The sequence below is a fragment of the Anomaloglossus baeobatrachus genome, chromosome 8 (assembly GCF_048569485.1).
Source record: "Anomaloglossus baeobatrachus isolate aAnoBae1 chromosome 8, aAnoBae1.hap1, whole genome shotgun sequence".
In the NCBI taxonomy this organism is placed as follows: Eukaryota; Metazoa; Chordata; class Amphibia; order Anura; family Aromobatidae; genus Anomaloglossus; species Anomaloglossus baeobatrachus.
In genome coordinates, this window is record NC_134360.1 from 59,591,097 (window position 1) to 59,711,178 (window position 120,082).

Below are 120,082 nucleotides of genomic sequence, written 5' to 3' on the forward strand. Positions count from 1 at the left end.
TCAGCAATGAGATCACCATCAATCTTGGTCAAGTACTCAACACCTTTGGCTGTAAAACAACCCCATATCATCAGGCTTCCTCCTCTGAGTTCCTTCAATTTCTCAATCTGTTAGTCCCTTTTTCCCTTTGTTCCTTCCAGACCCATGTACACCCATCAGAGCCATCTATTGACTTTCGTCTCATCACTGCAAATCACCCATTTCCAATCTTCCACTTTTCGTACTTTTCGTACTTTTTGGCAAACTCAATCCAACGCTTCTTATGATGATATTGAAATTGTGGCTTCTTCACCTTTTTTCTAGCCAACATTCCAGACTCGTGTAATGTGCATTGCACAGTGCTTGCATGGATGTATGTGATCTCACTATTATGGAGTATACGAGACGCCTCCACTGCCGTGTTTGTCATTCCAGAACTGATAGACCTCTATTTTCCCTCCCGGTGTTATGTGACTCATTAGTGTTACAAGTTCTCAGGTGTGAATGGGGAGCAGGTGTGTTACATCGCTCACACACTCTCTCATACTGGTCACTGGAAGTTCAACATGGCTCCTCAAGGCAAAGAATTCTCTAAGGATCGGAAAAAAAAAAAAGAATTGCTGCTCTACATAAAGATGGCCGAGGCTATAACAAGATTATCAACACCCTGACACTGAGCTGCAGCACGGTAGCCAAGACCATACAGCGGTTTAACAAGACAGGATCCACTCAAAACAGGCCTCGCCATGGCTGACCAAAGAAGTTGAGTGCACGTGCTCAGCATCATATCCAGGGTTGTCTTTTCAGAATAGACATGCGAGTGTTGCCAGCATCGCTGCAAAGGTTACAGGGGGAATCTGCCCCCTGCCAAAAATTTTCCTGCAGACTAAAGACATGGATTAATGGAACCATGTCCTGTGGTCTTATGAGACCAAGATAAACTTATTTGGTTCAGATGGTGTTAAACGTGTTTGATGGCAACAAGGAGGAGGACAAAGACCTGTCAGGCAAGGTGGTAAGAGTGTCATGGTTTAAGGCTGCATAAGTACTGCCGGCTGTGGGGGGCTACAGTTTATTGAGTGAACCAAGAATGCCAATATCTACTCTCACATACTGAAGCCGAGCATGATCCCCTTCCATAGGAAATTGGGCCGCAGGGCAGTATTCCAACATAACGATCCCAAACACACCTCCAGGATGACTACTGCTTTGCTAAAGAAACTGAGGGTAAAGATGCTGGATTGGCCAAGCGTCTCCAGACCTAAACTCTATTGAGCATCTGTGGGGCCTCCTCAAACGGAAGGTGGAGGACCTCGAGGTTTCTAACATCCACCAGCTCCGTGATGTCGTCATGGAGGATGGAAGAGGATCCAGCTGATCCTGTGAAGCTCGAGTGAACTCCATGCCTAAGTGAGTTAAGGCAGTGCTGGAAAATAACGGTGGCCACACAAAATATTGACACTTTGGGCACAATTAGGCCATTGTTACATTGGGGTGTACTCACTTTTGTTGCCAGTGGTTTAGACATTAATGGCTGTGTGTTGCGTTATTTAGAGATCACCTCATTTACACTATTATACAAGCTGTACACTGACTAGTGTACATTGTATCAAAGTGTCATATCTTCAGTGTTGCCCCATGAAAAGATATCGTATAAAATGTACAAAAAATTGATTTCAAATGATTCCTTTGTCCCGGCCATCCTGATTCGGGTATTCAACCTTTTGTTCTATTCCTCCCTCTTCCAAAAAAATCCCCCCTTTCCGTATCTGATGTATCTAAGTCAGATCAGGATGCGTCTAGATTTAAATCTGCTGCAAAATGATATGCCTGATTTCTCTTGAAGTCTCACAGATCCCTAAGGAACTGTGAATGCTTTCTCTCCTTAAGACGAGACTGATACCTTTCAATGGAGGTTTGTCAAATATTCTCACATTTATTAAAATCTGTGTTAGATTTTCGTTTGAGGGTGTTCTCAATAAGTCTATTTGGCTAGAATCCTGCAAAAGCTTCTGTAGCTCCCCTGAAGCCATCAGGGAGCTACAAGGTTCTGCATCCCCACCAGGATGCAGGGCCTACCCCCTGGGGCCCCGGAAGACCAGTGCCAATCACACACAACCACTCCAGGTAATCCCAGTTTTCCTCAACAATCCCCCATACAATGGTGCGAAGCTAGGTTCGGACCAATGGATGGCCGCCTAGAGGTGGAGCCAGTCCAGTCCACTAGTTGCTTAGGTGGGAGGGGCAGACAGTGGACAGTCAGTCAGAGGAGAGAGAGGAGTGAAGGTGGACGTGAGGAGACGCACTGACAAGGAGTTGACAGTAACCTGGTACCCAGGAGGGTAGTTCCCGGTGGAGTACTCCCGTAACTACGCACCAACGGGGTACAGGACCCTAGGTCAGGCATAAAGCTCCAGGCAGGCCTGTTAACACCTGCACAGCGAGGGGACCATCGAGGACCTCGCTGACCTAAAACTAAGAGACTCAATAGCAATGAGAGAGCTGGGGACAGGACCAGAGACTCCAACCCCACAGGGTTCACGCTACCATCATGCGGACAGCAGTGGAAAGAAAAAACACCGGACGGGGATCCCCAGTTGATCTACACCACGGGGACCCACAAACCAGACACAGGTGCAGGGGAAGAAGGTACCAGATTAAAAAACTGGCACTGGGACAAAGGGGACCTTAAGGTGAAACCAGCCGGCCTTGAGTGACCACTTACCACCAGAAAGTGAGTAAAGAACCAGTTGCACTGAACCCCTTGTGTGGACTACCTTCTTCCAACACCCGTCATTACACCTACCCTCTGGGGCCCGGCCCTGCTTGCGAAGGGTCTAACATCCAGGGTGCCATTAACATCAGCCCCAGTAGTGGACATTGTGCAGCGGCGGCTCCATCTACATAGCCGCAACACCGCAAGTGGCGTCACGTGTGAACACTAATTTAATCCGCCTAAAATATATCCCCTTTACAAAAAAGGGCCCAGGGCACAGAACCGGGCAACGGCCACCAAAGTGACATTCCCAAGATATACACTGCCCGGGACCGAGTACCCCATATCCCTGGGCGCGACACTTCCTCTCCTCCTCAAGAATGTTCATGAATTTGATTGATGACTCCACGTTGTAAGTAGCTGTGGATTTCTTGTGCAAATTAATTCTGTGGCCTTCAGGGACGTTACGTTTACGTTTAATATAGCTTTCTAACATTTTTATTTCCCACCACGACTTTATATTCTTTTTGAAACAGATATAAACATCTTTACATAATGTTTTGAGGAAAGGGAATTGTTTTGCAGACAGGATAAATTATTAGTTGAAAAAACCTTGTCCGCAACCTTCAACCATGAGTCAGTGTTGCCAGGGGCAGATACAAAACTTGCCACACACTATTTAGAGCAACCCATTACCTCCATGTGCTTTTAACATTTGCACCTACAGTGCCTTGCAAAAGTATTCACCCTCCTTGGCAGTTTTTGCGTTTTGCTACCTCACAACCTGGAATTTCACAGTGTTTTTTTAAGGGATTTTATCAGTTCTTATAAAGAACATGCCTACAATTGTGAACATTTAGGCTATGTGTACACTAGGCGTTTTTACCGCGTTTTTGCGCGTTTTTTTGGGTACGTTTTTGTTCAGAAAACTGCATGACTTTGCTTCACCAGCAAAGTCTATGAGATTTCATTTTTGTTGTCTGCACACAGCATTTTTTTTTAGCTGCGTTTTTGAGGTGCCCACAAAAATGCAGCATGTCAATTATTCCTGCGTTTTTCACTGTGTTTTTCACCCATTGAGTTCAATGAGATGTTCAAAAACGCAAATTGCAAATATAGCTGCGTTTCTATAACTAAAAACGCAGCTATAAACGCAAGGGGTGGGTAGTACAGTCACGTGTACAGGAAGAGGATTGTACTCACCCAGCTTTCCTAGTGTTGGTCCTGCGCCATGTCGGCTCTCAGCTCTTCTCCCGATACCGCGCACCCCTGCTCCAGCTGTCTGCAGACTCCCGGGACACATCCGATCACTGCAGGACCTGCCGGTGATCAGCTGATGCGGTCACCTGACGGCAACAGCTGTTCGTATAAGTCCAGCGGTAAGGCCGGTTTTTTACCGCCCAGCCGGTTTAAACGATCAGCTGATGCTGTCAGGTGACCGCATCAGCTGATTACCGACAGCTCCTGCAGCGATCGAACAGGAGTCTGCACAGAAGTATGTAGTTTTTTTTTCTACTGATGCATCAGCTGTTGTATAAACGGCTTTTATACAATCAGATGATGTGTCATGTGATTCAGGTCATTGAACACCTGACACATCATCTGATCGCTTTGCCTTGCAGCATTTCATGGTGGCCATGTCTAATATTGGCGTGACACCATGAATTTCGGGCTTAGGGCCAGTTGATAATACACAGCTAGCCCTAACCCCATTGTTAACCAGCAACCAGCCACCAGGGCAGCTGGAAGAGTTGGATACAGCGCCAGAAGATGGCGCTTCTATGAAAGCGCCATTTTCTGGGGCGTCTGCGGACTGCAATTTGCAGCGGGGGTGCCCAGCTACCTAGTTGTACCTGGCTGGACACAAAAATTGGGCGAAGCCCACGATGTTTTTTTTTAAATTATTTCATGAAATTCATGAAATAATTAAAAAAAAGGGCTTCCCTATATTTTTAGTTCCCAGCCGGGTACATATAGCCAGCTGGGGGTTGGGGGCAGCTGTACCTCCCTGCTGTCACTGGCTAGCATACAAAAATATGGCGAAGCCCACATCATTTTTTTTTTTACGTTTTATGTTTTTGGGCAAAAAACTCCGGGGTGTGGTGGAGAGGGGTCGCAAGAGGCCGGGGGAATGCTGCGGCGACTGTGCAAGGTCTGCGGAGGCTGGTGCTTCGGAAGGTCACAGACGTGACCCAATTGAAAATGTGACCCTGGCACTTTAAGGTCAATCACAATTTTAATCCTTCTGGCTTGGTGGTGGAAGGATATTAATCGCCTGCATTGTAGTATCAGAGGAGATCATCTGAAAAAGGCCCTTGCTCAACTCGACTATCATTGGATAGTCACACTTGAAACCATGACGCCCAGCGGATTAAAATAATAATTTAGTTTCTCTCCTTTCTAATAAAAAGCCTTATATATTCTATGACATTATATTGGACATATTTGTACCTGGAGGTCATACATTATGTTTATGCTCCATTCTAATTATTTTGGTCGTTTGTCTGGTCTTTTTTTATTTTTGTATACAAGATGAAGGCTTAGGTATACTGAATATCATCATGCTGTCCTGAGGAACTGTGACCCAAATGGGAAGAATATAATTATATATTCATCTACACAAAAGAAGTGGAGAAGATAAAGAAATAAAGATGGAAGCCTATGAAGATAATGTGGTCAGTTTTCACAGTTGGCCCCATTTTTTTCTTTTGTTCTTTATTTATCTTTTATGCATGGTCGTACCACTTTTGCATTTTATTTTCATGCATCTTGGTCAATTTTTTTTGTAAATATTCATACTCCATTAATTTCATATTTTATTTTATTTTTATTACATTTTTATTTTATATTTATGCTCTTTATTTTTTTTATTTTCCATTTTTTTTTATATTGTATATTTATATCTGGAGAATCTTAATACTTTTATCATGTGGTCACCGGCAAGGTTTTCACATATTGTATTTTTAATTGTATTCATTCATAGGTATTATATTATTTTATTTCAATTCATTGCTTACAACTCATATTATTCCCGTATCACACATCATTGGTTTTCACTATCACACTGTTATTATCTTACATTATGTATATCATGCTACATTGGTCTTGGTGTCATCTCACTTTATGTGTATTCATTCAAGTCATCTCCTAAAGTTTTGCTTCCTATTTTCCCACACACATTTTCTCTTTTATTCTTCATGACCGCTATATAATTGGAAGTGTAGAAGATAATCCAGCACTATGTTCTTCCATAAAAAGAGACTTTGTTCAGAATTCATAAAACACCTTTAAAATGTCCATGTTCTTAGGCTAACCATAGCCCTGCCTTACGCGTTTCGGACTAGGTCCTTACTCATAGGCCTTTTTTGGAAGAACATAGTGCTGAATTGTCCTCTACACTTGTATCTACCTGTGGACACCAGCCACTACAATCTAGGCACTTGTGGATCCAGTGGATATATTGGTGAGCTGATTCCCCTTCCCTGATTCCCTCATTCTATGAACTGCTATACTGTATAATTTGCCCTCATCTTTGCTATGTTCTCCATTTATCTCCCATCATGTCACTTTCCGCTGGACCACATTAATATAGCTGCCACTTGACGCATGCACAATTGATGTGTGAACCCCTCTGGCCTCGTGTGATGGCTTTCCTTGGCGGCGTCCACAAGTAAGTGACATCACCGGGGGAATTCTCCTGACATGCGTGTGCCTCTGGAAAGTATACTTTCGGATCACAATCACACTGTACACGTCTGAGGTGCAGGTGAGCCACATCAGTGGAGACCCTATGAATACCGGGCAACATCTTCACTCCATTGTATCCCATGATTAAGCAAATGCAAAACGCTTGTTGATGCGTCCCCTGGTCTGATCTGAAGTACCGCTTATACTATGGGTATGCATAGCATTGCCCTTGACGCTAAACATCTGGGTTTTTTTTTATCTACCTCATATGCATTTGCACAGTATACTTAAAGAGGTGGTCCGCTACAAAGTAAAGTGGCCACATCGATATAGAGCTGAGGCAGGAGGCTTTTTCTAAATACCTTTTGTTGTCAATTCTGTCTGTGAGCGGCGCTATCGCTGTCCGCTCATCCCCCATCACGTGTCCCGGCTCTAGTGACCTCTGATGTCAGGTGATGTCACGTCATCTTCTGGAATTGGAAGGTGACCCGGCGTCACTGAGGCGGGACCCAGTCTCCGTGAGTTATTGGGCTGTGAGCAGAGTTTCATCGCACATCACAACTCATCTCACACGTTCTGTCCTTCATCGCAGAGCACCACAAGCACGAGCGATGCTGGGCTGTGATGTGCGGTGAAACTCCACTCACAGCCCAGTCACTCACTGAGACTAGGTCCAGCTTCGGTGATGCCGGGTCAACTTCCAATTCTGGAAGTTGACGTGACCTCACCGGACATCAAAGGTCACTCAAGCCGGGTTGATGATGGGGGATGAGCGGACAGTGATAGCGACGCTCACAAGAAGAATTGGCAACAGAAGGTATTTAGAAAAAGAATTTTTTCTCAGTTTACATCGATGTGGCCACTATGCTTTATAGTGGATCACCTCTTGAATTCACTTTATATTGAATACATTGTCTTCCTTTTCTTTGTTATTGACGTGATTGATAGACTTGCATATTATTGGTGTTGATGCCCATCATCTCTCATGTACGTTGCACTTTATATCCAACCTACTGTACATTAAGACACACTGTCTATATTTTTCTTCATAATCACTAGATTATTGATAGGCTTCCATATTTTTGGCGCTTACGCTCACCAATTCTCCATTTACTTTATACTCATTACACTTTATATTCAACTTATTTTATAAGACATGCTGACCTTTTCTTTCTAGAATTTTTTTTTTGCATATATGCATTGTTGGGAGTTACTTGTAATGAATGGCTAATTGTATAATTATAGAGGTTTTCTCGCAGTGACATCCTTCTGGTACAATCCATTATACTACATCATATGACTATAATTATATACAGACATTGTTTTCGAATGCTCTTGTTTTGCCTTCTCTCAACACATTATTTTTATTCATGTATGTCAATGAATTATTAATAAAAATTATATTTATCTTGGCAGGTTTCTTGTAGCACCATGTTCTTTCCATTTGATGATAATAGATTTGGTGGTGCTCCGGGGATGTTCAAAAATTGGGATATTTTTTAGAACCCAACCCTAACTCGTACTTCTCAACAACTTTGTCCCTGACTTGTTTGGAGATCTCCTTGGTCTTCACAGTGTTGTTTGGAGATCTCCTTGGTCTTTATGGTGTTGTTTGGAGAGCTCGTTGGTCTTCATGGTGTTGTTTGGAGATATTCTTAGTCTTCATGGTGTTGTTTGGAGATCTCCTTCTTCTTCATGGTGTTTGGAGATCTCCTTGCTCTTTATGGTGTTGTTTGGAGATCTCCTTCTTCATGGTGTTGTTTGGAGATCTCCTTGGTCTTCATGGGGATGTTTGGAGATCTCCTTCTTCTTCATGGTGTTGTTTGGAGATCTCCTTGCTCTTTATGGTGTTTGGAGAGCTTAGTCTTCATGGTGTTGTTTGGAGATCTCCTTCTTCTTCATGATGTTGTTTGGAGATCTCCTTGGTCTTCATGGTGATGTTTAGTTAGTGGTGCCTCTTGCATAATGGGCTTAATGGTGTTGCAGCCTCTTTGGCCTTTCAGTAAAGGTCTGTATATACTGACCGACCCCGGGACACTAAGGCTATGTGCGCACGCTGCGTCTTTGCGGTGACCACAAAGATGCATGTTTCTGGTCCCAAAAATCGCTCCTCGGCATACATTTTTTACCACGTTTTACTGCGTTTTTTGTTTTGTTTTTTTTTTTACAGCGTTTTTGTCCATTGCGTTTTGTAAGTCAAATCTATTGACTGGAAGGGCTCAAAAACGGTGGCAAAAACGCAGCAAGAATTGACATGCTGCATCTTTGTGATCACCACAAAGACGCAGCAAAAAAAAAGCTACAACGTGCACACAGCAAAAATGAAATCTCATAGACTTTGTTGGGGAAGGAAATGTATGCAGTTTTAAGACCAAAACTGCACCCAAAAACCATACAATAATGCGGCAAAAAACAGTGTGGGCACCAGGCCTTAAGATTTTACCCAGGTGAACTTCCTTTCACTAAGCAGGGGACTTATGAAGGTAATTGCTTCTACCAGATATTTTTAGCGGTTTCATAGCAAAAGGGGTGAATACATGTGCACATGACAAGTTTTATTTATTTGATATCCCATAAATTTAAGTTTTGCCTGTATTTTACTCACTTTACTTTCTCAACTTAGATTATTTTACATGGATGACGTCACCTGCATCATCCACATAGCCAGGCAAAATCTTGCACCTGCGCAGAGACATTGCCAGCTCGCAAAGGCACACCGATGTTTTCGGCTCTGCCCACAATGGGGCAGAGCAAAGTGCACCGGCGCAAGCCAGCAATGTCTCTGCGCAGGTACCAGATTTTGCCTGGCTATGTGCATGGCGCCAGAAGCTGGGATCAGTGACGAAAAGAGGGACAGGAGCTGCAAAATAGGACACCCATCGGACTGGACCGACGAATTTACATACATGGCGGGAGATTTTATAAAGGTATTTGTGGGGTCTACAGGGGGAGTCAGGGCACAAGATACACCTTTATAGAATGCAGCACAGGCGCTGTTTAAGGTGCTAATCTTGGTTTATAAAGCCAAAATCTGGTGACAGGTTCCCTTTAAGGACTCATAGTACCCCGAGAGGTTTGGTCATCAAAACACTGTTGTTTTGGACCAATATTTCAGGTCCTAATGTAACCCCTAAAATGTGGGTTTATGTGTTATGTCTTTTGAATTAGTTTTAATGGATATCTAATAAACTTATTTTTAAAGGGTAATTCTATGCTACATATGTTGTTCAATTCCAAAACAACCCTGTATATACAGAATGACGGACTACAACCCGCTATATACAGTATATCCCCCACAGATTCCTATATACAGTATGATGTCCCAACGGCCCTCTATATATAGGATGATGTCCCCACAGCTCTCTGCATAGAGTATGATGTCCCGACAGCCCCCTATATACAGGATGATGTCCCTACAGCTCCCTGTACATAGGTTGATGCCCCCACAGCTCCCTATATATACACTTCAATTCCCCCACATCTCTCCTGTATACTATAGGATGCCCCCACAGCTTCCGTCATACAACATGTTGCTCCCAAAGATCCGTATATACAGTGCAATTCCCCCACATCCCTCCTCTATACAATATGTCCCCACAACTTTCCTGTATACAATATGATGCACCCACAGCTCCTTACAAACAGTTGGATATCCCACACAAACCTTATATGCAGTATGATGCCCCCTCAGCTCCTATATACAGTACGATGTTCCCAAAGCCTTTATATACAGTATGATGCCACCACAGCTCCCTATGTACAGTATGATGCCCCTACCACAGCTTCCGATATACAGTATCTTGTCACAACAGCTCCTTACATAAAGAAAGGTGTGCCCCACACAGCTCCTTATATACAGTACGATGGCCCCCTCAATATAATGCTTCATAGTTCCTTACTCAGAGAATTATGCCCAAACCTCCTCCTACATATGGTATGATGACTCTCTGCCTCCTACATACAGTATGATGTCCCCACAGACCTTATATACCATATGATGCCCCCGCAGCTACCGATATATAGTATGATGTTCCCACAGCTCCCCTATATACAGAACGATGTTCCCACAGCTCCTTATGTTCAGTATAAAAGTTCCCACAGCTCAAAATCCAATGAAACATCTGTGTTCTTGTCTGGCTTGTGTAGCACTGGGACAGTACAGGGGACGTCGGGCGGTTTGATGACATCACAATGTCACGCCTACCAATGTTCCCTTTGTAGTGTTTTCGCCCAACAAACCATAGGCTAGAAGCAGTGACTGGTGGAGCAGGGAGCTGACGGTTCTCTGCCTCACAGCAGATGAAAATGCCAATATTGGCAATAGTTTTTTTACAGACCCATGCAATGTATCCGGTATTTGCTAGTTTTGCCCGATGGCCAGTCCGAATGTTGGGAGATCACACACAGCAGCTGCAATACATTCTCACAGCTGAATCTGTGTGATATTAAATAGGGGGGTCGTATATGACACTATATAGGGGGCTGTGCATGTGTATTATTACATAAGGGTTTGTGTGTTTTTATATTGGGGGTTGTCTAAGGGACATATATAAGGATTTGTATACAAGGGATATCACATCTTGGGTCGTGTATGTTTGATACTATTTAGGGGGTTGTGTGCCTGTGATGTTATATAGGGGGCAGTGTATGTTTGATGCTATATAGGGAGTTCTGTACGTGTTATATTAAGTAGGGGGTTATAGTATATATGGGATACGATAAAGGGGGCAGTGGACGGGTGATCTTATATAAGGGGATTATGTGTGTGTGATGTTATGTAGGGGGCAGTGTATGTGATATACAGGGTATGAGTAGGTGTAATACTACATAGGGGGTCGTTTATGTGTGATATTATGTAGGGGGTTATATTATATATGTGATACTATATAGGGGCAGTTGATGTCTTATATAAGGGGATCGTGTGTGACGTTATATAGGGTCTCTATAAGTTTAATACTACATAGGGGGTCGTGTATGTGTGATATTATGTAGGGGGTTGTGTATGTGTGATAATAAGTAGGGGGTTATATTATGCCCTGGTGTTCTGTACGGCGGGCATGCTTCCAAACAAAAACTTTGCTAGATCTTACTTTAGGGGGAGGCCTTAAATTTAGCAATTCAGGAAAAACTCTATTAGGTCTTATTTAAAGGGGATATAGGGGGCAGTGGATGTGTGATATTATGTATGGGTTATATTATATGTGATACTATATAGGGGGCAGTGGATGTGTGATCTTATATAAGAGGTGTGTGATGTTATATAGGGTCTCTATAAGTGTAATACTACATAGGGGGTCGTGTAGTGTGATATAATTTAGGCAGTTGTATATGAGTGACATTATATAGGGGGTTGTGGTATGTGTGATAGTCTATAGGGTATAATTAGGGGGTCATGTATGGGTGATATTATATATTGGTATATAGAGGGCTAGTACATGTGAAGTTATAATGGGGGTCTTGTATACTCGGGTGGTGACGTCACGCCTTCTGTATAGACTTCGCCCACTCCGCCGTCACTCTGCATTTCAGGCCGTTGTTTTCTGGATGTGTCAAGAGCAGAAATAGCAGCACTGCTATTTATACCCCGCCCGGCCCTGCATCCAGCTAGTGACACGCCTCCGTCTCTTCTGATTGGTGGTCTGTCTGTCGACTCCACCCACCCTCCCGAACTCATAACAACCAGCGACATATTTATAATGGAGGGGTGGGGGGGAATCTTCCATGTGTGTGGCGACCGCAACCTGTGAAGAACCATGAGTATGTGCTGCTCCCGCTCTTATACTGAGGTATTAGCGGGGTCTCACGGCTGCTGATTGCGATTTTACCAAGCGCCAACTTGTTCGGACCCCGCCTTAACATCACGCTGCTGCGCATGCGCAGTAGCATTCCCCTTGTGACATTTTGTCGTGAGCGCGCCTCGTTACGTCATCACGTCGGCCTTCTAGCTCTCAGTTGTCGGATGTAGGCGCGTTCACGTCCTCCGAGGACGCGTACGTAGTAGTCGTGGCCGAGCCTCAGCCGGGCGGTTCTTCTGCTGCCAGGACCCGGAGTTCGAGTGAGGTAATAACGGCCGCCGCCCGAGGGAGGGACGGAGACCCCAATATCGGTCCGGAGAGCAGAGCGCCGCTTCCCGAGCGTGCACACAGCGAGCAGCGGCCCAGCACTGCCCGGCAAGAGGTGAGGCCCGGGGCGGGGGAGGGGAGACAGGCAGCGGGAGGGGGAGCAGCTTCCGGGCCGGGGAGTCTGTGCCTGGAGCCGGCGGAGGGCAGAGGAGGAGGCCGCAGCCCGGAGGGAAGGTGTGTGTGTGTGTGTGTGTGTGTGTGTGTGTGTGTGTGTGTGTGTGTGTGTGTGTGTGTGTGTGTGTGTGTGTATGTATGTGTATATATATATATATATATATATATATATATATATATATATATATATATATATATATATATATACTATGTATGTATGTATACAATGTATGTATGTATGTATGTGTAGGATGGCCAATATATATATAATGGAGGATGCGGGAGGAGAAAATTTGTGTTTCCTATATGTTATAGTTGGGAGCCTTCCTCAGTGCTCATCATAAATGAGTACACCCCTATGACATGTAAGGTTTTACTCAATAAAACTTTCATTACAAAATCTTCACTATTACTCAAGTTGGTTGATGTAGAAATGAGTACACCCCACCCCACATCAGAGACTCCTACATCTAGTATATTGTAAGAGCTCCATGATTTTATTTTTTTTTTTAGGAGGGGGGGGGGGGCAAGTGTCTCCTGTTCTGACCCCAACCGAGCACCTATGGGGAGTTCTGAAGAGATAAGTTGTCATCACTCTCCATCCAGCATCCAGGCTCTGAAAGAGATTGTTCTGGAAGAATTTACTTGTTCTGCGTTGCTTCTATAGCGCCATTATGTTTTGCAGCGCTTTAGAGACGTGATCATCTCTGTCCCCATCAGGGCTTACAATCTATATTCCCTATTATTGTTTGGTGTCTGGGAGGAAACCCAAACAAACACAGGGAGCAGATACAAACTCCCTGCAGATGTTAACTTTGGTGGGATTTCAATTCAGGACCCCAATGTTAACCACAACCACTGGGCTGCCCAAAAGAATGGAAAAAGGCAGTTGTTGTAATATATCTCCAACTTAGAAGACTTGATGCTGTCCTTACACATCATGGAGGTTAGATGTAGCATTTAGGCTGCTTTCACACATCCGTTTTTTGCTGAGCGGCACAATACGGCGCTTTGCAGAAAAAACGCAACCGTTTTTTTTTTGCAGCCGGTTGCGATTTTCCGCATAGACTTGCGTTAGCACCGTATTGTGCCGTATGGCCTTGCGATGCGTCCGGTTGTTGCCGGATGCGGCATATTTAGCCCATGCGGCGGCCGGATGGAACGTTGCCTGGCACGTTTTGTGTGCGGCGAAAAAAACACATCGTGCCGGGTGCGGCGTGATTTACAATGCAAGCCTATGGACGCTGGGTGCGGCGTCTTGCGGCAAAAACCGCATCCGGCCGTCAGATGCGTTTTTTTTTTTTTTTTGCACTGCGCATGCTCAGTATCAAGCCGCATCCGTCAAAAAACAGACAGGCCGCATGGAAAAACTTGTGCAACCCTGCATCCATTGCATAGGTTTTTGAGCTGGATTGAGCCGCACTGCAAAAAACGGATGTGTGAAAGCAGCCTAAGTAGGTTTTTCTTATGTAGCACCATCATTTTCCGTAGCTCTTCACATAATAATCGCTGTACCCACAATCTACATTCCATATCCGCATGTCTTGATATTGTGGGAGGAAACTCACATAGAACAGAGAAGCTCCTTGCCTGGATTAGAATTTAGGAATACAGCATTGCAAACCACTGAGCCACCGTGCTGTCCTATTTAGAGTACATAGCTAACCACTGAGCCACCGTGCAGATAGATATAGAGATGTAGACAGGGCTGTATTTTGCCTTCGTGCTGCCCTAGGCACTTTAAGTGGTCGCGCCCCTTATTGACAACGTAAAACTGAGTTTTCGCACACGACATCTGTTTAAGGCAGATCTACTCTGTAAAACACTTTAAGGCTATGTGCGCACGTTGCGTACAGTTCACTGCAGAAATTTCTGCAGCAATCTGAAGAGCACACGTGCGCTTCTAATCGCTGCAGAAAACGTCCGTAGTGAGCGCCGATTCCATGCGCTCTGCCTGCAGCTCCTGCCATAGACAGAGCAGGAGCTGCCAGAAAAGCGCAGGAAAGAAGTGACATGTCACTTCTTTTTACGCAGCGCTTCGGCAGTAGCCGAAGCGCTGCGCTCTAAAGCGCCATGTGCGCACGGCCCCTGCACAATCTCCATAGACTGTGCAGGGGACGCAGGACGCATGCAGTTACGCTGCGCTACAAAGCGCAGCGTAACTGCATGTATTTGCGCAACGTGCGCACATAGCCTAAAAAGTATCAATGAGAAACGAAGGGCACTAACCCCCCCCCCCCCAATGGGGATCACCACGGGCACATCAAAACATAGCATGGGTATAAAATATTTCCACCACACCATCCCCACTTATATAGTGTGACTGTCACACTGCCCCTAATAAACTACACACTGCCCTCCCTTATAAATTATACCCACCACACCTTCCTCTATTATGAAATATGATCTGCACATTGTCCTCACATCATGCTGCCCCCTCCTCACAATGTCCCATGCATGCTGCCCCCTCCTCACAGTGTCCCATGCATGCTGCCCCCTCCTCACAGTGTCCCTTGCATGCTTCCCCCTCCTCACAATGTCCCATGCATGCTGCCCCCTCCTCACAATGTCCCATGCATGCTGCCTCCTCCTCACAGTGTCCCATGCATGCTTCCCCCTCCTCACAATGCCCCATGCATGCTGCCCCCTCCTCACAATGTCCCATGCATGCTGCCCCCTCCTCACAATGTCCCATGCATGCTGCCTCCTCCTCACAATGTCCCATGCATGCTGCCTCCTCCTCACAATGTCCCATGCATGCTGCCTCCTCCTCAGTGTCCCATGCATGCTGCCCCCTCCTCAGTGTCTCATGCATGCTGCCCCCTCCTCACAGTGTCCCATGCATGCTGCCCCCTCCTCACAATGTCCCATGCATGCTGCCTCCTCCTCACAGTGTCCCATGCATGCTGCCTCCTCCTCACAGTGTCTCATGCATGCTGCCTCCTCCTCACAGTGTCTCATGCATGCTGCCTCCTCCTCACAGTGTCCCATGCATGCTGCCCCCTCCTCACAATGTCCCATGCATGCTGCCTCCTCCTCACAATGTCCCATGCATGCTGCCTCCTCCTCACAATGTCCCATGCATGCTGCCTCCTCCTCACAATGTCCCATGCATGCTGCCTCCTCCTCACAGTGTCCCATGCATGCTGCCTCCTCCTCACAGTGTCCCGTGCATGCTGCCCCCTCCTCACAGTGTCCCGTGCATGCTGCCCCCTCCTCACAGTGTCCCGTGCATGCTGCCCCCTCCTCACAGTGTCCCGTGCATGCTGCCCCCTCCTCACAGTGTCCCGTGCATGCTGCTCCCTCCTCAGTGTCCCGTGCATGCTGCTCCCTCCACAGTGTCCCGTGCATGCTGCTCCCTCCACAGTGTCCCGTGCATGCTGCTCCCTCCTCACAATGTCCCATGCATGCTGCCCCCTCCTAACAGTGTCCCATGCATGCTGCTCCCTCCTCACAATGTCCCATGCATGCTGCTCCCTCCTCACAATGTCCCATGCATGCTGCTCCCTCCTCACAATGTCCCATGCATGCTGCTCCCTCCTCACAATGTCCCATGCATGCTGTCCCCTCCTCACAATGTCCAATGCATGCTGCCCCCTCCTCACAATGTCCCATGCATGCTGCCCCTCTCCATGAGCTCCTAATGCTGCCTTCCTCTTTTCCATAATGACACCTCCATGCTGCCCCATTCATCATACTAAGACCACCACACTAACGCTTATGCTGAGACACACACACACACACACACACACACACACACACACACACACACACACACACACACACACACACACACACACACACACACTATCCCACTCTTGATATTGACTCCCCCTACATTGTTCCACTCCATACTGAGCCCACACATGCTGCCCCTTCTCCATAATGAGCTCCCAATGCTGCCCCCCTCTTATTCTGAGTCCTTACACTCCCCGCCCATCGATATTGTCATTGCTCTATCCCTCAACCCTTGTCCTCTGTCTCTAGCATTGGCGCCTCTCTCCCATTCCCCCAGCATCAGCCTCTCTCCCCCCAGCCTCCCCCAGCATCAGCCTCTCTCCCCCCAGCCTCCCTCAGCATCAGCCTCCTCCAGCATCAGCCTCTCTCCTCCCAGCCTCCCCCAGCATGAGCCTCCTCCAGCATCAGCCTCTCTCCTCCCAGCCTCCCCCAGCATGAGCCTCCTCCAGCATCAGCCTCTCTCCTCCCAGCCTCCCCCAGCATGAGCCTCCTCCAGCATCAGCCTCTCTCCTCCCAGCCTCCCCCAGCATCAGCCTCCCTGCTCCCAGCATCAGCCTCTCTCCTCCCAGCCTCCCCCAGCATCAGCCTCCCTGCTCCCAGCATCAGCCTCCCTCCTCCCAGCCCCCCTCCTCCAAGCCTCCCCCAGCATCAGCCTCCCAGCCTCCCTGAGCATCAGCCTCCCTCCTCCAAGCCTCCCCTTCCCAGCCTCCCCAAGCATCAGCCTCTCTCCCCCAGCATCAGCCTCTCGCCTCCCCCAGCATCAGCCTCTCTCCTCCCAGCCTCCCCCAGCATCAGCCTCTCTCCTCCCAGCCTCCCACAGCATCAGCCTCCCTCCTCCCAGCCTCCCACAGCATCAGCCTCCCTCCTCCCAGCCTCCCCCAGCATCAGCCTCCCTCCTCCCAGCATCAGCCTCCCTCCTCCCAGCCTCCCCCAGCATCAGCCTCCCTCCTCCCAGCCTCCCCCAGCATCAGCCTCCCTTCTCCCAGCCTCCCCCAGCATCAGCCTCCCTCCTCATCAGCCTCCCTCCTCATCAGCCTCCCTCATCAGCCTCCCCCTCCCCCTCCCAGCCTCCCCAAGCATCAGCCTCCCTCCTCATAGCCTCCCTCAGCATCAGCCTCCCTCCTCCAAGCCTCACCTTCCCCCTCCCAGCCTCCCCCAGCATCATCCTCTCTCCTCCCAGCCTCCCCCAGCCTCAGCCTCCCTCCTCCCAGCCTCCCCCAGCATCAGCCTCCCTCCTCCCAGCCTCCCCCAGCATCAGCCTCCCTCCTCCCAGCCTCCCCCAGCATCAGCCTTCCTGCTCCCAGCCTCCCCCAGCATCAGCCTCCCTCCTCCCTCAGCATCAGCCTCCCTCCTCCAAGCCTCCCTCAGCATCAGCTTCCCTCCTCCAAGCCTCACCCTCCCAGCTTCCCCCAGCATCAGCCTCTCTCCTCCCAGCCTCCCCCAGCATCAGCCTCCCTCCTCCCTCAGCATCAGCCTCCCTCCTCCAAGCCTCCCTCAGCATCAGCTTCCCTCCTCCAAGCCTCACCCTCCCAGCCTCCCCCAGCATCAGCCTCTCTCCTCCCAGCCTCCCCCAGCATCAGCCTCCCCAAGCCTCAGCCTCCCCAAGCCTCAGCCTCCCTCCTCCCCCAGCCTCAGCCTCCCTCCTCCCTCAGCCTCCCTCCTCCAAGTCTCCCTCAGCATCAGCTTCCCTCCTCCAAGCCTCCCCCAGCATCAGCCTCCCCCAGCATCAGCCTCCCTCAGCATCAGCCTCCCCCTCCCAGCCTCCCCCAGAATCAGCCTCTCTTCTCCCAGCCTCCCCCCCCAGCTTCAGCCTCTCTCTCCCCCCAGCCTCAGCCTCTCTCTCCCCCCAGCCTTAGCCTCTCTCTCCCCCCAGCCTCCCCCCCAGCCTCAGCCTCTCTCCCCCCAGCCTCAGCCTCTCTCTCTTCCCAGCCTCCCTCCAGCCTCAGCCTCTCTCTTCCCAGCCTCCCTCCAGCCTCAGCCTCTCTCTCTTCCCAGCCTCCCCCCAGCCTCAGCCTCTCTCTTCCCAGCCTCCCCCCAGTCTCAGTCTCTCTCTCTTCCCAGCCTCAGCCTCTCTCTCTTCCCAGCCTCCCCTCAGCCTCTCTCTCTTCCCAGCCTCTCTCTTCCCAGCCTCAGCCTCTCTCTCTCTTCCCAGCCTCCCTCTCTTCCCAGCCTCCCCCCAGCCTCTCTCTCTTCCCAGCCTCCCCCAGCCTCAGCCTCTCTCCCCCCAGCCTCCCCTTGCATGATTACAGTGGACAAAAAGAGGCATCGCAATTTGCAACGATCAGCAACTAACCTGTAAGGAGCCCATACATTCTAGGCTCTGCCTCTGCCTTATCTGCTCCGGTGCTCGCCGCCCTGCTCTGGCTGGCTCCTCTTCTGGCTTGCTCCAGCTGCAGACGCGTCCTCCTCCGCGGCGTGTGTCATCTGCAGGATTGGACGCTGCAGCATGGGGCAGTGAGCTGATTGTCGCGCCCGCGCGCCTCTGACCCCGGAAGTGCAGGGCAGGCCATGGAACTTCCGGGGTTAGTCAGCTCACTATGCCTGGCGCCCGCCATGTATTTAAATAGACAGCAGAAGTGCGCCTCTCCTCCCTCCCCCCCCGGAACACAGCCGAGTGTAACGGAGGGAGGGACGGGGGGCGGGGATGTAAAAAAAAAAAAAAAAAAATTTATATATATATTTTTTTTTTTTTTTTTTTTTTTTTTGCTGCCAGAAAGTGCCGCCCCCCCGCAACGTGCCGCCCTAGGCACGGGACCACGGGTGCCTAGTGGCAAATACGGCCCTGGATGTAGATATCAGCAGCACGGTGGCTCAGTGATTAATGCTGTAATATATTGACTTGTCTTAACCACTGAGCCACCTTGCTTCTCTCTAATAAAAATATATATATATATAAGTATGCATGCATACATACATACATACAGCTCTGGCAAAAATTAAGACCACTGCGAAATGTCAGTTTTGCTGATTTTTCTCTTTATTGGTACAGTATATATTTGAGTAAAATGTAAATTGTTCTTTTATTCTATAAACTACTGACCACGTCTCCGAATTTCCAAACAATAAATTTTGTATTTATTTTCTGGAAATGAGAAATGGTTAAAATAACAAAAAAAAGCATTGCTTTCACACCTCCAAATAATGCAAAGAAAACAAGTTGATAATCATTTGGAAACAACAATACTAATAATGTCTTATCTCAGGAAGAGTTCAGAAATCAATATTTTGTGGAATAATCATGATTTTTTAATCCCAGCTTTCATGTCTTAGCATGATTTCCACCAGTTTTTCACACTGCTTTTGGGGGACCTTATGCCACTCCTGGTGAAAAAATGTAAGCAGTTCTTTGTTTGATGGCTTGTGACTATCCATCTTCCTCTTCATTACATTCCAGAGGTTTTTAATGGGGTTCAGGACTGGAGATTGGGTTGGCCATGACAGCATTTTGATGTGCTGGTTCTTCATCCACACATTGATTGACCTACCCGTGTGGCATGGTGCATTGTCCTGCGGGAAAAAAACAGTCGTCAGAGTAGGAGAACATTGCCTGAGCAGAAGGAAGCAACTGTTTTACCAGGATAACCTTGTATGCGACTTGATTCATACGTCCTTCGCAAAGTTAAATCTGCCCAATTGCGGTCGTGCTGAAGCATCCCCAGATCATCACCAATCCTCCGCCAAATTTCACAGTGGGTACAAGATACTGTGGCTTGTACGCCTCTCCAGGTCTCCGTCTATTACAGTGTTAACCACTGAGCCACCATGCTGCTATATCTATTTACATTTACATATCTGGCAACAATTAAGAGACCACTGCAAAATTTTCAAATTTTCTGATTTTTCTCTTTATATTTTTGAGTGAAATGTAAATTGTTCTTTTCTTCTATAAACTACTGACCACATGTCTCCGAATTTCCAGGCAATAAATTCTGTATTTATTTTCTGAAAATAATAAATGGTCAAAACAATGCATTGCTTTCAGACCTCAGATAATGCAAAGAAAACAGGTTGATAATCATCTAGAAACCACAATACTAATAATTTTACCTCAGGAAGAGTCAGAAATCCATATTTTGTGGAATAACCATGATTTTTAATCAGTTTTCATGCGACTTGGCTGCTTTCCACCAGTCTTTCACTCTGCTTTTGGGTGACCTTATGCCACTCCTGGTGAAAAAAATTTAAGCATTTCTTTGTTTGATGGCTTGTGATTATCAATCTTCCTTTTGATTACATTCCATAGGTTTTCAGCGGGGTTCAGGTCTGGAGATTGGGCTGGCCATGACAGGGTTTTGATGTGGTGGTCCTTCATTCACACATTGATTTACCTAGCTGTGTGGCATGGCACATTGTCCTGCTGGGAAAACCTGTCCTCAGAGTTGGAGAACATTGCCTGAGCAGAAGGAAGCAACTGTTTTTCCAGGATAACCTTGTATGTGGCTTGATTCATACATCCTTCGCAAAGTTTAATAAGTGTCTTTATGAAAGCTGCACTATGGCTTATTTTTGGGGCATGTCTTATATTTTCATTGGTGACAGTGATTGGGTTGTCCATTAATGAAAAATGAATATTCACCCCTTCAAATATTCCAGCCCATCCCTCTGCTGGCATCAGTGATTAAATTTTTTTTTTAAATGAAAAAAAAAAAAAATACCCCCCCCCCCACGCCGGCGTCAGTGATTCACTCACTGTCATATTACTGCCAGGGGATCGCAGCACAATGCTCGCACTGGCCGGCCGCTCTCACCGACGCTGGTAGAGGGGTGGGTGAATGTTCATTTTCTTTATTAACACAAGTTCCAATGACTGACACCAGAAGAGGGGTGAGCGGGATTATTGTAGAGAAGAGGGGGGAATATTTGTTCCATTAACTAGCCGGCATGTGACTATTAAGTTTAAGGCTTACAGGAACAAAACGGAGCAACATGCACCGAGAAAAGTTGCATATCCTGAAAGGGCTGCCCACTCCCTATTTAAGGCTATTATTAGTATGATGATTCGCAGCTATGACTTATATTTTAAGCATGCTCCAAAAAGACCCAAAAATCCTGAAAGGGCTTATTTTTGGGGAAACAGGGTAGTACTCTGTGTGTGTCATAAGCTACCTTCAGGCGGGGAGCTATCCTTGATGCGTAGTGGTCGGACATGCTTCATGTTGTCAGATATTGCGGCTTTTCAGAGACGTTCGCTGACTGGCGCTTTGCTTTATTCTGATCCTCATGATGCCCTGAGGGCAGGTAATGATGGTGAAGAAAAGGGACTGTGGTTTGAGCTTCCAATAATTGAGACCCTTCTCTTATTTAGGCTAAGTTCACACTTGCGTTGTTTTGCATCCGTCACAATCAGTTGTGTGACTGATGTAACGGATGCGTTGCAGATAGTGGCACAACTGATGTGACTGATGCTGCAAAAAAAATCCGTTTTTTTTTTCTTACGGCTTTACCGGCGGCCGGCTTTTGTGAACGATCAGCTGATCGTTCGGCCGCTGGAACTGAATTTACAGTATCATGTTGTGTTTTTTTTTTTTTTACTGTGCACATGCTCACAGTAAAAAAACGATCCGCCGCACACAAAATAACATTACATTTTGTGTTGCTCCCGTCTGACGGTCAGTCAGTAAGCGACTGATCCCTCACGCGGCAGATGCAACGCAGGGCCATCAGTCACAATCCGTCACTAATAGAAGTCTATGGTGAAAAAAACAGATTACTGCAAAATAGTTTGCAGGATATCGTAATTCCTCAAGGCGACGGATTGTGACTGATGCAAAACAACGCAAGTGTGAAAGCAGCCTAAGTTCCATAAAACTGGGGGGGGGGGGGGGGGGGCGTACAGGCCAGCTGTCTGTATGTGTATTCACAGGTCAGGGACTCGGACCAGCAGCCGCCTGGTGTCTGCAAAACCGTATAGCTGGGTCACCTGTGGTTTCAGTTCCCACGTCCTGATAAAGCAGGATGGATCCCTACATATGTGACCCACGGGGCACCTGCCATGTCTGAGATCAGGTACCCATGTTTGCATCCTTCAGCAGCTGCGGGCAGAATTCTGCGGCTGTAACCCCCCTCCTCCATAGTGTGAGGCATTACACAGAACTGTTTAGGGATACTGGGCCAAACTTCCATGTTACTGGTTCCCAGTAGGTGATTGACCGGGAGATGTGCGTAAAACTTAAACAGAAATACAGTGATCATTATCTCCAGGTGACATCTGAGGTGATATTAAACAAAAGGCAGAAAAGGAGCATTAAAGGGCCATACATCATAATAAATAAATATTGAGACTCCTTGTAATGAAAAATTATTGACAAATTTATTTCAACATCACAGTAACAAGGAGACAACATTACAATTAATAGAAAAAGTGCATAAGTGCAGGAAAAATGGTTCCAGAAAAAGTTCCCAGACCATGGGCCCCTGCCATAGTGGCTAACATCACTGGGTCAGCAGTACAAGTCCAGTACATTATAAGTAATACATATATTGCCGCTTACCCATCAGGAAAAAAGGTGCAAGAGTGCTATGTAAACGCCCAGGCAGGGGTCCGGTACAGAGGAAGGAAGCCCCAACGCGTTTCGCTGCGTTAGCTTCTTCGGGGGGCAGTGTGGTCCAGTGAGCTGCTCTTGTGACACTTCCTATCTGCATTTCTGTGGTCGGCCTTCTCTGAAGGGTGGTACCTCACGCGTGCTGTAGCAGAGCTGCTGTGTGTATGATACACTCTACACGGAGAGAAGTATTGCTCTGGATGCCTTAATAGTTGAATTTGTCTTCTTGCAGTCACATTGCCCCCGTCCCAAATACAAAATTTGGGGCTCTATTACCATATTGGCCCATCACTAACATGTGACAGAACGACCGGTGGTGGTGCAGATCTCACTGATACCAGCGCTGTCCTGTAATACAGTCCAATTGGGACTTTTCTTCCCTCATAATTCCCCCCCCCCCCCCCCCATCAGCTGTGAGTGATATTGAGAAGTGGAGGGTACTACAGTAACTCTGCCACGAGGAGGAGACCCCAAACTTTACAGAGTGGGGGGCCTAGTGCTGAAGAGCCGAGGGCAGAAAAGTCACCAACGCTCTGCATTGTGCCCGCTGTACAGTTTGTTGGAGCAGCATTATGCTCTGGGCTGTTATGGGGGGGTCGGCCTCTTAGTGCCACGGAGGGGAAATCTTACTGCTTTAGCACAAGAGATTATGGACCATTATAGCTTCAGCTTTGAGGGAACAGTTTGGGGAAGGCCCTTTTCTGCTCTCCATGACTGCGCCCAGTGCTCAAGGTCCACACAGACATGGAAGGGGAGTTTGATGAAAGAATGTGATCGGCCGCACAAAGCCTGAACCACAACCACATCTAACAGCTATAATGGAGTCTGTGAGCCCGGCCTCCCCCCAACACTAGTGTCTGACCTAACAAACGCTCGTCTGGATGAAGGAGAAATATTCCCAAGAGAGAGCGGTTATATCTGCAGAGGAGTCTACTCTATATTTGTCAATGGAAGGTCAGAAAAGCCCCTGGAGGTGAAGATGGAGGGGTCTCAGGCTGACTTCTCAGTAGTACACAGGTCACAGGGTCCCAAGCATTGATGGGTTGCGGTATCTTGGGCTGCCTTCCCAGCAGTCATGGGGGTGGGGGGGGGGGGGGTGCTGGCAGGTGTCCAGGTCCTGAGCATTGGTGGGTTGTGGTGTGCTGGGCTTTCTTCCCAGCTGAATGCGGGTGGTGCTCGCAGGTTACAGGGTCCCGGGCAGTGGCAGGGTTCCGGGCTGGCTTTCCACCAGTTCAGGGCTGTGTACTGTGCAGAGTGAGTTCAGTTGTCAGTGTGCTCTAGAACATGTGACTCGTTCTCTCTCCTGATTTCCTAATTTTTTTTTTTTTTCTTTTCCTTTTGATTCTGTCACTTGTCCAGGTCTCGGCCCGTTGTGACCGCGCTGTGCGCCTGTTTCTTGCGCTGTCACCAGTTTCTTTTTGTCAGTCAAATGTCAGATGTAACTGGGCCAGATGGTGTCGCTCATGCGCGGTGCAGAGTATGTGCCAGGCTGTCCGGATGATTCCAGCTTCTCTGTGCATTTTGCAGCTGACGTTCCCGAAGGTGGTGCTTCCCCTCACAATGAAATGTGTCCGGCTTTCCCCCACGTTTTCTGGATTGTTCATTACTAGAAATCCCTTCTTAACTAAAATCAAAGCCTCGCCTCTCAGACTACCACTGTTGCGTGATTGCTGTAGCCAATGAACGGCCGCTGATGGGCTGCAGCGGTGCCATAACATACCGTGACTGCTGGCTCAGACAATGCCAGTCTGGGGGCTGAGTGTTTTGTTATCTGGGACACATGCTGCAGTGTAAAGTGAGTGGCTACAATGTGATCTCTCAATTGTGTCCGGAGATCCTGTGGATGTTCGGGTGTGCAGCTTCCCCCATGTAAATACACCAGTGGACTTCGTGCTTTTTGTTGTCTCAATTGTTGGGCTGTGAAGGGTTAATGCCGTTTAGGAAATGATGGCCCTCCCCTTCCCCACTTGTGAACCAGAGTGTTAAGGTGGCTTTACACACTGCAACATCGCAAACGACATCGCTGTAACGTCACCGGTTTTGTGACGTTACAGCGACCTCCCCAGCGACATTGCAGTGTGTGAAACACATCAGCGACCTGGCCCCTGCTGTGCAGTTGTGATCGCTACAAATCGTTCAGGACCATTCTTTGGTCCTTTGTTTCCCGCTGTGCAGCATGATCGCTAGAAAGTCTCAGTGTGTAAAGGGGACTTAAATGTGCAGGCAGCAGGAGTCGGCTTCTGCGGACACTGGTAACCACGGTAAACATCGGGTAACCAAGAAGCCCTGTCCTTGGTTACCCGATATTTACCTTCGTTACCAGCCTCCGCCGCTCTCACTGTCAGTGCCGGCTCCTGCTCCTTGCACGTGTAGCAGAGTACACATCGGGTAATTAACCCCATGTGTGCTGTAACTAGGAGAGCAGGGAGCCAGCGCTAAGCAGTGTGCACTGCTCCCTGCTCTCTGCACGTGTAGCTGCGTGCGCTGGTAACCAAGGTAAATATCGGGTTGGTTACCCGATATTTACCTTAGTTACCAAGCGCAGCATCGCTTCAGTGCGTCGCTGGGGGCTGGTTGCTGGTGAGATCTGCCTGTGTGACAGCTCACCAGCAACCCGTGTAGCGATGCTCCAGCGATCCCTGCCAGGTCAGGTTGCTGGTGGGATCGCTGGAGCGTCTGACTGACCTCTCACCAGCAACCTCCTAGCAACTTACCAGCGATCCCTATCATTTTGTATCGTTGTTGGGATCGCTGGTAAGTTGTTTAGTGTGACGGTACCTTAACAGTTGTAACTCCGGCGCCTGGAACAGGGTAGGGGTATAAAATGATCCAACATCCGTATATGAATGCAGGAAGTGTCTAACATGGCGCGTTGGATGTCCACCGTCCCTTTACTGACATTAGTCTCTTTGCAGTGATGGCAGCCATTCGTAAGAAGCTTGTGATCGTCGGCGATGGAGCGTGCGGGAAAACGTGTCTCCTGATAGTGTTCAGTAAAGACCAGTTCCCGGAGGTCTATGTGCCCACAGTGTTCGAGAACTATGTAGCTGATATTGAAGTGGATGGAAAGCAGGTGGGTTCATGGTCCAGGGTAGCAGGGGCTGTGGAGGAGGTCTCTGGTCATTAATCTCATTTCTGTTGCTCTTAGGTGGAGTTGGCCCTTTGGGACACAGCTGGTCAAGAAGACTACGACAGGTTGCGGCCTCTGTCCTATCCAGACACAGATGTTATATTAATGTGCTTCTCCATCGATAGCCCAGATAGTTTAGGTAAGTGTTGGGAGCACTGTACATGATGCTGTTACTGATATGAGGAGCGGGTACTGCTGCAGCTTTGCACATGATGCGGGTACTACTGCAGCTGGTTACATGATACTGATACAGATGAGCATGTGTTGCTGCAGCAGCTGTGCATGTGATATGGGTGCTGCTGGGTACATGATGCAGGTACTGATGAGGAGCGGATGCTGCAGCTGTGTACATGATTCGGATGCTTCTGCGGCTGGGTACATAATGCGGATACTGATGAGTGGGTGCTGCTGCAGCTCTGTACATGATACTGGTACTGATGAGGAGTGGGTGCAGCTGTGTGCATGATGCCGGGACTGATGAGGAGCGGGTGCAGCTGTGTGCATGATGTGGGGACTGATGAGGAAGCGGTTGCAACTGTGTACATGATGCGGGGACTGAGGAGTGGGTGCAGCTGTGTACATGATGCAGGTGCAGCTGGGTACTGATGAGGAAGCGGGTGCAGCTGGATACATGATGCGGGGACTGATGAGGAAGCGGGTGCAGCTGTGTACATGATGCAGGTGCAGCTGGGTACTGATGAGGAAGCGGGTGCAGCTGTGTACATGATGCGGGGACTGATGAGGAAGCGGCTGCAACTGTGTACATGATGCGGGGACTGAGGAGCGGGTGCAGCTTTGTACATGATGCTGGGACTGATGAGGAGCGGGTGCAGCTGTGTGCATGATGTGGGGACTGATGAGGAAGCGGTTGCAACTGTGTACATGATGCGGGGACTGAGGAGCGGGTGCAGCTGTGTACATGATGCAGGTGCAGCTGGGTACTGATGAGGAAGCGGGTGCAGCTGGGTACATGATGCGGGGACTGATGAGGAAGCGGGTGCGGCTGTGTACATGATGCGGGGACTGATGAGGAAGCGGGTGCAGCTGTGTACATGATGAGGGGACTGAGGAGCGGGTGCAGCTGTGTACATGATGCGGAGACTGATATGATCTGCAGACCTACAATGAATACTGTGTTGGCAAAGATGTGGAGTGAAGTCTTGCACAAGTTTTCTGCTGGTGCATGCTCCTGGTGTTCACGGTACTGACGTGGAGGGTGGTTCTAGATCTGCAGCATCTTCTCCGGTCTGTGGTGGTTGTGTATCAGTCGGGTACAGACGTGCACAAGGGATTATCAGCACTGGCATCACTCTGCCGATCTGTCCGTCATTCGGCTGCTCAGATGCTGAACACTGATGGCAGTGTTCGTGCACATCTTCGCAGTCCTCTTGCTCTGCCGCAGAACAATCTTATGTTGCTTTCCAGTCTTGTAATTTGTGTTATGTCTGTAACCATAGAAAATATCCCTGAGAAATGGACCCCGGAGGTAAAGCACTTCTGCCCCAATGTGCCCATTATCCTTGTTGGAAACAAGAAGGATCTGCGCAACGATGAGCACACCCGCCGGGAGCTCACCAAGATGAAGCAGGTGAGTGCAGTAAGGAGTTATTGGTGGGAGGGTGCGACCTCGAAGGTTCGGCAGAGAACTGACGCTTTAGTGCAGCTTTCATCTGTAGGGGCTAATCTGATTCCAGTATTCTTGCAGTGAACCTCTTGAATGTTTGGTTCCTGTAGCTGACCGCTCCTCTGTTGCCTTCCCCTATGTAAGTGATGTCCTGCGTCTCATCTTTTGGTCTTTTCTCTAATATCTTAGGAGCCGGTGAAACCTGAAGAAGGACGTGACATGGCCAACCGGATCTCTGCCTATGGCTACATGGAGTGCTCAGCAAAGACAAAGGACGGCGTCAGGGAAGTATTTGAGCTGGCCACACGGGCTGCCCTGCAAGCCAGACGCGGCAAGAAGAAAACTACGTGCCTTCTGATCTAACGGATGAACCTCCTGCACACCTTCCCTCCCCCGGCATCTCACAGGACCCCGATTATTAATCTAGAGTGTCTTTTCCATTTATTCTGTCTGAGATTTTATAAGACGTCGTCTCGCTCAGTATTTAAAGTCATCGTTCTTTCTATATAAACCTATGTAACGTCACTGATAGCAGCAGACTAACTCCTACATTCCATGTCACGAGGGCCGCACTGTCGCCACCGCTCCCCCCCACCCCCATTACCAGAGTGCCCAGTGCCGTGGTCCAGGAGCAGCCGCCTGCTGAGCGGTCAGACGCTGCCTCCTCCGCTGAGTTTTGGTCTTTGATATAATCCATCAGGATGGCACACTGCACCCTTCACAGGCGCTCACATCGACGGGCGGTGTAGCACTACAGAAGTTGCATGACCTCTCCGATCGTTCCTTAGTGTGGCTGATGGATATAAATTGAGTACTGTGGCTTTCCTGCAATAAGGGAGCTCCCCGACATTTAAGGGGTTAATTAGCGAGGCTCATCCTCCTGTCGGTTACCATTTTTGTTTTTTATGTGGCATTGGTAAATAAAATCATTTTCTGTATCTGCTGTGTAATTTTGCATTTTGTCGCGCGGAAGTCACCCACTAATTATCGGACAGTAGACGAGGATGGACCCTTCTCCACCGCTTAGTCCTGCACACTTGGCCACAGTGGAATATGAGGGTCCGGTATCTCAGCTTGAAGCTTTATCACCATCCAGGGCAGAGGGTCCCATCCATGGGGTCACCAGGGGGAATCTGGTTTATGTGGTGGCACTACCCACTCCCCTACAGTTACTGCGGAAGGTCCCAGCAGCAAGTCCTGACCTGAGCGATGTAATGGAGGAGTGTTAGGATGTTAGTTGTCATCTGTTGTCACATCTGTTGCTCTTTCGCACTCTAGTCTCCGGCATGGCTCATGTTTGTATAGTTGGGTTATTTCTCTGTAATCTATGGGCATGTGTGTTTTTTTTTTTTTTCTTAAATAATGATCTTGACAATAAAAAGAATCTGCAGCATTGGATGTGAGATATTTATCTGTTGTGACATCGAGGACTGTAAAGGGCACAGACTTGTGTCAGCGTGGAGCTGGGCTGCCCTGGTGAACGGCAGCCAGAGAGCAGCCTGCACCACAGCGGCTAGCTGTACATACATGGATGATGAGGGTCGCCCTTCTGTCTACTGTCACATGAAACTAAAGGGGGCTTTACATGCAGCAATATCGCTAGCGAGTGTACCCGCCCCCGTCGTTTGTGCGTCACGGGCAAATTGCTGCGCACTATCGTTAGGAGCCGTCACACAGACTTAGCTGCCTATCGACATCGCTGTGGCCGGCAAACCGCCTGGTTTCTAAGGGGGGCGGCTCGTGCGACGTCACTAAGCGGCCGCCCAATAGAAGCGGAGATGAGCGGGACGTAACATCCTGCCCACCACCTTCCTTCCTCTTTGCTGCAGGTAAGCTGTAGTTTGTCGTTCCCGAGGTGTCACACGTAGCGATATGTGCTGCCGCAGGAGCGACAAACAACCTGCGTCCTCAACAATCAATGATTTTTTTTTTTTTTTAAAAAAAAGGAACGACTTATTAATATGGATGATTTGGTGAGTATTTTCCATCGTTAACGGTCGCTCGTTGGTGTCACACGCAACGACGTTGCTAACTATGCCAGATGTGCGTCACGGAATCGGTGACCCCGGCGATATATCGTTAGATACATCGTTGCGTGCAACTGGGCCTTTAGAATGTTTCCAGCAGATCCAGAGGTGCCATACCGACAATGTCGCTGCCCAGCCTTCATCAATGATCAAGAGTCTTTCTCTTAGGTCTGAGACCTTGTGGAGATGTCTGCTTGCACTGGGTTGGTTCTCTGCTCACGGGAGTTTGAGGTAGGGTAGTGTGAGGGCTACACCTTACAAAAAAATTCTACTTTTTGTCACAACTTGAGATGAGACTGGTCCTGTGTGAGCTATGATCTGCAAAGATGTATGTAGCCTGAAAGAAACTATTCACATTTTGAAGGGAAGAGCGTGTGGCGTTAAGAGTAGATCTGACCTGGGCAGCACTTGTTACCTGTGTTGGTGCAACAGGCTCGATCATCCTGATCTTTAGTATTAGGAGCCATCAATGTCAAATCCACTCTACGAATAGTGACCCATCTTCAGAACAGCATGTGCCCAGGACGTCTTCCAGGAGCTTGTGCCAGTTATAGAGGAGGCACTGCCCTGAATCCAGAAGGATCTAAAGGCTTTAAGTCTGGAGCCATTCCTCTGCGGATATTCTCTGAAAATGGCGTATCAGAAGCACGCTCTACTAACAAGCCGCCTCTTAATGGGAATGAGTTGGTGAGCATACGGAGTAATCGCTGAGGACCTTTTAGGTGAGCCATGACCAAGGGTCCAGAGACCACAAAGGGTCTCCCTAGTCACAAAACTATGGTCAGATGAGCTAACTTCCATATCGGGAGAGGGCAGAACATGTGGCAACTTTTATTGCCTCATTTTTACCACTGACTGTTGTGGCCATCAATATACCAAAATCCTCCAACTGCCTTAAAGATTCTTTTCAGAACGATGGTACAGAATTGTCCAGTAATGATGATGTCCGCGGGGGGCAAATATCACACTAATAGATGATGCAGTGGAGCACACAACTGTGCCCCAGGTCTGCTGCCCAAAGGTCTGCCACCCTCAAGTCTGATGCCTCGAAGTCTGCCACCCTCAGGTCTGCTGCCCATAGGTCCAGTACGCCCAGGTCCGCCACCCTCAGGTCTGCTGCCCACAGGTCCAATATGCCCAGGTCTGCTGCCCATAGGTTCAGTACGCCCAGGTCTGCTGCCCACAGGTCCGGTACGCCCAGGTCTGCTGCCCACAGGTCCGGTACGCCCAGGTCTGCTGCCCACGGGTCCGGTACGCCCAGGTCTGCTGCCCACGGGTCCGGTACGCCCAGGTCTGCTGCCCACAGGTCCGGTACGCCCAGGTCCGCCGCCCACAGGTCCAGTATGCCCAGGTCCGCCACCCTCAGGTCTGCTGCCCACAAGTCAAATATGCCCAGATCTGCCACCCTGAGGTCTGATGCCCACAGTTCTGCTGACCCAGGTCTGCCACCCTCATCTGATGCCCCCAGGTCTGTCACCCAAAGGTCTGCTGCTCCCAGATCTACCATGTTCGCACCTGGCAGAGGAGCAAAAAGAGCGATTTAATTAACCAATTGTCTCAAATTGATTGGAGAAACCCCGTAACAAATATTTCATCATGAAAAATGCAAACATCCAAAAACATGGCAGCATCCTATGTCAACAATAATACCCTGACCCTATATTTCCTGCACGGTAAAAGCAGTAAAAAAAAGTATAGAGAAGGGCCGAACAACCCGAAAACACCCAAGAGAAAAGGGTGACAACTCTTAATATTCCCCGAAATATGAGACCGCATCTTGTCCCACAGACCAGGCTTCCTCCGCTCACATGCTGGAGGAAACATCTGCACATTTTGCTGTCTGCCATCTTGGTTGCTTTTAGCTTTCGCCCTCTGAGCCTCGTGTTTCCTTGTATTAGTCATCCTCCCAGAGCCTCCCCTCCAGCTACCATGGACTTCCAGAGAACAGACTTTATGGCTTCCTGTGTAAACACAGGACATTAACCCCTGGAGACCTGCATCCTGGGAGCGGCCTAGAATACTGCAGTGACCATGCCTCATACAGACTCCGCTCCCCCCACTATTATCGCAGGTCTGGTGGTATTAATTCACTGCCCACAAATACAACTGAGGAAAACATTGTACCGTGGCCCCCGGACCCTCACTGTGAGGCGCTGACTCCTGAGGACATTGTACTGTGGCCCCTGGGCCCTCACTGTGAGGTGCTGACTCCTGAGGACATTGTACTGTGGCCCCCGGGCCCTCACTGTGAGGCGCTGACTCCTGAGAACATTGTACTGTGGCCCCCGGGCTCTCACTGTGAGGTGCTGACTCCTGAGGACATTGTACTGTGACCCCCAGGCCCTCAATGTGAGACGCAAACGCCAAAGGACATTGTACTGTAGCCCCGGGCCCTCACTGTGAGGCGCTAACTCCTGAGAACATTGCACTGTGGACCCCCGGGCTCTCACTGTGAGACGCAGACGCCAAAGGACATTGTACTGTAGCCCCGGGCCCTCATTGTGAGGCGCTGACTCTCCTGAGGACATTGTACTGTGGCCCCCGGGCCCTCACTGTGAGGTGCTGACTCCTGAGGACAGTGTACTGTAGCCCCGGGCCCTCACTGTGAGGCGCTAACTCCTGAGGACATTGTACTGTGGCCCCTGGGCCCTCACTGTGAGGTGCTGACTCCTGAGGACAGTGTACTGTAGCCCCGGGCCCTCACTGTGAGGCGCTAACTCCTGAGAACATTGTACTGTGGCCCCCGGGCCCTCACTGTGAGGTGCTGACTCCTGAGGACATTGTACTGTGGCCCCTGGGCCCTCACTGTGAGGTGCTGACTCCTGAGAACATTGTACTGTGGCCCCCGGGCTCTCACTGTGAGATGCTGACTCCTGAGGACATTGTACTGTGACCCCCGGGCCCTCAATGTGAGACGCAAACGCCAAAGGACATTGTACTGTAGCCCCGGGCCCTCACTGTGAGGCGCTAACTCCTGAGAACATTGCACTGTGGACCCCCGGGCTCTCACTGTGAGACACAGACGCCAAAGGACATTGTACTGTAGCCCCGGGCCCTCATTGTGAGGCGCTGACTCTCCTGAGGACATTGTACTGTAGCCCTGAGCCCTCAGTGTGAAGCGCTAACTCCTGAGAACATTGTACTGTAGCCCCCGGGCCCTCACTGTGAGGTGCTGACTCCTGAGGACATTGTACTGTGGCCCACAGGCCCTCACTGTGAGGCACTGACTCCTGCGGACATTGTACTGTAGCCCCGGGCCCTCATTGTGAGGCACTGACTCTCCTGAGGACATTGTACTGTAGCCCTGAGCCCTCAGTGTGAGGCGCTAACTCCTGAGAACATTGTACTGTGGCCCCCGGGCCCTCACTGTGAGGTGCTGACTCCTGAGGACATTGTACTGTGGCCCCTGGGCCCTCACTGTGAGGTGCTGACTCCTGAGGACATTGTACTGTGGCCCCCGGGCCCTCACTGTGAGGCGCTGACTCCTGAGAACATTGTACTGTGGCCCCCGGGCTCTCACTGTGAGGTGCTGACTCCTGAGGACATTGTACTGTGACCCCCGGGCCCTCAATGTGAGACGCAAACGCCAAAGGACATTGTACTGTAGCCCCGGGCCCTCACTGTGAGGCGCTAACTCCTGAGAACATTGCACTGTGGACCCCGGGCTCTCACTGTGAGACGCAGACGCCAAAGGACATTGTACTGTAGCCCCGGGCCCTCATTGTGAGGCGCTGACTCTCCTGAGGACATTGTACTGTAGCCCTGAGCCCTCAGTGTGAAGCGCTAACTCCTGAGAACATTGTACTGTAGCCCCCGGGCCCTCACTGTGAGGTGCTGACTCCTGAGGACATTGTACTGTGGCCCCCGGGCCCTCACTGTGAGGCACTGACTCCTGAGGACATTGTACTGTAGCCCCGGGCCCTCATTGTGAGGCGCTGACTCTCCTGAGGACATTGTACTGTAGCCCTGAGCCCTCAGTGTGAGGCGCTAACTCCTGAGAACATTGTACTGTGGCCCCCGGGCCCTCACTGTGAGGTGCTGACTCCTGAGGACATTGTACTGTGGCCCCGGGCCCTCATTGTGAGGCGCTGACTCCTGAGAACATTGTACTGTAGCCCCCGGGCCCTCAGTGTGAGGCGCTGACTCCTGAGGACATTGTACTGTGGCCCCCGGGCCCTCACTGTGAGGTGCTGACTCCTGAGGACATTGTACTGTGACCCCCGGGCCCTCAATGTGAGACGCAAACGCCAAAGGACATTGTACTGTAGCCCCGGGCCCTCACTGTGAGGCGCTAACTCCTGAGAACATTGCACTGTGGACCCCGGGCTCTCACTGTGAGACGCAGACGCCAAAGGACATTGTACTGTAGCCCCGGGCCCTCATTGTGAGGCGCTGACTCTCCTGAGGACATTGTACTGTAGCCCTGAGCCCTCAGTGTGAAGCGCTAACTCCTGAGAACATTGTACTGTAGCCCCCGGGCCCTCACTGTGAGGTGCTGACTCCTGAGGACATTGTACTGTGGCCCCCGGGCCCTCACTGTGAGGCACTGACTCCTGAGGACATTGTACTGTAGCCCCGGGCCCTCATTGTGAGGCGCTGACTCTCCTGAGGACATTGTACTGTAGCCCTGAGCCCTCAGTGTGAGGCGCTAACTCCTGAGAACATTGTACTGTGGCCCCCGGGCCCTCACTGTGAGGTGCTGACTCCTGAGGACATTGTACTGTGGCCCCCGGGCCCTCACTGTGAGGCACTGACTCCTGAGGACATTGTACTGTGGCCCCGGGCCCTCACTGTGAGGCACTGACTCCTGAGGACATTGTACTGTGGCCCCTGGGCCCTCATTGTGAGGCGCTGACTCCTGAGAACATTGTACTGTAGCCCCCGGGCCCTCAGTGTGAGGCGCTGACTCCTGAGGACATTGTACTGTGGCCTCCGGGCCCTCACTGTGAGGTGCTGACTCCTGAGGACATTGTACTGTGACCCCCCGGGCCCTCACTGTGAGGCGCTGACTCCTGAGGACATTGTACTGTGGCCCCCGGGCCCTCACTGTGAGGTGCTGCCTCCTGAGGACATTGTACTGTGATCCCCGGACCCTCAGTGTGAGGCGCTGACTCCTGAGGACATTGTACTGTGGCCCCCGGGCCCTCAGCGTGAGGCGCTGACTCCTGAGGACATTGTACTGTAGCCGCGGGCCCGCAGTGTGAGGCGCTGACTCCTGAGGACATTGTACTGTAGCCCCGGGCCCTCAGTGTGAGGCGCTGACTCCTGAGGACATTGTACTGTGACCCCCGGACCCTCACTGTGAGGCGCTGACTCCTGAGGACATTGTACTGTGGCCCCCGGACCCTCACTGTGAGGCGCTGACTCCTGAGGATATTGTACTGTGGCCCCCGGACCCTCACTGTGAGGCGCTGACTCCTGAGGACATTGTACTGTGGTCCCCGGACCCTCACTGTGAGGCGCTGACTCCTGAGGATATTGTACTGTGGCCCCCGGACCCTCACTGTGAGGCGCTGACTCCTGAGGACATTGTACTGTGGTCCCCGGACCCTCACTGTGAGGCGCTGACTCCTGAGGATATTGTACTGTGGCCCCCGGACCCTCACTGTGAGGCGCTGACTCCTGAGGACATTGTACTGTGGTCCCCGGACCCTCACTGTGAGGCGCTGACTCCTGAGGATATTGTACTGTGGCCCCCGGATCCTCACTGTGAGGCGCTGACTCCTGAGAACATTGTACTGTGGCCCCCGGGCCCTCACTGTGAGGTGCTGACTGCTGAGGACATTGTACTGTGGCCCCCGGGCCCTCACTGTGAGGTGCTGACTGCTGAGGACATTGTACTGTGGCCCCCCGGGCCCTCACTGTGAGGTGCTGACTGCTGAGGACATTGTACTGTGGCCCCTGGGCCCTCAGTATGAGGCGCTGACTCCTGAGGACATTGTATGTAGCCCTGGGCCCTCACTGTGAGGTGCTGACTGCTGAGGACATTGTACTGTGGCCCCCGGGCCCTCACTGTGAGGCGCTGACTCCTGAGGACATTGTACTGTGGCCCCCGGGCCCTCACTGTGAGGCGCTGACTCCTGAGGACATTGTACTGTGGCCCCCGGGCCCTCACTGTGAGGCGCTGACTCCTGAGGACATTGTACTGTAGCCCCTGGGCCCTCACTGTGAGGTGCTGACTCCTGAGGACATTGTACTGTGGCCCCCGGGCCCTCACTGTGAGGTGCTGACTCCTGAGGACATTGTACTGTGGCCCCCGGGCCCTCACTGTGAGGTGCTGACTCCTGAGGACATTGTACTGTGGCCCCCGGGCCCTCACTGTGAGGCGCTGACTCCTGAGGACATTGTACTGTAGCCCCTGGGCCCTCACTGTGAGGTGCTGACTCCTGAGGACATTGTACTGTGGCCCCCGGGCCCTCACTGTGAGGCGCTGACTCCTGAGGACATTGTACTGTGGCCCCCGGGCCCTCACTGTGAGGCGCTGACTCCTGAGGACATTGTACTGTAGCCCCTGGGCCCTCACTGTGAGGCGCTGACTCCTGAGGATATTGTACTGTGGCCCCCGGACCCTCACTGTGAGGCGCTGACTCCTGAGGACATTGTACTGTGGTCCCCGGACCCTCACTGTGAGGCGCTGACTCCTGAGGATATTGTACTGTGGTCCCCGGACCCTCACTGTGAGGCGCTGACTCCTGAGGATATTGTACTGTGGCCCCCGGATCCTCACTGTGAGGCGCTGACTCCTGAGAACATTGTACTGTAGCCCCGGGCCCTCACTGTAAGGTGCTGACTGCTGAGGACATTGTACTGTGGCCCCCGGGCCCTCACTGTGAGGTGCTGACTGCTGAGGACATTGTACTGTGGCCCCCCGGGCCCTCACTGTGAGGTGCTGACTGCTGAGGACATTGTACTGTGGCCCCTGGGCCCTCAGTATGAGGCGCTGACTCCTGAGGACATTGTATGTAGCCCTGGGCCCTCACTGTGAGGTGCTGACTGCTGAGGACATTGTACTGTGGCCCCCGGGCCCTCACTGTGAGGCGCTGACTCCTGAGGACATTGTACTGTGGCCCCCGGGCCCTCACTGTGAGGCGCTGACTCCTGAGGACATTGTACTGTAGCCCCTGGGCCCTCACTGTGAGGCGCTGTGGAGAACATCGTACTATGACCCCCGAGTCTGACTCCTCACTTTGAGGCGCGCCGCTGACCAAAAAGTCTGGCAGTGGGTGTGTTAGACTCCTCCCTATTTTGCATGAATAGTTTGTCATTGGCTGATGGTTGTGTATAACTCCACCCCATTAACGCCGCAGTGATGTGGTTGGACTGTCTTCGATAGTGGGTGTGTCCTTTTGTCTCTGTATAAATAGCGGCTCTCGCGCGTTGTTGCACAACACTCCGCCATGGCACTTCGCACTGTGTATGAGTTCTCGGCGCGGCTTTTGTCCGGGGAGCAGGTGGCTCTTTCCCGGTACCGGGGTCAAGTGCTTCTCATCGAGAATGTGGCGTCTCTCTGAGGGACGACCGTCCGGGACTACACGCAGATGAACGGGCTGCAGTCAGAGTATGGCGCCCGGGGTTTGCAGGTCCTGGGCTTTCCCTGCAATCAGTTTGGACATCAGGTGAGAAGACAACGAGGGCTGCTCCACCTGCACACATGGCCGAGGGCTTTGTATTATAGGCTGTAATGTACAGTATGGGGGAGGGGTAATATATAGTGTATTGTACAGTATGAGGGAGGGGTAATATATAGTGTATGGGGCAGGGGACTAATATAGTGTGGGGGAAGGGTAATATATGGTGTAATGTACAGTATGGGGGGACAGGGGACTAATACATATAATATACAGTGTGGGGGAATGGTTATACACTTGTGTAGTGTACAGTATGGGGGGGTTTATATACAGGGGGATGTACAGTGTGGGGGAGGGAGTTTATATGCCGGGGGCAGTGTACAGTATGGGGGAGGGAGTTTGTATACAGATGGATAATGTACAGTATGGGGGGACATACTAAAAAGTGATGAAAAGGAATAAATAAAAAGAATGAAGATAACTTATTAGGTGTATATTATGTAGATGTATAAAAGGTTTCTTTGGCAAGTTAGACATGGAATGAACATTATATATGAGCATTATAGGTGTGGAATGATCATGAAATATCTGTAGATAATAGGAGAATGAATGCATATGGCATATAACCAGGTCTAAAAAATATAAATATATATATATATTTATATTTTTTAGACCTGGTTATATTCCATATGCATTCATTCTCCTATTATCTACAGATATTTCATGATCATTCCACACCTATAATGCTCATATATAATGTTCATTCCATGTCTAACTTGCCAAAGAAACCTTTTATACATCTACATAATATACACCTAATAAGTTATCTTCATTCTTTTTATTTATTCCTTTTCATCCTTTTTAGTATGTCCCCAGTATGGGGTAGGGGGTTTATATACAGGGGGGCAGTGTACAGTATGGGGCAGGGGGTTTATATGCATGGGGGGAGGGGGTATATATGCACGGGGGGGGGCAGTTTACAGTATGGGGGGAGGGGGTATATATGCACGGGGGGCAGTTTACAGTGAGGGGGTATATATGCACGGGGGCAGTTTACAGTATGGGGGTATATATGCACGGGGGGGCAGTTTACAGTGAGGGGGTATATATGCACGGGGGGCTGTTTACAGTATGGGGGGAGGGGGTATATATGCAGGTGGGCTGTGTACAGTATGGGGGATTGGATATTATAACCTGTTGCCTCCCAGGATCTGGACTTACATTTGTGCGTCTCCCGTCTGATCCGCAGGAGAACACCAGTAACCAGGAGATCCTGAGCTCTCTGCGGCACGTGCGCCCGGGTGGGGGCTTTGAGCCGAATTTCGCTCTGTTTGAGAAGTGCGATGTGAACGGAGAGAAGGAGCTCCCGCTCTTCACCTTCCTGAAGACGCAGCTGCCGTACCCCAGTGATGACCCTGTGTCTCTCATGGGCGACCCCCGCAGCATCATCTGGTCGCCGGTGCGCAGAAATGACGTCTCCTGGAACTTCGAGAAGTTCTTGATCGGAGCGGATGGGGTCCCGTATAAGAGATATGGCCGCCGCTATGAGACCACCAATATCCACGATGACATTGAGAAGCTGCTGAAGGACGTTCATCTGGACAAGATGTAGGTGTCCTCCGGTGACGTCTGTCGCTGATCCTGCGCTTTCTTTCGTTCTGATTCTTCAGTGGTTGCTGCCGTCGTCATCGGACTGTCATGTATGACGCTTCTTCTCAAAATCCCTACAGAGTTGGAGCTGATGGACCTTGAGATGGCCGGTGGAGGGGGGCAGACAACTGCGGAGGGTGCGGGCGGAGAAATGTGCCTCAATAAAGAGAATTCTTAACACTTGATCCATTATGATGAGTGACTCTGGTGCGGCGCCTCTTGTGGTGGAGGGACCCTTTATTATAGGAGCTGTTATTTTGCAGATGGGCCCCAGCTGCGATCAAAGGCAACCTGATGTGTAACCCTAGTTATCTCCAGAGCTGTATTCACAGTTCTGCTAGCTTTTATGGGGTTAACTCTCATATTCCTGCTGCCATGAGGAGGGGTGCAGTTTTCCACTGGGCACTGTGACCTTGTTTTGTCAACACAACCTTCTTTCCTCAGGTGGCTGTACATTGTTGTGGTTGTGCGTGTATATACAGGCTTGGACTGGCCCACAGGAGAGCTGGAGAATTCCCCGGTGGGCCCCTTTTCAGTAGCGCATAACATAATCAGTAGTTGGCAGAATATACTCGTTTCACAATGTAGAGACAAAGGAAGCATCTCCTCATTCATATTACAAACTAGCCAGTATATTATAATATAGGGGCATAGGTAAATTTGTGAATGTAATATTTGCATGTAGTTGATCAGTGGGGCCTGAGAGTCAATGACACTGTATATATGGATATGGGCCTCATGCTCCTTATCTTCAGCAGACATGAGGGCTACCAGTGCTTGCTGACAGGCGCAGAGGAGTCTGATAAGACCGCAGCTGACCATTCTGAGTCTCTAGATATGAAAGGGTTAAGTGCAGAGCTGCTCTGCATTTCCTTACAATTTAGGTAGGGAATTTCCCAGTGACTCGCCATCCATCGCTGGCCACCATGACTGTGCACTAATTTAAAAGAGGCAACTTCACCCTCTGCTAGGTCATGAATAATTGAGTGAGCTGCCAGGAGGAGTGTTGGAGGGCCGTAGTGATTGCTGCCATGATCCCATGATCCCTTCAGCTGCTGACAGCTTTTCTCTTTCCTGGAACAGCATCCAGCAGCTGCGGAGCCAGCATTACCCCAACTGTATATGAAGTGTACAGCCCCTGCTCACTGCCCCTTTAGGCTGGTTTCAGACGTCCGTGTTTTAGGTACATGTGACATCTGTTTTTTAACATCTACCCATGTTCTATACTGGTACTCACACGACCATGTGACCTCTCATGACACCGCACTCGCATGCAGAGACCTGTCTGTTTTTTCGCCAGTAGCACAGGTGTCACACTGACCGGAGAAAATACGGGTCTTTTTAAATAAAAAGATTTTCTATATTTACCTCTACCCAGGGATGCTCTGCTGCCTCCTGCTCCTAACCGCTGCTCATTATACTCATTGAATATTCACTGCTCTGAGGACCTGGAAGCCGGAGCATCACGATGACCGTATCAGGGATTCATCAGTTCCCAATGAACCTGTGAAGTCACCGTGGTGACACCCTCTGTACTGGGGGTGTCATCAGGATGTCATTTAAGTTCATTGGGAACTCCAATGACCTCCTGGAAGTCACTGCGCGCGCGCGCACGCACACACTGCTTTGTGAATGTTCACCTGTCCCTAGCAATGCTCTGGCTTCCAGGTCCTGAGTGCGGTGAATAATCAATGAATATAATGCGCGATGGTCAGGTGCGGGAGGCAGCAGAGCCGAAGAAAACCGCTGTATACAGGTGAATATAGAACATCTTTTTATCTCAGACACATGTTTACTTCGGTACGTGTCACATGTATGCAAACACAGATGTCACACGTTTGACTATAATCATGTGTGTGATTTGTACCTGATTAAACATGGACGTCTGAAACAGGCCTTAAGGGGGCTTTACACGCTGTGATATCAGTAATGATATATCGTCGGGGTCACGTCGTTAGTGACGCACATCCGGCGCCGTTACTGACATCGCAGCGTGTAACACAAATGAGCGACTATCAATGAGCACAAAAACGTGAAAAATCGTTGCTCATTTCCTTTAATATCGCTGCAGCGACAGGTACAATGTTGTTCGTCGTTCCTGTGGCAGTACACATCACTGTATGTGACACCGCAGGAGCGACGAACATCTCCTTACCTGCCTCCACCGGAAAAGGAGGAAGGAAGGAGGTGGGTGGGATGTTCCGGCCGCTCATCTCCTCCCCTCCTTTTCTATTGGGCGGCGGTTCAGTGACGATGCTGAACGAACCGCCCTCTTAGAAAGGAGGCGATTCGCTGGTTACAGCGACCGTCGCAGAGCAGGTATGTGCGTGTGACGCTGCCGTAGTGATAATGTTTGCTACGGCAGCGATCACACGATATCGTACGTACGACGGGGGCAAGTACTATCGCACTCTATCGCTAGCCGATGCTAGCGATGTCGCAGCCGGTAAAGCACCCTTTACACTGAGCGCTGGGCCTGCGCCACTCAGGATGGGACTATGGGGGCAATAACCCTGACTTCATGAGGGTAGAGCGCTAATCCTGCCCTTGAAGTAGTGACTGGTTTATATCACCCCTCCACTGAGGCTATGGGGGACTATAACTGAGCCTATAATCACTGGATGAGGAATCTTCCCCCAAGAGGTGGGAAAATACAACTTTAATATGGGAATGTAGAACACAAACCTAAACTGAACTAATAACAGAAATGTGTGACATCAGTGAAGCCAACCAGTCAAGAGACATTGGCTCTTCCCAAAACTCCGTATTCATCCTCCAGATCCAGTACCATTTCAATTATCTGATTGTCATTTGTTGGTTCAATGATGTGATCAGACATGCCACATGGTGCAGGCTTAGTGAGGTCATTAGGGTCTGTGATGTCACATGGTGTAGCCTTCATGATGTCATCAGGCTTAGCGATGTCACATGGTGCAGGCTCAGTGAGGTCATCAGGCGTGGTGGTGTCACATGGTGCAGGCTCAGTGAGGTCATCAGGCTTGATGTCACATGGTGCAGGCTCAGTGAGGTCATCAGGCTTGGTGATGTCACATGGTGCAGGCTCAGTGAGGTCATTCAGCTCAGTGATGCCATCTTCTGACAGTGTAGTTTCACCAAGTGACAGATTCAGGATGTTGGTGCTCCAGTTGAAGCTCTGTGCAATTTCTGCCATTACTGTGGAGCTGGTGCCATCTACATGTCACACCATAACAAAAAAATATAAGAATGTTAATGTGCAGTTCCATGTCTTGTTAGTCCTACCGTTGGGAAGTATGACTGAACCATTGAATGAGGGAGGGATACTTTCTCTGTTACACCAGGAACAAGGGGACTCCCATCGAATGGCGCAACACACCAAGAACACCAAGGTAATGTTATGCCGGGCAGGGGAGTACCCCCAGCGGACAACACTACACAAAGGGAACGCCAGGGAAACAATACTACGGTGGGCCCTGGTGCTAGGGAGAGGGGAGCGGGGTCACCTCCTTACACTCGCCCTGACCCCTGCACTTAACACCCTAGACAGGTCCTTACCTCCACATCATGTTCCGATCACGTGCCTAGGCCCTTCCTGGCCCTGAACTCACCCTGACTAGTGAAGGGCAGCAAGACACGTTTTGCTACTGCAACAATTCAACACGAGTAAGGTAAGACAACAAAAAACTCTCCTTGTTTTTTTTCTGGAGGAAACTTCTTAACTGCATTAGTAATGACACCACAGCTATGCAGCAATGAGAGGGCAGCACAGTGGCTCAGTGGTTAGCACTGCAGTCTTGCAGCGCTGGGGTCATGGGTTCAAATCCCACCAAGGACAACATCTGCAAGGACTTTCTATGTTCTCTTGGTGTTTGCGTGGGTTTCCTCCGGGTTCTTAGGCTTCCTCCCACACTCCAAAGACATACAGATAGGGACTCTAGATTGTGAGCCCCAATGGGAACAGCATTGCCAAAGTATGTAAAGCGCTGTGGCATCAATAGTGCTATACAGTGTGTCCACCCATATCCTGTCCACCGCCATTAACTTGAGAATGGCGGCAGCTATAGGCATAGAAGTGGTATCTAGGTATAGTAAAGTAGCCATGCACTACGCAATGAAACCACCTATAGCGCCACCTGGTGGAAAACAACGGAGTTAGCATTTTTATCTTGAAAACATAACGAAATAGAGAAAAAAAAGTGAATTAAAAAATTGTAGGGTATCATCAATTCAATACGAATTGACACCTTGCATACAGAAATGCTATGATATGAAACCCATGAACCCCTCAAAACATTGAATGCTGGTCACGCATATGGCGCTCATTTAACTTTGATGCTCAAAGTGGCCACCGTCAGCTGCAATGCACATCTGGACTCTGGACAGCATACTGTATCTTGCTGCACGTTGTGCAATATGGTAGGTGACACGTTTGCACAAGCATCTGTGATACGTCGTCGTAGCTCCTGCAATGTTGGTGGAGGGGTCGCATACACCTGCTGTTTGATGTGACCTCACAGAAAGAAGTCTAATGGGGTCAGGTCAGGTGAGCGGAGGCCACTCCATGCAGCCACCATACCCAATGACTTGTAGGAAGGTCTCCATGAGGTATCGCTTCACGTCCGCAGCGACAGTGAGTTTTACACGTTCTAATCATAGCATTTCTGTATGCAAGGTGTCGATTCGTATTGAATTGATGATGCCCTACAACTTTGTAATTCACTTTTTTTCTCTATCTCGTTACGTTTTTGAGATAAAAATGCTAACTCCGTTGTTTTCCACCAGGTGGCGCTATAGGTGGTTTCATTGCGTAGCGCATGGCTACTTTACTATACCTAGACACCACTTCTATGGCTGCTGCCGTTCTCAAGTTAATGGCGGTGGACAGGATATGGGTGGACACACTGTATAAATTAATAAATATTATTATTATATCCTTCAACATGGTCAGCATAGGAATGAGCTATAGCCAGGAGTGAGGAGCTGATATTTGTAGCAGAAGGGAATGTCTGCGGCTGAGGTTACAACTACCTGTTACATCACTGCAGGATAGAAATGCACCTTAAACTCCTTCAGTACTGAATGGAATTAAATACGCTCCAATTCGGTTTAAATGGGGAGCGGGCACTAAAGTGGATTTGCGATTCACAATGCGCTATGAACTTCTGATCCCAGATTTCGCCGAGGTGACATCGGGCTGTGACATGCTCTCTCCCTAGACGGAGATGGGGAGTAACCTGCTTGGTAATCCATACTTGTAAAGAAGAGTGAATCAAATTGAACTTCTATCACATTTTTTGGAATTTGGTGAATTTAAACAATTTGAAAACGTCTAAAAAAGCTGCCACCATTGTACTCGCTGCACGAGATTGTATTGACCTGAGAAAAATCACATGACATGACCCGATGTTCTTACCCATAATGCCTTGCGGACATCACTTTTTCACCTGGTATAATACAGCCCATCATACAGTAGTCTGTATAAAAACAGAGGTAAGGAATGCAGCGGCCGTTTTGGGTTGAAACTAGATAGTAATAGGATGGCACAGCTCATAGCTTATCAACAGAGGTAGGGAGAAAAAGCCATAAAAGACTGAAGAAACTACTGATGAAATTCTGTTTATAGCCGGCAGTGGTCGTAGTGCAGCTGCATTTCACGAACGCCATTTTTTACATTTTTCATTTATGTGGCAAGTCACCAACATTGCTTCAAAAAAATTCTGATGGCCTCACAAATTGTACAGACACAAACTACTCTTGTTTTTTGCACACCAACACTGTTGCTCCTGCTGGCTTTTGGGACATGTCATGAGCATTTCTTGTTCCGTCGTTTTTGGGTAGTATTGTGTTTCATTAACCTTTTGTCACTATTTTCATTGTGTAGTACAAATTGTAAAGTAAAAGAAAGTGTCACTGGCCGGGGTAGCAAGAGTATTAAAATGTCTACCATGGCATCTGACAATAAGGGGATGGGGAGCCGCAGCACCACCACCACCACCAGCCCCCATTACTATGTTATCTCTGATAGCGACACTGTCAGTTGAGTACGTTTTCTGGAGAGTCCACCTCTGCTGCTGCAACAGTTTAATATTTAACATTTCAGACTTTTTATGTTGCTAATTACATCTACATCTGTTCTGCCCCTTAGTCCTCTGACTCACAGCTCACAACAACTTCCAGGTGATAGATTAGATGAGGGGGAGTGGTAGAGATGGAAGATGTGCTAAGTTGGTAATGACAGTCTTGAACGTTTGTTACGCACTATGGCTCCATCAGCACCTTGAAGTGACACCACCTAGCCTTGAGGAAAAAGCAAACTGCCCTCATTCTTGTGAATACTTCTGCTCGTCTACATTCTGAAGTAGTGCTTAGTCATTGCCATCATCACCAACATTAGCCCCTGCTTTCCCTCCTCTTCCTCCATTTTTCTATAGGATATTGTGCCTTGGAATGGGACCAATCATCTGTGTGAAAACAACATCATCATCATATGTTCACCAGTCACTGCACCGATTTTACTGCTTTCTATGAAATGATGGTGTGTGCAATGGTCTTCAATGCAAGACGAGTAGCCACCATTATTTCTTGATAAAAGTCCTCGCTGCTTTAATCTTGCATGGCAAAAACCATGGGCTGGTGCGTGAAATTTACATTGTGCTGAAGGTGCACGCCACTGTGGACAGCAGCAATTATGCTAGAGAGTCTATCAATCTTTTATGGCTTTATAATGGTGGCAATGCATAAATGCAAGGGGGCCAGGTGTTTACTACCCTGTTTTTCCAAAAAAATAAGCCCTAGCAGGAATTTTCAGTGTAAGGCTTAAATATAAGCCCTACCTCGAATATAAGCCTTAGTCACAGTTCAATAACGAAGTTACAGCAGGACATTTCATTATAGAAAGCGGACACCCCCAACAGAGAGAAAGAAAACAGAAGACCCCCGCAATTATACTCACCAGATGCCAATCTGGAGGACTTGCAGTGGAACGCACACCCACACAGACATCAGATCACGCACACAATCAGATCACACACACACACATCAGATTGCACACACACTCACCACATCCGGTGATACTGATTGCTTCTGGCCAGCAGGGAATCCTGAATGCAGTGCTGTGCAAGGCATAGAGGACCTGCGGTGGAACGCATCAATGCGTTCCACCGTCGAGTAAACCTTGTGTTCCACCACAGGTCCTCATGCTGCACTGCACTATGTCCCAGGATCCTCTGCCAGTTAGAAGCAATCTGTATCACCGGATGTTGTGTGTGTGATCTGATGTATGAGTGTGTGTGTGCGTGTGATCTGATGTATGTGAGCGTGTCGGCCAGAATCATGGGACGACCGATGTGGAGCATACCTGCTAGAAGCGCCCGCCAAAGATAACAGGAGGACCTGGGAGCGATGCGGACGTCCAGGGTCTGGTACAGTAAGTATGATTCTCCTGGGAAGGGGAGGGTCTACTTTTTGGTGAGGGGGGGATAAACTTACCTTAACCGTGTTTCTCCAAAAATAAATTCTACCCAAAAATAAGTTCTAGTGCTTTTTTTCTGGACAAAATTTTTTTTTTTATAAGACAGGGTCTTATTTTTCGCAAAACGTGGTAGTAACACCTCCCCAACAGGCGTCACTGATGCACATCCTCCTCAGTAGACATCTCACCCGTCCTCAACAGTAATTGGGTAGACTGGTATCCCGCTGCACTGGAATGTGCTTCCTCAACTAAAAGATTTAGCTCCAAAGCCACACACATCGGGGGCTGCCATGCTTGTAGGCACAGTAACACATGTCCTCAATCTGAGCATGCAACATTTTAAGCAAGCATACCCCTTGAATGGGATTGTGCCCATTACCAGGAACATATGTGGGCACTTCCACCGTACTTATGTGGTAAAAAACGGCCTCCAGGATTTGCAGTGATAGTGGTGATTGAACCCTCCCTGATTTGCAACACCCGTTGGAGCATCTGTACGAGCAGCATAAAGCGGTGCCTGATTACAGCACACTACAGTGGTGTGAATGCCCCTTGTCAGCCCTCACTCAGTGTACTCCAGGTCTTGTCAGGGTCTATAAATGAAGCTGGAAAATGCGAAGGTCAATGGATTCACTCCTCTCTACATGCTATGTGAGGGGGCCGCATACGCTGTGTGCTCACCAATGATATCCAGCAGGTCCTGAGTGAGGTCAGGTGGACTTAGGTTCTCACAGTCGTGTAGAGTTGGAAGAAAAGCCGCACTGCATGGAAGGAAGAAAGGGGTGAGCTACAAGATGTGCACAATATGTGGGGGCTGCAGTCTAGTGTGCAGCCTCCAATTTTTACTCTGGGGCCCCCTAATGGTTCTAGTCCTTGCCCAGGTCTGAATATTTTTTATCCAGAAGAGTAATATTAGACAACTACTCAGCAGCATCAGGAAAGGAGAGCACAGGGTAGAAGAACCCGCTGCAGCTGCACTTCAGGTAAGAAATCTTGCTCTATAGAAGTCTGGGGAGGAGGGGGGTGCAGCTGCAGCTTCTCTTGCTCAATGTGTGTCAGTGCATGCTGTGAGAGGATTGGAGAAAACCATTAAAAATATTTTGTAAAGCAGTGGACCTAATTCTTCATGTGCTCTTCCATCACTAGTAAACGGCGCATGCGCGGAGGCTCACTATCTACTAAACTGCACTTGCTTCACTGGGGCCCATTATTCCGGTATACTGCACCTGCACTGCAGTTCATTAATAAAGTGTGCATACACTACTGTTCATTAGCACTGGTTTGCAGAACTGCACTAGGCTTCACTATTTTGGTATTTATTATTGTTTTGCAGCAATGGGGCTCTTCCCTGTACACTACAGTGCACTGGGACTCCCCACTCTGGAACACTGTGCTTGCACGGTGATATATCAGTGGTACAAAGCGCCTGTGTTGCGGCTCCTCACTCTGTGGCTTCTGATTGTCGTAGTTTGAGCCTGCGCTGTGGCTCTTCCCTCTGGTACATTGCGCCTGCGCTATGGCTCCCTCCCTCTGGAACATTGCGCCTGCGCTGTGGCTCCCTCCCTCTGGAACATTCCGCCTGCGCTGTGGCTCCCTCCCTCTGGTACATTGCGCCTGCGCTGTGGCTCCCTCCCTCTGGTACATTGCGCCTGCGCTGTGGCTCCTCCCTCTGGTACATTGCGCCTGCGCTGTGGCTCCTCCCTCTGGTACATCGGCGCCTGCGCTGTGGCTCCCTCCCTCTGGAACATTCCGCCTGCGCTGCGGTTGCCTCCCTCTGGTACATTGCGCCTGCGCTGCGGCTCCCTCCCTCTGGAACATTGCGCCTGCGCTGCGGCTCCCTCCCTCTGGTACATTGCGCCTGCGCTGCGGCTCCCTCCCTCTGGAACATTCCGCCTGCGCTGTGGCTCCCTCCCTCTGGTACATTGCGCCTGCGCTGTGGCTCCCTCCCTCTGGTACATTGCACCTGCGCTGTGGCTCCTCCCTCTGGTACATTGCGCCTGCGCTGTGGCTCCTCCCTCTGGTACATCGGCGCCTGCGCTGTGGCTTCCTCCCTCTGGAACATTCCGCCTGCGCTGCGGCTGCCTCCCTCTGGTACATTGCGCCTGCGCTGCGGCTCCCTCCCTCTGGTACATTGCGCCTGCGCTGCGGCTCCCTCCCTCTGGTACATTGCGCCTGCGCTGCGGCTCCCTCCCTCTGGTACATTGCGCCTGCGCTGCGGCTCCCTCCCTCTGGAACATTCCGCCTGCGCTGCGGCTCCCTCCCTCTGGTACATTGCGCCTGCGCTGTGGCTCCCTCCCTCTGGTACATTGCGCCTGCGCTGTGGCTCCTCCCTCTGGTACATTGCGCCTGCGCTGTGGCTCCTCCCTCTGGTACATCGGCGCCTGCGCTGTGGCTCCCTCCCTCTGGAACATTCCGCCTGCGCTGCGGCTGCCTCCCTCTGGTACATTGCGCCTGCGCTGCGGCTCCCTCCCTCTGGTACATTGCGCCTGCGCTGCGGCTCCCTCCCTCTGGTACATTGCGCTGCGGCTCCCTCCCTCTGGTACATTGCGCCTGCGCTGCAGCTCCCTCCCTCTGGAACATTCCGCCTGCGCTGCGGCTCCCTCCCTCTGGTACATTGCGCCTGCGCTGTGGCTCCTCCCTTTGGTACATTGCGCCTGCGCTGTGTCTCCTCCCTCTAGTACATCTGCGCCTGCGCTGTGGCTCCCTCCCTCTGGAACATTGCGTCTGCGCTGTGGCTCCTCCCTCTGGTACATTGCGCCTGCGCTGTGGCTCCCTCCCTCTGGAACATTCCGCCTGCGCTGTGGCTCCCTCCCTCTGGTACATTGCGCCTGCGCTGTGGCTCCTCCCTCTGGTACATTGCGCCTGCGCTGTGGCTCCCTCCCTCTGGAACATTCCGCCTGCGCTGTGGCTCCCTCCCTGTGGTACATTGCGCCTGCGCTGTGGCTCCTCCCTCTGGTACATCTGCGCCTGCGCTGTGGCTCCCTCCCTCTGGTACATTGCGCCTGCTCTGTGGCTCCTCCCTCTGGTACATTGCGCCTGCGCTGTGGCTCCCTCCCTCTGGTACATTGCGCCTGCGCTGTGGCTCCTCCCTCTGGAACATTACGCCTGCGCTGCGGCTCCCTCCCTCTGGTACATTGCGCCTGCGCTGCGGCTCCCTCCCTCTGGTACATTGCGCCTGCGCTGCGGCTCCCTCCCTCTGGTACATTGCGCCTGTGCTGCGGCTCCCTCCCTCTGGTACATTGCGCCTGCGCTGCGGCTCCCTCCCTCTGGTACATTGCGCCTGCGCTTCGGCTCCCTCCCTCTGGTACATTGCATCTGCGCTGTTGCACCTCACTCTGGTACACTGCGTCTGCGCTGTTGCACCTCACTCTGGTACACTGCGCTGCGATTACCCTGGGACGCTATGCTTACACAGCTGTCCCTTACCCTGGTACGCTGCGCCTTTGCTGCAGCTCCCTACCCTGGTACGCCATACCTGCGCTGTGGCTCCCTCCCTCTGGTACATTGCGCCTGCGCTGTCGCTCCTCCCTCTGGTACATTGCGCCTGCGCTGTGGCTCCTCCCTCTGGTACATCTGCGCCTGCGCTGTGGCTCCCTCCCTCTGGAACATTGCGCCTGCGCTGCGGCTCCCTCCCTCTGGTATATTGCGCCTGCGCTGCGGCTCCCTCCCTCTGGTACATTGCGCCTGCGCTGCGGCTCCCTCCCTCTGGTACATTGCGCCTGCGCTGCGGCTCCCTCCCTCTGGAACATTGCGCCTGCGCTGTGGCTCCCTCCCTCTGGTACATTGCGCCTGCGCTGTGGCTCCTCCCTCTGGTACATTGCGCCTGCGCTGTGGCTCCTCCCTCTGGTACATCGGCGCCTGCGCTGTGGCTCCCTCCCTCTGGAACATTCCGCCTGCGCTGCGGCTGCCTCCCTCTGGTACATTGCGCCTGCGCTGCGGCTCCCTCCCTCTGGTACATTGCGCCTGCGCTGCGGCTCCCTCCCTCTGGTACATTGCGCCTGCGCTGCGGCTCCCTCCCTCTGGAACATTCCGCCTGCGCTGCGGCTCCCTCCCTCTGGTACATTGCGCCTGCGCTGTGGCTCCTCCCTTTGGTACATTGCGCCTGCGCTGTGTCTCCTCCCTCTAGTACATCTGCGCCTGCGCTGTGGCTCCCTCCCTCTGGAACATTGCGTCTGCGCTGTGGCTCCTCCCTCTGGTACATTGCGCCTGCGCTGTGGCTCCCTCCCTCTGGAACATTCCGCCTGCGCTGTGGCTCCCTCCCTCTGGTACATTGCGCCTGCGCTGTGGCTCCTCCCTCTGGTACATTGCGCCTGCGCTGTGGCTCCCTCCCTCTGGAACATTCCGCCTGCGCTGTGGCTCCCTCCCTGTGGTACATTGCGCCTGCGCTGTGGCTCCTCCCTCTGGTACATCTGCGCCTGCGCTGTGGCTCCCTCCCTCTGGTACATTGCGCCTGCGCTGTGGCTCCCTCCCTCTGGAACATTCCGCCTGCGCTGTGGCTCCCTCCCTGTGGTACATTGCGCCTGCGCTGTGGCTCCTCTCTCTGGTACATTGCGCCTGCTCTGTGGCTCCTCCCTCTGGTACATTGCGCCTGCGCTGTGGCTCCTCCCTCTGGTACATTGCGCCTGCTCTGTGGCTCCTCCCTCTGGTACATTGCGCCTGCGCTGTGGCTCCTCCCTCTGGTACATTGCGCCTGCGCTGTGGCTCCTCCCTCTGGTACATCTGCGCCTGCGCTGTGGCTCCCTCCCTCTGGAACATTGCGCCTGCGCTGCGGCTCCTCCCTCTGGAACATTACGCCTGCGCTGCGGCTCCCTCCCTCTGGTACATTGCGCCTGCGCTGCGGCTCCCTCCCTTTGGTACATTGCGCCTGCGCTGCGGCTCCCTCCCTCTGGTACATTGCGCCTGCGCTGCGGCTCCCTCCCTCTGGTACATTGCGCCTGCGCTGCGGCTCCCTCCCTCTGGTACATTGCGCCTGCGCTGCGGCTCCCTCCCTCTGGTACATTGCGCCTGCGCTTCGGCTCCCTCCCTCTGGTACATTGCATCTGCGCTGTTGCACCTCACTCTGGTACACTGCGTCTGCGCTGTTGCACCTCACTCTGGTACACTGCGCTGCGATTACCCTGGGACGCTATGCTTACACAGCTGTCCCTTACCCTGGTACGCTGCGCCTGTGCTGCAGCTCCCTACCCTGGTACGCCATACCTTCGCTGTGGCTCCCTCCCTCTGGTACATTGCGCCTGCGCTGTGGCTCCTCCCTCTGGTACATTGCGCCTGCGCTGTGGCTCCTCCCTCTGGTACATCTGCGCCTGCACTGTGGCTCTCTCCCTCTGGAACATTGCGCCTGCGCTGCGGCTCCCTCCCTCTGGTATATTGCGCCTGCGCTGCGGCTCCCTCCCTCTGGTACATTGCGCCTGCGCTGCGGCTCCCTCCCTCTGGTACATTGCGCCTGCGCTGCGGCTCCCTCCCTCTGGAACATTGCGCCTGCGCTGCGGCTTCCTCCCTCTGGTACATTGCGCCTGCGCTGCGGCTCCCTCCCTCTGGTACATTGCGCCTGCGCTTCGGCTCCCTCCCTCTGGTACATTGCGCCTGCGCTTCGGCTCCCTCCCTCTGGTACATTGCATCTGCGCTGTTGCACCTCACTCTGGTACACTGCGTCTGCGCTGTTGCACCTCACTCTGGTACACTGCGTCTGCGCTGTTGCACCTCACTCTGGTACACTGCGCTGCGATTACCCTGGGACGCTATGCTTACACAGCTGTCCCCTACCCTGGTACGCTGCGCCTGTGCTGCAGCTCCCTACCCTGGTACGCCATACCTGCGCTGCGGTTCCTATCACTGGGATGCTGTGCACCTGCAGTGCCTTACTCTGGTACGCTGCGGCTACTTATAGTTGTACGCCACACCTGCGCTGCAGTTCCTTACCCTGGGACAGTTAACCTAACCCTCAGACACTGCGCGCCTCCTCACTCTGGTACGCGTAATATATGATTAATTTATGTACTAATTTTGGATTGATGTGATGTTAGTGAATCTTCTGGCGCAGGCAATATCTGGTGAGAGGTTGTTTCGCTCCACAACAGCGTAGTAAATGTTTTTGGCTGTAAAAACACTGTACACAGCAGCCTAAAAATTAGCACAGGATTCTGCCTTTTAGTAATCTGTGAGGTCTCTGGTCTCGTGGAGAAGTGATAATTTGTATTTCACATTGTCAGAAATGGATCTGTGCGATTACCCCGATGAAGCTGATGTCAGGGTGACGCGCTCTCTTCTGGGGACTCTAAATGCTGCGCGCTCTTATGTCATTTACGGTCGTGTGTTTGGTGCAGTGATTGGATATTTTAGTGATTGGAAATTTTCAGGTGATCTTGGTTGTTGCCCTATCTTCTCACCTTACGTGGGACCGATTTTTTAAAAATGTTTGTATATCATTTTGCGGACAGCTGATGTAGAAGCGCACTATGGCGGTTTAAACACTGGAACATGCACTAGATGGCATGTGCAGAGGAGACGGGAAACGGCAGAAAGCTAAAATAAAGCAGACGCAAAAGTCACAGGAAGATGGAAAGTCCACGTACTGCAGCCGTGTGTAGAGTGAGTGCATGGCTGCACTGCATCCTGGGAGATCTATTTCTGTTAACACTTGTCATGGCAGAATAGTGATTGCAGCTCTGGGAGGTGACTGGTGGATAAGACTTAAGGAGATGACAAGTGGGTCTAGAGCAGTGTGTCTCAACTCCAGTCCTCAAGACCCACCAACAGATCATGTTTTCAGATTTTCCTCAATGTTAGGCAGGGAATAATTCCATCACCTGTGAAACATTAAGGAAAACCCGATGAGGAAAACCTGAAAACCTGCACTGTTGGTGTGTCTTGAGGACTGTAGTTGAGAAACACTGGTCTAGAGGATGCAGATACAGGTAGGTTTGGAAGACATGGTGAACGCAAGTGCAGCTCCGGGCGCGACAGGAGGCCGCCGCAAGTGCAGCTCCGGGCGCGACAGGAGGCCGCCGCAAGTGCAGCTCCGGGCGCGACAGGAGGCCGCCGCAAGTGCAGCTCCGGGCGCGACAGGAGGCCGCCGCAAGTGCAGCTCCGGGCGCGACAGGAGGCCGCCGCAAGTGCAGCTCCGGGCGCGACAGGAAGCCGCCGCAAGTGCAGCTCCGGGCGCGACAGGAGGCCGCCGCAAGTGCAGCTCCGGGCGAGACAGGAGGCCGCCGCAAGTGCAGCTCCGGGCGCGACAGGAGGCCGCCGCAAGTGCAGCTCTGGGCGCGACAGGAAGCCGCCGCAAGTGCAGCTCCGGGCGCGACAGGAGGCCGCCGCAAGTGCAGCTCCGGGCGCGACAGGAGGCCGCCGCAAGTGCAGCTCCGGGCGCGACAGGAGGCCGCCGCAAGTGCAGCTCCGGGCGCGACAGGAAGCCGCCGCAAGTGCAGCTCCGGGCGCGACAGGAGGCCGCCGCAAGTGCAGCTCCGGGCGCGACAGGAAGCCGCCGCAAGTGCAGCTCCGGGCGCGACAGGAGGCCGCCGCAAGTGCAGCTCCGGGCGAGACAGGAGGCCGCCGCAAGTGCAGCTCCGGGCGCGACAGGAGGCCGCCGCAAGTGCAGCTCTGGGCGCGACAGGAAGCCGCCGCAAGTGCAGCTCCGGGCGCGACAGGAGGCCGCCGCAAGTGCAGCTCCGGGCGCGACAGGAAGCCGCCGCAAGTGCAGCTCCGGGCGCGACAGGAGGCCGCCGCAAGTGCAGCTCCGGGCGCGACAGGAGGCCGCCGCAAGTGCAGCTCCGGGCGCGACAGGAGGCCGCCGCAAGTGCAGCTCCGGGCAGGGCGCCACCGCAAGTGCAGCTCCGGGCAGGACAGGAGGCCGCCGCAAGTGCAGCTCCGGGCAGGACAGGAGGCCGCCGCAAGTGCAGCTCCGGGCAGGACAGGAGGCCGCCGCAAGTGCAGCTCCGGGCAGGACAGGAGGCCGCCGCAAGTGCAGCTCCGGGCAGGACAGGAGGCCGCCGCAAGTGCAGCTCTGAGTAGTAAAGAAGGACACAGCAATCACAGCTCCAGGTAGGACAGCAGGACAAAGCAAGGGCAGTTACAGGTGTGTCTGGAGGACACAAGATGAGTAGCTCCAGGTGGGACAATGTAAGGGCAGAATAGTGACCACAGCTCTGGAGATGACTGGTGAATAAGAAGTCATTGTGAACGCAGCTCCGGGTAGGAATGGAAGATATGTCGTGAGCACAGCTCCGGGTGGGAGTGAGGGATGCGAGTGCAGCTCTGGGTGGGACTGTAGGTCCAGGTGGGAATGGAGGACGTGTCATGAGCGAAGCTCCAGGTGGGATTGAGGGACGTGAGCACAGGCCAGTGGGATAGGACGCTGTCACTCAGTAGACAGAATGGTGGTCATGTGACCGGACGGCGCAGGCTTGTTGTACCTTAGGCTCTCTCTTGGAGATGATTTGTCATGGCGGAGGGCTGCAGTGATTTCAGCACTAGTTAATGGCAGAGCTTTTTGCTCACGTACCTGACCGTATCATGCCCCCATGTATCATCCACACACGCGATGGGAGAGGATGGAGAATGTAGCAGGAGCGTGGTCGTGGGCGGCTCCTCTAGCGCTCGGTGGATGGCGGCAGACAGATCCTTCCGGCAGCGAGATAGCCTCTCACACATGATCCCTACAACACAAAGCCAAAGACTGGCGGCTAAGAATTGCCGGGAGGCACAATATGGCCGCCAGCACAGTGCTGGGCTCCTGACTTGGGTGGTGATGATGAGGGCAGGGCCGGTGTGTGCCGGCAGCATCATATAACGGATGTGTGACAATAATAAAGAACACATACCAGCTGGTGTCAAGGACCTTATGTTACTCGCAAGCGGCAGCCATGATACGAAGACACAACTCGCATCGCTCCTTTCTGCCAACCGTGGAAGATTCCAGAAAGCAAAGGACCGCTATGGCGACAGCAGCAACCAATCACAGTGCAGGACACAGGGACATTGGCAGTACAGACACATGAATGAGACCCAAACACCAATGCTACCATGACAACCAAGCAATCAGTGTCTGTGGCCAAGCGTGGTAGTTAGCGCCAGTTACTGCGGCGCACCATACGCGGAGTGGTGAGGGATAACGGCGCAGAACCAGAGGCGGGACCATTCCCCACCGCCAGCAGAGGAGCAATCCGTTACAATGTGTTAGTTCATGGCATTCACCTTCCAGGGCACAACATGGAGGGAGTAGAGGGAGGGTACAGGCATGGCAGAAAGAGCATGGGGTAAGGATACTACGCTAGGGGGTACATAACATGGGGGGGGGAAGCAAACGGTAAGGAACAGGGGGGTAGAGATGGAGCTGGGGTACAGGGTTTGAGCTGGTGGTAAATGGCAGCGGGCACAGAGATGCAGCCGGGGTGGCAATTAGTGCAGATGGAGAAGAATAGGAGTCGCCAGTAGGAAGTATTACAGACAGACAGTCTCTGCACATTGAGTAAAGAAATAAACCACCTTGAAAACTGGCAGCCACTGACAGCAAGTGGAGATGTTACACGAGATGGAATGTCTACACCTCTCATTTTACAGGGTTGTCAGCAGTGAGCACTCATCCGCCCACCTCCACCACTGAACTTTCTAACATCCCTTCCCTAGTTCTGGAGGGACGACACGGGCATGCTGGGAGTTGTAGTCCCTCAGCAGCAGTAATTCAGTCCTCTCGGCCTCGGTTCCTGAGCTACAACCAATAACAGCAGATTGAGAGCCGGGCGCTGCCAGGACACGATGTCACCGCACCGCCACTTCATCTGCAGCAGAAAGAGCCCTCAGGACGTCCCATGCACGTGGCAGGCAATGCTCCGCTCACCGCGGCAGACCATGGGGGACCGCCTCTTACTGGGAGACATCATAGGGTCATCACTGCACCTCAATAACTGGCCTGTAAAAGCATGGCTCCAAGGAGAATGAGGGTCCGGCTCTGCTTTCATTATGACATTTAATGGCACCCATCCCCCAGAGCACAGCGCTCTGCAGCGCCCCCTGCAGATCGTCCTCCGCTTTGTACAATTGTGCGATGCTTTACAGGAAACGTCCCCATAAAATACAGAGCAATAAATAGCCCCACCCCCAACAGGAAGTAAAGACACCCGTGGCCGAGAGCCAATCACAGGGCTGCATGGTGTGAGTGCTGCTGGTGCTCCGCCCATCTGTCCACTGAGCGGGAGGAGAAGGGCCCATCCCCCACTGAGGAGCTGGAGGGAAGGTGCAGCTCCCATCATCCTCCGGACTCGCACCAAGTGTCTCCCTCCACACAGGGTCACGTGGGGCTCCAGCATTAGTTGGTGTCCATACAGTCCAAGTCTTGCTGTCTGTCCTGGTCCCCCAGGTCGTCCTCAGCAGGGGGAGAGCCGAGAGATGCTGCAGGCGAGGAGGCCTTACAGCTACCACCATCTTGTCTCTGGTAGAACAGTACATAAGCCGCTTTCGTCTAGAAGGAGAGAAGAGAACACATCACAAAGCGAGCTGCGGGGACCCCGAGCACCACCACGTCTGACCCCCCCCACTGGTCACTGACAGGTGCAGAACTCCTATAATAACAGCTCAGGCCTCCCTGCAGAGGGCGCCACTGCCATCCAGTGTCATAGCCGACATCTGAGGACACGTACCACAATCTGATCTTCAGACGCTGAGGAAACGCTACTGTCATCGAAGTAATACCACTGCTGTGTCTCCTGATTCTTTGCGTACGCAGTATCTGCGGGGAGAGGAGTGTCGCTATCAGCGCATGATATGAGGAGCGCTGCCCCTGCACCATCACTGAACGGCCATACTTACAGTGGCCGCCGCCCATGCCACCATAGTGATTGGAAACCGCCACAAGATCGTACATGTAGGGTCCGGCCGTCGGGTCGCACACAAACTCAGACATGTTAAGGTTCCTGGAACAAGGAGCACAATAATTCCTGGGTGTGGAAAGTGTGAGCACAGTACGCCGGATAATCCTGACATCAGGTCCACAGGGTTGCGCTATGTCAGCCATTGTGACCAGATCCGGTACTCATCAATCACAGCCCGGCAGGAACGTCCTGACCCACCACCGGCAACACACCGGCCCAGCCTTACCTGATCGGAAACTCCACCACCGCATCCAGCTTATCCCTCCAGTAGCGGTTATATGAGAAGCGCTTCAAATGCACCACCAGGATTTTTGGCAGAGACCAGAGGTCAAACTTTTTGGTGGCCCGCTGATGCCTCCGGCAGTTTGGGCAATACCTGGAATTGCAAGAGGTCAGAAGGCAGAGTCCGAATACCCACAGGAGGGGGGGTGGGGAGGAATTTAATTACCCACAGGAGGGGAAAAAGGGGAGGGGGGGGTAGGAGTGTCATGATCCAAATATGTACAGAATGGAAGGAGAGTATATACAGAATACCAACAGAAGGAGGGGCAAGGTGTACGAGTATTCATGGGAGCCAAATACCCAAGGCCAGAGGCTAAAAACCCACAGGAAGAATGGAAAAGGATGTTCAAATACCCACAGTACATGGAGAGTGGGTAGGAATGGCATGATCCAAATATACACGGAACGGGAGGGGTTGGAGTCAGAATACCAACAGAAGGGGTGCAAGGTGTAGGGGCTGAATACACACAGGAGGGGAGGGTGCAAGTATAGGGGCAGAGGCTGACTACCCACAGGGAGGGGGAGGGTAGGTAGGGGCCAGTAGCCAAAGAGCACAGGTGGGCGCTCTTACCAGGGGTCGTGTTCTCCCAGCACCTCAGTCTTGGTGAACAGCTGGATGCAATCTCTCAGTGCCACGGTCACCTTCTTCTTCTGTGGCTGCAACATGGACTCGTGCTTGTCAAAGGCCTGCAGGACAGAAGACGTCACAGGAGCCACAAACCATAACACGACTACAACCTCCAACATGCAGCACCCTCACCTCCGCCTCCTGATCATCGTAATACAACTTCTTCATCTCTGTGTCCCAGTCTATGGCCACAGTGGAATAGGCTGAGAAAGAGAAGACAGTAGTGAGTGAACAGCAGCCGCCGACGACCATCATCATCATACAGCTAAGTGCTCACTGACCGCAGCCTCTCCACAGCCTGCTGAAATGGCTGATAACAGAAAGAAGCAGACAGAGGCCGTCTGCGTCGTCCTGACCATACTCACAGGTGAGTTTCAGGAAGGCGCCCTCAGCCGGCATGCTGCCCACATCAGAGGTAGCATAGGAGTTCACCAAGCTGAAGCAGAAGAGTCTCTTGCGGACTTCCTGGGCTTTCTTTGGCATTTTATTGCAGGGACTACAACCCTCAGAGTTCTCCTCCTCCACACTGTCGTCTGACTGACCATTGGACTCCTCCGGGGACTCCTCCCGCTCTTCCTGTTCCTCCTGATGATCCATGTCCTCATCTTGAAACATAGAATATAAGTCTGAGTGCATAAGAATGAGCGGTGTACGACGGACGAGCGATTGCGGCTTCCCACATTTACCGTCATAGATGCCGTTTGAGCCATTGCAGGAAGTGGAGTCGCTGGATGGACAGGTGTATTCCTCCGGTAACGGGGCCTTTATATAGCGTCTGTGGGGAAGAGACAACCGGTGAGAAAAGGTAACGCATCTGTGCACTGTGCATCCAAGCGACCCCCACAGTGCAAGGAGCGATGCCCCCAATACACAGACCCGAGGAGCAGCACATGAAGAAGCCGTCTTGATGTGCCATCAGCCACTTACTGGATTCTCTCCAGGACCAGGTGGTATAGCATGTCTGCCGTCAGCTTCTGCCTGGGCACGGAGATCAGGAGTGGCTGCCCGTATAGGATGGTGCCCGCTGTGCTACTCTGTCGGAAGCGCCTCTCCCGGAAGCAGATGGGCAAAGTGAGCCAATCAGAATCTGAGCCCCGCGACGACTTCACCTCATACCTGAAGCAAATGCAATGGAGATGAGTGGGGAGACCACAGAAGGTCCGGGGAACTACTAACCACAGAACGTCCGGGGAACTACTAACCACAGAGGGTCCGGGGAACTACTAACCACAGAGGGTCCGGGGAACTACTAACCACAGAGGGTCCGGGGAACTACTAACCACAGAGGGTCCGGGGAACTACTAACCACAGAGGGTCCAGGGAACTACTAACCACAGAGGGTCCGGGGAACTACTAATCATTAGTGGCAAGGATGCTCATTGCGGCAAGTTGAAGGCATTGTCCCATCACAGAAAACCCGCTTATAAAAGGGAGCTGCCGGGGTCAAGTCCCCCAAAGTGCTAGCCCCTCTATGACTGACCACAGGACGGTCATGATACTAATGGTACAGTGCCACTGGTGGCTGATACGCCAAGAGAGAGGAAAGAGACAGGAGAGTCTACATGACCGTACACAAAGAGATCATCGCGCTCCATGATGTGACTGAGCATCTCATCCGACTGGAAGATCTTGTGAAATCGGTGATTGTAGACATCAGTTACCACCATCTGTGGGAGAGAAGAGCGGGAGGTGAAGCCGCAGCTGACAGATGGGTGGCTCTGGTGAATCAGAGGGGAGCACTTACATTTTCGGCAGGCACTGCTGACAGTTTAGAGAGCGCGGAGCACAGGTCAGAGACCGTCCCCATTTTAGGCACAATCAGGCGATACTGTGCAAGAGAGAAGAGGCGATGTCAGACCCCAGGATTGCTCCCTGCACACGTCACACATTACACAAACTCACCTGGGTGGGCTTACACTGAGGGTCGGCTCGCACCAGGAACACTTCCATAGTGCGGTCCTTCTTCATGGGGAGGGGGAGGGTCAGATAACAGAATGGGTCGAAGGTCACGGACACTTTGGAGCATTCAGGACACACAAGTGTGGATTTAAAGAGACCATGGAAAATGTCCACAATGATGGAGTTATTCCGCCTTAGGTGATTGTCCCACGCCTCTGTGGCCACCACCTGAGGGATGGCAAGAGTTAGCCGGTGAGGTCCAACAACACTTTCTGTGCCCAAAGCCCCTGGCCTTGACGGGTGAACCACCCAGGGCCTCTAATGCATGAGCACACACCATTTGTACTCCTGTTGTGCACTTACCGAATCCGGGCGCCCATTTGCATCCTTCAGCTCTAGGTACGGCTTCTTCTTAACTCTATTCAGATCCTCGTGCAGACCGTCAAGAAGAAATGCCAAGAGCTCCTGAGAGTCCTGCTGTTGATACCCCGAGAACTGCGGAGCAAAGCGGCCAACCTGTGTCTGAGAGAGCAAGCAGCGTACACAGTGAGTGAACGAGCAGAATAATGAGTGCAGCTCTGGAGTATAATACAGGATTTAACTTCGGATCAGTAATGTATGTACACCGTGACCTATGAAACTTTTTAGGTCATCCTACCTTGAACATGCGTGGAGCAACATAGGAATGCTCCCCGGACCAGATCTGGCGTATCAGATCGGCGTAAGCTGTGGCAATCTCTCCTTTCATTCCCAGCGGGTTGTCCCTGTTGATCTCGTCCTTATAGTCATCAGTGAGGAAGTACTCGGTCAGGGGTGGGGTGTTACTCAAACACTGAAACATAAAAAAAGGAATCAACTGAGCGGATGCAGATTCCCCATGTTCCACCTGCAAAGCATGAAAAGTCCCTGAATGTTTGTGGCTCCAGCACTAGGAGCAGAGCTCGTCCTCTTAAGGGTGCTTTACACGCTGCGACATCGCTAACGATATATCGTCGGGGTCACGGTTTGTGACGCGCATCCGGCGTCGTTAGCGACATCGCAGCGTGTGACAGCTAGAAACGACGATCAACGATCGCAAAAACGGCAAAAATCGTTGATACGTCACTCCAAATCATGTCGTTTGTGTTTCATTCCGCAGGTTGCGTCGTTCCTGCGGCACCACACATCGCTGTGTGTGACACCGCAGGAACGATTAACATCATCCTACCTGCGTCCATCGGAAAGGAGGAAGGAAGGAGGTGGGCGGCATGTTCTGACCGTTCATCTCCTCCCCTCCTCTTCGGCGGCCGTTTTGTGACGCCGCTATGACGCTGAACGCACCTCCCCCTTGAAGGAGGGATTGTTCGGCAGCAACATCGACATCGCTGAACAGGTATGTGCGTGTGACACTGCCGTAGCGATATTGTTCGCTACAGCAGCGATCACCACATGTCGCACGAACGACGGCGGCGGGTGCTATCGCTAGCGATGCCGCAGCGTGTAAAGCACCCTTTAGACAAACTACAAGCTGTCTCTACAGAAGTGACTGCAGCATCCCCTGTATCACGATTGATTCTTCTCTCATTTTTGCTTTTCTTTAAGAAAAACCTAAAATCTGATCCATGATCTTAATCCATGGGCTGCAGAGATCAGGCCCCGGCTGTGTGAGCTCAGCCAGGTTTTACTGTGTGAGGCTGCTGCGTTTCTAATTAAAACATACTTTAAAAGGCGGCTGGGGCCCGAGCTGTGCCAGGGACTAATCAAATAAGAGGATTCCCAGCGGCTTCTCTCAGCCCACTGCCCGGGATTGAGCGGTCTCTGTATATACGTGCTCGTATAGGCCCGTTTCACACATCCAGCAATTTCACCGGATTACCAGATCCGGCACCTCCAGTACAATGCAATACTGTACAATGGTATCGCGGCAAGCTCTGGTCACATGCTGTCATGTGACCGGAGGTTGCCGCGATGCCATTGTACAGTATTGCACTGCACTGGAGTGTGCCGGATCTGGCGAAATGCCCGATGTGTGAAACGGGTCATAGTCAAACCTATCTGGCTGAGAGGGTACAGCCAGTGCCCAATACCGGCGGTACCTGGATACGGAGCTTGTCTCGACTGTCAGGGTTCTGTAATAGTCCCTTCTGATCTCATAAATCAGTCCTGGATAACTAGTTTAGGGTTATGTTCACATATCGCATTTTTCCAGTGATAAACGTTTTACAGAACCATTACAGAGGAGATTTCTGCCATCTCAGGAACACGCTGCCAATTTTATATTTGTGGCTATAAATCAATTTCAACCAAAGTGGGTTTTTTTTCACATTTACAGAATTGTCGATTCTTTTAGCGCTTTGCAATCACAAAATGGAAAAAAGTGCAAACACTTTTTTTATGAAGTTTTTCCTGTCAAGAAACAAGGCAAAAATGTCTGCACCAAACATTTACCATGTGCGCACACTCTCTATTGCGGGAGAAAAAAAAAAAAAAGAAGGGAATTTTGTTACTTACCGTAAATTCCTTTTCTTCTAGCTCCTATTGGGAGACCCAGACGATTGGGTGTATAGCACTGACTCCGGAGGCCACACAAAGCAATTACACTAAAAAGTGTAAGGCCCCTCCCCTTCTGGCTATACACCCCCAGTGGGATCACTGGCTCACCAGTTTTAGTGCAAAAGCAAGAAGGAGGAAAGCCAATAACTGGTTTAAACAAATTCACTCCGAAGTAACGTCGGAGAACTGAAAACCATTCAACATGAACAACATGTGTACCCGAAAAACAACCAAAAATCCCGAAGGACAACAGGGCGGGTGCTGGGTCTCCCAATAGGAGCTAGAAGAAAAGGAATTTACGGTAAGTAACAAAATTCCCTTCTTCTTCGGCGCTCCATTGGGAGACCCAGACGATTGGGACGTCCAAAAGCTGTCCCTGGGTGGGTACAGAATACCTCATGTTAGAGCTGCGAAGACAGTCCTCCCCTACGGGGAGGCAACTGCCGCCTGCAGGACTCTTCTACCTAGGCTGGCGTCCGCCGAAGCATAGGTATGCACCTGATAATGTTTGGTGAAAGTGTGCAGACTCGACCAGGTAGCTGCCTGGCACACCTGTTGAGCCGTAGCCTGGTGTCGTAATGCCCAGGACGCACCCACGGCTCTGGTAGAATGGGCCTTCAGCCCTGATGGAACCGGAAGCCCAGCAGAACGGTAGGCTTCAAGAATTGGTTCTTTGATCCATCGAGCCAGGGTGGCCTTAGAAGCCTGCGACCCTTTGCGCTTACCAGCGACAAGGACAAAGAGTGCATCCGAACGGCGCAGGGGCGCCGTGCGGGAAATGTAGATTCTGAGTGCTCTCACCAGATCTAACAAATGTAAGTCCTTCTCATACCGATGAACTGCATGAGGACAAAAAGAAGGCAAAGAGATATCCTGATTAAGATGAAAAGAGGATACCACCTTCGGGAGAAACTCCTGAATGGGTCGCAGCACTACCTTGTCCTGGTGGAAGACCAGGAAGGGAGCCTTGGATGACAGCGCTGCTAGCTCAGACACTCTCCGAAGAGATGTGATCGCTACCAGAAAAGCCACTTTCTGTGATAGTCTAGAAAGTGAAACCTCCCTCAGAGGCTCGAAGGGCGGCTTCTGGAGGGCAACTAGTACCCTGTTCAGATCCCATGGATCTAACGGCCGCTTGTACGGGGGTACGATATGACAAACCCCCTGCAGGAACGTGCGTACCTTAGAAAGTCGTGCTAGACGCTTCTGAAAAAAGACGGATAGCGCCGAGACTTGCCCTTTAAGGGAGCCGAGCGACAAACCTTTTTCTAACCCAGATTGCAGGAAAGAAAGAAATGTAGGCAATGCAAATGGCCAGGGAGACACTCCCTGAGCAGAGCACCAGGATAAGAATATCCTCCACGTTCTGTGGTAGATCTTAGCGGACGTGGGCTTCCTAGCCTGTCTCATGGTGGCAACGACCCCTTGGGATAATCCTGAAGACGCTAGGATCCAGGACTCAATGGCCACACAGTCAGGTTCAGGGCCGCAGAATTCCGATGGAAAAATGGCCCTTGGGACAGCAAGTCTGGTCGGTCTGGTAGTGCCCACGGTTGGCCGACCGTGAGATGCCACAGATCCGGATACCACGCCCTCCTTGGCCAGTCTGGGGCGACGAGTATGACGCGGCTGCAGTCGGATCTGATCTTGCGTAGCACTCTGGGCAAGAGTGCCAGAGGTGGAAACACATAAGGGAGCCGGAACTGCGACCAATCTTGCACTAAGGCGTCTGCCGCCAGAGCTCTGTGATCGCGAGACCGTGCCATGAAGGTTGGGACCTTGTTGTTGTGCCGGGACGCCATTAGGTCGACGTCCGGCCTTCCCCAGCGGCGACAGATTTCCTGAAACACGTCCGGGTGAAGGGACCATTCCCCTGCGTCCATGCCCTGGCGACTGAGGAAGTCTGCTTCCCAGTTTTCTACGCCGGGGATGTGAACTGCGGATATGGTGGAGGCCGTGGCTTCCACCCACATCAGAATCCGCCGGACTTCCTGGAAGGCTTGCCGACTGCGTGTCCCCCCTTGGTGGTTGATGTATGCCACCGCTGTGGAGTTGTCCGACTGAATTCGGATCTGCCTTCCTTCCAGCCACTGCTGGAAGGCTAGTAGGGCAAGATACACTGCTCTGATTTCCAGAACATTGATCTGAAGGGTGGACTCCTGCTGGGTCCACGTACCCTGAGCCCTGTGGTGGAGAAAAACTGCTCCCCACCCTGACAGACTCGCGTCTGTCGTGACCACCGCCCAGGACGGTGGTAGGAAGGATCTTCCCTGTGATAATGAGGTGGGAAGAAGCCACCAGTGCAGAGAGTCCTTGGCCGTCTGGGAAAGGGAGACTTTCCTGTCCAGGGATGTTGACTTCCCGTCCCATTGGCGGAGAATGTCCAATTGAAGAGGGCGCAGATGAAACTGCGCAAACGGAACCGCCTCCATTGCCGCCACCATCTTCCCGAGGAAGTGCATGAGGCGTCTTAAGGAGTGCGACTGACTTTGAAGGAGAGCCTGCACCCCAGTCTGTAGTGACCGCTGCTTGTCCAGCGGAAGCTTCACTATCGCTGAGAGAGTATGAAACTCCATGCCAAGATACGTCAGTGATTGGGTCGGTAACAGAGTTGACTTTGAGAAGTTGATGATCCACCCGAACGTCTGGAGAGTCTCCAGTGCAACATCCAGGCTGAGTTGGCATGCCTCCTGAGAGGGTGCCTTGACAAGTAGATCGTCCCGAACTGAAGATGGTCGTCTCCTATCACGAAGCGTAGAAGGCGTTGGTGCTCTGTAGCAATCGGCACGTGGAGATAAGCATCTTTGATGTCTATTGATGCTAGGAAATCTCCTTGAGACATTGAGGCAATGACTGAGCGGAGGGATTCCATCCGGAACCGCCTGGCGTTCACATGCTTGTTGAGCAGTTTTAGGTCCAGAACAGGACGGAATGAGCCGTCCTTTTTTGGCACCACAAAGAGATTGGAGTAAAAACCTTGTCCTCATTCCCGAAGAGGAACAGGGACCACCACTCCTTCTGCTCTTAGAGAATGCACCGCCTGCAGAAGGGCATCTGCGCGGTCGGGATGTGGGGAAGTTCTGAAGAACCGAGGCGGAGGTCGAGAACTGAACTCTATCCTGTACCCGTGAGACAAAATGTCTGTTACCCACCGGTCTTTGACCTGTGGCAGCCAAATGTCGCAAAAGCGGGAGAGCCTGCCACCGACCGAGGATGCGGAGGGAGGCGGCCGAAAGTCATGAGGCAGCCGCCTTGGAAGCAGTACCTCCGGTTGCTTTCTTGGGGCGTGAGTGAGTCCGCCAGGAATCAGAGCTCCTTTGCTCTTTCTGAGTCCCTTTGGACGAGGAGAATTGGGGCTTGCCCGAGCCTCGAAAGGACCGAAACTTTGACTGCCACTTCCTCTGTGGAGGTTTGTTTGATCTGGGCTGGGGTAAGGAAGAGTCCTTACCTTTGGACTGTTTAATGATTTCCGCCAATTGCTCACCAAACAGTCTGTCTCCAGATAATGGCAAGCTGGTTAAACATTTTTTAGAAGCAGAATCTGCTTTCCATTCTTTTAACCACAAGGCTCTGCGCAAAACTACAGAGTTGGCGGATGCCATTGAGGTACGGCTCGTAGAGTCTAGTACCGCATTGATAGCGTAGGTCGCAAACGCAGTCATTTGCGTAGTTAAGGACGCCACTTGCGGCACTGCTGGACTTAAGAAAGAGTCCACCTGTGCCAGACCAGCTGAAATAGCTTGGAGCGCCCACACGGCCGCGAATGCTGGAGCAAACGACGCGCCAATAGCTTCATAGACAGATTTCAACCAAAGGTCCATCTGTCTGTCATTGGCATCTTTAAGTGAAGCCCCATCCTCCACTGCAACTATGGATCTAGCTGCAAGCCTGGATATTGGAGGGTCCACTTTTGGACACTGGGTCCAGCGCTTGACCACGTCAGGGGGAAAGGGATAACGTGTATCCTTCAGACGTTTGGAAAAACGCTTGTCCGGATAAGCATGGTGTTTCTGGATTGATTCTCTGAAGTCAGAGTGGTCCAGAAAAGTACTCAATTTACGCTTGGGATACAGAAAATGGAATTTCTCCTGCTGGGCAGCTGCCTCCTCTGCTGAAGGGGCTGGGGAGAAATATCCAACAGCCTATTGATGGCCGCTATAAGGTCATTTACCATGGCGTCACCATCTGGCGTATCCAAATTGAGTGCGGTGTCAGGACCAGACTCCTGATCACCCACCTCTGTCTCATCATATAGAGACCCTTCTCGCTGAGACCCTGACCCGCGTGATGACGTGGAGGGTCTCTCCCAGCGAGTTCGCTTAGGCGGCCTGGGACTGTTGTCAGAGTCAGAGCCCTCAGCCTGTGATGCCTGGGACCCCCTTGAAGTACGGATTAGTTCCAACTGAGGGGGACCGGGGAACATAGACACAGCAGTGTCCATGGTCTGAGCAACTGGCCTGGACTGCAAGGTCTCCAGGATCTTTGTCATAGTCACAGACATTTTGTCAGCAAAGACTGCAAATTCTGTCCCCGTCACCGGGGCAGGGTTCACAGGCGTCTCTGCCTGGGCTACCATCACCATAGACTCTGGCTGCCGAAGTGCCACTGGGACTGAACATTGCACCCAATGAGGGTCGTTGGAGCCTGCTGGTAGATTAGCCCCACATGCTGTACAAGCAGTGTATACAGCCTGTGCCTTGGCACCCTTGCGTTTTGTGGATGACATGTTGCTGTCTCCTCAGAGCAATATAGGGGTATACAGCCAAGAAGCGACCGTACAGTGCAGTATATATATATATATATATATCTGGTACAGGAAAAAGTACACCAATACAACACTGTGGCACTAGTGGGGCCAGCACATATGTGCTGCTTACCGCCCGCTAAACGCGGGTGTGTGGTCGCCAGAAATCCCTAGTCTGGGTCTCCCAGAGCCTGTGTCCGTCCTCCAGCCAGACTGCATGCAGGAATGGCTGCCGGCGTCCTGTGGAGTGGGGGGCGGGCCCTGGGCGTGCTCAGACCAAAAGCGGGAAACCTGCGTCCCACTGTGCCTAGTGAGAGGGCTGGAGCATGTAAATAAGGCTCCAGCCCTCGGCGCTGACGATTGCACAGCGTCTGTCCCATTCCCTGAGTGACAGGGAGGGGGCGGGAACGAAGCGGAGCTAGGCCGCAAAAGCCGGGGACTAAATTTATAAGCGCCGCCGCCGTAAAAGCGCGGTCGGCGCTAAGTCCCCGGCGCACTACAAGTCCCAGCCGCGCCGCCGCTCCGAGAGTGGCCGGCGCGGTAGTTCCCAGCACATGAAGTCACACGGCTAAGCTGCTGTGACTCAAACCCCAGCGTGCAGCGCTACTGTCCCCGGCGCACTAACACACCCAGCAAGTCTGGCGTGTGCGTGCCTGTCTGTACGGGGACACAGAGTACCTGAAAGTTGCAGGGCCTTGTCCCTGAACGGTACCCAGCTCCGTATCCAGCAGGTTCACTGGGTCTGTGGATGGAGCCCGGCCTCAGGGCTTGAGGGCCGGTAAGATCCCACTTCCTCAGAGCCCCTCAGGGGGATGGGGAAGGAAAACAGCATGTGGGCTCCAGCCTCTGTACCCGCAATGGGTACCTCAACCTTACAAACCACAAGTGGGGTGAGAAGGGAGCATGCTGGGGGCCCCATATGGGCCCTCTTTTCTTCCATCCGACATAGTCAGCAGCTACTGCTGACTAAACAGTGGAGCTATGCGTGGATGTCTGACCTCCTTCGCACAAAGCAGAAAACTGGTGAGCCAGTGATCCCACTGGGGGTGTATAGCCAGAAGGGGAGGGGCCTTACACTTTTTAGTGTAATTGCTTTGTGTGGCCTCCGGAGGCAGTGCTATACACCCAATCGTCTGGGTCTCCCAATGGAGCGCCGAAGAAAAAAGGATAAATCAGCTCACTCAAAGTGCACGGTTAGAAGGACTCCAGCATGTAGAAAAAACAGCGACCAGTTATCTCTGCCTGTAAAATCTGCCAACCGCACAGGAAGGGGGCGCCATAACCCAAATAATGTAGATTGCAACCCACAAACCCCCAAAAGCAGCTGGGATGGAGCTGGAGACGTACCTGCAGCGCGGAGTTCATGAAACACGTATTCCCGAGGTTACTGAGACCGCAGAGGCCAGGCTTACTGGAAGGATCCCGGTAACTGTATGAGCTGTAAGGAGAGCCGTATCCGCTGTAGGAGAGAAGAAAACACAACGTCATGAGCAGAAGGCCTGGTGAATGCTGCAGCTCTCCGGGTACATAGCGTGACGAGGGCCTCCAGAACTGTCGTGTTGGCACACACACACATGCACGATACAGCATGGCAAGGGCCACCAGCTCACACGCATGCAACAGCGTCGCGGGGGCCCTGGAACACACAAACATGAGAGAGCATGGCATGCACCTCCGGCACACAAACACGCATGACAGTGCGGCGAGGGCCTCCGGACCACGCACAACAGCATGACGAAGACCTCCGGCTTGCACACATACACGCAACACGATAAGAGCTCCTGGCGCGTGCGCACACGCAAACGTGTCAGGGGCCTCCATCACACATGCTACAACGTGGCAATGACTTCCAGCACACACAAGCACGACACAGCGAAGACCTCCTCACACATATGCTATACAAGTCAAGAGAGGGGGACATCCCCCAGACTCACCCTTTGCACGCGCTTGAGCTGCATATCCCATAGCCACCCCCGCTGTCTCCATTTGATATGGTGGTGGAGGATGAGGAGGAGTAACTGGTGCTGGAGGAGGACTTTGCGGAGGAAGTGTAGCTTCTACTCGTGGCAGTACTTGACCTGAGGAATAGATAAGCGATTATAAAAAGATCGGGGACAGATAGCAGACCCTCCCCATGGCACCCGATCACTCACTTTGTCTGTGGCTGTCGGGGCCATGTACCATCCGCGTTCCTCTGTTCTACCACCAGAATCTACCGAAACACTTGGAGTTAATTACCGGAGGACTGCTCTGACCTCTGACCCCAGTGACTGTGTTGCCCATTACCTGCCCCTGATAGAGCCCCGCGTCCTGCACCGTGTTGTCAGGCTTGGTGAGCTGCTCAAAGGTGTTTGTCATGTATTTATTCCACAACCGAGTCTCCTTATTCGCCGGAATATTAAAGATGATCCGCATCTCCTTCTCTATGGAGTCTGCAATCAGAGAAATGGGTGAAGCTAGAAGGGCAAAAAGACAAAAGGGGAGGGGGCCACGGCAAGGAAGCAGGTCATAGGGGGGGACATGGCGAGGAGGCAGGCAGGCAGGCCGTGGGGGGGGGGGGGGGGGGGGAAGGAGGCAGGTCGTGAGGGGGCAGGGGGCCACGGCAAGGTGGCTGGCCGTGGGGGGAGGGGGGGGGTCTTGGGCCACAGCGAGGAGGCTGGCTGTGAGGGGGGGAGGGGACAACGGTGAGGAGGCAGGCCGTGAGGTTAGGGGGCCAAGGCAAGGAGACTGGCCATGGGGAAGATGGGGGAGGGGTCCAGGCGAGAAGACAGGCCGTGGGGGAGGTGTTCCACGGCGAGGAGGCAGGCCACAGGGGAGGGGGCCAGGCAAGGAGACTAGCCGTGGGGGAGGGGGCCAGGGCGAGGAGGCAGTATAAAGGGGGGGTCGGGAAGGGTGCCAAGCCGAGGAGGCAGGGGGCCACGGCGAGGAGGCAGGCCACAGGGGAGGGGGCCAGAAAAGAGGTGAAGTCAGGGCAGGGGAAGAGGCCCTGGGTGGGTTGTGTGCCAAAGCTAGAAACCAGGCCAGGCTAAGAAGGTAGTGATGCCGAGGAAGGGTCAGAGTAAGGATGAAGCCATAAGAGGGGGCAAGCAAGGAAGGCCATAGAAGGGATGAGATTGAAGAGGGTAGAAGGCATTTTAGGGAGCCAGGAGGGACGGACTAGCTAGGCAATGGCGAGATAGGAGAGGGGTGAGGTCAGTGAAGGTGCCAACTGTGAAAAGTGCTAAACTTGCAAAAGGACTGAGCAAGTGGAGGGGTGGGGTTGGTTGGGGCTCGATATTCTGGGACTGCTCTTACCTATGGTGTCAGCCTTGCTGAAGTGTCGCGTTGCCACGTTGTCCAGCTCGCTGTTCTCGCAGAGTTTCAGCTCGATCAGGTACACCTCCACCTTACAATGCTTCACAAACATGCCGTGCTCCACCACCTACAGCCGAAAAGAGGGCTCAGCATCATCTGCACCCCACACTGGAGGCCCATGTACAGTACCAGGGGCCACTTACCTTCCTCACTATGGGCTGCTGACCGGGCACACTGCCATACCAGCACATAAGTCTGCCCCAGGCCTCGGTGGGCACCAGCACATAGTCCAGCTCATCGATCAGATGCTCCTTTAATACCTGAGTGTCAGGATCTGGAGGGATAGAGAGGTGAATCACATGAGCACGTCTGTCCTGATCACGCCATTCGCTGCCCGGGCTTTACTGTACCTGCAAACAATCCGGAATTATCGACAGGTCCTGGGAAGAGGTTGCTTTCTCCCACATTGTACATGTCCCATGAGTCGAATCCAACATATTTCTTCCACTGCTTATACCAGCGGCTGTCCACAAGGTACCTACAACCAAAGAAAAGCATCACACGAGTGCACGGAGCAAGCCAAAACATCATGTAACAGACTAAAAATATACAAGTCACTATAAAATGCATCCCACCACATTCACATTCAGTGTTCTCACAGCTATGGATCCCACATTACTATAATGCATGAAACTGGGCGGCACAAAGAGTGCAAGATCCCAGCACAATACACAGCAGGAATGGTGTTACTGTATGTGCACCCCCTCTAAAGACATGGGGTACTACACATAACATCACAAAACCACTGCAGACCTCACTGGCCTCCTACTCCACACTCCCCTACCAGTGGTCTTCTGTCTCACTATCCCCCCCCCACCCTGCAATTCTCTCCCCATGTGGTCTCCTGCCTTTACCCCAACACTTATCCAGTTATCTCCTTCTCCCTCCTGGTCTCCTCCACTTCCCTCCCCAGTCCTCCAGTGCTCTCCTCCCCCTCCCTCCTGGTCCTCCAGTGCTCTCCTCCTCCTCCTTCCCGATCCTCCAGTGATCTCCTCCTGCTTCCCGGTCCTCCAGTGCTCTCCTCCTCCCTCCCGGTCCTCCAGTGCTCTCCTCCTCCCTCCCGGTCCTCCAGTGCTCTCCTCCTCCCCCCCTCGGGACCTCCAGTGCTCTCCTCCTCCTCCCTCCTTCCGGTCCTCCAGTGCTCTCCTCCTCCTCCCTCCTTCCGGTCCTCCAGTGCTCACCTCCTCCTCCCTCCTTCCGGTCCTCCAGTGCTCTCCTCCTCCTCCCGGTCCTCCAGTGCTCTCCTCCTCCTCCCTCCTTCCGGTCCTCCAGTGCTCTCCTCCTCCTCCCTCCCTCCGGTCCTCCAGTGCTCTCCTCCTCCTCCCTCCTTCCGGTCCTCCAGTGCTCTCCTCCTCCCTCCCGGTCCTCCAGTGCTCTCCTCCTCCCTCCCGGTCCTCCAGTGCTCTCCTCCTCCCTCCCGGTCCTCCAGTTCTCTCCTCCTCCCTCCCGGTCCTCCAGTGCTCTCCTCCTCCTCCCTCCTTCCGGTCCTCCAGTGCTCTCCTCCTCCTCCCTCCTTCCGGTCCTCCAGTGCTCTCCTCCTCCTCCCTCCTTCCGGTCCTCCAGTGCTCTCCTCCTCCTCCCGGTCCTCCAGTGCTCTCCTCCTCCTCCCTCCTTCCGGTCCTCCAGTGCTCTCCTCCTCCTCCCTCCTTCCGGTCCTCCAGTGCTCTCCTCCTCCCTCCCGATCCTCCAGTGCTCTCCTCCTCCCTCCCGGTCCTCCAGTGCTTTCCTCCTCCCTCCCGGTCCTCCAGTGCTCTCCTCCTCCCTCCCGGTCCTCCAGTGCTCTCCTCCTCCCTCCCGGTCCTCCAGTGCTCTCCTCCTCCCTCCCGGTCCTCCAGTGCTCTCCTCCTGCTTCCCGGTCCTCCAGTGCTCTCCTCCCCCTCCTCCCGTTCTCTCCTCCCCCTCCTCCCTCCTGGTCCTCCAGTGCTCCCTTCCTCCTCCTCCCTCCTGTGCTCTCCTCCTCCTCCCTCCCGGTCCTCCAGTGCTCTCCTCCTCCCTCCCGGTCCTCCAGTGCTCTCCTCCTCCCTCCCGGTCCTCCAGTGCTCTCCTTCTCCCTCCCGGTCCTCCAGTGCTCTCCTTCTCCCTCCCGGTCCTCCAGTGCTCTCCTTCTCCCTCCCAGTCCTCCAGTGCCCTCCTTCTCCCTCCCAGTCCTCCAGTGCCCTCCTTCTCCCTCCCGGTCCTCCAGTGCTCTCCTCCTCCTCCTCCCTCCTGGTCCTCCAGTGCTCTCCTCCTGGTCCTCCAGTGCTCTCCTCCTCCTCCCTCCTGGTCCTCCAGTGCTCTCCTCCTCCTCCTCCCTCCTGGTCCTCCAGTGCTCTCCTCCTCCTCCTCCCTCCTGGTCCTCCAGTGCTCTCCTCCTCCTCCCTCCTGGTCCTCCAGTGCTCTCCTCCTCCTCCTCCCTCCTGGTCCTCCAGTGCTGCTCTCCTCCTCCTCCCTCCTGGTCCTCCAGTGCTGCTCTCCTCCTCCTCCCTCCTGGTCCTCCAGTGCTGCTCTCCTCCTCCTCCCTCCTGGTCCTCCAGTGCTGCTCTCCTCCTCCTCCCTCCTGGTCCTCCAGTGCTGCTCTCCTCCTCCTCCCTCCTGGTCCTCCAGTGCTGCTCTCCTCCTCCTCCCTCCTGGTCCTCCAGTGCTGCTCTCCTCCTCCTCCCTCCTGGTCCTCCAGTGCTGCTCTCCTCCTCCTCCCTCCTGGTCCTCCAGTGCTGCTCTCCTCCTCCTCCCTCCTGGTCCTCCAGTGCTGCTCTCCTCCTCCTCCCTCCTGGTCCTCCAGTGCTGCTCTCCTCCTCCTCCCTCCTGGTCCTCCAGTGCTGCTCTCCTCCTCCTCCCTCCTGGTCCTCCAGTGCTGCTCTCCTCCTCCTCCCTCCTGGTCCTCCAGTGCTGCTCTCCTCCTCCTCCCTCCTGGTCCTCCAGTGCTGCTCTCCTCCTCCTCCCTCCTGGTCCTCCAGTGCTGCTCTCCTCCTCCTCCCTCCTGGTCCTCCAGTGCTGCTCTCCTCCTCCTCCCTCCTGGTCCTCCAGTGCTGCTCTCCTCCTCCTCCCTCCTGGTCCTCCAGTGCTGCTCTCCTCCTCCTCCCTCCTGGTCCTCCAGTGCTGCTCTCCTCCTCCTCCCTCCTGGTCCTCCAGTGCTGCTCTCCTCCTCCTCCCTCCTGGTCCTCCAGTGCTGCTCTCCTCCTCCTCCCTCCTGGTCCTCCAGTGCTGCTCTCCTCCTCCTCCCTCCTGGTCCTCCAGTGCTGCTCTCCTCCTCCTCCCTCCTGGTCCTCCAGTGCTGCTCTCCTCCTCCTCCCTCCTGGTCCTCCAGTGCTGCTCTCCTCCTCCTCCCTCCTGGTCCTCCAGTGCTGCTCTCCTCCTCCTCCTCCTCCCTCCTGGTACTCCAGTGCTGCTCTCCTCCTCCTCCCTCCTGGTCCTCCAGTGCTGCTCTCCTCCTCCTCCCTCCTGGTCCTCCAGTGCTGCTCTCCTCCTCCTCCCTCCTGGTCCTCCAGTGCTGCTCTCCTCCTCCTCCCTCCTGGTCCTCCAGTGCTGCTCTCCTCCTCCCTCCTGGTCCTCCAGTGCTCTCCTCCTCCTCCTCCCTCCTGGTCCTCCAGTGCTGCTCTCCTCCTCCTCCTCCCTCCTGGTCCTCCAGTGCTCTCCTCCTCCCTCCTGGTCCTCCAGTGCTCTCCTCCTCCTCCTCCCTCCTGGTCCTCCAGTGCTGCTCTCCTCCTCCCTCCTGGTCCTCCAGTGCTCCCCTCCTCCTCCTCCCTCCTGGTCCTCCAGTGCTGCTCTCCTCCTCCTCCCTCCTGGTCCTCCAGTGCTGCTCTCCTCCTCCTCCCTCCTGGTCCTCCAGTGCTGCTCTCCTCCTCCTCCCTCCTGGTCCTCCAGTGCTGCTCTCCTCCTCCTCCCTCCTGGTCCTCCAGTGCTGCTCTCCTCCTCCTCCCTCCTGGTCCTCCAGTGCTGCTCTCCTCCTCCTCCCTCCTGGTCCTCCAGTGCTGCTCTCCTCCTCCTCCCTCCTGGTCCTCCAGTGCTGCTCTCCTACTCCTCCCTCCTGGTCCTCCAGTGCTGCTCTCCTACTCCTCCCTCCTGGTCCTCCAGTGCTGCTCTCCTCCTCCCTCCTGGTCCTCCAGTGCTGCTCTCCTCCTCCTCCTCCCTCCTGGTCCTCCAGTGCTGCTCTCCTCCTCCTCCCTCCTGGTCCTCCAGTGCTCCCCGCCTCCTCCTCCTCCCTCCTGCTCCTCCAGAGCTCTCCTCCTCCCCCTGGTCCTCCAGTGCTCTCCTCTTCATCCCCCCCCCCGGTCTTCCAGCGCTCTCCTCCTCCCCCCTGGTCCTCCAGTGCTCTCCTCTTCACCCCTCCCCCTGGTCTTCCAGTGCCCTCCTCCTCCCTCCTGGTCCTCCAGTGCTCTCCTCCTCCCTCCCGGTCCTCCAGTGCTCTCCTCCTCCCTCCCGGTCCTCCAGTGCTCTCCTCCTCCCTCCCGGTCCTCCAGTGCTCTCCTCCTCCCTCCCGGTCCTCCAGTGCTCTCCTCCTCCCTCCCGGTCCTCCAGTGCTCTCCTCCTCCCTCCCGGTCCTCCAGTGCTCTCCTCCTCCCTCCCGGTCCTCCAGTGCTCTCCTCCTCCCTCCCGGTCCTCCAGTGCTCTCCTCCTCCCTCCCGGTCCTCCAGTGCTGCTCTCCTCCTCCAGTGCCCTCCTGGTCCTCCAGTGCTCTCCTCCTCCTCCCTCCTGGTCCTCCAGTGCTCTCCTCCTCCTCCCTCCTGGTCCTCCAGTGCTGCTCTCCTCCTCCTCCTCCCTCCTGGTCCTCCAGTGCTCTCCTCCTCCCTCCTGGTCCTCCAGTGCTCTCCTCCTCCTCCTCCCTCCTGGTCCTCCAGTGCTGCTCTCCTCCTCCTCCCTCCTGGTCCTCCAGTGCTCTCCTCCTCCTCCCTCCTGGTCCTCCAGTGCTCTCCTCCTCCTCCTCCCTCCTGGTCCTCCAGTGCTGCTCTCCTCCTCCTCCCTCCTGGTCCTCCAGTGCTGCTCTCCTCCTCCTCCCTCCTGGTCCTCCAGTGCTGCTCTCCTCCTCCTCCCTCCTGGTCCTCCAGTGCTGCTCTCCTCCTCCCTCCTGGTCCTCCAGTGCTCTCCTCCTCCTCCTCCCTCCTGGTCCTCCAGTGCTGCTCTCCTCCTCCTCCTCCCTCCTGGTCCTCCAGTGCTGCTCTCCTCCTCCTCCTCCCTCCTGGTCCTCCAGTGCTCTCCTCTTCCCTCCTGGTCCTCCAGTGCTCGCCTCCTCCTCCTCCTCCCTCCTGGTCCTCCAGTGCTCTCCTCCTCCCTCCTGGTCCTCCAGTGCTCCCCTCCTCCTCCTCCTCCCTCCTGGTCCTCCAGTGCTGCTCTCCTCCTCCTCCCTCCTGGTCCTCCAGTGCTGCTCTCCTCCTCCTCCCTCCTGGTCCTCCAGTGCTGCTCTCCTCCTCCTCCCTCCTGGTCCTCCAGTGCTGCTCTCCTCCTCCTCCCTCCTGGTCCTCCAGTGCTGCTCTCCTCCTCCTCCCTCCTGGTCCTCCAGTGCTGCTCTCCTCCTCCTCCCTCCTGGTCCTCCAGTGCTCCCCTCCTCCTCCTCCCTCCTGGTCCTCCAGTGCTCCCCTCCTTCCTCCTGGTCCTCCAGTGCTCCCCTCCTTCCTCCTGGTCCTCCAGTGCTCCCCTCCTTCCTCCTGGTCCTCCAGTGCTCCCCTCCTTCCTCCTGGTCCTCCAGTGCTCCCCTCCTTCCTCCTGGTCCTCCAGTGCTCCCCTCCTTCCTCCTGGTCCTCCAGTGCTCCCCTCCTTCCTCCTGGTCCTCCAGTGCTCCCCTTCTTCCTCCTGGTCCTCCAGTGCTCCCAGTTCCTGTCTGTGGTCTCCCGGTATATGTGCCTTCGACTTCTCCTAGTCCTCCAGCGGTCTCCACCCCAACCCCAGTCCGGTCTTCCCTCCTGCTCCTCCAGAGCTCTCCTCCTCCCCCCTGGTCCTCCAGTGCTCTCCTCTTCATCCCCCCCCCCCCCGGTCTTCCAGCGCTCTCCTCCTCCCCCCTGGTCCTCCAGTGTTCTCCTCTTCACCCCTCCCCCTGGTCTTCCAGTGCCCTCCTCCTCCCTCCTGGTCCTCCAGAGCTCTCCTCCTCCCCTCTTCATCCCCCCCCCCGGTCTTCCACTGCTCTCCTCCTCCCCCCTGGTCCTCCAGTGCTCTCCTCTTCCTCGGCCTCAGTGGTCTCCTATGCCCCGGTTCCTGTCTGTGGTCTCCCGGTACATGTGCCCTCTCGAGTCCGGGTGAGGCCTAGGCCCATGACACAGCATTCTCTCCCGCGGCCTACTTGCTGACGCTTGTCTGTTAGCACACCGGAGCACAGACTGCCGGTGCTCAGGCCTCTCTCCCGCTGCAGCCCTCTCCTCTCAGCCCCGCTCACCACTCGTCCCCCTTCCTCAGCGGCGCCTTCAGCAGCTCTCCAAGCTCGTTCTTCTGGGTCTCGGTGTCCGGGCAGTTGTTCTGTTCCGGTGACGGGGTGCGGGCTGCTCGGGGCGACTGTGCCGGGCCCGGTTCTGCTCCGCCACCCCCCTCTGCCATAACTGCGCGAACACTGCGGGAGCGCGCCCGTCCGCACTGCTCCTTGATGTCAAGGCGTAACGTACGCGCACGTACCAGGAACGCAGAAAGCCAAGGGCGGTGACCATGTGACTGAGACGTAACTGCGCATGCGGACGAGGACGTGATGGCGTCGGCTCTGTCACGTGATTTCCCAGCCTTCTTAACACCCGGAAGCAGGAAAGCAGTTTCCCATGGTAGATGCTAGAGTTCGGGACTGCCCGGTATGACGTAACTTGTCATGTGATGGGGCGTGTTCAAAATGCAGCCTGATGTTTCCAGAGTTTATAAACATTCTTTCTCTAAGTCCACGGGGGCATAGAGTTGATTATAATAGATGCGGAGGTCTGGGGGTAAGAGCTCCAGATGGGGGGTAAGCCCCCCCCCTTGCATAATTATAGTGGACAGGAAGAAACATCGCCACGCCTTCAACCAAGTCGGCCACGCCCACCAGCCGAGACGGTCACGCCCACTAACCGGGCAGGAGCCCGTACATTCTAGACTCAACAAGTTTTTTCTCATAGCAACCAGAGACCTGCTGAGACCCGAGATGGCAACGTGTGGGCCACGGTTTAGGGGCTTGTAGGAGTGAATAAGAATGATGGACGTCCACCATGTCTGCTGTCTTGATCAGCCTCCTCCGTTTCCATCCGCTTCCACCGCATCCCTCCTGACCATCCGCGTCCACCGCCTCCTCCCGTGTCCATCCGCGTCCACCCCCGCCCCCTGTGTCAATGCACGTCCTCGCCTCCCTCCGTGGCCATGTGCGTCCGCCGCCTCCCCCCATGACTATGTATGTCCGCCGCCTCCCTCCGTGTCCATCCGCTTCCGCTGCCTCCCTCCTGATCATCCGCGTCCACCCCCTCCCCCTGTGTCAATACACGTCCCCGCCTCCCCCCCTGTCCATGTGTGTCCGCTGCCTCCTCCCGTATCCATCCGTGTCCACCCCCTCCCCCCGTGTCCATGCACGTCCCCGCCTCCCTCCTGACCATCCGCGTCCGCCGCCTCCCCCCGTGTCCATGCGCGTCCGTCGCCTCCCCCCGTGTCCATGCGCGTCCGTCGCCTCACATCGTGCCCATGCGCATCTGCCATCTCCCCCCGTGCCCATGTGCATCCACTGCGTCTTCCCGTGACCATGCATGTCCGCCGCCTCCCTCCATGACCATCCACGGCCACCGCCTCACCTGGTGGCCATGCGCGGCCGGAACCTCCTCCCATGGCCATGCGCGTCTTCGGTCTTCCCCCATGTCCAGGCACGGCCCCGCCTTCCTCCTGACCATCCGCGTCCGTCGCCTCCCCTGTGTCCATGCGCGTCCGTCGTCTCCCCCCGTGTCCATGCACGTCCGTCGCCTCCCCCCGTGTCCATGCGCGTCCGTCGCCTCCCATCGTGCCCATGCGCGTCCACCATCTCCCCCCGAGGCCATGCATGTCCGCCACCTCCCTCCGTTACCATCCGTGGCCATGCGCGTCCGCCGTCTCCTCCCATGGCCATGCTTGTCCTCCGCCTTCTTCCGTGTCCATCCGCGTCCACCGTCGCCCTCCGTGTCCATCCGCGTCCGCTATCTCCCTCCGTGTCCATCCGCGCCTGCTGTTACCCTCCGCTGTCTACGCCGTGTCCATCTTTGTCCGCTGTCTCCCTCTGCGTCCGCTGTCTACGCCGTGTCCATCTTCGTCTGCTGTCTCCCTCTGCGTCCGCTGTCTACGCTGTGTCCATCTTCGTCCGCTGTCTCCCTCTGCGTCCGCTGTCTACGCTGTGTCCATCTTTGTCCGCTGTCTCCCTCTGCGTCCGCTGTCTACGCCGTGTCCATCTTCGTCCGCTGTCTCCCTCTGCGTCCGCTGTCTACGCTGTGTCCATCTTCGTCCGCTGTCTCCCTCTGCGTCCGCTGTCTACGCTGTGTCCATCTGCGTCCGCTGTCTGACAGTTGGGACCTGTGGGTTTATTCTTTTGTACATTCATTCATTGCTGTATTTGCCAGAAACTTCTTTTTTCCTCTGCGTCACCACAGGAGATTTCTACTTTTTTGTGAGACGAGCCGTAGTTTTTTTTTCCAGTGCCAAATAGGTGTGTAAGTCCAGGTTAACCACAGTAAATGCCTTTTTTCTGTTGCTTTTTATACTTTTTCCACTTTAGTTGATACATTTTTGCTCACATTTGCAGCTGTGTTTTAACAATTTTTTTAGTACAGATTAGCTTTCATTCTGCAGTGACAGATACAGCAGCCAGTTTTTACCTTTGTTTTTTTAGGCTCCACATAGAAGCTTCTAGAGACAAAAAGCAGATTCTCTATGCAGAAATCTCAGTATTTACATTACGTGTGAACACGGCTTAATTGTCTGAGCAAATCAGATGTGATTGAGAGACGCTGCTGAATGCTACACAATTTGTTGTTTGTTTTTTTTCTGAAAAAAAAAAAAAATACATGGAAAAAAGAAGTCTGTTTTGTTTGAAAATGCAGAGTGAAAGCTTTTCTATAAAGAGGATGAAAATGCGGCCTCACATCTGCACCAAAAACATCAAATAAGGGTAAAAAGGCATAAAAAGCAGCAGGAAAACATCATTTAGTCCTCCTCATCTTACAGCCGCACTGTTACATTTTATTATGTGGTGAAACAAGTTATATCTCCATTTTTTATTTTCAGTAAATAATCTGATGGCTGCCCTGTGCGGGTGGAGACGCTCACAGGGACACAGTCGTGGATTGTAAACAGGAGAAAACAACAGAGTATGGTGCAAATAATTAAATATTTTTAATGTTGGAACTGACGCAAAGAGAAATTGGCAGAACAATCCATGGACATAGATGGAAAATTAGATGTTCAGTTATAAAGTAACCAATACAAGACAATGCAAAAATTATTTATACAAAAATGGGTACAGACAAAGTAGATTTCCCCCCTGATGAAATGATAACACTATAAGATCGTGAAACGTACGTCGGGGTCCAGGTATCGGGGGACCTCTCTGCTGCGTCCATTGGACTTTGTACTTATGGGCATGATGGACTTTTCGGAGAGACTTCCCATTATGTGAATACTGTTAGGGCGCTGTGCAATATTTTATGGTGATTTTGTATCCCTGCCTGTTACTTCTATAATTAAGTGCTCACTGTCCCATATCGCATCAATTGTCCTGCAGCAGTTGCCTGTTTACATGTGATCTATCTATCCATGTTATAAAACATTATTCCATTATCACATTGTTACGTCCCCACCGGAATCCGCTCCAGCGACTTCTACTTTGATCACCAGGCGACACCGTGTTGCTGCTGTGGATGGTGCTGGTGACGGGAGAGGAGTCGACGCCAGCGGCGCTGGTGGGCGCAGGCTCCGCTCATCCACTGGGCTGGGTTATCTTGGGATCTGCAGTAACACTGTCTGAGTGTGGCGTATGTAGGTGGCGTATGTCTTCCAGCTGAAGTACCATCATTGCTACAACCAATGGGAAGACACCACACCCTTCTTATTTCCCCTCCTTGTCTGCTGACCACTGCCAGAGATAGTTCTGATTTCCTGGCTCCTGGTCTGTTTAGTGATTCTGGTGTTCTGACTTCTGCTTGGTTCCTGACTACCCTCCTGTCTGCTGTTTATGTACCTCGCTGCCCTATCCAGATTTGACCTCTGCTTTGTGTTCTGATTATGTCCTTGCCTGCTGATTCTGACCCTGTTCTGCAATTCCTGTTTTAATCCTGCCTGACGACTACTCTCATCGGACTGCTGCCTTCCACAGGTAGTGATCACCTCGGGCCCTGTGTATTTCCAAATCGCTGTATAGGGGTTAAAGGGTTTCAGGGTTCTGGGGGTCCTGCTTGGTGAGTGGCTTCCCTCTATCTTGTCCATTACAGCCCGTCTGAGTGTGGAATCCAGGCAGGCATTACACACATGTTGTGTATATGATTATGGTTATATGGATATGATCGATCTATGATGCTGACATATGCTGCCATGTTATGCTGCTAGGGCGGAGTGCAATATTTATGTAATATACCTTTGTAGGGTTTCTCTTTACCATTACTACCTGCTGCACTGTATTGAAAATATGCGACACCCTTTACATCATTGAGGCATTTGTAACAACGCTTTAATTATACATCAGTGTCCCTCTTCTTTGTCTGTACCCATTTTTGTATACATCATTTTTGCATTGTCTTGCATTGGTTACTTTATAACTGTACATCTAATTTTCCATCTATGGCCATGTATTGTTCTGCCAATTTCTCTTTGTGTCAGTTCCAACATTAAAAATATTTATTTGCACCGTACTCTGTTGTTTTCTCCTGTTTCTTTCCTTTTGTTTGGAGTGTGCCATGGGGAGTAAGAATTCTTAATGCTCCTTTGTTTCTGACATATAGATATCTGGATACTAATCTTGGATATTGCTGATATCATAAAGGAGCACAAAGACAATCAGTGAGCGCAACTTGTGAAGATGAATCCATCATTACTAATCACAGCCGAGCAGACACCACATATCACCCCGTGTCCTGTCTATTCTGTAGTGTGACCAGCAGGGGGAGCCAACTCCTCATATCATCCCATGTATTGTCTATTCTGTAGTGTGACCAATAGGGGGAGCAGACACCACATAACACCTGTGTATTCTTTATTATGACCAGCAGGGGGAGCAGACACCACATATCACCTGTGTATTCTTTATTATTACTAGCAGGGGGAGCAGACACCACATATCACCTGTGTAGTCTTTATTAAGACCAGCAGGAGGAGCAGACACCACATATCACCTGTGTATTCTTTATTATGACCAGCAGGGGGAGCAGACACCACATTACACCTGTGTATTCTTTATTATGACCAGCAGGGGGAGCAGACACCACATATCACCTGTGTATTCTTTATTATGACCAGCAGGGGGAGCAGACACCACATTACACCTGTGTATTCTTTATTATGACCAGCAGGGGGAGCAGACACCACATATCACCTGTGTATTCTTTATTATGACCAGCAGGGGGAGCAGACACCACATATCACCTGTGTATTCTTTATTATGACCAGCAGGGGGAGCAGACACCACATTACACCTGTGTATTCTTTATTATGACCAGCAGGGGAAGCAGACACCACATATCACCTGTGTATTCTTTATTATGACCAGCAGGGGGAGCAGACACCACATTACACCTGTGTATTCTTTATTATGACCAGCAGGGGGAGCAGACACCACATATCACCTGTGTATTCTTTATTATGACCAGCAGGGGGAGCAGACACCACATATCACCTGTGTATTCTTTATTATGACCAGCAGGGGGAGCAGACACCACATATCACCTGTGTATTCTTTATTATGACCAGCAGGGGGAGCAGACACCACATATCACCTGTGTAGTCTTTATTATGACCAGCAGGGGGAGCAGACACCACATATCACCTGTGTATTCTTTATTATGACCAGCAGGGGGAGCAGACACCACATAACACCTGTGTATTCTTTATTATGACCAGCAGGGGGAGCAGACACCACATATTACCTGTGTATTCTTTATTATGACCAGCAGGGGGAGCAGACACCACATATCACCTGTGTATTCTTTATTATGACCAGCAGGGGGAGCCGGCACCACATAACACCTGTGTATTCTTTATTATGACCAGCAGGGGGAGCAGACACCACATTTTACCTGTGTATTCTTTATTATGACCAGCAGGGGGAGCAGACACCACATAACACCTGTGTATTCTTTATTATGACCAGCAGGGGGAGCAGACACCACATATCACCTATGTATTCTTTATTATGACCTGCAGGGGGAGCAGACACCACATAACACCTGTGTATTCTTTATTATGACCAGCAGGGGGAGCAGACACCACATATCACCTATGTATTCTTTATTATGACCAGCAGGGGGAGCAGACACCACATAACACCTGTGTATTCTTTATTATGACCAGCAGAGAGAGCAGACACCACATAACACCTGTGTATTCTTTATTATGACCAGCAGGGGGAGCAGACACCACATAACACCTGTGTATTCTTTATTATGACCAGCAGGGGGAGCCGGCACCACATAACACCTGTGTATTCTTTATTATGACCAGCAGGGGGAGCAGACACCACATATTACCTGTGTATTCTTTATTATGACCAGCAGGGGGAGCAGACACCACATAACACCTGTGTATTCTTTATTATGACCAGCAGGGGGAGCAGACACCACATATCACCTGTGTAGTCTTTATTATGACCAGCAGAGAGAGCAGACACCACATAACACCTGTGTATTCTTTATTAAGACCAGCAGGGGGAGCAGACACCACATAACACCTGTGTATTCTTTATTATGACCAGCAGGGGGAGCAGACACCACATATCACCTGTGTATTCTTTATTATGACCAGCAGGGGGAGCAGACACCACATATCACCTGTGTAGTCTTTATTATGACCAGCAGGGGGAGCAGACACCACATAACACCTGTGTATTCTTTATTATGACCAGCAGGGGGAGCAGACACCACATAACACCTGTGTATTCTTTATTATGACCAGCAGGGGGAGCAGACACCACATAACACCTGTGTATTCTTTATTATGACCAGCAGGGGGGGCAGACACCACATATCACCTGTGTATTCTTTATTATGACCAGCAGGGGGAGCAGACACCACATATCACCTGTGTAGTCTTTATTATGACCAGCAGGGGGAGCAGACACCACATATCACCTGTGTAGTCTTTATTATGACCAGCAGGGGGAGCAGACACCACATATCACCTGTGTATTCTTTATTAAGACCAGCAGGGGGAGCAGACACCACATAACACCTGTGTATTCTTTATTATGACCAGCAGGGGGAGCAGACACCACATAACACCTGTGTATTCTTTATTATGACCAGCAGGGGGAGCAGACACCACATAACATCTGTGTATTCTTTATTATGACCAGCAGAGAGAGCAAACACCACATATCACCTGTGTATTCTTTATTATGACCAGCAGAGAGAGCAAACACCACATATCACCTGTGTATTCTTTATTATGACCAGCAGGGGGAGCAGACACCACATATCACCTGTGTAGTCTTTATTATGACCAGCAGGGGGAGCAGACACCACATAACATCTGTGTATTCTTTATTATGACCAGCAGGGGGAGCAGACACCACATTACACCTGTGTATTCTTTATTATGACCAGCAGGGGGAGCAGACACCACATATCACCTGTGTATTCTTTATTATGACCAGCAGGGGGAGCAGACACCACATATCACCTGTGTAGTCTTTATTATGACCAGCAGGGGGAGCAGACACCACATATCACCTGTGTATTCTTTATTATGACCAGCAGGGGGAGCAGACACCACATATCACCTGTGTAGTCTTTATTATGACCAGCAGGGGGAGCAGACACCACATATCACCTGTGTAGTCTTTATTATGACCAGCAGGGGGAGCAGACACCACATATCACCTGTGTATTCTTTATTATTACCAGCAGGGGGAGCAGACACCACATAACACCTGTGTATTCTTTATTATGACCAGCAGGGGGAGCAGACACCACATATCACCTGTGTATTCTTTATTATGACCAGCAGGGGGAGCAGACACCACATATCACCTGTGTATTCTTTATTATGACCAGCAGGGGGAGCAGACACCACATTACACCTGTGTATTCTTTATTATGACCAGCAGGGGAAGCAGACACCACATATCACCTGTGTATTCTTTATTATGACCAGCAGGGGGAGCAGACACCACATTACACCTGTGTATTCTTTATTATGACCAGCAGGGGGAGCAGACACCACATATCACCTGTGTATTCTTTATTATGACCAGCAGGGGGAGCAGACACCACATATCACCTGTGTATTCTTTATTATGACCAGCAGGGGGAGCAGACACCACATATCACCTGTGTATTCTTTATTATGACCAGCAGGGGGAGCAGACACCACATATCACCTGTGTAGTCTTTATTATGACCAGCAGGGGGAGCAGACACCACATATCACCTGTGTATTCTTTATTATGACCAGCAGGGGGAGCAGACACCACATAACACCTGTGTATTCTTTATTATGACCAGCAGGGGGAGCAGACACCACATATTACCTGTGTATTCTTTATTATGACCAGCAGGGGGAGCAGACACCACATATCACCTGTGTATTCTTTATTATGACCAGCAGGGGGAGCCGGCACCACATAACACCTGTGTATTCTTTATTATGACCAGCAGGGGGAGCAGACACCACATATTACCTGTGTATTCTTTATTATGACCAGCAGGGGGAGCAGACACCACATAACACCTGTGTATTCTTTATTATGACCAGCAGGGGGAGCAGACACCACATATCACCTATGTATTCTTTATTATGACCAGCAGGGGGAGCAGACACCACATAACACCTGTGTATTCTTTATTATGACCAGCAGGGGGAGCAGACACCACATATCACCTATGTATTCTTTATTATGACCAGCAGGGGGAGCAGACACCACATAACACCTGTGTATTCTTTATTATGACCAGCAGAGAGAGCAGACACCACATAACACCTGTGTATTCTTTATTATGACCAGCAGGGGGAGCAGACACCACATAACACCTGTGTATTCTTTATTATGACCAGCAGGGGGAGCCGGCACCACATAACACCTGTGTATTCTTTATTATGACCAGCAGGGGGAGCAGACACCACATATTACCTGTGTATTCTTTATTATGACCAGCAGGGGGAGCAGACACCACATAACACCTGTGTATTCTTTATTATGACCAGCAGGGGGAGCAGACACCACATATCACCTATGTATTCTTTATTATGACCAGCAGGGGGAGCAGACACCACATAACACCTGTGTATTCTTTATTATGACCAGCAGGGGGAGCAGACACCACATATCACCTGTGTAGTCTTTATTATGACCAGCAGAGAGAGCAGACACCACATAACACCTGTGTATTCTTTATTAAGACCAGCAGGGGGAGCAGACACCACATAACACCTGTGTATTCTTTATTATGACCAGCAGGGGGAGCAGACACCACATATCACCTGTGTATTCTTTATTATGACCAGCAGGGGGAGCAGACACCACATATCACCTGTGTAGTCTTTATTATGACCAGCAGGGGGAGCAGACACCACATAACACCTGTGTATTCTTTATTATGACCAGCAGGGGGAGCAGACACCACATAACACCTGTGTATTCTTTATTATGACCAGCAGGGGGAGCAGACACCACATAACACCTGTGTATTCTTTATTATGACCAGCAGGGGGGGCAGACACCACATATCACCTGTGTATTCTTTATTATGACCAGCAGGGGGAGCAGACACCACATATCACCTGTGTAGTCTTTATTATGACCAGCAGGGGGAGCAGACACCACATATCACCTGTGTAGTCTTTATTATGACCAGCAGGGGGAGCAGACACCACATATCACCTGTGTATTCTTTATTAAGACCAGCAGGGGGAGCAGACACCACATAACACCTGTGTATTCTTTATTATGACCAGCAGGGGGAGCAGACACCACATAACACCTGTGTATTCTTTATTATGACCAGCAGGGGGAGCAGACACCACATAACATCTGTGTATTCTTTATTATGACCAGCAGAGAGAGCAAACACCACATATCACCTGTGTATTCTTTATTATGACCAGCAGAGAGAGCAAACACCACATATCACCTGTGTATTCTTTATTATGACCAGCAGGGGGAGCAGACACCACATATCACCTGTGTAGTCTTTATTATGACCAGCAGGGGGAGCAGACACCACATAACATCTGTGTATTCTTTATTATGACCAGCAGGGGGAGCAGACACCACATTACACCTGTGTATTCTTTATTATGACCAGCAGGGGGAGCAGACACCACATATCACCTGTGTATTCTTTATTATGACCAGCAGGGGGAGCAGACACCACATATCACCTGTGTAGTCTTTATTATGACCAGCAGGGGGAGCAGACACCACATATCACCTGTGTATTCTTTATTATGACCAGCAGGGGGAGCAGACACCACATATCACCTGTGTAGTCTTTATTATGACCAGCAGGGGGAGCAGACACCACATATCACCTGTGTAGTCTTTATTATGACCAGCAGGGGGAGCAGACACCACATATCACCTGTGTATTCTTTATTATTACCAGCAGGGGGAGCAGACACCACATAACACCTGTGTATTCTTTATTATGACCAGCAGGGGGAGCAGACACCACATATCACCTGTGTATTCTTTATTATGACCAGCAGGGGGAGCAGACACCACATATCACCTGTGTAGTCTTTATTATGACCAGCAGGGGGAGCAGACACCACATATCACCTGTGTAGTCTTTATTATGACCAGCAGGGGGAGCAGACACCACATATTACCTGTGTATTCTTTATTATGACCAGCAGGGGGAGCAGACACCACATAACACCTGTGTATTCTTTATTATGACCAGCAGGGGGAGCAGACACCACATATCACCTATGTATTCTTTATTATGACCAGCAGGGGGAGCAGACACCACATAACACCTGTGTATTCTTTATTATGACCAGCAGAGAGAGCAGACACCACATAACACCTGTGTATTCTTTATTATGACCAGCAGGGGGAGCAGACACCACATAACACCTGTGTATTCTTTATTATGACCAGCAGGGGGAGCCGGCACCACATAACACCTGTGTATTCTTTATTATGACCAGCAGGGGGAGCAGACACCACATATTACCTGTGTATTCTTTATTATGACCAGCAGGGGGAGCAGACACCACATAACACCTGTGTATTCTTTATTATGACCAGCAGGGGGAGCAGACACCACATATCACCTATGTATTCTTTATTATGACCAGCAGGGGGAGCAGACACCACATAACACCTGTGTATTCTTTATTATGACCAGCAGGGGGAGCAGACACCACATATCACCTGTGTAGTCTTTATTATGACCAGCAGAGAGAGCAGACACCACATAACACCTGTGTATTCTTTATTAAGACCAGCAGGGGGAGCAGACACCACATAACACCTGTGTATTCTTTATTATGACCAGCAGGGGGAGCAGACACCACATATCACCTGTGTATTCTTTATTATGACAAGCAGGGGGAGCAGACACCACATATCACCTGTGTAGTCTTTATTATGACCAGCAGGGGGAGCAGACACCACATAACACCTGTGTATTCTTTATTATGACCAGCAGGGGGAGCAGACACCACATAACACCTGTGTATTCTTTATTATGACCAGCAGGGGGAGCAGACACCACATAACACCTGTGTATTCTTTATTATGACCAGCAGGGGGGGCAGACACCACATATCACCTGTGTATTCTTTATTATGACCAGCAGGGGGAGCAGACACCACATATCACCTGTGTAGTCTTTATTATGACCAGCAGGGGGAGCAGACACCACATATCACCTGTGTAGTCTTTATTATGACCAGCAGGGGGAGCAGACACCACATATCACCTGTGTATTCTTTATTAAGACCAGCAGGGGGAGCAGACACCACATAACACCTGTGTATTCTTTATTATGACCAGCAGGGGGAGCAGACACCACATAACACCTGTGTATTCTTTATTATGACCAGCAGGGGGAGCAGACACCACATAACATCTGTGTATTCTTTATTATGACCAGCAGAGAGAGCAAACACCACATATCACCTGTGTATTCTTTATTATGACCAGCAGAGAGAGCAAACACCACATATCACCTGTGTATTCTTTATTATGACCAGCAGGGGGAGCAGACACCACATATCACCTGTGTAGTCTTTATTATGACCAGCAGGGGGAGCAGACACCACATAACATCTGTGTATTCTTTATTATGACCAGCAGGGGGAGCAGACACCACATTACACCTGTGTATTCTTTATTATGACCAGCAGGGGGAGCAGACACCACATATCACCTGTGTATTCTTTATTATGACCAGCAGGGGGAGCAGACACCACATATCACCTGTGTAGTCTTTATTATGACCAGCAGGGGGAGCAGACACCACATATCACCTGTGTAGTCTTTATTATGACCAGCAGAGAGAGCAAACACCACATATCACCTGTGTATTCTTTATTATGACCAGCAGGGGGAGCAGACACCACATATCACCTGTGTAGTCTTTATTATGACCAGCAGGGGGAGCAGACACCACATAACATCTGTGTATTCTTTATTATGACCAGCAGGGGGAGCAGACACCACATTACATCTGTGTATTCTTTATTATGACCAGCAGGGGGAGCAGACACCACATATCACCTGTGTATTCTTTATTATGACCAGCAGGGGGAGCAGACACCACATTACACCTGTGTATTCTTTATTATGACCAGCAGGGGGAGCAGACACCACATATCACCTGTGTATTCTTTATTATGACGAGCAGGGGGAGCAGACACCACATATCACCTGTGTAGTCTTTATTATGACCAGCAGGGGGAGCAGACACCACATATCACCTGTGTATTCTTTATTATGACCAGCAGGGGGAGCAGACACCACATATCACCTGTGTAGTCTTTATTATGACCAGCAGGGGGAGCAGACACCACATATCACCTGTGTAGTCTTTATTATGACCAGCAGGGGGAGCAGACACCACATATCACCTGTGTATTCTTTATTATTACCAGCAGGGGGAGCAGACACCACATAACACCTGTGTATTCTTTATTATGACCAGCAGGGGGAGCAGACACCACATATCACCTGTGTATTCTTTATTATGACCAGCAGGGGGAGCAGACACCACATATCACCTGTGTAGTCTTTATTATGACCAGCAGGGGGAGCAGACACCACATATCACCTGTGTAGTCTTTATTATGACCAGCAGGGGGAGCAGACACCACATTACACCTGTGTATTCTTTATTATGACCAGCAGGGGGAGCAGACACCACATAACACCTGTGTATTCTTTATTATGACCAGCAGAGGGAGCAGACACCACATATCACCTGTGTATTCTTTATTATGACCAGCAGGGGGAGCAGACACCACATATCACCTGTGTATTCTTTATTATGACCAGCAGAGAGAGCAGACACCACATAACACCTGTGTATTCTTTATTATGACCAGCAGGGGGAGCAGACACCACATATCACCTGTGTAGTCTTTATTATGACCAGCAGGGGGAGCAGACACCACATATCACCTGTGTATTCTTTATTATGACCAGCAGGGGGAGCAGACACCACATATCACCTGTGTAGTCTTTATTATGACCAGCAGGGGGAGCAGACACCACATAACACCTGTGTATTCTTTATTATGACCAGCAGAGAGAGCAGACACCACATATCACCTGTGTAGTCTTTATTATGACCAGCAGAGAGAGCAGACACCACATATCACCTGTGTAGTCTTTATTATGACCAGCAGGGGGAGCAGACACCACATAACACCTGTGTATTCTTTATTATGACCAGCAGGGGGAGCAGACACCACATTACACCTGTGTATTCTTTATTATGACCAGCAGGGGGAGCAGACACCACATAACACCTGTGTATTCTTTATTATGACCAGCAGGGGGAGCAGACACCACATATCACCTGTGTATTCTTTATTATGACCAGCAGGGGGAGCCGACACCACATATCACCTGTGTATTCTTTATTATGACCAGCAGAGGGAGCAGACACCACATATCACCTGTGTATTCTTTATTATGACCAGCAGGGGGAGCCGACACCACATATCACCTGTGTATTCTTTATTATGACCAGCAGGGGGAGCAGACACCACATTACACCTGTGTATTCTTTATTATGACCAGCAGGAGGAGCAGACACCACATAACACCTGTGTATTCTTTACTATGACCAGCAGGGGGAGCAGACACCACATAACACCTGTGTATTCTTTATTATGACCAGCAGAGAGAGCAGACACCACATATCACCTGTGTAGTCTTTATTATGACCAGCAGGGGGAGCAGACACCACATAACACCTGTGTATTCTTTATTATGACCAGCAGGGGGAGCAGACACCACATTACACCTGTGTATTCTTTATTATGACCAGCAGGGGGAGCAGACACCACATAACACCTGTGTATTCTTTATTATGACCAGCAGGGGGAGCAGACACCACATATCACCTGTGTATTCTTTATTATGACCAGCAGGGGGAGCAGACACCACATAACACCTGTGTATTCTTTATTATGACCAGCAGGGGGAGCAGACACCACATATCACCTGTGTATTCTTTATTATGACCAGCAGGGGGAGCAGACACCACATATCACCTGTGTATTCTTTATTATGACCAGAAGGGGGAGCAGACACCACATAACACCTGTGTATTCTTTATTATGACCAGCAGAGGGAGCAGACACCTCACATCACCTGTGTATTCTTTATTATGACCAGCAGGGGGAGCAGACACCACATATCACCTGTGTATTCTTTATTATGACCAGCAGGGGGAGCAGACACCACATAACACCTGTGTATTCTTTATTATGACCAGCAGGAGGAGCAGACACCACATATCACCTGTGTATTCTTTATTATGACCAGCAGGGGGAGCCGACACCACATATCACCTGTGTATTCTTTATTATGACCAGCAGGAGGAGCAGACACCACATATCACCTGTGTATTCTTTATTATGACCAGCAGGGGGAGCAGACACCACATAACACCTGTGTATTCTTTATTATGACCAGCAGAGAGAGCAGACACCACATAACACCTGTGTATTCTTTATTATGACCAGCAGAGGGAGCAGACACCACATATCACCTGTGTATTCTTTATTATGACCAGCAGGGGGAGCCGACACCACATATCACCTGTGTATTCTTTATTATGACCAGCAGGAGGAGCAGACACCACATATCACCTGTGTATTCTTTATTATGACCAGCAGGGGGAGCAGACACCACATAACACCTGTGTATTCTTTATTATGACCAGCAGAGAGAGCAGACACCACATAACACCTGTGTATTCTTTATTATGACCAGCAGGGGGAGCAGACACCACATAACACCTGTGTATTCTTTATTATGACCAGCAGAGAGAGCAGACACCACATATCACCTGTGTATTCTTTATTATGACCAGCAGGGGGAGCCGACACCACATATCACCTGTGTATTCTTTATTATGACCAGCAGGAGGAGCAGACACCACATATCACCTGTGTATTCTTTATTATGACCAGCAGGGGGAGCAGACACCACATATCACCTGTGTAGTCTTTATTATGACCAGCAGGGGGAGCAGACACCACATAACACCTGTGTATTCTTTATTATGACCAGCAGGGGGAGCAGACACCACATTACACCTGTGTATTCTTTATTATGACCAGCAGGGGGAGCAGACACCACATAACACCTGTGTATTCTTTATTATGACTAGCAGGGGGAGCAGACACCACATATCACCTGTGTATTCTTTATTATGACCAGCAGGGGGAGCCGACACCACATATCACCTGTGTATTCTTTATTATGACCAGCAGAGGGAGCAGACACCACATATCACCTGTGTATTCTTTATTATGACCAGCAGGGGGAGCCGACACCACATATCACCTGTGTATTCTTTATTATGACCAGCAGAGAGAGCAGACACCACATATCACCTGTGTAGTCTTTATTATGACCAGCAGGGGGAGCAGACACCACATAACACCTGTGTATTCTTTATTATGACTAGCAGGGGGAGCAGACACCACATAACATCTGTGTATTCTTTATTATGACCAGCAGAGGGAGCAGACACCACATATCACCTGTGTATTCTTTATTATGACCAGCAGGGGGAGCAGACACCACATATCACCTGTGTATTCTTTATTATGACCAGCAGAGAGAGCAGACACCACATAACATCTGTGTATTCTTTATTATGACCAGCAGGGGGAGCAGACACCACATAACACCTGTGTATTCTTTATTATGACCAGCAGAGGGAGCAGACACCACATATCACCTGTGTATTCTTTATTATGACCAGCAGGGGGAGCAGACACCACATATCACCTGTGTATTCTTTATTATGACCAGCAGGGGGAGCAGACACCACATATCACCTGTGTATTCTTTATTATGACCAGCAGGGGGAGCAGACACCACATATCACCTGTGTATTCTTTATTATGACCAGCAGAGGGAGCAGACACCACATATCACCTGTGTAGTCTTTATTATGACCAGCAGGGGGAGCAGACACCACATATCATCTGTGTATTCTTTATTATGACCAGCAGAGGGAGCAGACACCACATATCACCTGTGTATTCTTTATTATGACCAGCAGGGGGAGCAGACACCACATATCACCTGTGTATTCTTTATTATGACCAGCAGGGGGAGCAGACACCACATAACACCTGTGTATTCTTTATTATGACCAGCAGGAGGAGCAGACACCACATATCACCTGTGTATTTATTATGACCAGCAGGGGGAGCCGACACCACATATCATCTGTGTATTCTTTATTATGACCAGCAGGAGGAGCAGACACCACATATCACCTGTGTATTCTTTATTATGACCAGCAGGAGGAGCAGACACCACATATCACCTGTGTATTCTTTATTATGACCAGCAGGGGGAGCAGACACCACATAACACCTGTGTATTCTTTATTATGACCAGCAGAGAGAGCAGACACCACATAACACCTGTGTATTCTTTATTATGACCAGCAGAGAGAGCAAACACCACATATCACCTGTGTATTCTTTATTATGACCAGCAGGGGGAGCAGACACCACATATCACCTGTGTAGTCTTTATTATGACCAGCAGGGGGAGCAGACACCACATAACATCTGTGTATTCTTTATTATGACCAGCAGGGGGAGCAGACACCACATTACACCTGTGTATTCTTTATTATGACCAGCAGGGGGAGCAGACACCACATATCACCTGTGTATTCTTTATTATGACCAGCAGAGAGAGCAGACACCACATAACATCTGTGTATTCTTTATTATGACCAGCAGGGGGAGCAGACACCACATAACACCTGTGTATTCTTTATTATGACCAGCAGGGGGAGCAGACACCACATATTACCTGTGTATTCTTTATTATGACCAGCAGGGGGAGCAGACACCACATATCACCTGTGTATTCTTTATTATGACCAGCAGGGGGAGCAGACACCACATAACACCTGTGTATTCTTTATTATGACCAGCAGGGGGAGCAGACACCACATATCACCTGTGTATTCTTTATTATGACCAGCAGGGGGAGCAGACACCACATAACACCTGTGTATTCTTTATTATGACCAGCAGAGAGAGCAGACACCACATAACACCTGTGTATTCTTTATTATGACCAGCAGGGGGAGCAGACACCACATATCACCTGTGTAGTCTTTATTATGACCAGCAGGGGGAGCAGACACCACATATCACCTGTGTAGTCTTTATTATGACCAGCAGAGAGAGCAGACACCACATAACATCTGTGTATTCTTTATTATGACCAGCAGGGGGAGCAGACACCACATAACACCTGTGTATTCTTTATTATGACCAGCAGGGGGAGCAGACACCACATATCACCTGTGTATTCTTTATTATGACCAGCAGGGGGAGCAGACACCACATATCACCTGTGTAGTCTTTATTATGACCAGCAGGGGGAGCAGACACCACATAACACCTGTGTATTCTTTATTATGACCAGCAGGAGGAGCAGACACCACATATCACCTGTGTATTTATTATGACCAGCAGGGGGAGCAGACACCACATAACATCTGTGTATTCTTTATTATGACCAGCAGGAGGAGCAGACACCACATATCACCTGTGTATTCTTTATTATGACCAGCAGGGGGAGCCGACACCACATATCATCTGTGTATTCTTTATTATGACCAGCAGGAGGAGCAGACACCACATATCACCTGTGTAATCTTTATTATGACCAGCAGGAGGAGCAGACACCACATATCACCTGTGTATTCTTTATTATGACCAGCAGGGGGAGCAGACACCACATAACACCTGTGTATTCTTTATTATGACCAGCAGAGAGAGCAGACACCACATAACACCTGTGTATTCTTTATTATGACCAGCAGAGAGAGCAAACACCACATATCACCTGTGTATTCTTTATTATGACCAGCAGGGGGAGCAGACACCACATATCACCTGTGTAGTCTTTATTATGACCAGCAGGGGGAGCAGACACCACATAACATCTGTGTATTCTTTATTATGACCAGCAGGGGGAGCAGACACCACATAACACCTGTGTATTCTTTATTATGACCAGCAGGGGGAGCAGACACCACATATTACCTGTGTATTCTTTATTATGACCAGCAGGGGGAGCAGACACCACATATCACCTGTGTATTCTTTATTATGACCAGCAGGGGGAGCAGACACCACATAACACCTGTGTATTCTTTATTATGACCAGCAGGGGGAGCAGACACCACATATCACCTGTGTATTCTTTATTATGACCAGCAGGGGGAGCAGACACCACATAACACCTGTGTATTCTTTATTATGACCAGCAGAGAGAGCAGACACCACATAACACCTGTGTATTCTTTATTATGACCAGCAGGGGGAGCAGACACCACATATCACCTGTGTAGTCTTTATTATGACCAGCAGGGGGAGCAGACACCACAGATCACCTGTGTAGTCTTTATTATGACCAGCAGAGAGAGCAGACACCACATATCACCTGTGTATTCTTTATTAAGACCAGCAGGGGGAGCAGACACCACATAACACCTGTGTATTTTTTATTATGACCAGCAGGGGGAGCAGACACCACATAACACCTGTGTATTCTTTATTATGACCAGCAGGGGGAGCAGACACCACATAACATCTGTGTATTCTTTATTATGACCAGCAGAGAGAGCAAACACCACATATCACCTGTGTATTCTTTATTATGACCAGCAGAGAGAGCAAACACCACATATCACCTGTGTATTCTTTATTATGACCAGCAGGGGGAGCAGACACCACATATCACCTGTGTAGTCTTTATTATGACCAGCAGGGGGAGCAGACACCACATAACATCTGTGTATTCTTTATTATGACCAGCAGGGGGAGCAGACACCACATTACACCTGTGTATTCTTTATTATGACCAGCAGGGGGAGCAGACACCACATATCACCTGTGTATTCTTTATTATGACCAGCAGGGGGAGCAGACACCACATATCACCTGTGTAGTCTTTACTATGACCAGCAGGGGGAGCAGACACCACATATCACCTGTGTATTCTTTATTATGACCAGCAGGGGGAGCAGACACCACATATCACCTGTGTAGTCTTTATTATGACCAGCAGGGGGAGCAGACACCACATATCACCTGTGTAGTCTTTATTATGACCAGCAGGGGGAGCAGACACAACATATCACCTGTGTATTCTTTATTATTACCAGCAGGGGGAGCAGGCACCACATAACACCTGTGTATTCTTTATTATGACCAGCAGGGGGAGCAGACACCACATATCACCTGTGTATTCTTTATTATGACCAGCAGGGGGAGCAGACACCACATAACACCTGTGTATTCTTTATTATGACCAGCAGGGGGAGCAGACACCACATATCACCTGTGTATTCTTTATTATGACCAGCAGGGGGAGCAGACACCACATATCACCTGTGTATTCTTTATTATGACCAGCAGGGGGAGCAGACACCACATATCACCTGTGTAGTCTTTATTATGACCAGCAGGGGGAGCAGACACCACATATCACCTGTGTAGTCTTTATTATGACCAGCAGGGGGAGCAGACACCACATTACACCTGTGTATTCTTTATTATGACCAGCAGGGGGAGCAGACACCACATAACACCTGTGTATTCTTTATTATGACCAGCAGAGGGAGCAGACACCACATAACACCTGCGTATTCTTTATTATGACCAGCAGAGAGAGCAGACACCACATAACACCTGTGTATTCTTTATTATGACCAGCAGGGGGAGCAGACACCACATAACACCTGTGTATTCTTTATTATGACCAGCAGAGGGAGCAGACACCACATATCACCTGTGTATTCTTTATTATGACCAGCAGGAGGAGCAGACACCACATATCACCTGTGTATTCTTTATTATGACCAGCAGGGGGAGCAGACACCACATATCACCTGTGTATTCTTTATTATGACCAGCAGAGAGAGCAGACACCACATAACACCTGTGTATTCTTTATTATGACCAGCAGAGAGAGCAAACACCACATATCACCTGTGTAGTCTTTATTATGACCAGCAGGGGGAGCAGACACCACATATCACCTGTGTATTCTTTATTATGACCAGCAGGGGGAGCAGACACCACATAACACCCGTGTATTCTTTATTATGACCAGCAGGGGGAGCAGACACCACATAACACCTGTGTATTCTTTATTATGACCAGCAGAGAGAGCAGACACCACATATCACCTGTGTAGTCTTTATTATGACCAGCAGGGGGAGCAGACACCACATAACACCTGTGTATTCTTTATTATGACCAGCAGGGGGAGCAGACACCACATTACACCTGTGTATTCTTTATTATGACCAGCAGGGGGAGCAGACACCACATAACACCTGTGTATTCTTTATTATGACCAGCAGGGGGAGCAGACACCACATATCACCTGTGTATTCTTTATTATGACCAGCAGGGGGAGCCGACACCACATATCACCTGTGTATTCTTTATTATGACCAGCAGAGGGAGCAGACACCACATATCACCTGTGTATTCTTTATTATGACCAGCAGGGGGAGCCGACACCACATATCACCTGTGTATTCTTTATTATGACCAGCAGGGGGAGCAGACACCACATTACACCTGTGTATTCTTTATTATGACCAGCAGGAGGAGCAGACACCACATAACACCTGTGTATTCTTTATTATGACCAGCAGGGGGAGCAGACACCACATAACACCTGTGTATTCTTTATTATGACCAGCAGGGGGAGCAGACACCACATTACACCTGTGTATTCTTTATTATGACCAGCAGGAGGAGCAGACACCACATAACACCTGTGTATTCTTTATTATGACCAGCAGAGAGAGCAGACACCACATAACACCTGTGTATTCTTTATTATGACCAGCAGGGGGAGCACACACCACATTACACCTGTGTATTCTTTATTATGACCAGCAGGGGGAGCAGACACCACATAACACCTGTGTATTCTTTATTATGACCAGCAGGGGGAGCAGACACCACATATCACCTGTGTATTCTTTATTATGACCAGCAGGGGGAGCAGACACCACATAACACCTGTGTATTCTTTATTATGACCAGCAGAGGGAGCAGACACCACATATCACCTGTGTATTCTTTATTATGACCAGCAGGGGGAGCAGACACCACATATCACCTGTGTATTCTTTATTATGACCAGCAGGGGGAGCAGACACCACATAACACCTGTGTATTCTTTATTATGACCAGCAGAGGGAGCAGACACCACACATCACCTGTGTATTCTTTATTATGACCAGCAGGGGGAGCAGACACCACATATCACCTGTGTATTCTTTATTATGACCAGCAGGGGGAGCAGACACCACATAACACCTGTGTATTCTTTATTATGACCAGCAGGAGGAGCAGACACCACATATCACCTGTGTATTCTTTATTATGACCAGCAGGGGGAGCAGACACCACATATCACCTGTGTATTCTTTATTATGACCAGCAGGAGGAGCAGACACCACATATCACCTGTGTATTCTTTATTATGACCAGCAGGGGGAGCAGACACCACATAACACCTGTGTATTCTTTATTATGACCAGCAGAGAGAGCAGACACCACATAACACCTGTGTATTCTTTATTATGACCAGCAGAGAGAGCAGACACCACATATCACCTGTGTAGTCTTTATTATGACCAGCAGGGGGAGCAGACACCACATAACACCTGTGTATTCTTTATTATGACCAGCAGGGGGAGCAGACACCACATTACACCTGTGTATTCTTTATTATGACCAGCAGGGGGAGCAGACACCACATAACACCTGTGTATTCTTTATTATGACCAGCAGGGGGAGCAGACACCACATATCACCTGTGTATTCTTTATTATGACCAGCAGGGGGAGCCGACACCACATATCACCTGTGTATTCTTTATTATGACCAGCAGAGGGAGCAGACACCACATATCACCTGTGTATTCTTTATTATGACCAGCAGGGGGAGCAGACACCACATATCACCTGTGTATTCTTTATTATGACTAGCAGAGAGAGCAGACACCACATATCACCTGTGTAGTCTTTATTATGACCAGCAGGGGGAGCAGACACCACATATCACCTGTGTATTCTTTATTATGACCAGCAGGGGGAGCAGACACCACATATCACCTGTGTATTCTTTATTATGACCAGCAGGGGGAGCCGACACCACATATCACCTGTGTATTCTTTATTATGACCAGCAGGGGGAGCCGACACCACATATCACCTGTGTATTCTTTATTATGACTAGCAGGGGGAGCAGACACCACATATCACCTGTGTATTCTTTATTATGACCAGCAGGGGGAGCCGACACCACATATCACCTGTGTATTCTTTATTATGACCAGCAGAGGGAGCAGACACCACATATCACCTGTGTAGTCTTTATTATGACCAGCAGGGGGAGCAGACACCACATAACACCTGTGTATTCTTTATTATGACTAGCAGGGGGAGCAGACACCACATTACACCTGTGTATTCTTTATTATGACCAGCAGGGGGAGCAGACACCACATAACACCTGTGTAGTCTTTATTATGACCAGCAAGGGGAGCAGACACCACATATCACCTGGGTATTCTTTATTACGACCAGCAGGGGGAGCAGACACCACATATCACCTGTGTATTCTTTATTATGACCAGCAGAGAGAGCAGACACCACATAACATCTGTGTATTCTTTATTATGACCAGCAGGGGGAGCAGACACCACATAACACCTGTGTATTCTTTATTATGACCAGCAGGGGGAGCAGACACCACATATCACCTGTGTATTCTTTATTATGACCAGCAGAGAGAGCAGACACCACATATCACCTGTGTAGTCTTTATTATGACCAGCAGGGGGAGCAGACACCACATAACACCTGTGTATTCTTTATTATGACTAGCAGGGGGAGCAGACACCACATATCACCTGTGTATTCTTTATTATGACCAGCAGGGGGAGCAGACACCACATATCACCTGTGTATTCTTTATTATGACCAGCAGAGAGAGCAGACACCACATAACACCTGTGTATTCTTTATTATGACCAGCAGAGGGAGCAGACACCACATATCACCTGTGTATTCTTTATTATGACCAGCAGGGGGAGCAGACACCACATATCACCTGTGTATTCTTTATTATGACCAGCAGGGGGAGCAGACACCACATATCACCTGTGTATTCTTTATTATGACCAGCAGGGGGAGCAGACACCACATATCACCTGTGTATTCTTTATTATGACCAGCAGAGGGAGCAGACACCACATATCACCTGTGTATTCTTTATTATGACCAGCAGGGGGAGCAGACACCACATATCACCTGTGTATTCTTTATTATGACCAGCAGGGGGAGCAGACACCACATAACACCTGTGTATTCTTTATTATGACCAGCAGGAGGAGCAGACACCACATATCACCTGTGTATTTATTATGACCAGCAGGGGGAGCCGACACCACATATCACCTGTGTATTCTTTATTATGACCAGCAGGAGGAGCAGACACCACATATCACCTGTGTATTCTTTATTATGACCAGCAGGGGGAGCAGACACCACATAACACCTGTGTATTCTTTATTATGACCAGCAGAGAGAGCAGACACCACATATCACCTGTGTATTCTTTATTATGACCAGCAGGGGGAGCAGACACCACATATCACCTGTGTAGTCTTTATTATGACCAGCAGGGGGAGCAGACACCACATAACACCTGTGTATTCTTTATTATGACCAGCAGAGAGAGCAGACAACACATATCACCTGTGTAGTCTTTATTATGACCAGCAGGGGGAGCCGACACCACATATCACCTGTGTATTCTTTATTATGACCAGCAGAGAGAGCAGACACCACATATCACCTGTGTAGTCTTTATTATGACCAGCAGGGGGAGCAGACACCACATAACACCTGTGTATTCTTTATTATGACCAGCAGGGGGAGCAGACACCACATATCACCTGTGTATTCTTTATTATGACCAGCATGGGGAGCAGACACCACATATCACCTGTGTATTCTTTATTATGACCAGCAGAGAGAGCAGACACCACATAACATCTGTGTATTCTTTATTATGACCAGCAGGGGGAGCAGACACCACATAACACCTGTGTATTCTTTATTATGACCAGCAGAGGGAGCAGACACCACATATCACCTGTGTATTCTTTATTATGACCAGCAGGGGGAGCAGACACCACATATCACCTGTGTATTCTTTATTATGACCAGCAGGGGGAGCAGACACCACATATCACCTGTGTATTCTTTATTATGACCAGCAGGGGGAGCAGACACCACATATCACCTGTGTATTCTTTATTATGACCAGCAGGGGGAGCAGACACCACATATCACCTGTGTATTCTTTATTATGACCAGCAGGAGGAGCAGACACCACATAACACCTGTGTATTCTTTATTATGACCAGCAGGAGGAGCAGACACCACATATCACCTGTGTATTTATTATGACCAGCAGGGGGAGCCGACACCACATATCATCTGTGTATTCTTTATTATGACCAGCAGGAGGAGCAGACACCACATATCACCTGTGTATTCTTTATTATGACCAGCAGGAGGAGCAGACACCACATATCACCTGTGTATTCTTTATTATGACCAGCAGGGGGAGCAGACACCACATAACACCTGTGTATTCTTTATTATGACCAGCAGAGAGAGCAGACACCACATATCACCTGTGTAGTCTTTATTATGACCAGCAGGGGGAGCAGACACCACATAACACCTGTGTATTCTTTATTATGACCAGCAGGGGGAGCAGACACCACATTACACCTGTGTATTCTTTATTATGACCAGCAGGGGGAGCAGACACCACATAACACCTGTGTATTCTTTATTATGACCAGCAGGGGGAGCAGACACCACATATCACCTGTGTATTCTTTATTATGACCAGCAGAGAGAGCAGACGCCACATATCACCTGTGTATTCTTTATTATGACCAGCAGGGGGAGCAGACACCACATATCACCTGTGTATTCTTTATTATGACCAGCAGGGGGAGCAGACACCACATATCACCTGTGTATTCTTTATTATGACCAGCAGAGAGAGCAGACACCACATATCACCTGTGTATTCTTTATTATGACCAGCAGAGAGAGCAGACACCACATATCACCTGTGTATTCTTTATTATGACCAGCAGGGGGAGCAGACACCACATAACACCTGTGTATTCTTTATTATGACCAGCAGGGGGAGCAGACACCACATAACACCTGTGTATTCTTTATTATGACCAGCAGGGGGAGCAGACACCACATAACATCTGTGTATTCTTTATTATGACCAGCAGAGAGAGCAGACACCACATGTCACCTGTGTATTCTTTATTATGACCAGCAGGGGGAGCAGACACCACATAACACCTGTGTATTCTTTATTATGACCAGCAGAGAGAGCAGACACCACATAACACCTGTGTATTCTTTATTATGACCAGCAGGGGGAGCAGACACCACATAACACCTGCGTATTCTTTATTATGACCAGCAGAGGGAGCAGACACCACATATCACCTGTGTATTCTTTATTATGACCAGCAGGGGGAGCAGACACCACATATCACCTGTGTATTCTTTATTATGACCAGCAGAGAGAGCAGACACCACATAACACCTGTGTATTCTTTATTATGACTAGCAGGGGGAGCAGACACCACATAACACCTGTGTATTCTTTATTATGACCAGCAGAGAGAGCAGACACCACATAACACCTGTGTATTCTTTATTATGACCAGCAGGGGGAGCAGACACCACATATCACCTGTGTATTCTTTATTATGACCAGCAGGGGGAGCAGACACTACATAACACCTGTGTATTCTTTATTATGACCAGCAGGGGGAGCAGACACCACATATCACCTGTGTATTCTTTATTATGACCAGCAGGGGGAGCAGACACCACATATCACCTGTGTATTCTTTATTATGACCAGCAGAGAGAGCAGACACCACATATCACCTGTGTAGTCTTTATTATGACCAGCAGGGGGAGCAGACACCACATAACACCTGTGTATTCTTTATTATGACCAGCAGGGGGAGCAGACATCACATTACACCTGTGTATTCTTTATTATGACCAGCAGGGGGAGCAGACACCACATAACACCTGTGTATTCTTTATTATGACCAGCAGGGGGAGCAGACACCACATATCACCTGTGTATTCTTTATTATGACCAGCAGGGGGAGCCGACACCACATATCACCTGTGTATTCTTTATTATGACCAGCAGAGGGAGCAGACACCACATATCACCTGTGTATTCTTTATTATGACCAGCAGGGGGAGCCGACACCACATATCACCTGTGTATTCTTTATTATGACCAGCAGGGGGAGCAGACACCACATAACACCTGTGTATTCTTTATTATGACCAGCAGGGGGAGCCGACACCACATATCACCTGTGTATTCTTTATTATGACCAGCAGGAGGAGCAGACACCACATAACACCTGTGTATTCTTTATTATGACCAGCAGGGGGAGCAGACACCACATAACACCTGTGTATTCTTTATTATGACCAGCAGGGGGAGCAGACACCACATATCACCTGTGTATTCTTTATTATGACCAGCAGGGGGAGCAGACACCACATTACACCTGTGTATTCTTTATTATGACCAGCAGGAGGAGCAGACACCACATAACACCTGTGTATTCTTTATTATGACCAGCAGAGAGAGCAGACACCACATATCACCTGTGTAGTCTTTATTATGACCAGCAGGGGGAGCAGACACCACATAACACCTGTGTATTCTTTATTATGACCAGCAGGAGGAGCAGACACCACATATCACCTGTGTATTCTTTATTATGACCAGCAGGGGGAGCAGACACCACATAACACCTGTGTATTCTTTATTATGACCAGCAGGGGGAGCAGACACCACATATCACCTGTGTATTCTTTATTATGACCAGCAGGGGGAGCAGACACCACATAACACCTGTGTATTCTTTATTATGACCAGCAGGGGGAGCAGACACCACATATCACCTGTGTATTCTTTATTATGACCAGCAGAGAGAGCAGACACCACATATCACCTGTGTAGTCTTTATTATGACCAGCAGGGGGAGCAGACACCACATAACACCTGTGTATTCTTTATTATGACCAGCAGAGGGAGCAGACACCACATTACACCTGTGTATTCTTTATTATGACCAGCAGGGGGAGCAGACACCACATAACACCTGTGTATTCTTTATTATGACCAGCAGGGGGAGCAGACACCACATATCACCTGTGTATTCTTTATTATGACCAGCAGAGAGAGCAGACGCCACATATCACCTGTGTATTCTTTATTATGACCAGCAGGGGGAGCAGACACCACATATCACCTGTGTATTCTTTATTATGACCAGCAGGGGGAGCAGACACCACATATCACCTGTGTATTCTTTATTATGACCAGCAGGGGGAGCAGACACCACATAACACCTGTGTATTCTTTATTATGACCAGCAGGGGGAGCAGACACCACATAACACCTGTGTATTCTTTATTATGACCAGCAGGGGGAGCAGACACCACATAACATCTGTGTATTCTTTATTATGACCAGCAGGAGGAGCAGACACCACATAACACCTGTGTATTCTTTATTATGACCAGCAGGGGGAGCAGACACCACATAACACCTGTGTATTCTTTATTATGACCAGCAGAGAGAGCAAACACCACATATCACCTGTGTATTCTTTATTATGACCAGCAGAGAGAGCAGACACCACATATCACCTGTGTATTCTTTATTATGACCAGCAGGGGGAGCAGACACCACATAACACCTGTGTATTCTTTATTATGACCAGCAGAGAGAGCAGACACCACATAACACCTGTGTATTCTTTATTATGACCAGCAGGGGGAGCAGACACCACATAACACCTGTGTATTCTTTATTATGACCAGCAGGGGGAGCAGACACCACATAACACCTGTGTATTCTTTATTATGACCAGCAGAGAGAGCAGACACCACATAACACCTGTGTATTCTTTATTATGACCAGCAGGGGGAGCAGACACCACATAACACCTGTGTATTCTTTATTATGACCAGCAGGGGGAGCAGACACCACATAACACCTGTGTATTCTTTATTATGACCAGCAGGGGGAGCAGACACCACATAACACCTGTGTATTCTTTATTATGACCAGCAGAGAGAGCAAACACCACATATCACCTGTGTATTCTTTATTATGACCAGCAGAGAGAGCAGACACCACATATCACCTGTGTATTCTTTATTATGACCAGCAGGGGGAGCAGACACCACATAACACCTGTGTATTCTTTATTATGACCAGCAGAGAGAGCAGACACCACATAACACCTGTGTATTCTTTATTATGACCAGCAGGGGGAGCCGACACCACATAACACCTGTGTATTCTTTATTATGACCAGCAGAGGGAGCAGACACCACATATCACCTGTGTATTCTTTATTATGACCAGCAGGGAGAGCAGACACCACATATCACCTGTGTATTCTTTATTATGACCAGCAGAGAGAGCAGACACCACATAACACCTGTGTATTCTTTATTATGACCAGCAGGGGGAGCAGACACCACATAACACCTGTGTATTCTTTATTATGACCAGCAGAGGGAGCAGACACCACATAACACCTGTGTATTCTTTATTATGACCAGCAGGGGGAGCAGACACCACATATCACCTGTGTATTCTTTATTATGACCAGCAGGGGGAGCAGACACTACATAACACCTGTGTATTCTTTATTATGACCAGCAGGGGGAGCAGACACCACATATCACCTGTGTATTCTTTATTATGACCAGCAGGGGGAGCAGACACCACATATCACCTGTGTATTCTTTATTATGACCAGCAGAGAGAGCAGACACCACATATCACCTGTGTAGTCTTTATTATGACCAGCAGGGGGAGCAGACACCACATAACACCTGTGTATTCTTTATTATGACCAGCAGGGGGAGCAGACATCACATTACACCTGTGTATTCTTTATTATGACCAGCAGGGGGAGCAGACACCACATAACACCTGTGTATTCTTTATTATGACCAGCAGGGGGAGCAGACACCACATATCACCTGTGTATTCTTTATTATGACCAGCAGGGGGAGCCGACACCACATATCACCTGTGTATTCTTTATTATGACCAGCAGAGGGAGCAGACACCACATATCACCTGTGTATTCTTTATTATGACCAGCAGGGGGAGCCGACACCACATATCACCTGTGTATTCTTTATTATGACCAGCAGGGGGAGCAGACACCACATAACACCTGTGTATTCTTTATTATGACCAGCAGGGGGAGCCGACACCACATATCACCTGTGTATTCTTTATTATGACCAGCAGGAGGAGCAGACACCACATAACACCTGTGTATTCTTTATTATGACCAGCAGGGGGAGCAGACACCACATAACACCTGTGTATTCTTTATTATGACCAGCAGGGGGAGCAGACACCACATTACACCTGTGTATTCTTTATTATGACCAGCAGGAGGAGCAGACACCACATAACACCTGTGTATTCTTTATTATGACCAGCAGAGAGAGCAGACACCACATATCACCTGTGTAGTCTTTATTATGACCAGCAGGGGGAGCAGACACCACATAACACCTGTGTATTCTTTATTATGACCAGCAGGGGGAGCAGACACCACATTACACCTGTGTATTCTTTATTATGACCAGCAGGGGGAGCAGACACCACATAACACCTGTGTATTCTTTATTATGACCAGCAGGGGGAGCAGACACCACATATCACCTGTGTATTCTTTATTATGACCAGCAGGGGAGCAGACACCACATATCACCTGTGTATTCTTTATTATGACCAGCAGAGAGAGCGGACACCACATAACACCTGTGTATTCTTTATTATGACCAGCAGGGGGAGCAGACACCACATAACACCTGTGTATTCTTTATTATGACCAGCAGAGAGAGCAGACACCACATAACACCTGTGTATTCTTTATTATGACCAGCAGGGGGAGCAGACACCACATATCACCTGTGTATTCTTTATTATGACCAGCAGGGGAAGCAGACACCACATATCACCTGTGTAGTCTTTATTATGACCAGCAGGGGGAGCAGACACCACATATCACCTGTGTAGTCTTTATTATGACCAGCAGAGAGAGCAGACACCACATATCACCTGTGTATTCTTTATTATGACCAGCAGGGGGAGCAGACACCACATAACACCTGTGTATTCTTTATTATGACCAGCAGGGGGAGCAGACACCACATATCACCTGTGTATTCTTTATTATGACCAGCAGAGAGAGCAAACACCACATATCACCTGTGTATTCTTTATTATGACCAGCAGAGAGAGCAGACACCACATATCATCTGTGTATTCTTTATTATGACCAGCAGGGGGAGCAGACACCACATATCACCTGTGTATTCTTTATTATGACCAGCAGGGGGAGCAGACACCACATAACATCTGTGTATTCTTTATTATGACCAGCAGGGGGAGCAGACACCACATAACATCTGTGTATTCTTTATTATGACCAGCAGGGGGAGCAGACACCACATAACACCTGTGTATTCTTTATTATGACCAGCAGGGGGAGCAGACACCACATAACATCTGTGTATTCTTTATTATGACCAGCAGGGGGAGCAGACACCACATAACACCTGTGTATTCTTTATTATGACCAGCAGGGGAAGCAGACACCACATAACACCTGTGTATTCTTTATTATGACCAGCAGGGGGAGCAGACACCACATATCACCTGTGTATTCTTTATTATGACCAGCAGAGAGAGCAAACACCACATATCACCTGTGTATTCTTTATTATGACCAGCAGAGAGAGCAAACACCACATATCACCTGTGTATTCTTTATTATGACCAGCAGGGGGAGCAGACACCACATATCACCTGTGTAGTCTTTATTATGACCAGCAGGGGGAGCAGACACCACATAACATCTGTGTATTCTTTATTATGACCAGCAGAAGGAGCAGACACCACATTACACCTGTGTATTCTTTATTATGACCAGCAGGGGGAGCAGACACCACATAACACCTGTGTATTCTTTATTATGACCAGCAGAGAGAGCAAACACCACATATCACCTGTGTATTCTTTATTATGACCAGCAGAGAGAGCAGACACCACATATCACCTGTGTATTCTTTATTATGACCAGCAGGGGGAGCAGACACCACATATCACCTGTGTATTCTTTATTATGACCAGCAGAGAGAGCGGACACCACATAACACCTGTGTATTCTTTATTATGACCAGCAGAGAGAGCAAACACCACATATCACCTGTGTATTCTTTATTATGACCAGCAGGGGGAGCAGACACCACATATCACCTGTGTAGTCTTTATTATGACCAGCAGGGGGAGCAGACACCACATAACATCTGTGTATTCTTTATTATGACCAGCAGGGGGAGCAGACACCACATTACACCTGTGTATTCTTTATTATGACCAGCAGGGGGAGCAGACACCACATAACACCTGTGTATTCTTTATTATGACCAGCAGGGGGAGCAGACACCACATATCACCTGTGTATTTTTTATTATGACCAGCAGGGGGAGCAGACACCACATATCACCTGTGTATTCTTTATTATGACCAGCAGGGGGAGCAGACACCACATAACACCTGTGTATTCTTTATTATGACCAGCAGAGAGAGCAGACACCACATAACACCTGTGTATTCTTTATTATGACCAGCAGAGAGAGCAGACACCACATATCACCTGTGTAGTCTTTATTATGACCAGCAGGGGGAGCAGACACCACATAACATCTGTGTATTCTTTATTATGACCAGCAGGGGGAGCAGACACCACATTACACCTGTGTATTCTTTATTATGACCAGCAGGGGGAGCAGACACCACATAACACCTGTGTATTCTTTATTATGACCAGCAGAGAGAGCAAACACCACATATCACCTGTGTATTCTTTATTATGACCAGCAGAGAGAGCAAACACCACATATCACCTGTGTATTCTTTATTATGACCAGCAGGGGGAGCAGACACCACATATCACCTGTGTAGTCTTTATTATGACCAGCAGGGGGAGCAGACACCACATAACATCTGTGTATTCTTTATTATGACCAGCAGGGGGAGCAGACACCACATTACACCTGTGTATTCTTTATTATGACCAGCAGGGGGAGCAGACACCACATAACACCTGTGTATTCTTTATTATGACCAGCAGGGGGAGCAGACACCACATATCACCTGTGTATTTTTTATTATGACCAGCAGGGGGAGCAGACACCACATATCACCTGTGTATTCTTTATTATGACCAGCAGGGGGAGCAGACACCACATAACACCTGTGTATTCTTTATTATGACCAGCAGAGAGAGCAGACACCACATATCACCTGTGTAGTCTTTATTATGACCAGCAGGGGGAGCAGACACCACATATCACCTGTGTATTCTTTATTATGACCAGCCGGGGGAGCAGACACCACATTACACCTGTGTATTCTTTCTTATGACCAGCAGGGGAGCAGACACCACATAACACCTGTGTATTCTTTATTATGACCAGCAGAGAGAGCAGACACCACATATCACCTGTGTATTCTTTATTATGACCAGCAGGGGGAGCAGACACCACATATCACCTGTGTATTCTTTATTATGACCAGCAGGAGGAGCCGACACCACATATCACCTGTGTATTCTTTATTATGACCAGCAGAGGGAGCAGACACCACATATCACCTGTGTATTCTTTATTATGACCAGCAGGGGGAGCCGACACCACATATCACCTGTGTATTCTTTATTATGACCAGCAGAGAGAGCAGACACCACATATCACCTGTGTAGTCTTTATTATGACCAGCAGGGGGAGCAGACACCACATAACACCTGTGTATTCTTTATTATGACCAGCAGGGGGAGCAGACACCACATTACACCTGTGTATTCTTTATTATGACCAGCAGGGGGAGCAGACACCACATAACACCTGTGTATTCTTTATTATGACCAGCAGGGGGAGCAGACACCACATATCACCTGTGTATTCTTTATTATGACCAGCAGGGGGAGCCGACACCACATATCACCTGTGTAGTTTTTATTATGACCAGCAGGGGAAGCAGACACCACATAACACCTGTGTATTCTTTATTATGACCAGCAGGGGGAGCAGACACCACATAACACCTGTGTATTCTTTATTATGACCAGCAGGGGGAGCAGACACCACATATCACCTGTGTATTCTTTATTATGACCAGCAGGGGGAGCAGACACCACATTACACCTGTGTATTCTTTATTATGACCAGCAGGGGGAGCAGACACCACATAACACCTGTGTATTCTTTATTATGACCAGTAGGGGGAGAAGACACCACATATCACCTGTGTATTCTTTATTATGACCAGCAGGGGGAGCCGACACCACATATCACCTGTGTAGTCTTTATTATGACCAGCAGGGGGAGCAGACACCACATATCACCTGTGTAGTCTTTACTATGACCAGCAGGGGGAGCAGACACCACATATCACCTGTGTATTCTTTATTATGACCAGCAGGGGGAGCAGACACCACATATCACCTGTGTGTTCTTTATTATTACCAGCAGGGGGAGCAGACACCACATAACACCTGTGTGTTCTTTATTATGACCAGCAGGGGGAGCAGACACCACATAACACCTGTGTATTCTTTATTATGACCAGCAGGGGGAGCAGACACCACATATCACCTGTGTATTCTTTATTATGACCAGCAGGGGGCGCAGACACCACATAACACCTGTGTATTCTTTATTATGACCAGCAGGGGGAGCAGACACCACATAACACCTGTGTATTCTTTATTATGACCAGCAGGGGGAGCAGACACCACATAACACCTGTGTATTCTTTATTATGACCAGCAGGGGGAGCAGACACCACATTACACCTGTGTATTCTTTATTATGACCAGCAGGGGGAGCAGACACCACATAACACCTGTGTATTCTTTATTATGACCAGCAGGGGGAGCAGACACCACATAACACCTGTGTATTCTTTATTATGACTAGCAGAGGGAGCAGACACCACATATCACCTGTGTATTCTTTATTATGACCAGCAGGGGGAGCAGACACCACATATCACCTGTGTATTCTTTATTATGACCAGCAGAGGGAGCAGACACCACATATCACCTGTGTATTCTTTATTATGACCAGCAGGGGGAGCCGACACCACATATCACCTGTGTATTCTTTATTATGACCAGCAGGGGGAGCAGACACCACATAACACCTGTGTATTCTTTATTATGACCAGCAGGGGGAGCAGACACCACATATCACCTGTGTATTCTTTATTATGACCAGCAGGGGGAGCAGACACCACATAACACCTGTGTATTCTTTATTATGACGAGCAGAGAGAGCAGACACCACATATCACCTGTGTAGTCTTTATTATGACCAGCAGGGGGAGCAGACACCACATATCACCTGTGTAGTCTTTATTATGACCAGCAGGGGGAGCAGACACCACATATCACCTGTGTAGTCTTTATTATGACCAGCAGGGGGAGCAGACACCACATATCACCTGTGTAGTCTTTATTATGACCAGCAGGGGGAGCAGACACCACATAACACCTGTGTATTCTTTATTATGACCAGCAGGAGGAGCAGACACCACATATCACCTGTGTATTCTTTATTATGACCAGCAGGGGGAGCAGACACCACATAACACCTGTGTATTCTTTATTATGACCAGCAGAGAGAGCAGACACCACATAACACTTGTGTATTCTTTATTATGACGAGCAGAGAGAGCAGACACCACATATCACCTGTGTAGTCTTTATTATGACCAGCAGGGGGAGCAGACACCACATATCACCTGTGTAGTCTTTATTATGACCAGCAGGCGGAGCAGACACTACATAACACCTGTGTAGTCTTTATTATGACCAGCAGGGGGAGCAGACACCACATATCACCTGTGTAGTCTTTATTATGACCAGCAGGGGGAGCAGACACCACATAACACCTGTGTATTCTTTATTATGACCAGCAGGGGGAGCAGACACCACATAACACCTGTGTATTCTTTATTATGACCAGCAGAGGGAGCAGACACCACATATCACCTGTGTATTCTTTATTATGACCAGCAGAGGGAGCAGACACCACATATCACCTGTGTATTCTTTATTATGACCAGCAGGGGGAGCCGACACCACATATCACCTGTGTATTCTTTATTATGACCAGCAGGGGGAGCAGACACCACATAACACCTGTGTATTCTTTATTATGACCAGCAGGGGGAGCAGACACCACATATCACCTGTGTATTCTTTATTATGACCAGCAGGGGGAGCAGACACCACATAACACCTGTGTATTCTTTATTATGACCAGCAGGGGGAGCAGACACCACATAACACCTGTGTATTCTTTATTATGACCAGCAGGGGGAGCCGACACCACATATCACCTGTGTATTCTTTATTATGACCAGCAGGGGGAGCAGACACCACATAACACCTGTGTATTCTTTATTATGACCAGCAGGGGGAGCAGACACCACATATCACCTGTGTATTCTTTATTATGACCAGCAGAGAGAGCAGACACCACATAACACCTGTGTATTCTTTATTATGACGAGCAGAGAGAGCAGACACCACATATCACCTGTGTAGTCTTTATTATGACCAGCAGGGGGAGCAGACACCACATATCACCTGTGTAGTCTTTATTATGACCAGCAGGCGGAGCAGACACTACATAACACCTGTGTATTCTTTATTATGACCAGCAGGGGGAGCAGACACCACATATCACCTGTGTAGTCTTTATTATGACCAGCAGGGGGAGCAGACACAACATAACACCTGTGTATTCTTTATTATGACCAGCAGGGGGAGCAGACACCACATTACACCTGTGTATTCTTTATTATGACCAGCAGGGGGAGCAGACACCACATAACACCTGTGTATTCTTTATTATGACCAGCAGGGGGAGCAGACACCACATATCTCCTGTGTATTCTTTATTATGACCAGCAGGGGGAGCCGACACCACATATCACCTGTGTATTCTTTATTATGACCAGCAGAGGGAGCAGACACCACATATCACCTGTGTATTTTTTATTATGACCAGCAGGGGGAGCAGACACCACATATCACCTGTGTATTCTTTATTATGACCAGCAGGGGGAGCCGACACCACATATCACCTATGTATTCTTTATTATGACCAGCAGGGGGAGCCGACACCACATATCACCTGTGTATTCTTTATTATGACCAGCAGGGGGAGCAGACACCACATAACACCTGTGTATTCTTTATTATGACCAGCAGGGGGAGCAGACACCACATATCACCTGTGTATTCTTTATTATGACCAGCAGGCGGAGCAGACACTACATAACACCTGTGTAGTCTTTATTATGACCAGCAGGGGGAGCAGACACCACATATCACCTGTGTAGTCTTTATTATGACCAGCAGGGGGAGCAGACACCACATATCACCTGTGTATTCTTTATTATGACCAGCAGGGGGAGCAGACACCACATAACACCTGTGTATTCTTTATTATGACCAGCAGGGGGAGCAGACACCACATAACACCTGTGTATTCTTTATTATGACCAGCAGAGGGAGCAGACACCACATATCACCTGTGTATTCTTTATTATGACCAGCAGGGGGAGCAGACACCACATATCACCTGTGTATTCTTTATTATGACCAGCAGGGGGAGCCGACACCACATATCACCTGTGTATTCTTTATTATGACCAGCAGGGGGAGCCGACACCACATATCACCTGTGTATTCTTTATTATGACCAGCAGGGGGAGCAGACACCACATAACACCTGTGTATTCTTTATTATGACCAGCAGGGGGAGCAGACACCACATAACACCTGTGTATTCTTTATTATGACCAGCAGAGAGAGCAGACACCACATATCACCTGTGTAGTCTTTATTATGACCAGCAGAGAGAGCAGACACCACATATCACCTGTGTAGTCTTTATTATGACCAGCAGGGGGAGCAGACACCACATAACACCTGTGTATTCTTTATTATGACCAGCAGGAGGAGCAGACACCACATATCACCTGTGTATTCTTTATTATGACCAGCAGGGGGAGCAGACACCACATATCACCTGTGTATTCTTTATTATGACCAGCAGGGGGAGCAGACACCACATATCACCTGTGTATTCTTTATTATGACCAGCAGGGGGAGCAGACACCACATAACACCTGTGTATTCTTTATTATGACCAGCAGGGGGAGCAGACACCACATATCACCTGTGTATTCTTTATTATGACCAGCAGGGGGAGCCGACACCACATATCACCTGTGTATTCTTTATTATGACCAGCAGAGGGAGCAGACACCACATATCACCTGTGTATTCTTTATTATGACCAGCAGGGGGAGCCGACACCACATATCACCTGTGTATTCTTTATTATGACCAGCAGAGAGAGGAGACACCACATAACACCTGTGTATTCTTTATTATGACCAGCAGAGAGAGGAGACACCACATATCACCTGTGTAGTCTTTATTATGACCAGCAGGGGGAGCAGACACCACATATCACCTGTGTATTCTTTATTATGACCAGCAGAGAGAGGAGACACCACATAACACCTGTGTATTCTTTATTATGACTAGCAGGGGGAGCAGACACCACATATCACCTGTGTATTCTTTATTATGACCAGCAGGGGGAGCAGACACCACATATCACCTGTGTATTCTTTATTATGACCAGCAGAGAGAGCAGACACCACATAACATCTGTGTATTCTTTATTATGACCAGCAGGGGGAGCAGACACCACATAACACCTGTGTATTCTTTATTATGACCAGCAGAGGGAGCAGACACCACATATCACCTGTGTATTCTTTATTATGACCAGCAGGGGGAGCAGACACCACATATCACCTGTGTATTCTTTATTATGACCAGCAGGGGGAGCAGACACCACATATCACCTGTGTATTCTTTATTATGACCAGCAGGGGGAGCAGACACCACATATCACCTGTGTATTCTTTATTATGACCAGCAGAGGGAGCAGACACCACATATCACCTGTGTATTCTTTATTATGACCAGCAGGGGGAGCAGACACCACATATCACCTGTGTATTCTTTATTATGACCAGCAGGGGGAGCAGACACCACATAACACCTGTGTATTCTTTATTATGACCAGCAGGAGGAGCAGACACCACATATCACCTGTGTATTTATTATGACCAGCAGGGGGAGCCGACACCACATATCATCTGTGTATTCTTTATTATGACCAGCAGGAGGAGCAGACACCACATATCACCTGTGTATTCTTTATTATGACCAGCAGGAGGAGCAGACACCACATATCACCTGTGTATTCTTTATTATGACCAGCAGGGGGAGCAGACACCACATAACACCTGTGTATTCTTTATTATGACCAGCAGAGAGAGCAGACACCACATAACACCTGTGTATTCTTTATTATGACCAGCAGAGAGAGCAGACACCACATATCACCTGTGTATTCTTTATTATGACCAGCAGGGGGAGCAGACACCACATAACACCTGTGTATACTTTATTATGACCAGCAGAGGGAGCAGACACCACATATCACCTGTGTATTCTTTATTATGACCAGCAGGGGGAGCAGACACCACATAACACCTGCGTATTCTTTATTATGACCAGCAGAGGGAGCAGACACCACATATCACCTGTGTATTCTTTATTATGACCAGCAGGGGGAGCAGACACCACATATCACCTGTGTAGTCTTTATTATGACCAGCAGAGAGAGCAGACACCACATATCACCTGTGTATTCTTTATTATGACCAGCAGGGGGAGCAGACACCACATTACACCTGTGTATTCTTTATTATGACCAGCAGGGGGAGCAGACACCACATATCACCTGTGTATTCTTTATTATGACCAGCAGAGAGAGCAGACACCACATAACACCTGTGTATTCTTTATTATGACCAGCAGGGGAGCAGACACCACATAACACCTGTGTATTCTTTATTATGACCAGCAGATAGAGCAGACACCACATATCACCTGTGTATTCTTTATTATGACCAGCAGGGGGAGCAGACACCACATTACACCTGTGTATTCTTTATTATGACCAGCAGAGAGAGCAGACACCACATATCACCTGTGTATTCTTTATTATGACCAGCAGGGGGAGCAGACACCACATTACACCTGTGTATTCTTTATTATGACCAGCAGGGGGAGCAGACACCACATATCACCTGTGTATTCTTTATTATGACCAGCAGAGAGAGCAGACACCACATAACACCTGTGTATTCTTTATTATGACCAGCAGGGGGAGCAGACACCACATAACACCTGTGTATTCTTTATTATGACCAGCAGATAGAGCAGACACCACATAACACCTGTGTATTCTTTATTATGACCAGCAGGGGGAGCAGACACCACATATTCACCTGTGTATTCTTTATTATGACCAGCAGGGGGAGCAGACACTACATAACACCTGTGTATTCTTTATTATGACCCAGCAGGGGGAGCAGACACCACATATCACCTGTGTATTCTTTATTATGACCAGCAGGGGGAGCAGACACCACATATCACCTGTGTATTCTTTATTATGACCAGCAGAGAGAGCAGACACCACATATCACCTGTGTAGTCTTTATTATGACCAGCAGGGGGAGCAGACACCACATAACACCTGTGTATTCTTTATTATGACCAGCAGGGGGAGCAGACATCACATTACACCTGTGTATTCTTTATTATGACCAGCAGGGGGAGCAGACACCACATAACACCTGTGTATTCTTTGTTATGACCAGCAGGGGGAGCAGACACCACATATCACCTGTGTATTCTTTATTATGACCAGCAGGGGGAGCCGACACCACATATCACCTGTGTATTCTTTATTATGACCAGCAGAGGGAGCAGACACCACATATCACCTGTGTATTCTTTATTATGACCAGCAGGGGGAGCCGACACCACATATCACCTGTGTATTCTTTATTATGACCAGCAGGGGGAGCAGACACCACATAACACCTGTGTATTCTTTATTATGACCAGCAGGGGGAGCCGACACCACATATCACCTGTGTATTCTTTATTATGACCAGCAGGAGGAGCAGACACCACATATCACTTGTGTATTCTTTATTATGACCAGCAGGAGGAGCAGACACCACATAACACCTGTGTATTCTTTATTATGACCAGCAGAGAGAGCAGACACCACATATCACCTGTGTAGTCTTTATTATGACCAGCAGGGGGAGCAGACACCACATAACACCTGTGTATTCTTTATTATGACCAGCAGGGGAGCAGACACCACATTACACCTGTGTATTCTTTATTATGACCAGCAGGGGGAGCAGACACCACATAACACCTGTGTATTCTTTATTATGACCAGCAGGGGGAGCAGACACCACATATCACCTGTGTATTCTTTATTATGACCAGCAGGGGGAGCAGACACCACATAACACCTGTGTATTCTTTATTATGACCAGCAGAGAGAGCAGACACCACATAACACCTGTGTATTCTTTATTATGACCAGCAGGGGGAGCAGACACCACATATCACCTGTGTATTCTTTATTATGACCAGCAGGGGGAGCAGACACCACATATCACCTGTGTAGTCTTTATTATGACCAGCAGGGGGAGCAGACACCACATATCACCTGTGTAGTCTTTATTATGACCAGCAGAGAGAGCAGACACCACATATCACCTGTGTATTCTTTATTATGACCAGCAGGGGGAGCAGACACCACATAACACCTGTGTATTCTTTATTATGACCAGCAGGGGGAGCAGACACCACATAACACCTGTGTATTCTTTATTATGACCAGCAGGGGGAGCAGACACCACATAACATCTGTGTATTCTTTATTATGACCAGCAGGGGGAGCAGACACCACATAACACCTGTGTATTCTTTATTATGACCAGCAGGGGGAGCAGACACCACATATCACCTGTGTAGTCTTTATTATGACCAGCAGAGAGAGCAAACACCACATATCACCTGTGTATTCTTTATTATGACCAGCAGGAGGAGCAGACACCACATAACACCTGTGTATTCTTTATTATGACCAGCAGGGGGAGCAGACACCACATAACACCTGTGTAGTCTTTATTATGACCAGCAGAGAGAGCAAACACCACATATCACCTGTGTATTCTTTATTATGACCAGCAGGAGGAGCAGACACCACATAACACCTGTGTATTCTTTATTATGACCAGCAGGGGGAGCAGACATTACATAACACCTGTGTATTCTTTATTATGACCAGCAGAGAGAGCAAACACCACATATCACCTGTGTATTCTTTATTATGACCAGCAGGGGGAGCAGACACCACATATCACCTGTGTAGTCTTTATTATGACCAGCAGGGGGAGCAGACACCCACATAACATCTGTGTATTCTTTATTATGACCAGCAGGGGGAGCAGACACCACATTACACCTGTGTATTCTTTATTATGACCAGCAGGGGGAGCAGACACCACATAACACCTGTGTATTCTTTATTATGACCAGCAGGGGGAGCAGACACCACATATCACCTGTGTATTCTTTATTATGACCAGCAGGGGGAGCAGACACCACATATCACCTGTGTATTCTTTATTATGACCAGCAGGGGGAGCAGACACCACATAACACCTGTGTATTCTTTATTATGACCAGCAGAGAAAGCAGACACCACATAACACCTGTGTATTCTTTATTATGACCAGCAGAGAGAGCAGACACCACATATCACCTGTGTAGTCTTTATTATGACCAGCAGGGGGAGCAGACACCACATAACACCTGTGTATTCTTTATTATGACCAGCAGGGGAGCAGACACCACATTACACCTGTGTATTCTTTATTATGACCAGCAGGGGGAGCAGACACCACATAACACCTGTGTATTCTTTATTATGACCAGCAGGGGGAGCAGACACCACATATCACCTGTGTATTCTTTATTATGACCAGCAGGGGGAGCCGACACCACATATCACCTGTGTATTCTTTATTATGACCAGCAGAGGGAGCAGACACCACATATCACCTGTGTATTCTTTATTATGACCAGCAGGGGGAGCCGACACCACATATCACCTGTGTATTCTTTATTATGACCAGCAGAGAGAGGCAGACACCACATATCACCTGTGTAGTCTTTATTATGACCAGCAGGGGGAGCAGACACCACATAACACCTGTGTATTCTTTATTATGACCAGCAGGGGGAGCAGACACCACATTACACCTGTGTATTCTTTATTATGACCAGCAGGGGGAGCAGACACCACATAACACCTGTGTATTCTTTATTATGACCAGCAGGGGGAGCAGACACCACAT

At 50.3% G+C, this 120,082-nt stretch overlaps 4 protein-coding genes across 4 annotated transcripts; 2 read left to right on the top strand and 2 right to left on the bottom strand.

The window, feature by feature from the left end:
• Window positions 1-12,339: 12,339 nt before the first annotated feature.
• Window positions 12,340-28,590, top strand: RHOA (ras homolog family member A). The gene is made up of 5 exons (XM_075321705.1): window positions 12,340-12,559; window positions 25,814-25,971; window positions 26,047-26,167; window positions 27,486-27,616; window positions 27,842-28,590. Exons 2-5 carry the CDS (start codon window positions 25,816-25,818, stop codon window positions 28,013-28,015), a joined length of 582 nt encoding a protein of 193 aa, XP_075177820.1. The 5' UTR covers window positions 12,340-12,559; window positions 25,814-25,815; the 3' UTR covers window positions 28,016-28,590.
• Window positions 28,591-37,072: 8,482 nt separating this feature from the next.
• Window positions 37,073-39,082, top strand: GPX1 (glutathione peroxidase 1). Its single transcript, XM_075320815.1, has 2 exons — window positions 37,073-37,295; window positions 38,497-39,082. Exons 1-2 carry the CDS (start codon window positions 37,077-37,079, stop codon window positions 38,857-38,859), a joined length of 582 nt encoding a protein of 193 aa, XP_075176930.1. The 5' UTR covers window positions 37,073-37,076; the 3' UTR covers window positions 38,860-39,082.
• A 2,467-nt stretch (window positions 39,083-41,549) lies between these two features.
• On the bottom strand, window positions 41,550-55,244 carry LOC142249208 (uncharacterized). The gene is made up of 4 exons (XM_075320816.1): window positions 55,164-55,244; window positions 54,845-54,998; window positions 47,029-47,108; window positions 41,550-42,089 (listed from the first exon to the last, which is right to left on the bottom strand). The coding sequence occupies exons 2-4, from the start codon at window positions 54,991-54,993 to the stop codon at window positions 41,632-41,634; spliced, it is 687 nt and encodes a 228-aa protein (XP_075176931.1). The 5' UTR covers window positions 54,994-54,998; window positions 55,164-55,244; the 3' UTR covers window positions 41,550-41,631.
• Window positions 55,245-56,289: 1,045 nt separating this feature from the next.
• Window positions 56,290-77,223, bottom strand: USP4 (ubiquitin specific peptidase 4). Its single transcript, XM_075321707.1, has 22 exons — window positions 76,989-77,223; window positions 70,999-71,126; window positions 70,792-70,922; window positions 70,589-70,715; window positions 69,581-69,726; window positions 69,448-69,506; window positions 69,229-69,372; window positions 68,642-68,753; window positions 60,677-60,850; window positions 60,382-60,540; window positions 60,022-60,246; window positions 59,864-59,947; window positions 59,692-59,786; window positions 59,047-59,235; window positions 58,806-58,894; window positions 58,485-58,724; window positions 58,252-58,322; window positions 58,063-58,178; window positions 57,436-57,585; window positions 57,148-57,251; window positions 56,979-57,067; window positions 56,290-56,800 (listed from the first exon to the last, which is right to left on the bottom strand). The coding sequence occupies exons 1-22, from the start codon at window positions 77,144-77,146 to the stop codon at window positions 56,648-56,650; spliced, it is 2,943 nt and encodes a 980-aa protein (XP_075177822.1). The 5' UTR covers window positions 77,147-77,223; the 3' UTR covers window positions 56,290-56,647.
• Between the last annotated feature and the right edge of the window lie 42,859 nt (window positions 77,224-120,082).

Bases quoted from the DNA above. Each gene is read 5' to 3' on its own strand.
- RHOA (XM_075321705.1), top strand. From the start codon at position 25,816: ATGGCAGCCATTCGTAAGAAGCTTGTGATCGTCGGCGATGGAGCGTGC. The intron at 25,972-26,046 runs GTGGGTTCATGG...TGTTGCTCTTAG, and splicing joins TTGAAGTGGATGGAAAGCAG to GTGGAGTTGGCCCTTTGGGA. The intron at 27,617-27,841 runs GTGAGTGCAGTA...CTAATATCTTAG, and splicing joins AGCTCACCAAGATGAAGCAG to GAGCCGGTGAAACCTGAAGA.
- LOC142249208 (XM_075320816.1), bottom strand. From the start codon at position 54,993: ATGTGTGAGAGGCTATCTCGCTGCCGGAAGGATCTGTCTGCCGCCATC. The intron at 47,109-54,844 runs GTACGTGAGCAA...CCTTCCATGCAG, and splicing joins TGGGGGCATGATACGGTCAG to TGCGGCTTTTCTTCCAACTC. The intron at 42,090-47,028 runs GTGAGCACACAG...TGTGACATGTAG, and splicing joins GGACCTGCTGGATATCATTG to ATGGCACCAGCTCCACAGTA.
- USP4 (XM_075321707.1), bottom strand. From the start codon at position 77,146: ATGGCAGAGGGGGGTGGCGGAGCAGAACCGGGCCCGGCACAGTCGCCC. The intron at 60,247-60,381 runs GTAAGTGCACAA...GCCATCCCTCAG, and splicing joins CAAATGGGCGCCCGGATTCG to GTGGTGGCCACAGAGGCGTG. The intron at 56,801-56,978 runs GTACGTGTCCTC...CTCTCCTTCTAG, and splicing joins CGTCTGAAGATCAGATTGTG to ACGAAAGCGGCTTATGTACT.